This window comes from Vigna umbellata, chromosome 4 (genome assembly GCF_029865625.1).
Source record: "Vigna umbellata cultivar VRB3 chromosome 4, Vumbellata_1.0, whole genome shotgun sequence".
NCBI classification, from domain to species: domain Eukaryota; kingdom Viridiplantae; phylum Streptophyta; class Magnoliopsida; order Fabales; family Fabaceae; genus Vigna; species Vigna umbellata.
The window spans coordinates 37,294,282-37,438,460 of NC_142168.1; the positions used below are offsets into that span (position 1 = coordinate 37,294,282).

The 144,179-nt window shown below is 31.5% G+C and overlaps 6 protein-coding genes, 1 non-coding gene and 2 pseudogenes across 7 annotated transcripts; 4 read left to right on the forward strand and 5 right to left on the reverse strand.

Moving 5' to 3' along the window:
- Positions 1–20,573: 20,573 nt before the first annotated feature.
- Positions 20,574–26,260, forward strand: LOC148200069 (uncharacterized). Its single transcript, XM_088114133.1, has 5 exons — positions 20,574–24,772; positions 24,852–24,978; positions 25,058–25,336; positions 25,428–25,532; positions 25,618–26,260. The coding sequence occupies exons 3-5, from the start codon at positions 25,334–25,336 to the stop codon at positions 26,089–26,091; spliced, it is 582 nt and encodes a 193-aa protein (XP_087970259.1). The 5' UTR covers positions 20,574–24,772; positions 24,852–24,978; positions 25,058–25,333; the 3' UTR covers positions 26,092–26,260.
- Positions 26,261–40,577: 14,317 nt separating this feature from the next.
- On the forward strand, positions 40,578–45,745 carry LOC148200070 (uncharacterized). Its single transcript, XM_088112833.1, has 2 exons — positions 40,578–42,749; positions 45,293–45,745. The coding sequence occupies exons 1-2, from the start codon at positions 40,593–40,595 to the stop codon at positions 45,743–45,745; spliced, it is 2,610 nt and encodes an 869-aa protein (XP_087968959.1). The 5' UTR covers positions 40,578–40,592.
- LOC148200071 (small nucleolar RNA R71) lies at positions 40,870–40,975 on the reverse strand. The gene has a single exon (XR_015786435.1). It is a non-coding gene; the product is annotated as a small nucleolar RNA R71 (small nucleolar RNA).
- Positions 45,746–60,006: 14,261 nt separating the features above from the next.
- Positions 60,007–60,831, reverse strand: LOC148200072 (uncharacterized). Its single transcript, XM_088112835.1, has one exon. It carries the CDS (start codon positions 60,829–60,831, stop codon positions 60,007–60,009), a length of 825 nt encoding a protein of 274 aa, XP_087968961.1.
- A 2,236-nt stretch (positions 60,832–63,067) lies between these two features.
- Positions 63,068–65,063, reverse strand: LOC148200073 (uncharacterized; annotated as a pseudogene).
- A 12,701-nt stretch (positions 65,064–77,764) lies between these two features.
- Positions 77,765–79,563, forward strand: LOC148200074 (uncharacterized). The gene is made up of 2 exons (XM_088112836.1): positions 77,765–79,178; positions 79,280–79,563. The coding sequence occupies exons 1-2, from the start codon at positions 77,765–77,767 to the stop codon at positions 79,561–79,563; spliced, it is 1,698 nt and encodes a 565-aa protein (XP_087968962.1).
- A 612-nt stretch (positions 79,564–80,175) lies between these two features.
- Positions 80,176–93,272, forward strand: LOC148200075 (uncharacterized; annotated as a pseudogene).
- A 1,885-nt stretch (positions 93,273–95,157) lies between these two features.
- On the reverse strand, positions 95,158–97,955 carry SPX4 (SPX domain-containing protein 4). The gene is made up of 3 exons (XM_047323107.2): positions 97,562–97,955; positions 95,955–96,120; positions 95,158–95,768 (listed from the first exon to the last, which is right to left on the reverse strand). Exons 1-3 carry the CDS (start codon positions 97,844–97,846, stop codon positions 95,284–95,286), a joined length of 936 nt encoding a protein of 311 aa, XP_047179063.1. The 5' UTR covers positions 97,847–97,955; the 3' UTR covers positions 95,158–95,283.
- Positions 97,956–127,214: 29,259 nt separating this feature from the next.
- LOC124840345 (transcription factor MYB16-like) lies at positions 127,215–130,008 on the reverse strand. The gene is made up of 3 exons (XM_047316382.2): positions 129,722–130,008; positions 129,450–129,579; positions 127,215–128,696 (listed from the first exon to the last, which is right to left on the reverse strand). The coding sequence occupies exons 1-3, from the start codon at positions 129,852–129,854 to the stop codon at positions 127,733–127,735; spliced, it is 1,227 nt and encodes a 408-aa protein (XP_047172338.2). The 5' UTR covers positions 129,855–130,008; the 3' UTR covers positions 127,215–127,732.
- Between the last annotated feature and the right edge of the window lie 14,171 nt (positions 130,009–144,179).

The window sequence follows — 144,179 nt, forward strand, 5'->3', positions numbered from 1 at the left end:
ATATATATTTATATGTTTAATTTAGATCAAATAGTCATAAATAGCTAAAACATTGGTAGAAAATGTTAGCTACCCACTTTTAGTTTCTAGTTTGGAAACTAATTTAATAATCAAATATATAGAAACCAATTAAACAACCAATTATATTGAAACCAATTTAGCAACAAATTATATTGAAACCAATTTAACAACCAATTATATTATAATCTCTCGTCGTGATTCCATTGTTCTTTTATTGTTAATGCATGTATATGTTTTGTAAGATCGAATAAAATAAAAATATTTTCTTTTTTCTTATAATTTCTAATATTAAATATTTATTTATGATATTTATTGGGTGATAAAAGTGTTTAGGATTGTATGAAAGTTAATTAATAATTATTTTATTTTAATTTCTAAAATGGATTAAATAAGGTTTATATTTTAATATTTGCATTATAATTTCAGTGAGTTATCACTGTTACGTAATTTTTGTTTCTTCTATCTTGTGTAAAGCTTTAGGAGGTGGGGCCAGCGCTTTGATTTACCAAGACTATGTATTTGCTGTTTTATGGAGAAGGAAAGAGAAATTTTTTCTCTTTAATTATTATTTTCGTTTGATATGCATTTAATGCGTCAGGGAATGAATTTCCCTTTTTAAAGTAACTTTCCTTGCATGTTTTATTTTATTTTTTCTCTTTGACCTTTTGACTGGAAAAAAATGAATAGGTTTAATTTGATTGTTATATGCATGGTTGGTTGTTTTATATTATATTATATTAGTTATTTTAGGAGAGAGAAAGAAGTTAATATTTTATTATTTGTAGGTAGGTTGTTTCTTTTATCTTTTGGGGTTATTATTATTTTATTTGTTTCATTAGGCTGAGTGACTACCTTAGCTACTTTTGTTTAGTGACGAACCGGGAGAGATTGAGAAGAGAGGAGGAGCATCCAACAAACTGGGAGCAACCCTTTGGAAGCCGAGAGGTAAGGGGAGTAATGTAGAATTATGTTGTGTATGTAGTGTTTGGTATTCTAAGTTATTTCTTATTATAGATTGCGTTGTATGTGGGTGGTGTTGTTTTTTCTCTACTTGGCAACTCTGGGATGATGAGGGATGGGTTAAGGGAGTAACTCTCATGGGGTACATCGTTTCTCCTTGTTGTTCTCATGATATATGTTGATGATTTGGTTATTATTATACTTAATATGATTATTGTATATGGTGTGATATGATAAATCTAGTTGCTTATTTTGAAACTTTCTGATTTTACGAAAGTAGATAAAGATCGGATCGAAGTAGTTGATCAGAGTTGAGATTTAAGTTTTGAAATTTATAATTATTTTCTACTATTGAAAAGTTTTAAGACTTTTTATTCTTATATAAAAAAGATATTTTGAGATTTCCAAACAACATTTATGGTTATCAGCTTCCGTGTTTTTAATCGAACAAAGTTTGTTATCTTTCATATGTTTTATGGAAATATTTTTTCGAAAAAAAAAATTTACACCGTGACAAATTGAGGTATTACATGTTTGGATTGAATTTGAATGCATAGATATATGCATTCCCAGTGATTAAATATAGAAATTGTATGATTGAATATGAATTGTAAAAGGAAACTCAAAGCTACACATCGCAGGGAGATTGAATCCATGGATATATGGATTATTTTAATTTGATTTGTTTTTAATTTTTAATTTTTAATTATATGTTTAAATTTTGATTTTTTTATATTAAATATTTGTTAATTAATTTTAAAAATACATGAATGTTTATTTAGTTTTTTTTTTTGGTCAATGGTTCTACAAGATTATTTATATATATATATATATATATATATATATTATATATATATATATTGTCAGAACCATTAAAAACGCACCCAAAAACCCTCTGAACGGACGCCAGGTGTCAAGCGGAGGGGAGTCGAAAATCAGATAGTGGAATGCAGGTGTCAGCAGATGAGCGGACGTTCGTGTTAAGCAAAACTCATTTCCTTGAAATCTCTGAATGCATCTTCTTCCCTGAAATCTCATTTCTCTTCCTTCTCTCTAAAAACTCTTCCTTCTCTCTACGAAATCTCATCCTTTCTCTTCTCCGATCATCATTCAAGCACCGTAGAAGCACTTCCGGCGTCCAGAGCTTCAGTTTGAACCGATCAGTTTCGAGTTCTGAACTGGTAAGTTCTTTTCTAGTTAGCCGTTAGTTATCTGGTACATGCAAACCAAGTTCTGGTTGCATGAGTTCATAGTTTCTTTCTGAACCATTTTTGGTCTGTTGTTTAGTTAGTTGAAGAATTGTTGAGCGTAAGGGTAGAATAAATTGTAGTCAGGCAAACCATATTCTGTCTCTAGGACGTTCGTTCACCCTCAAAGGTAAGAGAAGCTTATTTAATTTAATTTGTATGTTTATTGTGCTGCAAGAATGTTCGTTGTGTTGTTAAGTTAAAGTGAAGCATGATTGTTGAGATATTTGACTATATGAAATATGCTGGTTATTATGTTCTGATGTATGAGAAATATGAAATGTACTATGATATGAATGTATGAAATAATGAAGTTATATGTTGAGAAATGAGTTTGAATATAAATGAATTCTGGAAGTGAAATTTCCCTATGATAATGTACGTTCGTCATTGAACGGTCATTGACCGTTCGGTAATGCTAGTTCAGTGTCTCAATGCCTACATGAATAAATATTTATCATGAATATTATTACTCAACATATAATTTTTTAGCAAAAAGGTTATAAATAACAAAATTGAGTATCATAAAATCGTATGATCTTTTCTATATATGTATAAGTAGCATAGTTGCTTCTACGAGAAACAACATAACATCTGACTTTGTATCAAAAGACTACACATCTATGAGAAAGTCAATGTTCTAAGTAACAATTCTTTTACAAAAAAATTTATATAAACAGGATTGTACGAAGAAAAGACAACAAGAATCAAGATTTATTGCTTACTCTTACAATTTTGTTTTTCTCTCAAGCTTACATTATCTAGACTTTCTCTTTGAAAATGAAAAGTTTTATTACAAGTTTTACATTTTTATTTTTCTCTAAAGCTTACATTATCTAGACTTTCTGTTTGAAAACAAAAATTTTTATTACAGGTTTTCAGATTTTCACTTCATGGGTGCTTTGGTTTTCCTATGGTTCTATTTAAAATATAGTCTCAACCATGGGGAACAAATGAGTCATGCGTGACCTACTCAACTAAGGAATCTTACAAGATATAATCAATAATTAAGCTTAAACCTAATTATGAGTCTTACAAATTTTGGGGAAATAGTGATAGTACTATGTACATTGTACTCATTTTTTCAACTATGATAACCTAGATTGTTCATGAGTACATATATATGTCCCCATGTAGTCTTTAATCTTGGATTCTTAATTGTTTTAATTAAAATTTGTTATAATTGAGTTTATTGAGCATGAAAAACAAAAAACATGTTAAATAACTTTTAAGTTCTATAAATGTTCTTTGGATATTTTAAGGCGTGTCACTACATTTAAGTTGAACTCATGGAGATGTGAAAATAAATTGGTTAAAGCTTCATAACACCTTAAAGATAAAGTCAAGAATAGAAAATAATCAAAACCATGAGAAGTCAAGTTAAGCACTGCATATGAAGGCAAGAAAAACATGAAAAGGTGGAGAAATTTGGCCAAGCCAAGAAGAGAGGGAATGATTTTTACAAGTAGCAAAGTTAGGATGGTGTTAAATCTACATAACATATCAACCATATGAGTCCAAAGGTTTTTAATTTTAATTGAGAATTTACTTTGATTAAATTTAGAAACTTTCATGTGATCGAATGAGTTTTTGCCAATAATTGAGAATGTATTTAGATTAAATTAATCAAGAATATACTTTGGTTAATTAACTTTTTACTTTATATAAGAGGTAAAAGAATAGACATATTTAAACATACTAATATTTAATTGTGAATGTAATTTGGTTAATAGTGAAAATGCCAACAAATTAATTGAGAATGTATATTGATTAATTTGAAAATCTAAGACAATAATTAATTGAATGACAATCCTTAGATAACCACTGATGAATCCTAATTTGAAAAAGCAGTGGGATCAACCTTTTTCTTTATTATTATATTTATCTCTTTTTATTTTTTCTAATTTTATTTCTTACTTTAATTTACTCTTTTGTTAATTAATCTTTTACTTGTTTTGTTGATCTTTGTCTTCTTATATTAATTTTATTTTATTTGACTAACCCTTTTGTATAGTTTTTATTAAAACTAATTTGCTAAGAATCAATTCCATGTTTGTTGAGAAACGACTTAAGATTGATTTTTCCTCAACCTAAAAGGGACAAAATCACCATTGATGAAGCTTGAAGACCCAAGCAGGAGTTGGAGAGCTTCCAAGCACTCCAAACAACCTCTAAGGGTATCTCCCAATCGCTATAGTTGAAGAATGAAGTGTAAGACGAGAAGAATCCCCAAAACCTCATGAGAAACTTTCTTAAATAACCCATTTTGACATAACATCGTCACTGCTCAGCTGCAAATTAATGCCACTAAACACAATTCCGTTCGCAAAACTGACGCTTGAGCGCCACTTTTGTGTCGCTCAGCGCCATTCCTCTTGGCCTTCTATCGCCAATTCAATTGTTACATTTATAAAGTTAAACTTACAGTTATTACAAAATAACCATAAAATTTAAAACTTTACAAGACTTCCTATGCTACTGTAACACTAAACATATATACCCGAACGGTTCACCCAAAACTATTAACAATATAATGATTGAACGGTCATAACCTACTCAGCAGGAGTCTCGCCGTCTAGCTCCTGTTCCAACGAAAGATCTTCCCCTTCTGCTCACATTCCAAAAAAGATTATCATCGCAATAGAAAGACCGAGCGGTAACATGGATAAAAACAGCAAATAAGGGTAAGCTACTATAATTTAATTGAGTATTCATACATACACGTAATGCAAATACAAATATTACAATACCAACCACTATATCATATCATAACCAACACATATGAACATACATAATTTGAACATCATATTCCATACACAACTGACACTCAACTTGACCATCCGGATTGTATGAATACGTAGCTTGAGGCAGTTCCTGCACCCGGGTGGTGTAGTAACTGGAAAACCATCAGCTTCCACCCGAGGTTAGTTTGTTATATCTCATCCAAAAACCTATGGGCTAGGACCTCCTGCCATTCTCACACAATGAATACTCATCTCTACTTGAGAACGGGTAATCATCAAAATATCAGGATGAACTCCGTGAATTTCACTGTCCGTATTCATAAACACATATTACACTGAGACATTCCTCCTTGAAATTCTCTTTCACATTACATGAAACATCAACCTTATTTGAATGCCATTAATATTTCCCATACATAATATATACCGTAATATTCAACCAGGACTCATTCATAAACTCAACATTTGAAAATCATATAACATTCCCTAACAGAAAACTGAACGTTCAACAACACAACCCTTAAATAGAACTGAACGGTAAAGGTCAATAAAACCTACCATCATGATTGAACGGTCATTTAACTAGTAAGGCTCAAACATGAGCCTAATACACTTAAGGATAGAATACTAATTAAACCGAACACTTCCAACACCAAGTAAACACCTAAAACCGAATACTCTGCTATGATCAATCACTTAATGTAAGACCAAACGATATTCCACTATTCTCAAAGCAAGACCGAACGATATTTATACTAAACAAGGGTAAGAAAAACTCTGACTCTTATAACTAAAATAAAATACTAACAAGAAACCATTCACTATGACCTAAGACAAATACTTACGGTTTATACCGAACACTTAAAGCTTATTCTAAATACTAAAATAAAACTTAACACTTTTTAAGAAACCGATTACTACAACACTAGGGTCAAACTATGCATAGGAATAACTATCTTGGTATAACCAATATATTTAAACCTAGTACAATAACAAGGTCAAATAATCACGTAGGAAACCTCAATAATCACAATACTCAATCCAATAAGACTAAAATCATAAAAGTATAACCATTATCACTTGGTATATCAATCAGTCCCTAAACCGAACGGTCTTGTACGATTGAGATTGAGATTAAGAATACTAACTCTAGTTATGAAATCTTATTGACCATGACCAAACGGTCAAGACCTAACACTCCACATTTCTACATAATTCTACAGAACTCTTACAAACTTATAAAGTTCACTAAAACCCCAGAAACATACATGTCATACAAGCATATACCAATCATCAAATCAATTCATTCAATACATACATAAAACCATAACACACAATTAAATTAAATAGCTCCCCTTACCTCTTAACAGACCGAACACTCACAGTATAAAATTTGCACCACCACCAAACACTCAAAAGCCAAGATTCATTGATTAAGAAAAACAGACCAACCAAAGGACCAGAAATATGATCAGATTTGAAGAAAAAGAAAAAGACAACCACATGCAACCAGAAACTAAGCTTGCATGTACCAAAAACTAAATTTTCTTAGAAGTAGAAGGACCTACCAGCTCAAACCATCACTTGATCATTTTGAAAGTATGACCCTTGCCACCAGCAACCTCACACACACTCTGATGGATGATCAGATAGAAGAAAACGTGAGAATTATTGGAGGAAAAGATGATATTTTAGAGAGAAGTTAGAGAGAAGGAGGAGAAAATGAGTTCAGAAAGTTTGGAGGAGAAGATTGCATGCAGAAAGTGGAACCAAACTTCAAAATTTCAGATTATATATTCCCTGTATAAACCGATCAGTCCACTCTCCTGCAGTCGCCTGTCTTCCACTTCCTGAATTTCATTTTTTCCCCTCTTGCTGACACATGTATTCCACCACAGTGGAGATTTAATGGTCCTGACATTCTCCCCAACATGAATAAATTTTCGTCCTCGAAAATTAAGACGTACTTGAGAATAGGTGAGGATATAGATCTCTCATGACCTCTTGAAGTTCCCAAGTAAAGTCACATGTTCTCTTGTCCCATACCACCTTGACTAATCTGATAGATTTTCCTCTAAGTGTCTTAGTCAGGCTCTCAACAATGTAGACTGGCTGCATCTCCACCGAACGGTCTTCTCTGACTTGAATATCTTCTACTTCCAGCACGTGAGAAGGATTCGGCACATACTTTCTTAGTTGCGAAACTTGAAAGGCCGAGTGAAGGTTGGCTAGTTGAGGAGGTAGAGCTATCTCATAAGCTACTGGCCCAATACACCTCAGAATCTGATAAGGACCAATAAATTTAGGAGACAACTTCTTAGACTGAACGGCTCGTCCAACACCAATAGTAGGATTCAGTCTAAGAAACACGTGATCTCCAGCAGCAAACTCCAAAGGTCTTCTTCTTTTATCAGCATATGACTTCTACCTATTCTGAGATGCTTTTATTCTTTCTTGAATCAGTTTCACCTTCTCAGTTGTCTGCTGCACCAATTCTGGACCAGTCAACACAGATTCTACATCTTTAAACCAACAAAGGGGAGTGTAAGACCCATGAAAAATATTTAGTATGTAGTTGCAAGAAGAGTAGAGGCTCTGGAGGATTTTTCGGGGAAACCAATTCGGAGCAAGTGAAGTCTGGAATAGAGGTAGGGGAGCTAATCCTTCTTATACATGATTTTTATACATGTTATGATCATGAATATGAGTTATGAACATGTTAAAATTTTGGTAATGGTAGTTATTTATTCACTTGTATAAATTTAGTTTTCATGATTATAATTTTCTTATTTTCGAATTACTGTGGTAAAACCTTCCTTTTAATTGTTTTTACCATTGGATTTAGCTAAAAGTTTAATATATGAATCCTAAGACCCATTTCTTCACTTTGACCATTCGGATCATCAATTAGAAGTCTCTACTTGGAGAAATAAATCCTGCATGTTTGAGTAAATTAATTACCCCTATAATTTGGTTACTGAGTCCTCTCAGTAAAATATAGATTCTGACCTATTTGACCGTTAGATCAACCTGCAAATTTGATATATGATTCCTAAGATATATTAATACACTTTGACCATTCGGATTTGTAATTAGAATTCTGTACTTGGAGAAATAAATCCTGCATGTTTGAATAAATTAATTACTCCTATAGTTCTGTTACTGAGTTCTCTCGGTAAAATATAGATTCTGACCTATTTGACTATTAGATCAACCTGAAAATTGGATATATGATTCTTAGGATATATTACTACACTTTGACCGATCAGATTTGTAATTGGAAGTCTATGTTTTGAGAAAGTAATTTTGAAGGTTTGAAAAATCTGATGAACACTATATTTCTGTCCTTAAGTTATCATGGTAAAAACTTCAGATATATTTCATTTACCGTTAGATTGAGCCGAAACTTTAGTATGTAGTTCATAAGACATATTAAGTCATCTTGACCGTTCAGATTTGTAATTAGATGTCTTTGCTTAGAGGAATTCGTTCCGCATTTTGAGTATAACAGAAAACCACTTAAAATTCTGTCCTTGAGTTACCTCGGTAAAACCTCAATATCTATCTAGTTAACCGTTGGATCAACCGGAAAGTTTAATATGTAGTTTCTAACACATAGTGAATTACTTTGACCGTTCAGATTTGAAATCGGAGTTACAGATTTAGAGATATTAATTTTGTATCTTCTCAGGGATCTCAATATTGCTTAATTTCTGTTTTTGGACCATTTATACAAAAATTATGAACTATAATTGTGATAATTGTATTTTATTTTATTGGATTTGAATTTATGCATCTGAACATGGTTGTGAACTATAATGATGTATTTGAGTATGAATTGGACATCTTAGGGTGGGATGATTAAAAGTGGTTGTGCGAGGTGTTGTTGTTGTTCTATATAACTGTATGGAGCTTTGAACTAGTATGTCTATCCCTACACTCAAAGCACTGTTCATGCTCAAATAGAGGAGAACATTATGAGTGGTGAGAATAGAGGGAGGTCCTCGTCTATAGTCTTAGAGTTTAGACATAGACAGATTGGGGGATTTACCTTGCATAGTGTTGGGGAGAGCCAGCTGAACTATGCAAGTGCAAAGACGACCAATAGTTCGACAATTATACAAATCCGGATGAGTCGTGTGAGTGTTTGAGTTGTGGTTTAAAGGGTATGCTTAAATTGTTCTTTTATATGTAACTAAGCATGATGACTTTTGCATGTCGTGTGAGGCTGAATAACATGCTTTTTATGTCTAGCTCACCCGTACTTGTTTGTGTTTGGGTATGTGAGATGATCGTATAATTCGTTATACGGGAGCAGATGAAGGAATATCGTCTGACTCAGTGCCAAGGAAGGGAAAGATAGAAGAATAAAGTAGAAGAACTCAAGTTATAATTAGGATTTTTCAAATATGAGTTTAGAACATGTATAGACATATATCAACTATATTTTTTATTTTTAAAAGGTGAGATTACGGGATGTTACCGTAAATGTAATGTTACAATATATATGAAATTTCAAGTGTGAGATTTTGGGGATATTACATAATTCAATGTAAAAATTCAACAAATATAGTTCAATTTTTGACATTTTATACGAATTATAAACTATAAATGGAAGTTATTACACGTGAATGATATTACAGTAAATAGTAGTATATATTGATTTCAAACTTACACGTGAATGATATTACAGTAAATAGTAGTATATATTGATTACTAACTTAGTTGAAATTTTTTTGGACCATTCCTTAAAAATTAATTGCATAACATTTTCTTCGTTAATAATTCCTACTGTCCGTGATTTTTTTTTTGAACTTTTGTAAACAAACTTTTGATCTTTTTCTAACATTTTTGGATCATTTCTTTCATATTCTGTTATTTTGATTTGGTTTTTACTCGATTTTCATTTCTTCATTTCGCGATTTCGTCCTCCTTGTTCCATCAAGTTTTCATTCTTTGTTGCATTTTGTTATTTTTATGTTTTGGTTCATTTACGTGTTTATTTGGTTTAGGGTTTTGTTAACCTCTGTTTTTGTATATTTTATTTTGTTGGATGTGTGGGTTTAGGATATTTTATGGTAATATAGTATTTTTTTTTAATTTGAAATTGTTTGTTTTAGTAATATAATATTATATTAAAAATTTGATGTTTGTTAGATTGAGATTTGTATATATTATTTTTTTGAAATTTGAAATTGTTTGTTTGAGTAATATAGTATTATATTAAAAACTTGTTGTGTGTTTGGTTGTGATTTGTATATATTATTGATTATGGATTATATTTTATGATTATTGATTTGTTGTGTATTGATCTAGTGATTGAAATTAATTTTGTTCTCTTAATTTTTGTTTCGTGTGGAAAGAAGAATTTTTAATAGCTGAATATTGGACTTTTCAATTTGAAGTATCCTGATTTAGATGCAAAAGAAATAGATTGACATCTGACAAACACTAGAAAACTACTAATATTTTAGCTATTTATGATTATTGGATTTTAAATTTGTTACTAATTGGATTAGTGACTAATTTTATCATTTTAGTGATCAATAATTTAGTTTCTAAAACCAATTTTTTTTAATTTAAATACTGACTTAAGTGTCAGAGACATAAAGTTTTTATAATTAGATTTTTCTTTCTTAATAATTTGAAACTCAGTTACATATCAACAATCAGATAATTTATTTTTAAGACTCTGACCAAATTCGGTAAGAATACTAATAAATATTTATATTATGAATAAATAGTTTAATTATTCTTTTTCATACATGAATATAAATTTCATTCTACATATTCTACTATTTTCTAATAATTGATAATGAATTTTATTTAAATATTTTAACGAGATTAAATTATGAAAGTAGAGTCATTGATTAAAGATATATTAATCACGAAATAATTATTTAAAATTTAATTATATATGTATATATTTTTATTTAAAAGTATGAAATTGAAGCTATATTTAAACATATCAATTTTTTAAAATTAATACTTTATTACCCAACTTATTTATCTTTTAAATATATTAAAAATATTTGTACCAATATTTTTAAATTAAGTTCAAAAGTTTAATTCTAACTCCATGTTGCATATATTTGGATATTCCCAATTACTTCCTCCAAAAATATTGGAGAAAACAGGTTACAAATGAAGAAAGAAATTTAAACAACTTAAAATATTTAAAACCTTCTGTATTTCTTTTCAAATATTGTACTAATAATATTATTTTCTAAATATGACTGTGTAGATTAAAACTTTAATTTGTATTTAGTCTTTATAATATTATTTTCTAAATATGATTAATATTTAGTAAAATAAGTTAACACTTAATTCATTAAGTCATAATAAATCAGTCCCAACTACAAAGATTTATAAGTTGCTAAAAAAGCAAATTAAATTACATAAATTGATTTATTTGTACCTAAGAACAAAATTAGTTCATTTTCATAATCTTACCTCTTCAATTTTAATTAAATGGTATTAAATATTATAAGATACAAATATGTTTTACAATATCTACAAATTCGTAACATTATAAAGTAGAATTTTGTTTAAGAAAGTGAATTTAACATTCCATTTAATAATATAAAATTATTAAATAAAACATTATGCATTCTATAAAATTATATATATATATATATATATATATATAAAAGTTTGCTAATTTATGTAAAGTGTTCTTTAGTTAGTACATTTTAATAAATGTACCAAGTTTTAGTTTACAAAAATATTTCTTTTGAAAGAAAACATATTTTAAATATAAAGATATTTTAGTATTTTTAAAATTTATTATAATAGTTAAAGGTCGAAGAAGATCTTTCTACTTGGACATCAATTATATGTATATTTATAGCACTTGTAACAGCCAAGTCCATTGATTAATCATTAGTGCAATATATTCTTAGACAATATAACCTGTCAATCACTCATAAATAGCGTATATTCGCAATCAATATGGCCATTAATGATATTTACATTTCCTTATTAGTGTTTGACTGACAGCCGGTCAGTTGCCTGCTTTGGCTTCCGATTCTCCTTAGCCGATTGGTCACCAGCGTATAATACATTAAGCCCCCAAGCCCCGAGCAGCTGTTTACAGGTGTGAAGGGTTTAACTTTTTGTAGTTGAGTCGTTGTAGGAGCGATTTGAGCTGGTCACTAAAAGACCATAATTGAATGTCTTCGTATGACCGTCCGAGATTGCTAGTGAGTAGATCACTAGAAGACACAAGTGAGCTGTTGATCACTTGGCCGCTCAGGATTGTTAATGAGTTGGTCACTAGAAGACCATAGTTGAACGTAAGTCTAGACCTTCCTGTCAAGGTTAAACGTAGGACTGAACCTTCCTGTGCAGAATATTTTTACTAATAAAAATATGAGTTAAACAAATATATTATAATTTATAAATTATAATCAAAAGTGGAACTTGTCAAGGTTGAACGTAGGAGTGAACCTTCCTCCCCATAATATTTTTACTCATAAAAATAAGTTAAACAAATATATTATAATTTATAAATTATAATCAAAAGTGGAACCTGTCAAGGTTCAAAGTAGGAGTGAACCTTCCTGTGAAGAATATTTTTACTCACAAAAATAATGAGTTAAACAAATATATTATAATTTATAAATTATAAACCTGTCAAGGTTGAACGTAGGAGTGAACCTTCGTGTGGAGAATAAAAAATATGTGTTAAGTAAACACTTCAATATATTATAAATTATAATAAAAAGTCGCTAGAACCTGATAAGTTTGAACGTAGGACTGAATTTGTGCAGGATATTTTTACTCACAAAAATATGAGTTAAACAAAATATATTATAATTTATAAATTATAATCAAAAGTCATCGGAACACCTGATAAGGTTGAAAGTAAGACTGAACCTTCCTGTGGAGGATATTTTTACTCACAAAAATATGAGTTAAACAAAATAAAATAAATCCTTCAATATATTATAATTTATAAATTATAATAAAAAGTATTGGAACCTGACATGAACGTTCCTGAAAGTTCTCAAAACAAAAGACATGCCTTTAGAAATTATTATGTAATTTTGTACTCTTGTTGCAAAACCTGGTATTGATATGAAGTAGCAATGTCGAGGCTGAGCGCATGTCTACACGCCTGGTTCCTCGTGGTTTCATGGGGATGTCGGTCGGTCCCATGGTGGGTGCCAAAATGTTTCGGTTGAATTTGTCCAAGGGGCGATTGTCCTTCCTTGCTCTGCTCTTTTTTTATTGTCCAATGCTCTCCGAAAACGTAGAAGACACTCCAACGTTGAAGTCAGATATGTTTCAGGTCTATATTTTATTATAATAGATAAAATTCGAAGAAGATCTTTCTACACTGGACATCAATTGTATATTTATAGGATTTGTGACAGCCAAGTCCATTGATTAACCATTAGTGCAATATATTCTTAGACAATATAACTTGTCAATCACTCATAAATAACATATATTCGCATTCAATGTGCACTACAAGAAATGCAGTAATTACCGAAGGATAAATACCGAAGGCCTTTTGACCGTCGGTAATATCGATTTACCGAAGGCTTTACCGAAGGGCATGTGAGGTGGTAATTACCGAAGGATTGTGACCGTCGATAATGGCTGAGTGATTTTACCGAAGGCTTACGACCGTCGGTATAAGCATCGACTTAATGGAATGCGAATTTGGGATTTTCCTCTCCCATTGTCCAAAATTTTTTTCGCGCAAGTCTTCCTTTCTCCCTTTACCCGAACTTTCTTTCTTCGAACACTACTCCCTTTCTTCATTCCCCAATCCATTTGAGTCCGAGAAAATTGTTTGTCCTTTGCTCCCAATCAACATTGGCTTCCTTCTTCGGTTGGTGGTGGTGAGGGGAGGCTTGGAGCTGGTTTGGTGCTGTAGCTACGAGAGGTTGGGTGGTGCGTTTCTGTCATCTTCGTTAGGGGTTTTCGTTGACGGCTATTCTACGGTAGAGGCTTACTTACTGCCTTTTGTGCCGTTGTGGAGGAGGCTATGTTGGAGGGAGGGTGTGGACAATCCCTGCGGTGGAGGTTTTGTGTTGCGTTACTTCCCCTGCCGTCAAGGTAAGTAGGTTTCTTATTGAACCTGAATGTGTTGAGCCCCTATTCTTCGTAAGAAGGTGTTTGATAATTAATATTTGTTGGTGTTACGTTTTGGTAGTGTAACTTGTCCATTATTCTACAAGGTTTGAGGGTTTCGATAAGAGGCTGAGTCACAGAACGTGTGGAAGGTTCCAACACGGTTAAAGCTGGTTGCAAAAGGGCTGCACTCAAGTGTCCAACGATTATCATTTACAGGTAGGTAAAGTTCATCCTGTTGTGTTTGCCATGCTCATTGTGTTGTGTTAATTGCCTTATGAACCGAGAGCCAATTATAATTGAATTTAGATTGTAAAGTTTGCAATTTGAGCATGTATGAGTTGTCTATTTTGATGATAGCCTTGATGGGAAATAAATTGTGCAATTTGAACATAGAAACTTATGTTGATGCTGTTTTAGTTTGCTGCTGATTGATCTATCTAAAAGACTATAGCCTTGATGGGAATGATCCTTTTTCCCTAAACCTAAACTTAAAATAACTCACAAAACTGAATAACACTACACAATGAGCATATAGTAGGAGAGGTTACTTGTTAAGTAACCCTACCATTCAATCTTTCCAAAATAACTTTCTGTCAAAGTTATTCACTGTTTCCCCCTGAAATTGGCTTCCATAATACTCCCACATCTGAAATAAGGAAAGAGTGAGTAGAGGAACTGCCCATTATTGCAATATAGATGTCGTGATTGCACCAGCTCAATGATAGAAGTGAATGTTAATGAGCCTATTTGGAAGTAGAAGCCCACGTTATAAATATGGTAACCTCAATTAAATTCATACACACAGATCTTGCCTTCTATCTCTCTCTTTCTTCTCTCTTGTGTGCTCTTTGTTGCATATTGATCTTATATATAACCTCTAGACCTTCTTCCCCACTCTTCCACCCCAAATGGCCTCTTTGAAGAAGACTATCACAACACCCATCCAAAAAGCTTGCACTTTTTTCAACCACCAGTTGCCAAGGAATCAAATTAAGTCTCAACTAGATCTCTCTTCAACCTTTTCCATAATATACATAATTCTTTCCTTACTTTCTATCTTCTGCTATAATTGTCATTCTCATTCTTCTTTGTTTGTGTAATTTGTAGCTTTATTTTTTCAGTTTCAGTTTTGTCTTAGTCATGTGCATTTGTTGATGTAGTGTTAGCTTTGTTAATTATTACTAATGTGTTCAACTATGCTTAGTTCGGTTTGTGTGAGTTTAAGGTGCTAGAAAAGCTATATATATACCAACAAAAGCAATGAGAACTTGTTCTAGCCTTGGTGATACAAGCTGAAGCACTCGTTTTCAACTCTGATTTCATTTTTGTTTTAACGCCGTTGTAGAATTTTTATTCTGGTTTCAAATTGTTAAATCTGTTTCAGTTATTTTCCTTTGATTATGAAGCTTTGTACAACATTTTTTAATGTTGTTGAAGGTTGCTTAAGGTGTAGCCAACCATAATAAGCAATGGAATGCAATATGCATAGCTTGGTTGCTAAAAATCCTTACCATTTCACTGTTTCAGAATTTAATTGTAGCTTTTCACCTTGCTCAACTTCTTTGAATTTTTCATTCTGAGTTTGGTCATGCTAAGCCTTTTAATTGTAGCTTAGTTTAGTACAGTTACACTTTCTTGAGTCAATTAAATTGTTGTCCAACCTTTGCTTGTCTGGAAATCTGATTTTGGTGTTATAATGGTGTAATTTGCTGCATAAATTGGCTATGGCAGGGGTGATTTTCGAATTTTGCTGTTTTTATGGTATTGGAAAGCTTGAACAAGCTTAAATTGGTGTTCTAAAGTTGATAGTACTGGTGAATTGGTCATATTTTAGCTTATATGCAGATTTGGTCTTTACACCATCACTTTTTAAGTTAAAATGGAAGTGGAGTGGTGATTTTGAATTGGAAGTTGTTTATAACTCATTTCAGATTTTAAACACAATTAAAATAATCAAATCAAGTTGGTTGAACTGTCAGTTGAGTGTTTATCATGCTTTGTGATTGTGTGTTTTGTTAAACTGCAATGTTTATGATGTTGGTATTTAAAGATTATATGTTGCAAATGTTGGCTTTTGGAGGAAGACCCAGACCTATAATTTGAGCCTTAGGTTCATCTTTTTGCATGAACTTTGTTTGTTTCTTTGTATGAAAATGGTTTTTAATTTCTGCCTCTGGGTTCCTCTCTTGTGTTGGTTGGTTCCATTCCCTTTGTTGAGCCGGGATTGTCTGTAATAGCCCTCCTTAATAAACTTTCAAAAACAGAGTGTGTGTGAAACCCAATCACAATGCTCCAAACCTGAACAAGTTCTCTCCCTCTCTATCCAACATCCAAGCACATATAAAATAAGTCTTATTGTTTGACCAAAAAACACATAATACTAGTAGCCTAAGAAACTCCAAAGACACTGTTCTAACAAGTTTAGAACGGTAAAATCTAGCTAATAAAAAAATGCCACTACCAAAAGTACCTAAAACTCAAAATATGACAACCTAGAACCTAAAACTACTAAGTAGAATAGGCTAAAAGTGTTAACAATGAAAATTGTTTTGAAATACTTATTCAAACTTTCAAATAACTATCTAAAGACGTTTTAAAAGATAAAAGAAAGATAAATATGAAGTCTACTAAAGAGGTAAGAAATTGGCAATTCACCTAAGGTAGACGAACAATAAGTAATGTTAATATCCGAAGAAGTCTAAAGTAGTGAAATTAAGGCAGGAAACTACTCTAATTAGAACAACTACCTTAAACTCAATGTTCGAGTACTTAGAACCTAAAAAAGTGTACTAAAACCTCAAAAGGTCTACTAAAAATGCACAAGAATGGTCAAATTTTGCAAACTGCACTAAACTAGCCTAAGAAACTTCAAACAAACTATCTTAACAAGTTTAGAATGGTAAAACAATGCTAATTAGAAACTCACACTACAAAAACAACTTATAACTCAATATATGACACCCTAAAACATAAAACTAGTTAGTATAATACACTAAAAGTGGTCATAATGCAAACTGTATTAAAGTAGTAACCAAAACAGTAAAACAACTATCTACACAAGTTTTAAAACATAAAAGAAAGATAGAAATGAGGGCACAATTCGAAAATACAAAGAAATACAAGATTTGACTATTTATGGACCTAAAATTACACTACACCATGGTAAATTTGGTAAGAATGATGATGTGCAATCTGTAAAAGACGCCTAAAAGTGTCTACACAAGTTGTTACCTCCTAGAAATGACTAAGAATGGACTCAAGAATTGATTCCTAACACACTTTCTTGAAATCACTACTAAAACCTCCAAAGGTCTACTATAAATGCACTAGAATGGTCAAATTTTGATGACTGCACTAAACTAGCTTAAGAAACTTCAAACAAACGGTCCTAACAAGTTTAGGATTGTAAAACAATGTTAATTAGAAACTCACACTACAAAAACAACTTAGAACTCAAAATATGACACCCTAGAACCTAAAAGTAGTTAGTAGAATACACTAAAAGTGGTCATAATGCATAAAAGTAGTAACCAAAACAGTAAAACAAATATGCACACAAGTTTTAAAACATAAAAGAAAGATAAAAATGAAGGCACAATTCGAAAATACAAAGTGTACAAAATCAAACAGCACTAAAAATCAAAACTGCACCAGAAAAATGGGTTAAAAAGTGTGCTTTCAAACCCAAAAATGAGTGGCAGTGTCTGTAAAGCTCAAGTGATGATTCAAGCAACTTTATATCATCAATTTAAAGGTGTTTAAACATTGAAACAACAATGAATCACAGTACACTCGAAAATCACTAATTCACTTCCAAATTTAAGCAAAATTGATGGTTTAGGAAGTGATTTTGCATGTAGGCTCAAATTTGACCAAATGAACAGTGCACACAGGTTTGAAATGGTAAAATAAACTTGTTCAAACATTCACAATGCACATAAACAACCAGATGCTTCTAATCACACTTGCTATAGCCAATTATGCAGCATTTTTAAACCAAAATTAGCATTAGAAGTTTAAGTATTTAGTACCTAAAAAGTGTACTTCTAAGGTGAGAAATTGTCATTTCACCTAATGTAGACTCATTCTAAGGTATGTAAACATCCTAACAAGTCTAATTTAGTGAAATCAATGTAGGAAAGTAGTGAAAAGCAAAGAATAACCTAAAACTAAAAGTTGCTCTTTCCCTCACTTTCTTCATTTGCGTATTGTGTTGTTCTTGTTTTCACTATTTCTTTGTTTTTTTTTTCTGATTTGATTTCGTGTTTGAGTGGATAATTGTTTTCGTTCACTGTTCCTTAAGTGTTTCTTCATCATTTTAATCAGTGCATTTCCATTGTTTGAGTTCAGTTCAACCTTTATTTTTCATTTTCCAGTTATGTCACGGTCATGTCTTATTGTGCAGTTTTTTTAACTTTGTCATCATGTTTTTGATTCTGTTCTACCTTTCATTTTCGTTTTAAGTGTGTCCTGAGCAGTTGCTAGCTCTATGTTGATCATATAAAGCAATGGCATCATGTCCAGCTTTGATCATTTGAGTCAATTAGCATTGCAAATATTGGTTCCAGTAGCAAAATCTGCATAAAACATCATTTCTGGATTAATTTGATATCATTTGATTTTCGTCCAGATTTGATGGTTTTCAAGCTTTGTCCAAGTTTGCCTAGTGATTTCAATTGTGTCTAAAGTAATTCCAACTCATATTCATCACAGAATAGCAAAATTAGTGGTTGAGTTCATCACAATCTGGTTTCAAATTCTGCATTAAAATTTAATTCTCGGTTCATATGGTGCAAATTGTTTCTAACCAGATTTTGTGTCTCTAAATCTTGGTGCAAGTTTGTTTGAAGTTTCTAAACATGTTTCAAGTTGTACAAACTCAGATTAACCACTTATTTGTCAAAAGCATAATTGAGTTGATTCAAAATTCTCTAAACCAGTGTTGTCACAGTTTTTCCCAAGCTTTTTGCACCGTGCATGTAGTCTTTGTTTGGTATTAGGTGCTTCAATTCTGCTAGCTATTTATCTGCAGTTAGATCTAGTGTTTTTAGGCATTCTTTGAGTCTTTAATTGAGCTATCCAGCTTTGAATCCACTGCTTTCTCAATTATGCAACAGTTTTAGTGCATTTTTCTGCACTTTTAGCAACTGCAACTATGTTTTGGTGACTCTGCCTATTTCAGTGCAGTTTAAACATTTGTGCAAGTGTATTTCACCATTTGAAACTTGTTTCAACTGTTGCCTAGGTCCATTTTCATTAAATCTGCAAAATCATAGTTTGACTTCCCATTTTTGCTTGAAATTTGGAACTCAACAAGTCATATTGTGATTTAGTAGATTCTGACACAATTTGGTTGTTTCTATACATATATTTGGTGCATCAAAGTTCATCTTTACTGTTCCTTTGGTCACTTTTGCACCATTTCACCAAATTACATCTTCCTACCGTAGCATTGTTTCAATATAGGAAGTGGGCCTATCCTATTTTACTATGGCAGTTTTCCTTACTGTTTGACAGTTTGAATCCCTTCAATTTAAGCATATAAAGTTGCTTGAACCATTAGTTCTGCCATAGACTCACTGTTGATCAATTTCACTTCAGAAAGCACCATTTCCAGCCACATTTTCGGGTGCAGATAGCCTTTTGCTTGCTGTTTTCATAATTTCAAACTTAGATTTCCAATTTGGATTGGCAAAAGCTAGGGGATTCTGGTTCCAAACACTTTTGAATGATTATACAAGTGAAAACAAATCATAAAAAGCAAATACACCCCTGCAATCTAGTTTTGAAAAGTCCAAGACCAGAAAAACCCAAAATCTACTGTTCTTTGTGGCATTTCATCAAACAGTTTTGAATTTTCATCAAACACCTTTTGTGCGCCTCCAACTGCATCTGCGTTTTTCAATTCCGCTGCCACCTCTGGTCCGAGAAGCTGCTCATTCTTGAAGAGTGAAGCTGCTTCCATCAATAGCTATTGATTGCATAAATTATGTTAATATGTATTATATATCCATGCTTTTATAGATATTTGATTGCCTAAATTATGTTGATGTATATATTCTATGTTGATGTATATTGTATTCATGTTGATGTATATTGCATTTCATTTATTAGGCTACAACTTGATTAAGTTAAGTAGTCATTTAAAATCCTATCGTACTTCACACATTCTCAATGCAATGAGAAGGGTAAAAATACTATAAACACTTGGAACCTACAAAATATTTGGAAGTACCCTAGACAAGAGAACTTCAGTAGTAATAAGTTGTCTCCTCCAACTTTAATACACAACCCCTTAGGATGTCTAAGGCATTTCAATACTGAGGACTTCTCTTTGCATGCCCTTATTGAATGCCTATGACAATAGTGTTCAAATTGTCTTCCATGTTCGACTTGAGTAGTAATAGGTTTATTACTTATGTCACATGGAGTGTTGCTGTTTTGGCTAAGTTTTTATTTGTTTGGCTTGTCACAGAACATGGCCCATTTTCCCAACCATCGTGGATGGATGTACGACTGTTGTTATAGTGGAAGGAGAGGTTTGAAGGAATCTTTTGTCATCGGAGTTGAAGAGTTTGTGGAGACGGCCCTACGATATCAATATTATGCCCTTGATGGAGGGATTCGATGTCCATGCATCAAGTGCGAATGTACAAGGATTTTGAAAGATGAAGTCGTCAAACTTCACCTTTACCAAAAAGAGTTCATGCCTAATTACACGGTTTGGACATTTCATGGTGAAGAAATTCCTTCGACCTCCACTGCAGCTGAAAAGCGGCTTGCATCAGGTTCGAATACTATTGTACATACATCTGAGATAGATCAATTTGCCTATATTCAAGAGATGGTCAACAATGCTCTTCGTCGCCATGCTAAACAAGAAGCAAACGATAGTCATGATGAAGAGTCTCCAAATGAAAGCACTCAGAGGTTTTACAATTTACTGACAGAGGCAAATCTACCTGTATTTGAAGGTTTATCTGAGTCAAAATTGTCAGTGTGCATTAGACTTATGGCTGACAAATCTAATTGGAACGTTCCCATTTAAGCAGTGGACTTCTATACAAAATTGATGTTAGATTTGACACCACCAAACAATTTTATGCCCAAGAATTATTACCAAGGAAAAAAATGTGTTTCAAAGTTGGGATTGGAAGTCAAGAAGATTGATTGTTGTGTTAATGGATGTATGTTATTCTATGACAATGACAGTGGCAAAAATGATGCATTGTTGGTTGAATGCAAGTTTTGTGGCTCACCTCGATATCATACTATGCATGCTGGATGGAGGCAAAAAAAACCAATTCCCTTAAAGTCCATGTTCTACTTGCCTATAATTCCAAGATTACAAAGAATGTTTACTTCAATGCAAACATCAGAACACATAACATGGCATGATGGTAACAAAACTGAAGGATTTTTGTGTAATCCTTCTGATGGTGAAGCTTGGAAGCACTTCAATCGTAAACATCCATCCTTTGCTAGTGAACCGCGTAACGTCAGACTTGGTCTATGCTCTGATGGGTTTATCCCGTACATTCAGGCGTCTGCATCACCATATTCATGCTGGCCCGTTATAGTTATCCCATACAATCTACCACCTGAGATGTGTATGACAAAGCCTTACATGTTTTTATTGTGTATAATACCAGGTCCATCTAATCCCAAATCATTGATTGATGTTTATTTGGAGCCATTGATTGATGATTTGAAAAAGTTATGGAATGGTGTTTGGACGAATGACGTTTCAAGAAAGAAAAATTTCCTTATGAGGGCAGCCTTGATGTGGACTATTAATGACTTCCCAGCGTATGACATGTTATCTGGTTGGAGCACGCATGGTCGATTAGCTTGTCCACATTGAATGGAACATACAAAGTCATTCCAATTGAGTTATGGTCAGAAAAGTAGTTGGTTTGACTGCCATCGACGGTTCTTGCCCATTGATCACGCCTTTAGAAGAAACAAAAAGGCATTTCGCAAAGGGCAAGTTGAAACGGATATGCCCCCGCCAAAGTTGACTGGATCACACGTTTGGAGAAGAGTGAAAGACTATCCAAAAGTCACTGAATCTGGTCAGAATAGGATAGAAGGGTTTGGAGAATGACATAATTGGACTAAAAGAAGCATTTTCTGGGAACTTCCCTATTGGAAAGACAACTTTCTAAGACACAACCTCGATGTCATGCACACAGAAAAAAATTTCTTTGACAATGTCTACAACACAATTATGAATGTTATAGGTAAGACAAAAGATAATGAGAAAGCAAGAAAAGATTTACCTTTGTATTGTGGACGAAAAGACTTAGAGTTGAAGGCGCAAGGTAACGACCGATTATTTAAACCAAAAGTAAATTACACCATATCAAAAGACGAGGCAAGAATAGTGTGTGGATGGATCAAGGAGCTTAGAATGCCAGATGGATATGCTTCTAACTTGTCCAGATGTGCCAATGTTCAGAACGGTACTCTTCAAGGGTTGAAGAGTCATGATTGTCATGTATTCATGGAGACTTTCATCCCTCTTGCGTTCAGTTGTTTGCCAATGCACGTGTTAAATCACTAATAGAAATCAGTAACTTCTTTAAAGATTTGTGTTGCTCGACACTAAAGGAGAATTCCCTTAAAAAGATGGATGAAAATATCCCAATTATTCTCTACAAATTACAAAGAATATTCCCTCCTACATTCTTTGATTCAATGGAGCATATTCCAATTCATCTTGCATATGAAGCTTGGCTTGGGGGACCTGTGCAATACAGGTGGATGTATCCATTTGAAAGGTTTATGGGAGAATCCAAACGTTCAGTTAAAAATAAAGCTAGAGTAGAAGACTCAATTTGTGCAGCTTACTTGCACAGAGAGACAACGTATTTTTGTTCACATTATTTCAAAAACTTCATGTTGTCCCCCACTCATGTCAGAAATGAAATGCAATGGCAAGTTGAACCACGTGAAGGTGCATTATCAGTTTTTCGACAATCAGGTCGTCATGCAGGGAAAGAATTCACTCATTGGTTAACTGATGCTGAATTCAACTCTGCTCATGTCCATGTCTTAATCAATTACAGTGAAGTTAAGTCGTACCTTGAGTATGTCGTCATTCATCTCTTATCTTTTCAACGGTATAATTGTTATACACTAATGAATTTCATTTGTACCAGCTCATTTGTTGTGGCTGAGCAAGTCGTAGAAGGAAATACTTATGCTAGAATACACTCAGAGTTTCCCCATTGGTTTAGAAATCAGGTCCGTACTTTTTCCTACGTTTAGAGCAAGGTTAATTTGACTCTTGCTTTTATAATTTTTTTAGTATCTTTGTAGGTTTTTAATCAGGCATTAACTCCCACGGTTCAAGAGTTAAGACATCTCTCGAATTGGCCAATGAGATGTGTCAAAGAATGGCACACTTACTTCACCAATGGTTACAAATTCCATACACATGAATGGTCTAAAGGAAAGAAAACATCAAATTGTGGTGTGTATGTCAAGGGCCTAACAGAGGGTTGTTATGATGATTTCTACGGCATCATTCATAAAATATATGAGCTAGAGTACAACAGCACTACATCTCCAAACAGAGTAGTACTTTTTTATTGTGAATGGTTTGATCCTTCTAGAGCTGGTACTAGAGTGGATCCACGCTTTAATATTGTCGAACTCAACCAGAGATTAAGATATGGACCGTTTGATCCTTTCATTCTATCAACTAATGTCAGATAGGTTTATTATGTGTCATATCCACCATTCCGCAATATTGACAAGCGTGGTTGGGCCGTAGCAATACAAACCAAGCCTAGAGGTCGCATTGACTCAAATGAGGTTGAGGAAGATGTTGCCTACCAACTTGACCAAATGTCACAACCACAAGAAATTATTGAAGTTGAACGTATAACCGCATTGGTTGGCCCTGATGGTGATGGAGATGAATTAGAAGCAACAATGGAAGGTGATGAAGAACAAGAAGAAGAGGAAGAAGAATAAGAAGAAGAAGAAGAAGAAGAAGATGATGATGATGATTCTGACGACGAAGAAAAATAAGATGATGATGATAATGACGATGATGAAGAAGAAGAAGATGAAGATGAATATCATGATGACGACGATTGAATGTTGGACATCTATTGTAGCAAATTGAACTATCATTTGAATAGAGTTATCTAAAATACCATCTGAAAAGTGGTATGCAATTATTTATACATTGACTTTAAAAACCATTGATCCTTCCTTATTCATTTCTTTTTTTTCGCTTTATTTGTAACCATTTCAATGCAGTAATGATAGGACAAGGTTCAGAACGTCCTGATAAAGGAAAGGGGGTAGCAAGGCCTAAAAAGAGGCAACGACAGACACCAAAGTATGTACTTAGGGTGCCTGCTAAACTACCTACAATTGCTACCCCCAGTACATCATCTGTGGGGCCTCCTCCTACCCCTGTAGTAGACCCTACTCCTACCTCTGCAATACACCCTTCTCCTACCCTTGCAGCACACCCTTCTACCACCCTACAACAGACCCTCTTCATCCTCTTGTGATTATAACCCCCACTCCTCCTCCTGTGGTTATTACCCCCACTCCTCTCCTTGACCCTACCTTCCTCATCTTGTATACCGCCTTCTGAGACTGTCACACCATTTGCTGATCCAGATTCAAGTGGTGATGGTGAAGGTCTTGACCCGCCCCTCCATGATCGACCATGGATTGAGCCGTATGGTAAAGGATAAGATTTTAATCTCTTGATATAATTTGATGTTTAAACCCTATTGTAATTGAAATGACTTTTATTATGCAGGTTTATCCCATCTAGGGTTGCTTCCCAGGCCATCACACGTTCAATTAAGCAACAGTTTTTAAGTCCATGGCCTACTTGGGGAGCAATACTTGATGACGACAAAAAGCCATTCTAGGAGCGCTTTCAGGTGAACAATCCATTAAACTAATTGTCCCTCTTATTTTAGTATGTTCATTAATCAATGTTTGTTCTGTTTAATGTTACAGATGAAGGTGCAGTGGAAACCTGAACATGAAACACAGATACAAAGAAATTTCCACATGAAAGCATCTCATCGGCTGTTAGAGATGTTTAGGGATGCCCGCAATGCAGGAGAGCGCCCTTATTGGCTGGGCGAACAAATTTGGAACTCTTTACTGGCTCATTGGAATATAGTAGAGTTTCGCAATAAGTGTGCCAAGGCGTAGAGAAACAGAGCATCTGAAAAGTGTGGCACCCTGCATACTGGTGGGTCGATAACCATTCATGAGCATGCCATTCGTATGGTAAAATTTCATTACATAACTTTTTCTTTCATATATAAGTTATGTATTTTCTATTTCATATGTACACTTCTAATTGTAAATTATGTTACAGGCACAAGCTCTGGGACGGGCGGTCCATGTTGATGAGGTCTTTGCACAGACTCATGTAAGGAAGGGCACTAATCAATTCGTTGATGAAAGATCTCGAAAGACTCGTGTAAGCAAATAACACTATTACTATTACTAATTTTTCATTTATGTTATTCTATCATTCCCTAACATTGCTTTTAATGTTTCAACAGGAAGAATTTTCTACGAGACTTTCACAGGTTAGATCTGAACATGAGTCAGCTCCTACACCGGATGATGGCAGTAATGCAAAAGACGACATACGTAGGACACAATGCTGGGTCGAGATCGTTGGTGGGAAGAAAAAGGGTCAAGTCGATGCAAGACAACTTGCTGCAAACTATATAACATCGAGAGGAGGTACTCTGAAGCACCAACCTTCTTCTTCCACCACTACTGCTGACGAGGTCGTTCTCCGCCTCACGCAGGCACTAGAGCAACGTGACCAGGAAATCACTGATTTGAGAACAGAGTTTACAAACTTTAAGGCCCTGGTCATGAGAGTGTTGCCTGAAACTTCACAGGATGAATTCAATATTCCTCCGACCCAGCCACGACCCTCCTCGTCACCCGCTGCCCCTCAGCAGCCCACATCAGTCCAACCCACATCAGTCCAACCCTCATCTGTCCAACCCACGCCAGTCTAGCCATCAATAGAGGAGCAAGATGATGAAGATCATTCTGATGATAACTATGTACATTATTAGTTTCATTTTTTTATTACTTGTTATAGAAACATTTGGATATTACAACATTTAGAGTTTAGATCATTTCGATGTTAGATATATTGGATGATTTGGATGTTAGAACATCATTATGTTACATTGTTTTATGTTTTAACTATAAATACATGTTCTATGGATTAATGGATGTTCTATGGATTTTGATCAATGATTACATCTTTGAGATGCACATTATGCAGGTCTGTATGTCCTTGAAAACTGTTATGCAGGTCTGTTTGTGCTTGAAAACTGTTATGCAGATCTGTTTGTGTTGTTGGTTTCATAAGAAATACAATTGTCCCTTACATTTCCCTCCAACTTACCGAAGGCTTTTGCCCTTCGGAAATTACCGAAGGCTTCAGCCCTTCGGTAATAACCGAAGGCTTCTAGCCTTCGAAAATTACCGAAGGCTTTTGCCCTTCGGAAATTACCGAAGGCTTCAGCCCTTCAGTAATAACCGAAGGCTTTTGTCCTTCGGAAATTACCGAAGGCTTTTGCCCTTCGGAAATTACCGAAGGCTTTTGCCCTTCGGAAATTACCGAGGGCTTCTGGCCCTCGGTAATTACCGAAGGGCGGAAGCCCTCGGTAAATGTTAGCGACAAGGGATTTACTGAGAGCTCTTTGGCCGTCGATAAGCCGTCTGTAAATATCCTTTTTCGACGGCTTCTGGCTGTTTCCGAGGGCTTATGGCCTTCGGTAATGCCTTTTTTTTTATAGTGGTGGTCATTAATGATATTTACCTTTCCTGATTAGTGTTTGATTGACAGCCGATCAGTTGACTGTTTTGACTCCAGATTCTCCTTAGTCGATTGGTCACCAGGATATAATACACTACGTATTTTCATTTTGTTAATCATGCAAATAATATGACTTTGTCAATCATGCAATTTCACTTTGTCAATTGTATAAATAATATGACTTTGTCAATCATGCAATTTCACTTTGTCAATTGTATAAATAATATGACTTTGTCAATCATGTACATAATATGACTATGTTATTTATATGTTCAAATTCAAAATCAAAATAAAAAAAAAAAACATTTATTTAGAAGAGAGTTAGTAAAACATGGAATCTGACATAGCAAAACTTTTGACTGAAACGGCTATCAAAGATATAGATTGGATAATTACTCTGGAAAATAAGAACATAACTTTTGACAATGAGTACCTCTCTAGAGTTCTCATCGAGAAATACAGACAGATACTGGAATACTTAGACAAATTGATTGATGACGCAGGAGATAATTCCCCTAAAAAATAATTATATTGAATAAATTATATTAATATATATATATATATATATATATATATATATATATATATATATATATATATATATATATATATTTTACTTAAAATAATTTGTTGTATTGATATGTTATTTTTTTTACAAGAAGTTATCATCTGGTATGAATGTAGTGTGACATAATATGGAATGCATTAATTAATAAATTAGGTTTTATCTCAAATACCTTCAATATTAACTTTTATAACTAAATTACTTAAATCCAGAAGGCATTGCAAAGTTCATAAAATTAAAATAAACAATCGTTTTAAATAATAATATGTGTGAGAAATTTTATAATTTCAAGAAATTTGATATTTAACTCTTTTAACATGAATTTTTCATTTTTCAAAAGCTGTCTTAATACAATAATTCTAGTTTTAATTTCGATTAGCTAGTTTAATTTTTTATTGTATTTATAATATATATTAAAATCTAATGTAAAATATCATTTAAATTTTTTTTAAAAAAAAATTATTCACTAAAAAATATTTCCAAGAAAAAATACATAGAAGCACACGTGTTACTATGTCTTTCAGATGGGTAAAAGAGGAAACATTTAAGATATTTAAGGAAATATTTGACTCTCCCTTTTGTACTCAATTTTACCTTCTTTTTTTCTGTAACACGGTAAACATTTTAATTTAATATTTTAAATTAAAAGTAGGTGATAATATTTGAAAGAGATAAAAGTTATAAATCAATGTTCAATGTGTAAAAGAAGACATGTAATTTCTTGATCAAGAAAATACACTCCCTAAAGCCATCTTGTTCGTGGTTCGTGTTTATAAGGTAGAAGAAAAATTAATATGATTTTAGCTTATAAAAATTAATATGATTTTAGCTTATAAAAATTAAAAAATTAATTAAATATATTTTTAATTCTTTAAATATAAAATTAAAATTTATTAATATCTCAAATATTAATATATTTTAAATTTTAAAAATAAATAAATATAGTCATTTTAATTTAATAATATTATTTTTATTCTTAAATAACATTTCATAATGATATTTAAGATATTATTCACAAAATGATATAAACAACTTTAACGCAAAATCTAAATATGTTTGATAAATAAAAAAAATTAATTAATTTAATTAAAATGATTGTATTTATTATTTTTTAAAGTTTGAATATTAAAATTATCAAATTTTTAGATAAAAATAAATTTTAATTTTGTATCAGTTCAAAAACTTAAAACATATTTAATCTATAAATATTTTATAATTGAATAGATTTTTGTTTTTATATTTTAGAGAATATCTCACTCTCTTTTTTTCTATTCAAACAGATATTTATTCATTCCCCTCGTATGTGATAAGCTTAACTTTCCTTTTTGAAGTTCTGGCTCAGATAATTTGTGAAACACATCAAATTATTTCTTCATGTGCATTTGTTTGAGTTGTTACATCCCTTTTAAACATACATGTCCCATTATTTCTTCATGTGCACATGGCTGAGTTGTTGAGCACCCATATTCATTAAACAACATATCATTCTTAGCTAACATTTGTTTGTTGGTACAAAAGGTTTTAGTTTTAAGGTTGGGTTTCACAAATTTCAAGAATCATAAATAATTAAAAATATAAATGTTGGTTTTGATTTGGATAGATATGCATGCATAAATATAATGGTGGGTTGATGTATTTTGATTTTTTGTGAGTTAGATTGATTGTATTTTTTTAAACAGGTATTTTAGATGAAACATTTAAAGTTAAATAGACCATTTTTATCGTATTTCTTTAAATAATTGTTATACAATGAATTAAGTTTCGTGTATTGATTTGTTGAATTTAAGTAAAATGTATAAATAATATTTAAAATAGTATTAATATAAATAAATAAATTAATTAAATATTCAACATATAAAATATCATTAAGGAAAATTGTATTTGTGCATATTTACAATGTTATAGGAATCTTTTGTTATAAATAGTTTTAGATTAATATCCATTGTTTCATGTCAAAAATAGATATGCTATCCAACCAAGTCTAAAAAATTTATTGGTCCAAATAAAAAAGAAAAAAACAGACTCGTATGACAAAATGAAGTTTATAGTAACTTTCATTGCCGCATTATTGCGATCCAATCAAGTCCAAAAATTCATTGGCCTGAATTAAAAAGAAAAAAAAAAGACTTGTATAACAAAAAGAAGAAGTTCATCATAAATGATGTGGGAATAAAATGTCATTATCATATATTAGTTTAGGAATACATAATTACATTAATTGACTAATTACATTAATTGAATTAATGTTGAATGATTTTATTATGTATTATCTTTATTTTGGATCAAATATTTATATTTTATGTTTTTCTTATAGATAAGTATTTTTAAGTGTTAAAATTACAAGTTGGGGAGAATTCGTGTTCAAGATGCATAGTTGAAATCAAATAGCTCCACAACTTAGATGTGAACGTTTTCACAACTTAGTGAATTTGTCTCGAGAAAAACATAATGCAAACCAGTCAATTTCATAATTGAGTTGTGGCTTTTTTCACAACTTGTGGATTTATTCTAAGAGTGAGGAATTGAAATCAGAGAAGTGCACAAGTACATTGTGGATTTTTCATGAACAGTTCAATTTTTCAAAGCAATTACTAACTTCTAATATTACATGGATTTAAAAAGATTAAGGAAAAAGAAGAAAAAGAGGACAATTACTTAGAGAGAATAACCACCCTAAAAAGGGGAAATTATAGGAAATAGGGGATTTTTTGGACAATTAGAGGGGCAACAGAGATAAGAGGAACACAAAATTCATTCTACTTTTCTTTTTCTTCCTTTAGTTTTTCGTGAACTTTTACATTATGAAAAACTAATTTTCCTTTTCGTTAGAGGATTGATGTAATATTGTGGAATATTATTTTTGAACCTTTTCAATTGATGTTTAGTTTATTTTAATTATCTTAATGTTCTATTTATGTTCTAGTGTTTATTCTATGAACAGTTTCACAATTGGGAAATTGATGATTGTTTGTGATTATAAATAGAACATATTAGATAGCTAATTAGTTTGCAATTGAGATAATAATTTTTTCTTTATGATTTTATTGAATTTTGTAACTGATCGGGATTGAGGGTTAGAATTCAATGAATAAGTTTTCCTATCTAATAAATTAGGGATAAACAAGCTCTTAATAAACTCAAGTGGATAATTATAATTAGTAAGGGTAAGAATTTATATGAAAGCATATGAAATCAATTCTCTAACATTTTATATTAATTGAATTCTCCTCACTTGTTTATGTTCATTATTTCATTGACTTTTTGTTGCTCAAAATTATATAAATTAGTAATGTAGTACTCAACTAATTCAATCTCAGAAGACGATATGTTGTTAATACAATAACAATTAGTACACTTGCCAAACATTCATTAATAACTTTCATTACTTATAATCTACTATGTATGTTTATAATAAATGTGCTAAATTTTAAAGAATTAAATATGTTTTTCATTTTCAATTTATTTATTAAAGTTGTACTTTGTTTTTATTTTAAAGTATATATCAGTTATGTTCATCAACTTTATAAAAGAAGGTAAAATGTTATTGACAATAAACAAAAATTAAGGATATTAAAGTTTTTATCTCCTTTTTGCAACTCTCTCCCTCACTTTAACACTCGAGAGTCATGTTTGTTGAGTGGATCTCCACTGCCTCCAAGGTCTCTATCGAACTTCTTCTTTGTAGTGTTATTTTCTATTATATAGTCTATTACACCAATTTTCCCACAACCTCACCCTTTTTGAACGGGATCCACTATGTTTTTTCATAAGAGAGATTCACAACAACAATTTTCTATTTGGTTGAGGTTTCTTGCAATCATGTGAATTCCAAGGTTCATGTTTAAGGGTGGGGATTCAGGTTCTATGAATTTATCATTACTCTACGAATTTATCATTGACAATAAAATAAAAATAAACTAAGTAAAGATAAAATTAAGATCTATCTTAAATAAATATGTCAAAATTAAACATTTTATGAAGAAGAAAACACAAGAATAAATTATTGTTTAAACCAGCAAAAGAATATAACTAATCAATTATTAAGAATTCAAGCATGAAGTGAATAAATGATAAAATAAAATAAAATAAAATAGTTTTGTTTGACTTAGAAATTAAATATAAAGTACTTCTTTTTTTAAAATGCAAAATAGTTTGATCTACCATTGACTCACGCAAACTGAACGGATTAACAAACTAAAATACCTAATTCAACTTTAATTTTTTTTCTTACAAACTAACTACCAAATCCGCTCTCGTTCCTAGATTAATTAATAATTTTTCATCTAAAAAGTAATGCAATTGTGATGTTGAATTAATGTTTTCTTTAAAAGTGATTTTAATTAATTTTCAAGCAATGGCATTTTTCTTTTAAATCAATTATAATTGCTTAGAATTTTCTACTTGGGTCTTAATATATAAATAATTTTACTTTCCACCCAATTTCTTTTTATCTTTTCATTACCCTGCCCAAAAGAAAGACTACATCTAAACACTAATATATTTTTCTTAGTTTCGATTATTAGTAAGAAAAATAACAATGATAAAGGAGTAACAAGAAGAAAAAAAGAATAGCACTATCGAAAAGTTTGAAATGAAAATCATGTTTTACTTGTAATACCCCAATATATGTTTTGGAGATTGAGAAGCAAGCATCCCTATAGCAAGTGGTGGATGGGAGAAAGAGCCATTCACAATGAGAGTGGAAAGCTTCTCCATTTTTTATCTTCTTTCTTCCACAATGAGAGTGGAAAGCATCCCTATATATGTTTAATATTGTACTTTGATGGATCTTTACATTTGTAGTATTCTTCTTCTCCATTTTTTATCTTCTTTCTTCCACAGTCAAAATAGCTTACAATCCTACTCCTACTCCTACTCCTACTCCTACTCCTACTCCTACAGCACAACTTCTTTGCACCGTAACTGAAATTTGACCCAATGGAATCCAAATATGCACTCAAGTATGGCATCTTCAACTCTTCACCTAAATATGCACACATTAAAAAAAACACATAAAATAAGTGATAAATAGAGAACCAACTAGTTTTCATTATGAAACTAATCATAGGTTTATTACTAGAATTTGAGTTTCAACCTAGTTTATTAAAAATTAAGTTTAAATATGTTCATGATTATTAAATTTCACATAAAATTAGAATTAGTTTATATTTCGAACATCAAAGTTTGATGTATCAAAGTTTGAACATCAAACTATGTTAAAATTATTTTAAAATTAAACTCTATCAAAATTTGACACGAAAAAAAAAGTTTAAAAAATAAAAACATATTTAACAAAAAAAATTAATTAACTAAAATACTAAATTTGTACAATTGAGCCCTATTCTACATTTCATTTTGAAAAGGTTTTAAATATTCTTTAGGAAAAAGATAAAATAGAACAATAACGTTAGAAGATTATATTTTTTTATTTATTTTTAAATTGTCTGAAAAAGTTTGAGAATCAAATTGTGTTAAAATTTGATAATCAAACTGTGTCAAAGTTTGAAATAAAAACAAATTATAGTTTTGTGTTAAAATTTAAAAACTAAAAGCATATTTAAGTAAAAATTTAATTGGCTAAAATATTAAAGCTGTATAATTGGACCTAGAATACATTTTGGAAAGGTTTATAATTTGCTTTAAGTGATTTTTAGTTGTTAAATATTGTTCAGGAAAAAGATAAAATAGAAGATTTGGTTTGTGCTTACTGAGTAATCAATGATGAGTCGGCCATCACAGTTTCTTGTAGGGAATTTTTCAGGAAAGTTTTGACCATTGGGAGGAAAAACCATTTCAAATGCTGCAGAAAATGTTCCTGTGTCTGAATTTGAGTCTCCAAAGTTATAAATTGCTGAGTATTCTTTATGCTTATCATCATCATCTTCTCCCATTCCTCCTATCATCAATAAACCTACCAAACCAAAAACAAAAAACATCATCTTCAATCCCATGTTTCATCACACACCAAAAACAAATCAACTTATTCAATATTCACATATAAACAGTTTCTTTCTCAATCTCACGTTTCAAATCCATAAAATGTATGTTATGCTTTTTTACGTTTAATTCATAAATTTTAGGTATTTTTAGTCAAATCTTTTTCACTAGAAAAGTTTTTGTCTGAAATTCTAAATATTTTTTATAACTTTTGTTTAATTAAACATTCAAAATATTTTTTTTTTATATTTGTATCAATGTTTGATTTTTTTTCTTATATATGAAGTATGTAATTATTACTTTTGTCTTCTAGTCTTCAATTTGCTTTATCACTTCGTTGTTTTCATCTCTAGTCTCGTTTAACTCACTAGTCAACTGAAGTTGATCCACAAATTAAAAATGAAAAAAAAAATTATTTGTTGACGACAAAATGAATCAGTAAGCACTTAGATAAAGATAAAATAAATATTTTAAACATTCAATCGAACAAATAAAATTAATAAAAATTCAATTGAGTATTGATATCATAAGAATAATATTTCTATAATTAAATTATTCAATTTTTATGACATTTTGAATGGGTAATACTGCTCTAAATTATAATGAATATATTGCTTTTAAGTGAAATAAGGCAACGAGATATAGATGCCATTAAAAGGATTAAAAGGATAAATATTGATCTAAAAGATAGATAAATAATCTTTTAAAGATAAAAAAACAACAATGCTTATTTACTTTAAGATTAAAAGAGGCATGAGTGTAAGTAAGAAAAGAGTTATTATAAAAATTTAAGGCTTTAAATAATATTTGTGGAAGCTTTGAAGGAATCCACAAAAGAGCATTAACTAACAACCTTGATCAAAGGGCATCTGTACTCAAGGAACCTTCCTTTTATTGAATAGGTTAAATTCTATTCAAATCTTTAGAAACATTTGACCGACAAAACTGAGAATCCTAACTGGCCATTATGGATATTGGACAATCCCCATTAGGACATTGTGGGGTTCATATATTCCCATACCCACTTAGCTTTTTTCTATTATTATTATTATTTTTCTTCACTTTCAAAGCATATCCACACTATAGTTGTTTCAATCATGCAGAAGAAATATGATAGTACTAGAGGGTTTGGTAGTTTATACGGGATCTTACATTTCCATATTTCCATAATGTTAATCTATACATAGGGAATTACACCATATATCCAATTTTCTTATTTTTACCCTATGAAACTTAGACCCACTTAGATTTTCAAAAATAAGTTATCTTCAAGTCGAATAATTTTTGTTTTCCCCATTCAAAACTTGAAAATTTTATGATATGATCATAGATGGAGTAACAATGAAGAGTTTTCAGAGTGACAAAAAAAACATAAAAAAAAGTAGAATAGGTTTTATTGGCTTGTATTTGCCTCTTTTGTTGTTTTGTTATTTTTAGATGTAGAGAAGCTTATAAACTCTTCTTTTCTTTATAGTACAAGCAATGTGGGACTTCACTTAGCTTGGACTTAACAGAAAAGAAGAGTAAATAGGTTGACGTTGCTTGTAGTGGAAGTAGTCATGGTTAATTTTGTTTTTGAACTTTAGGAGAACTAGGAAGCTTATAAACCCTTTTGGAATGAGAGAATTAAGCAACGTGGGACTAAGAAGCACCTAGGGACGTTGCTGGTCAGACTTGGAATTCCAAGTCCCACATCTCTTGAAACTCTTCACCAAAGTCATTCCAAAAGCTATATAACAACCTAGGGGGTCTCCTTTGTACTTACCTTTTGAATGAATGAGTTTTTAAGAGTGAATTGCAAATTTGCATGTCTTCTTGGAGATAGTGATCTGTCTCTTAGTCAATTTTGAAGATCGTCTCTTGAGCAAATCAAATGGCGATCCAAATCCCGACACTTATCTTGGAATCCTTTTCAAGTGGCGTGTCTACAACACATAAGTTTCCCTTCTCTCTTCTTTTATCCAATTTTAATTCCTTCCATTCTTAATTGTCATTAGAATATTCTCTCTCTAGGCATGCACTTCCCCATCATGTGGTATCATGAGCCTTAGGTTTGATCATATTAGGAATTGCATTTTAGAGTATAGTAGAAATGCTTCTTCAATTCGCGTTTTTGCTTAGTCGTGTTGATGTGATCATAGAGAGGGCGAGTGATGAAGAGAATAAAAGGATGACAAGAAGCATGGCTAAAGGAAATCATTTTACTTCTTGTCTTCTTTACATATTTGTACAAAAAAAGTAGAATATGTTTCATAGGCTTGTATTTGCCTCTTTGATTTCTTTTCGTTAGTTCTAGTTGAATAAACGCTTATAAACCCTCCTTTTCCTTTAAACACAAGCAATGTGGGACTCTCCACGGCTTGGTCTTAAAAGAAAAAAAGAGGAAGTAGGCATCTTAGCTTGAAGTGTAAGGAAGCATAGCTAGTTTTCGTTTTTTGAACTTTAGGAGAGCAAGGTAGCTTATAAACCCTTTTGGAATGAGAGAATTAGGCAATGCGGGAGTCCAAGCACCTAGGGGCGCTGCTGCAGCTGCTGGCCAGATCTTGGAGCCTTCCAAGTCCCACATTGCTTGAAACTCTTCACCAAACTCCTTCCAAAAGCTATATAAGTAAGCCTAGGGGTTCTCCTTGTACTCACCTTGAAATCAATGAAATTTTGGGTTGAATTGCAATCTTGCATTCTTCTTAGAGATAGTCTCTTAATCCATTTTGGCAGACCTTATCTTGATTAATTAAGTGGTGGTCCAATTCCTCGACACTTATCTTGGAGCCTTCTTCAAGTGGTGTGTCTACAAGTCATAAGTTTCCTCTCTCTTTCCCTTATCCGCTTTTATTTTCCATTCATTCTTTCAATTGTCATTAGTATACTTCTCTCTAGGCATGCACTTCCCCATCATGTGGTATCATGAGCCTTAGGTTTTATCTCATTAGGAATTGCATGTTAGAGTAGAGTAGAAAAGCTTTTCAATTTCTAGTTTTTGCTCAGCCAAGTTCTTAACGCCCAGCGTTAGCGTCATGTTGTAGCCATCTTGTTTGATCCAATTTCGTTTCATTTCTTATCCGTTTTGCATGTAATTTTTTTTTAAAGTTTTTTCGTTTGCTTGTCTACTTAAATGTCTAGCTTTTACTCTATTTCAATTTGTTCATTTACTATACGCAATTAATTCTTTTTCAACCTGTGTTCATCTAGTATCTGCTGTTGCTGTACTTCTAAGTTGTTTTGCATTGTTGCTTGCTGTTTGATGTATTTTACTGGCTGGAATTCGTTTCTGGAACGTGATAAAACATCCACACACTCTTAAGGATTGTCCAGAAGCTTCAAGTCAGTGCTTGGAGGTGTTAAACTGTGGCTGTCCAGAGGCTTGTGCAAACAACTTTCTTTACCAGCAACATAATGCTATTGGAAGTCTTCAACAAGCAGGTGTCCTATTTCATTTTGTGTGCATGTTCCAGATTTTATTCTTTGTCTTGGCTGGATTGTATATGTCTTTCTTGCTTGCTAGCTTTGCTTTGAGTCATATGTTTGTTCCTCTTTAGGTGTTTTCTAGAAAACATTTCTGAAATTGCATAACTAAGAGTCTTTTACATCTCCATGTTTGTATGTTGAATTGAGTTTGATCACCATAGGATTTAAGTGTGTGAACTTTGCTTATATGTTCTGTATCCATTGAGGCATTAACCAATTCCACTTATGGTTTTAATCAAACACACTTTCCCCTCTAATTACTGCCTGGCCGAGACATAAATCCACCACTGCATGTGTTAAATTTTTTTTTTGAAATCAATATCCAAGCTATTTGAAATTGTGTGCAGTTTGGTCGGGAAGCACTGTTGTTTTTAGTGAGTTTGCTAGTTCATTTGAAGCCTCTTTTCTAATTAAAAGTACAAAATATATAGGTTTGAGGTTTGCCAAATTATTTCCAGCATTAATTAGATCTTACTCTTCATGTATGCCTAGCATGCTAGTGTGATTTACTTCTTAGTTGTGTTAATTTTGTTTACTGATGTCTTCTTAATGTGCCACTGCTTTGACTCCTAATTCTTTACTGTTTTGTCTTCTTTTAATCTTTAGATTGCTACCAATTTTTTCTGTGCCAAGTTTATTGCTTTCTAGGTTCTGTTTTTCAACATTTGTCTTGTGGTTTTCTTCCATTTTTGGTTTCTAAAGTGTATGTTGTCTTGGTTTGGTTCCTTTATTGTGTTGAGGATTGGATTGTACATTTTTCCACTTGCTTTAGCCTTGAATTGGTGCTCTAAAATTGTGACTTGAGAGACACATTACTATTTTGAAAGAAGGGTGCATGTGAGGGAGTGATCTTGCCTTGTATGCATGTGAGGGTGCATGTAAATTAGGGTGTGCATGAGATAAATTGTTGTTTGAAGTGGTGAATTTTAAGTGTATTTTTACAAGTTACGAATTTTTGGAGTGGGTAGGTTGTGTTCTACACAAGGGGAATATTTTGGGACCCTTTGGAGACATTCCTACCATGTTTTGGGGCTGGAAAAGAGTTTAGGATGGTCCATGGGTTGTTTATTATTTCCAAGTGCCAAGTGCATGGGTCCTTAGTTGTCTAGGGGCATCTTCTTTTAATTCCAAATCAGATTTGGAGTTTTGGGGGAGAGTAAAGAGGTCCTTGGTGAGAGGTGAACGAAAATTCTAAGTGTACTAAGTGTGGAGGCTGACTTGGTCTAGCAAGGAGGAGAGGAGTTGCTCTCTTTGAAGAAGAGTTTAAGGTGTTTTAGTCTTTAAGAGGTAGGGGAGCTAATCCTTCTAATATATGATTTTTATACATGTTATGATAATGAATATGAGTTATGAACATGTTAAAATTTTGGTAATGGTAGTTATCTATTCACTTGTATAAATTTAGTTTTCATCATTATAATTTTCTTATTTTCGAATTACTGTGGTAAAACCTTCCTTTTAATTGTTTTTACCTTTGGATTTAGCTAAAAGTTTAATATATGAATCCTAAGACCTATTTATTCATTTTGACCATTCGGATCATCAATTAGAAGTCTCTACTTGGAGAAATAAATCCTGCATGTTTGAGTAAATTAATTACCCCTATAATTGGGTTACTGAGTCCTCTCGGTAAAATATTGATTCTGACTTATTTGACCGTTAGATCAACCTGAAAATTTGATATATGATCCCTAAGATATATTAATGTACTTTGACCGTTCGGATTTATAATTAGAAGTCTGTACTTGGAGAAATAAATCCTGCATGTTTGAGTAAATTAATTACCCCTATAGTTCTTTTACTGAGTTCTCTCGGTAAAATATAGATTCTGACCTATTTGACTGTTAGATCAACCTGAAAATTGGATATATGATTCTTAGGATATATTACTACACTTTTATCGATCGGATTTGTAATTGGAAGTCTATGTTTTGAGAAAGTAATTTTGAAGGTTTGAAAAATCTGATGAACACTATATTTCTGTTCTTAAGTTATCATGGTAAAAACTTCAGATATATAACATTTACCGTTAGATTGAGCCCAAACTTTAGTATATCCGAATTCGTTCATAAGACATATTAAGTCATCTTGATGATAAGTGCAAAAAAGTAGTTAATTTTCATATGGAATTTGAGCACTTATGTTTTGAATTGAGTACATTTGTATCAATTTTCCCCAATCTAAGAAAGATGAAATGTAATCACATGTTTCTGAGTTATTGAGTAAAAGGAAATCATTTGATCCCTAGTTTGTATACATTTCAGGTAAACTAAGAGAGAAGAGCAAATTCTGCAATATTTCGCCCAAGCTAGAATGGTTTCGCTTAAGCTAGAATTGTCCAGGAAGCCATTACCTTAAAAGTCATTCTCGCTTAAGCGAGAATATTTTAGCTTAAGCGAGAATGATTATCTTCTCCAAGAAGTTTCTTCTCGCTTAAGCGAGAATAATTTAGCTTAAGCGAGAATTCGGGCAGTTTATATACTTACGAAGCAGAAAGAAAGCGGGAGAACGGAGAGCTACGGAGAAAGAGTACCCAAAGAGTTTTTCTTCCATTTTAGCTTTAGGACCTTCTTCTTCATCTCTTAGAATGTCAATGGCTACCATGAGTGGCTGATCTCTTCTCTTGGGATTGAATGTAATCGATTCGAACTCGGATGTAATCTGGTGATATTTATATATAGCATTTCTGTTTTTATTCAACATTGGTATTTTTGTTCTACTCTTAATGCTTGACTCTACCTGATCAATAGTTTCATGAATGTGGATTTTAGACTTGACTGGGAAGTATTTCTAAAACCCTGATTTGAGCAAGAATACTTGATATTCTGTGATGCTAGGGATAGATTTCAGTTTATCAATTGCTTATAACACTTGAATATAATGCTGGACAGTTTGTTGGATATGTGAGGAATCAATATTCAAGGAACTGATCTTATGAATTTTATATGTGAGGAATCGATATAAATGACTTTTGTGTGTTGCATCAATATTGGTAATTTCAGTTGCTATATGTTTGTATTCATCCAGATTGCAGACGAGTGAGATAGATGAATTCAATCCCAACTTCTCATATTAACCTTCGTTAAGTTATTTGTTGTTATTATTTTACTTTCACGCAACGTAGTTTTATTTATCAACATCCATCATGAATCAAATTGAACATCCTTGTATATATACTGTTTGAGATAACAATTTTTCTATTTAATCGAAACTGTTCCTCGTGGGTTCGACACTCTTACTTATAAAAAACATTATACTACAGTTGACTATTGGTACGCTTGCCAAAAGTTTAACAAGTATTTTTGGCGCCGTTGCCGGGGAATGGTTTCTTTTGAATTTTAAAAAGTTATCTCATCCAGCTTTGTGAATATATTTTCTTTTTCTTCTTAATTAGATAGTTTATTTTATTTTTTTTTCATTTGTACTAATCCTTGCTTGAGCTGTTTTAATTTATGTTCTTAAGAGGTCAGGTTTCTAAAGATCAATTAGCATTTGACCCAGAGATAGAAAAAACCGCTCGAAGAAGTAGAGGCAAAAACAAGAAGAAGCAAGGAAAAACAAAGGAAAAATCTTCCAATACTTCCATCACACATCAGGAAACAGAAAACATGGCAGAAGAAGGACCAAATCCACCTAGAAGAACACTTGGAGACTATGCTATGCAACAAGGGCCAAGATATTTTTCTAGCATAGTAATACCGCCCACCACCAAAACTTTGGAGATGAAGCCAGCTTTCCTTAGCCTAATCAGTTCTCATCAATTCACTGGAATGGATAATGAAGATCCATACATTCATCTCTCTACATTCTATGAACTGGTAGGAACTATGGGGTTTGAAGAAGGAGATCTTGACCATGTATATATGCGTTTGTTTCCTTTTTCTTTGACAGGTAGAGCAAAGGAATGGCTTAAATCACATCCCAACCAGAGTCTGAACAAGTGGAGTGATGTAGAAGATAAATTCTTGAACAGATTCTTTCCACCTTCTCGTTACATTAAGGCAAAAGCTGAGATTTCTACTTTTAGGCAAGGACAAGATGAACCATTCTGTGAAGCTTGGGAACGATTTAATTCTTTGTTGAGGAGATGCCCCAATCATGGTTTTGAAGATATTGCTCAACTGAATATTTTTTGCAATGGTCTGAGGCCAGACACCAAAATGATATTAGATGTAGCGGCTGGAGGAACAATGATGTCTGTAGATGCAGAACAAGCAACAAGAATCATTGAGGCACTAGCATCTACAGACCACCAAGCCCAACATAACAGACAAACAGTTCAGCGGAAAGGAATTCTTGATCTCAGCACTACAGATGCAATTTTAGCTCAAAATAAAATTCTAACTCAGCAGATGGAAGCATTAACCAAACAGATGGCTAACTTACCTGAGCAGTTAAAAGCAGTACAATCTCCTCCTAGTCAACAACCCATGAGATGTAACTTTTGTGGAGGTGACCATCCCAATGGTCATTGTTCATATCAAAGTAGCCCACAAGAAGGAGAAGTTCAATATGTGAGTAATCAAGGAAGATCAGGGAATTTCTCTAACAACAATAATTTTTCACAGGGGTGGAGAAACAATCAAAGTCAGAATTTTGGATGGAAACAAGATGCTGGTCCTTCAAATAGACAACCTCCTTATCAGCATCAACAACAAAATCCTTCTGTGTATGAAAGAACAACCAAATTAGAGGATACTTTAGAAAAATTCATGCAAGCTTCTATGAATAATCAGAAAAATATAGAAGCTTCAATCAGGAATCTTGAAACACAGGTGGGACAGTTGGCTAAACAACTATCAGATCAACAAGCAGGTCATTTTTCAGCCAACACCCAAACTAATCCCAAGGAGCATTGTAAATCAATTACTACTAGGAGTGGAAAAATTGTGGGAAGAGGGATCGGAGACAATCTTGTTGTGGAGGAGGAAGTTTTGGAGGAAAAAGAAAATGAAAAAGAAAAAAATGAGTGTGAGGAAGAGGAAGAGAAAAATAAAAGTGAGTATGGAAATAAAAGAAAAGAAAAAGAAGAAATAAAAAGAAATGAGGAGAAAAAGAGGGAGAAAGGTGAGAAACAGGTGCCGCAGTTGAAGAACCTACCTTACCCTCCAAATTCGTCCAAAAGAGATAAGGAAAGGCAGTTTGCTAGGTTCATGGATATTTTCAAGCGACTGCAGATTAATATTCCATTTGTGGAAGCTATGGAGCAGATGCCAACTTATGCAAAATTCATGAAGGAGCTCCTGACAAAGAAAAGAAGATTTTCTGAAGAGACAGTGGAGCTTGAAGCAGGCTGCAGTGCTATAATCCAAAAATCATTACCCCAAAAATCCAAGGACCCTGGAAGTTTCACCATTCCAGTCACAATTAGGACATTGCCAGTAGGTAAAGCCTTACTTGATTTCGGTGCTAGTATAAATTTGATGCCTTTGTCCATGCTAAGAAGGATAGGAGATTTGGAAGTAAGGCCTACACGGATGACATTACAATTAGCTGACAGATCCCTAAAATATCCTTATGGAGTGGCAGAGGATGTCTTAGTTAAAGTTGATAAATTCATGTTCCCAGTTGACTTTGTGGTAATGGATATTGAGGAGGATGTTGAAGTTCCTCTGATTCTGGGAAGACCTTTTATGAAGACTGCTAAGGTCATTATTGATGTTGATGATGGCAAACTAAAGGTCAGAGTGCAGGATGATGAAGTCAACTTTAATGTTTTTGAAGCAATTCAGCATCCTAATGATAAACAACAATGTTTCAAAATGGATGTGGTAGATGAAATTTGTCTAGCAGCCAGGAAGCAATTGTCAAAAGCAAGTCCATTGGAGAAAGCTTTAATCGGTGCTTGTGATGAGTTGGAAGAAGAAGATGAGAAGAAAGTTAATGAATATTTGATACACTTGACTTCAACAGAAGCGCTTGCATTGAATGAAATACAATATGAAAAATTGCAGCAAGAAAAGAAAACTGAAAGTCAGAAGCTGGAATTGAAAGTGTTACCTCCCCATTTAAAATATGTTTTTCTTGCAGACGGAGGTAACAAACCAGTGGTGATTAGCAATGCCTTAACGATTTCTGAAGAAGAGAAGTTGATCTCAGTTCTCAAAGCCAATGAAGATGCCATAGGTTGGACCTTATCTGATTTGAAAGGGATTAGTCCATCCTATTGTATGCACAAAATTCACATGGAGCAAGATTTTAAGCCTGTAGCCCAACCCCAAAGGCGATTGAATCCAACCATGAAAGAGGTGGTCAAGAAAGAAGTGATGAAGCTACTTGACGCAGGTATGATCTATCCCATTTCTGACAGTGCCTGGGTCAGTCCGGTCCAGGTAGTTCCAAAAAAGGGAGGTATGACTGTGGTTTGCAATGATAAAAATGAATTAATCCCCACTAGAACAGTCACAGGCTGGAGAATGTGCATAGACTATAGGAAATTAAATCAAGCCACTAGGAAGGATCATTTTCCTTTACCTTTCATGGATCAAATGTTAGAAAGGTTGGCAGGACAAGCTTTTTATTGTTTTCTTGATGGATATTCCGGTTACAATCAGATAGCTGTAGATCCAGAAGATCAGGAAAAAACTGCTTTTACTTGTCCTTTTGGTGTGTTTGCTTACAGGAAAATGCCATTCGGATTATGTAACGCACCAGCAACCTTTCAACGGTGCATGCTTGCAATTTTCTCTGACTTGATAGAGAAAATATAGAAGTTTTTATGGATGACTTTTCCGTATTCGGTGCTTCATTTGATCAATGTTTGGAGAATTTGAATACTGTATTGAAACGATGTGTTGATACCAATTTGGTATTGAATTGGGAAAAGTGTCATTTCATGGTCATTGAAGGTGTGGTGTTGGGTCACAAAATCTCTGCCAAGGGAATTGAAGTGGATAGGGCCAAAGTGGAGATCATAGAAAAACTTCCCCCACCAACCAATGTGAAGGGTATTAAGAGTTTTCTAGGCCATGCTGGCTTTTACAGGAGATTCATCAAGGATTTCTCCAGAGTTGCCAAACCACTTAGCAATCTACTCAATAAGGATACACCTTTTAAATTTGATGCTGAATGCTTGCATGCGTTTGAATTGTTAAAACAAAAGTTAGTTTCAGCTCCTGTGATAATTGCTCCTGATTGGAATTTAGGCTTTGAATTAATGTGTGATGCTAGTGACTATGCCATAGGAGCTGTTTTGGGACAGAGAAAATCAAAAGTTTTTCATGCTATACACTATGCTAGCAAAGTCCTTAATGAAGCTCAAATCAATTATGCCACAACTGAAAAGGAATTGTTAGCTATTGTATATGCATTGGAAAAATTTAGAGCATATTTGATTGGTTCATTTATTATAATATATACTGATCATGCTGCAATTAAGTACTTGTTAACCAAATCTGATTCAAAGCCAAGACTGATTAGATGGATTTTATTGTTGCAAGAATTTGATTTGGTAATTAAGGACAAAAAGGGAAAAGAAAATTTTGTAGCTGATCATCTTTCCAGATTGGTAAATCATGAGGTGACCAATACTCAATCAGAAGTGCAGGAGGAATTTCCTGATGAAAAACTGATGATGGTGCAAGAAAGGCCATGGTTTGCTGACATGGCCAATTTCAAAGCTGCAGGAGTCATACCTGAAGATTTTAATTGGCACCAGAAGAAGAAATTCTTAAGAGATGCACAACAATATGTGTGAGATGATCCTCATTTATTCAAAATTGGAGCTGATCAACTGTTAAGAAGGTGTGTATCCAATGAAGAAGCTAAAAACATTTTGTGGCATTGTCACAGTTCCCCATATGGTGGACATTTTAATGGCGAGAGGACAGCTGCAAAAATCCTCCAATCTGGTTTTTATTGGCCAACCTTGTTCAAGGATGCATACAAATATGTTCAGCAGTGCAATAGTTGTCAAAGAACAGGTGGAATCTCAAAAAGACATGAAATGCCTCTGAATATTATTTTGGAAGTAGAAGCTTTTGATTGTTGGGGAATTGATTTTGTAGGACCACTTCCATCTTCTTTCTCCAATGAATATATTTTGGTTGCAGTTGATTATGTGACAAAATGGGTTGAAGCACTGGCAACTTCTAAGGCTGATGCCAAAACAGTGATCAAATTTCTCAAAAGAAATATATTTTGTAGGTTTGGCACCCCAAGAGTGTTGATAAGTGATGGAGGTTCACACTTTTGCAATGATCAACTTCAGAAATGTTTGGAGCATTATGGAGTTCGACATAAAATTGCATCACCTTATCATCCACAGACTAATGGACAAGCAGAGGTGTCAAACAGGGAAATCAAGCGTATCCTAGAGAAAACAGTGACATCTTCCAGGAAGGATTGGTCAATGAAGTTGGATGACGCACTATGGGCGTATAGAACTGCTTATAAGTCCCCTACTGGTTTATCCCCATTTCAGTTGGTATATGGGAAGTCATGTCACTTACCAGTTGAGTTGGAACATAAGGCATTTTGGGCACTGAAATTTCTAAATTTTGACTCAAAGGCAGCAGGAGAGAAAAGAAGATTACAACTGCAGGAATTGGAAGAAATGAGACACAATGCTTATGAATCCTCTAAGCTCTACAAGGAAAGGATGAAGGCTTATCATGACAAGAAAATTTTCAAGAGAGAATTTTATCCAGGCCAATCAGTGTTACTGTTCAATTCCAGGTTAAGGTTATTTCCTGGAAAACTCAAATCAAAATGGTCAGGACCATTTCTTGTCAAGGTTGTCAAACCTTATGGAGCTATTGAGTTAGAGGATCCAGAATCTAAAAGAAGTTGGGTTGTGAATGGACAAAGATTGAAGCCCTACTTTGGTGGTGAGGTTGACACACTTGCCACAATCATCCAATTGGACGAACCATAATGATACAGGCGTCAGGCTCGTGACGTTAAACAAGCGCTTCTTGGGAGGCAACCCATTGTTTAATTATGTCTTCGCATTTTAAATTCATCTTGTTTGTTAGTTGTGTTGTGTATATATTGTGTTTGCATGAAAAGGGTAAGTTTTAACATTTAAATGTCTCAATAGGGCAACCCATGCATGCTAGTGTTGTTTTTTTTTTGGACCAAAATGTTTGTGCATGCATGAGAATAAGTTCTGGTGCCAAAGTTGAGTTCATTGAATGTTAAAAATTACCTTGTTTTGGCCAAATTGTGAAAGTTGCACTTAAAAGTTTGATTTTGCATTTGATGATGTAAAACTTTTAGGGATGGAAGATAATTGGTTGAGGAATAGATTGAATTGTGTCTCTGGAATAATTGGATTGAGTTCATCTTGATTGAGGGGAGTACAAGTTGAAAATTTTTCAAAAGGAAAAATACTGCACTATTTTCGCTTAAGCTAAACATTTCTCGCCTGGGCTAAATATGCAGAAAACTGAAGAACAAGTTTTGCTGATATTTTAGCTTAAGCTAAAATTTTTCGCTTAAGCTAAAAATGTCCTGCAACTTAAGTTGAGCACTAGAGCTTTCTCGCGTGAGCGAAATCTGCTTCGTCTGGGCTAGATTGAGGCTAACACTTGGGGTGCTCACTGGAACCATCTCGCTTAAGCTAAAAATCAGCCGCCTAGGCGAAAATGGAAAATCAAATTCCAGTACTCACTGGAACATTTTCGCTTGAGCTAAATCAAGTCGCCTGGGCGAGAATTCGGCTATAACTTGGAATGCCCTCTGGAACAATTTCGCTTGTGCGAAACCATACTCGCCTAAGCGAAAGCGCCCTGCAAATAAGGATGGGCCACTGGAGTTTCTTTTCGCTTTGGCGAAACTTGGCTCGCCTGGGCGAGATCTTTTAAAACCTGAACCTGTCGTTTTAGCTTAAGCGAAAAAATTTTAGCTTAAGCAAGAACACGTAACCTTTTGTTAAAACTCAGCAAAAGGAAGAGTTGTTCATCACTTTCTTCTTTTCACAACCGTGCTTTCTCTCCTAAAGATTTAGGGCCCGAGTTCTTGATCCAGTAGCACACATTTCACTCACTAATCTCTTCCTCCCTTTGCTAATCTCCCTTGAAGGTAAGCTCTACTTCCTCATCTCCCATTTTCACCGAACAAATTTGGGGTTTTTGCTCTTTCTGTTTTTGTGGAACCCTAGGTTACTACCCATGCGGGTTGTTGTTGTCCATGAACTATTGTGAGTGTTTAAATGTGAGTTGTTGGTATAACTAAACAATGTAGGTTGTTTGTGCACAAATTAATTCATGCAAAATTGATTTTGAAGATGCACATGAACTGTTTGATGAAATGCTTAACTTAGTTGACGAAATGCACACAAATTGATGTTTGTACATGTCATGACTTGGATATTTAGAAATGGCTACTTCAATTTCAACAACTAACTTGGGATACATGTAGTGGGTTATTTTGATCTTTGCAGGACAATGGCTAGAACAAAGACCACTGCTAGACCTCCCCCTACTAGATCCCACAAAGGAAAGAGGAGAAGAACCAGTCCCTCTCCTGAAAGACCAATCAGAAATTTGTTCAGAGATCCTAAAAGACAGGAGAGGTATGAAGAGATAAAACATTGGTACTTCATCACAGAGAGAAAAGTGGCTTTGCTTCCAGAGGAATATGATCCCTTCTTAAATGGCCTTTTGAGAAGAAATTGGATGAGATTAGCTGATCCTTTGCCTAAGTTTGATCCTGAAATTGTCAGAGAATTTTATGCGAATGCTTATCCTTTAGATGGTCTGGGAGACAAGCGGTCCAAGGTTAGAGGTCGATGGGTTACTTATGACCGAGCCTCAATTAGTGAATTCCTGGGCCATCCGTTGCCACTAGCAGAAGGTCAATTGTGTGATTATACAAGAAGGAGAAGAAGTCAAGAAGCTTTTGATGAAGAAGAAGTTGCCAACTTGATTTGCATTTCTAACAGGTCCTATCGGCTTGGATCCTCTGGCGATCCTCGCAGAATACTTCGAACAGATATGAAGACTTTGGCTCAAGTTTGGATGACTTTCTTACTCTCAAATATTGTACCCATTGGCCATGTGTCTGACTTGAATGTGCCAAGATGCCATCTTCTTTTTTATATAATGAGAGAGGATTTCACTGTGGATGTGGCCACCATTATCTCTGAGGAAATCCATAAATTTGTGCGGTATGAAGTCAACAAAAACAATGAGAAGAGCAAAGGTGCTTTAGGATTTCCAGCTTTAATCACAGCTCTTTGCCAAGCACAAGGGGTGGAGGTAGACTTAAGTGTTAAGATAAGACCTACCATTACCAAGAGATTTATTGAGAAATTTTGTACCAATCCCGCAGAAATTGTGCAACAGTTGGAACAACCTGCAACTGCAGAACAAACACCATGTCCTGAACAACAACCTCAACTCAACATACATGATGACTTACTTGAGCAAATGAGGTATTTGAGGTTGCAAATGGAGCACACTTGCCAGCAGAATATTTCCATTCATAGAGGACAACTCCACCTTCATGAGTACCTCTATAACAATGTTCGAGGACCGTATCCAGGCATGACTCCACCAGAATTCTTAGCATACTTGCAGTGGCCTGGGGACAGTCCAATTTTTTCAGGGGGAGGCAGACCAACTGGGCCTAGAACCACTTTTGCAGCTGGATTCACACCAGGTGAGGGGCCATCAGGAGTTGCAGGTAGAGATGACCTTGCTGTGGGGGAAGAGGAAGTCAGAGTGGACCTTCAAGAGGAGGAGTTTCAAACTGATTTTGATAGAGTTATGAGGGGAGATTGACACACAGAACTATTCCAACCTCCAGAAATCAATGAAATACGGTTGTTTTGTTTCACTGCAGAACTTTTATTTTAGTAATATTATGCTTTAGTTGTTTTGGTTAGAATGTACAGTTTCACTTACCTTTTGCTTACTTTACTTTTGCTTAATATTGCACAGAACACATACACAGCTAAAATGAATTTTTTGGGAATTATAAGAAAATCTTTCTTGAGGAAATTGGTTAAAGAGAAATCAAGTTTCAAAAAGTGTCCTGAAAAAAAAAAAAAATTTTGGTTGAATCCATAGTTAAATGGGATTAGGATATCAGTGCTGGATAAGTGGTTAAGATAATCAATTGTAACAACAAGTGATATACCAAGGAAAGAAACCAAACACAAAACCCAGTGACTGTGTGAATCCTTAAACAGTTTGAGAGTTTCCACTGTTTGTTGTCAAGTTGATATTGCTTGAGTTTTCATTTGGATAACATCACACCTGAAGCATGGAAATGATCAAGGCAGTTTTGTTGAATGTAAATAACTCAGTGCCAAACATCCAACCTAGGAATAATTATCCTTTTGTGACAGCCCATTTGAGCCTAATTGTTTTGAATTATACACCTTAACCTTAACTTTAATTAATATTCCCTCCCTTTGCACACTTTAGGGATAGAGAGCATAGGTGCATTTTATTCAACTTTAAAATGGGAATTGGTTGGTGGAATTGTACTTAGAAAAGAAAGGGGTTGAGAAATTTGTACTATAATTCACTCCTTTATAGAAATATATATATATATATATATATATATATATATATATATATATATATATATATATATATATATTCAAAAAAAAAAAAAAAACAACAACAAAAACAAAAACAAAACAAAAAAAAAACAAAAAAAAAAGGAGTGAATAATGAATGAAAAAGAAACATTGGGTTTTGAATTATGAGATGGGATGAATTGAGAGTAGAATTGGAAGTGAGTTTAAAGTGTAGTTATGCTCTCTTTTCTAAAGTTGTGCTTTTGTTATCTTGAAAAACCATAATTCTTGGAAACCCAGCCTCATTACAACCCTTGAAAGACCTTGAGATTCATGCTAATTGTGTGTGTGGTTTGATTGAAAATGACTGGCAATTTTAACTTGTTCAATTTCAGTGGAAAATGAGAGAAACACATCCTTGTAAGATTTAAGAGAGAATTTCCTTGGTTAGAAACAATGGCTCTTACAATTGATTGTCTTGAAAAATTTATTGCACTTTTATCCTACTTTTATTTGCTAATTGGATTCACCATTTTGAATCTGTAGTTTGGAATGCAGAAGTTGTTTTGTAAGGATAATGAAATCGATTTCTCAAATAACCAATTTCAAAGTTTGAGTTTTGAAAAGCTGTTGGGATTTTATTACTTTGCTTGAGGACAAGCAAGATGCTAGGTTGGGGGGAGTTGATAAGTGCAAAAAAGTAGTTAATTTTCATATGGAATTTGAGCACTTATGTTTTGAATTGAGTACATTTGTATCAATTTTCCCCAATCTAAGAAAGATGAAATGTAATCACATGTTTCTGAGTTATTGAGTAAAAGGAAATCATTTGATCCCTAGTTTGTATACATTTCAGGTAAACTAAGAGAGAAGAGCAAATTCTGCAATATTTCGCCCAAGCTAGAATGGTTTCGCTTAAGCTAGAATTGTCCAGGAAGCCATTACCTTAAAAGTCATTCTCGCTTAAGCGAGAATATTTTAGCTTAAGCGAGAATGATTATCTTCTCCAAGAAGTTTCTTCTCGCTTAAGCGAGAATAATTTAGCTTAAGCGAGAATTCGGGCAGTTTATATACTTACGAAGCAGAAAGAAAGCGGGAGAACGGAGAGCTACGGAGAAAGAGTACCCAAAGAGTTTTTCTTCCATTTTAGCTTTAGGACCTTCTTCTTCATCTCTTAGAATGTCAATGGCTACCATGAGTGGCTGATCTCTTCTCTTGGGATTGAATGTAATCGATTCGAACTCGGATGTAATCTGGTGATATTTATATATAGCATTTCTGTTTTTATTCAACATTGGTATTTTTGTTCTACTCTTAATGCTTGACTCTACCTGATCAATAGTTTCATGAATGTGGATTTTAGACTTGACTGGGAAGTATTTCTAAAACCCTGATTTGAGCAAGAATACTTGATATTCTGTGATGCTAGGGATAGATTTCAGTTTATCAATTGCTTATAACACTTGAATATAATGCTGGACAGTTTGTTGGATATGTGAGGAATCAATATTCAAGGAACTGATCTTATGAATTTTATATGTGAGGAATCGATATAAATGACTTTTGTGTGTTGCATCAATATTGGTAATTTCAGTTGCTATATGTTTGTATTCATCCAGATTGCAGACGAGTGAGATAGATGAATTCAATCCCAACTTCTCATATTAACCTTCGTTAAGTTATTTGTTGTTATTATTTTACTTTCACGCAACGTAGTTTTATTTATCAACATCCATCATGAATCAAATTGAACATCCTTGTATATATACTGTTTGAGATAACAATTTTTCTATTTAATCGAAACTGTTCCTCGTGGGTTCGACACTCTTACTTATAAAAAACATTATACTACAGTTGACTATTGGTACGCTTGCCAAAAGTTTAACACTTGACCATTCAGATTTGTAATTAAATGTCTGTACTTAGAGGAATTCGTTCCGCATTTTGAGTATAATTGAAAACCACTTCAAATTCTGTCCTTGAGTTACCTCAGTAAAACCTCAATATCTATCTAGTTAACCGTTAGATCCACCGAAAATTTTAATATGTAGTTTCTAACACATAGTGAATGACTTTGACCGTTCAGATTTGAAATCGGAGTTACAGATTTAGATATATTAATTTCGTATCTTCTCAGGGATCTCAATATTGCTTAATTTCTATTTTTGGACCATTTATACAAAAATTAATAGTTCTGCCTTATTAACAATTGGATTGGACTGAAAATTTTACCACATGATCTAAACATGTTGTTAATTAGTTTGATGGGTTCAAATATTTAATTAATGATATGAGTGAAGAGTAATTTTTTCACGAAATAGTAAATTTATTTGAATTGAGTAAAATCATGAATAATTATATTCTTAAATTGTATGTGTAGTTGTATTTTGAAGATTGGAAGATGAGTAATACAATATATTATATATTAGAAAATTAAATTATATTGAACATTACTGGGTTTGTAATAATATTTGAGTTAAATCATGAATTGTAAATGAGTTGATGGTAAATTTGGATTGGTAGTATAGGCATTATTGCCATAATTGTAAATCCGAATTTTATTTATTTTTCCTACGACTTTGGTAAGTCGAGAGGGGAGAAGTTTGAAGTCGGACACTACTTTGGTATGTAGGTGAGAGGATGAGAGGTTAGTTTGACATAAACCGTACTACTTTGGTAAGTAGGCGGAATGTCCCATGCTATGTTACTTTGGTAAGTAGATAATATCACTTTGTTGTGCTACTTTGGTAAGTAGACAATATTACCGTGTTGTGCTACTTTGGTAAGTAGACAACATCACTTTGTTGTGCTACTTTGGTAAGTAGACAACATTACGTTATTGTGCTACTTTGGTATGTAGACAATATCACATTTTTGTACTACTTTGGTAAGTAGATAAAAATAACCTTGTTAGATTACTTTGGTAAGTAGTTAGTATCACATGGTTATACTACTTTGGTAAGTAGACGAAAGGATTGTTGATTGCTTTGCTTTGGTAAGTAGGCAGGTTAATAATATGTTGCATTGACTCTAGTAAATGGACTGATAGTACTGACTTGAGAAATATTATATAGTATCAATGTAATAGTTGGTCTTGAGTATGTTTGAGATGCATGAATTAGACTGATTGCCACACTTGTGATATTAGAAAGATTGTGGATGATGTATATTCTTGATTCGGTTAGCTCACTCTACCGTTTGTGTTTGTGTATGTGAATGCAATGATTGTATAATGTGTGTTATTATGCGGGAGTAGAAACTATTTCAGATGAATTAGCAGATAGTTTTGGACTTGCTTAGATGATGAGAGATCTGCGGGAAAAAAGAAACATGGGGAATTTCTAAATAAATATATGTTTGAATTTCCGAACTGTGTGGAATTTTATTTTCAGAAGACTTGTGTTGTCATAAAGAACTTAGTATTTTGTTGGTATTGAAATAAAAAAAATTATATATGTATTTTGTGGAACATAAATCGTAACGCCTAATTCGGGGTGTTACAGAAACCGTGGAATTGTACTTATGAATTGGTATGGATAAAGTTTGAGGTTGATATTGAGTGGTTGAATGAAGTGAAGTCATTTAAATAGGTTATTAGATCAATACTTAAGTGAATTAGGGTGTTTAGGGTCTTATTAAAGGAACTGAGGTAGTCATATTTAGAATTGAGTATTACAGATTGTTCTGGTCAGTTTAGGTGACTTAGGCAAGTAAATTGGGACCTAATTGGACCCCTAAAATGGTCAAAATCAGACTCAAGGTGGTAGAATTAGATTTGGGTCCCTAGGTTGAGAGATTTTCAGTTTTCAAGTAGAAATCAATGCATAAACACTTTAAAAAGATTTTAGAAAGGGTTAGAATCAGTTAGACATGTTTAATTCAACATATAGTTCGAATTAGGGGTGTTAGAAGTTCACCAAAATGGTTAGAATGAGTTTTGAGTGGTTGAGTTGTGTTAATCTGCAGAATTTTATTCTGCAGATTTTGCAGACTCGCAGAGCGAAGCCTTTTGCTCAGCGAGTCGCCCTGGTGAGGTGCTCTCTACCAGGGTATTCACATAGCGACTTTGTGCGCTATGCGAATTATAACAGAGGGTTGCTCTTTGTTTGGTGAGTCGCATAGCGAATGTACTCACTTTGCGACTGTTGCTAGCCTAGGAAATTAGCCAAATAAATAGAACAACGAAGAGTGGCGCTATGCGAGAGTGGGAAATCTGGAACTCTTGGGTGTTAATTCGCACAGCGAGCTTAGTCGCTATGCAAATGCTTAGGTAGAGGTGCTCTCTGTTTGTGGATCAGCATAGCGAGCTGGAGTCACTATGCGAGAACCCTCTAGTCTCGCTTTGCGACTTGTACGCTGAGCGACCAGCTTCATTTTGGTTTGTACTTTTCCTCTTATCTTCTTGAGAGGGTAGCTGATGTATGATTTATATATGATCTTGCATGATATTGAATCATATTTTATAAATAATAAGAGGTTGGTTATGATTAAGATAAAGGAAGATTGTGTTGAATATGATGTGATTAAGCTTCAAAGTCATATCTCTTGGTGAGATACTTGTAGTGTTTAGAATGAATATAGGGAGCTCAGTCTTGGGGGTTATCCTAACACTCTAATGATCTCTCGTTCTCACTTAGAGAAGATTGATGCATGTGGTGAGAGTAGTAGGAGGTCCTAGTGTAGACACTACCTTAAGGCCTATTGCACGGTAACGGACTTACCTTGTGTGTGGTAGGGTGAAACCCATTGGCAATGGCTTTGCAAAGCAGTAGAGGCTACCACAAGTGCACAACCCGTCATAGCTCGATATTCATTCTAAGTCCGGACGAGTCTAGTTTAGGTTAGGATGTTTTACTTGTCTACTTGTATGAATGCTCTTTAATATAATAAAATGGTATGAGATAACTTGTATGCTTTTGAAACCTAGTTTACCCTTATTGTTGTTGTGTTGCATATGTTGTGTCTTTCTTCTTTGGAATGATCATCCATTTGGATGTGAGCAGAGGAAGATGAGGTGCCTTTGGAGCAAGCATTGAAGGGAGACGATGCTACTGTGTAGTCTTAGCTAGTATAGACACCTAATTTTGTTTACCTTTTTTAAATACTCTGTTGTCCTTAAAGTTTTAAATTTAGGGCCTATTTTGGGATAACTGTAAACCATAATACTTCATTTGATAAGCCCTTAACTGCTTTATCATATTATATCGGCTGAATTCTATATTATTTATTTCTATATAATTGGGATGTCACAATTTGTATATTTTTATTGTTAATTTTTTTATTATAAATAATTATTTAAATTTTAAAAAGTGGTTATAAAAAAAGTAAAATCATTATTTTAATTTATAAAATAACTAAATTTAGATTAACTATTATTTAAAGAATACAAATGAAAAATGTAAAATAACAATTATTTAGAAAATAAAAAAAGAATATTCTTTACACACCATTTAATACTTTTTATAGTTCACCTTATTTATTTTCCACATAAAATACATTTCCACATAAAATACATGAGTTATCATTCCACATAAAATACATGAGTTATCATTTTCACGCAATATGAATGATAATTATATATATATATATATATATATATATATACTAAAAAGATGGACAATAATGAAAATATGGAGGACCCAAAATCAGATAGTAGTGACAATAAATCAGATACTAGTGAATCAGATAGAATTGATAGAGAAATGAAAAGTATTGAGAAAAAAGCCAAACGTTTTTTGAAGAAAGGGTTAATCCAAGATATTTCGACATTTAAGAGACCTTATTTTGAAGTGTATAGATTTGAGCTACCTCAAAAAACAAGGAAACATACAGACGAGGGCCTTACATTCATGATGGAAGGAAAGTACAGGGAGGCTAGGGCTAAAATTTTGAATGCGATGCGCTATATGAAAGAATACAACGACTTATATCAGAATCCTCCATCTCCTCTATCATCATCATCATCTCTATCATCATCTCCATCTCCTCCATCATCTCCTCCATCATCTCCTCCATCATCTCTTCCATCATCTCCTCCTTCTTAGTTAAGAACAAATATTATTAATATTTTCTCATATTTGTTCCTTATTTTGTTAGTGATATTATGCAGTTATTAGAAATCATTTACTTTTTTAATATGGTTATTGGAGTTACTTTCCTTCTGTATTTAAATATTTCATAAATATTATATATTGGAGTTACTTTCCTTCCGTATTCAAATATTTCATAAATATTATATAAAGAGTATAATTACTAATAAAAAAATAAACTTTCTCTCCTCTGCTTAAAAAAATATAATCATGATAATATCTTTATTTTTTTTATATGATCCAGATATCACAACTGCTTTACATCACTTTAATTTAATTTATATAAGTAAAAGAAGAATTTTAAGAAATAGCAATGATGATAAATAAATAAAAAAAATGGGTTTTATTTAAGATTGGAAATTATTTAATTGATCCTAAATCCAAGTATCTTATAACTATTTATCACTGTGAAGAGACTATAAGCATGACAATTATTTGATTCAATTGACTTGTTTTTAATGAAGTCTTTGAGAGAGGTTAATTTTCTAAGTCACACCATAATCACTCAAACAAATTAGCATTTGGTTCCCACATAATGTAACAACTTAAAAAAAAGATAAAATATAAATAAATTTATCTTTAATAAATTGTTATGGGTATACATGAAATTTTTTTTCCGCCTTTTTTTCTTTCTGCATGTACCTTTATTATTTTCAAATTGATAATTTTATTATATAATTAAATATGTTTTTAGCCTGATATAAAATTGAAATTTACTGTTTAAAACTTTAATATATTTTAGTCTTAAAATTTAATTATAAATAAATATAATCTATTTAATTTGATTACGTTAATCTTTTTTAATATATCAATTAAAAAATAGATCTACACATAAAAATTTAATTTAATTAAGTTAAAATAATTATCAAAATTATAAAAATATTAAAAATATCTGAAACACTATTTTCAAAACAAGATTTTTGAAAGCCTCTTTCAAATATAAGAAGGCCGTGCATAGCTTTAAAAGCCCATGATACGAAAACTTTATGAGAATTGTCACTTCCATCATCTCAAGTGCTTTATGTATCTTTTCATTATTTTTTTATTTTAGAAATATTTTATATTAATTTAACTCTATTTATCTTTTTTAAAATTCTAAAGCTTCTTGCACCCTTATATCTCTTCACTTTTTTATTATGAATTTTATTTTCAAAATAACCCAAAAATACTAGTTACAATTTCGTCTTACAAATTCTGATTTTGGATGAAGGAAAAACTAATGGTTTGAAAATTTACAATTCTAAAACTGAATTAAATAATGAGTTTTTGTTATTATTTTACCACGGATAATGATTTATTTTGAATTTATGAGATAAATTAATAATATAAAATCAGAGTCATGGCAGCACTCAAAATAAGAAAAATGATAGTAGATAAAAACATATTAGCAAATTTGTAGTACCCTGTTCTGGAACAGAAATCAAAGGAAAGAAAAAGAAAAGGAAAACAAAAGCAGAGAAAAACAAAAAGAAACAGAAATTTGTTTTACTACAATCCACCATCTCCTCAAATTCAAGCAAATTCAAGAGACCGAAGGTAAAGAACCAGGAAAAGAAGAAGGAGAAAAGGAAAAATAGCAGCAACAACTCTAGCACAAACCTTGAATTTCAAATAATTGTATATGCATGTTTTCAATAATTGTATATGCACAACTCTAGCATAACTGTAAGCGAACTAAGGTACTTTTTCTCTCTCTCTCTTTTTCCAATAATTGTATATGCATGTTTTCAGCCAAAGTCCCTTCCTTCCTTCACTTTTTGCTTTGCTTCATATCCCCAATTAGCTCTCTGCTTCAGGATGTTTCGATTTCCTTTGTGCCAAAAATAAAAATCAATTTTTTAAAATACTGGTGTATTTATATTGGTCGCTTTCTCTGAATTGGCTGAACCAAAGGGAACATCCCTATAAAAGACATAAGGAACATCATGGGAACCATCATTTTATTAACCACTCTAGATGTTTAGATGCAAAAAGTATTTGTGAGAGTGATGTTTTATTGGATTATGCAGAGTGATTCATATCAGGCAACAGGATGCTATAACCTTCTCTATGCTTGTTTTGTGCAAACAATGTTGGAAAAAGCTGACAAAATAGTATGTCCTGAGGCATGTAGAGTCACTGTCCTTAAGGACTTATCCGCGGTGTGTTGTGCAAGTCCCCCAGAATACAAGAGGAACTTCTCAGAATGTCTGAGGATCTCAGAACTAGCAAGGAACTCTAAACAGAGTATAAGAATAACCCAAAATATTTTTAGAAAAAGAAAGAGACAAAGGATGAAACTTAAAAGAGAAGAGAATGAGAGAAGATTGATTTTTGGTGTGTCTTGGAATGAGGGAAAAGCTCACTATTTATAGAGCTAAGGGAGAATAAAGTTAATAAAAGAAAATAAAAGTGATTTCATCAAGTGTATGCTGCAAATCTTACACCACCCATAAGGGATATGAAAATCATTAAAACTTTGTTTAAGACAAAATTCTATCACCGTATAGAATTTTAATGACAAAGTTTAACCTCTCAATAATGCAGTCTCTAGCACTTTCACACCATAGGAATGGACATAATTGATTAAAATCAATTTAGTTTTATCAGAACTAACAAGTGACTTGTTTTTACGCATATGAACCTTATTCAAGGGATCTCCAATCACAAAGGTTGGGTTACCATCACTTGTTTGTTTGCAAGCGGCTTAAGTCCCATTCCCCTCGATGTTTCTAATATCATTTGTCTTCCCATGGGTTTTGTCAGAGGATCTGCTAGATTCCGTTCTGACTTCACATAATCAATGGAAATAGTTCCACTCTTTAGCAGCTGCTTCACCAAATTGTGTCTCAATTGAATATGTCTATTCTTTCCATTGTAATTTTTGTTTTTAGCTATAGCTATTGCCGATTGGCAATCACAGTGTATTGACACAGATGGGTTGGTTTCATTTCTAGTAGAATGTTTACTAAGAAGTTTTTCAACCACTCAGCCTCCTTACCAGCCATCTCAAGAGCGACAAACTCATATTTCATTGTTGATCTTGCAATAATTGTTTGTCTGGCTGATCTCCATATAATCGTACCACCCCAAGTGTGAATACATAACAACTAGTGGATTTTGTCTCATCTGAATCAGAGATCCAGTTAGCATCACTGTACCCTTCTAGTACAGCAGGAAATCCACTATATTCAATGGCATAATCTATTGAACCTCTTAAGTATCTCATAAGCCTAGCAAGTGCATCCCAGTGTTCCTGATTTGGACATTGAGTGTACCTACTTAGTCTACCTACTGCATAAGCAATATCAGGTCTAGAAAAGCTCATCAAGTGCAGTAAGCTCCCAATTATCTGGGCATACTGAGGCTGAGATAATGATTCTCCTCTATTTTTCATTAATTTAGAGTTAGCATCATAAGGTGTACTCACTGGTTTTAAGTCATAAAACTCAAACTTCTTAAGAAGTTTCTCAATGTATTGTTCTTGAGATAGTAATATACTATCTCCCTTCCTTATGATTCTAATACCTAAAATCACATTGGTTTCACCCATGTCTTTCATTTCAAATTTTGATCCTAGAAACAATTTAGTTCTAGCGACAATCTCATTGCATGTACCAAAGATTAACATTTCATCCACATACAAGCATATAATGACACAATAGTCATTAAAAAGCACATACTCACCACCTCTATCTGATCTAATCCTTTTAATTTTCTTATTCAACTTATTTTCTACTTCTGCCTTATAGGTTAAAAATACATCAAAGGCTTCATCTTTATGTTTGATTAAGTAAACTTTGGTATATCTAGAATAATCATCTATAAAGGTCACAAAATAATTTTTACCTCCTCTAGACATGGTTTGTTTCATATAAGCTAGATCAGTATGAATTAACCCTAATAGCTTAGTTTGGCGTTCTACAGAAAAAACATGTTTTCTTTGTTAATTTAGATTCTACACATATATCACATTTTCTACTCTGTTTATCATGCATATTAATCAATCCTAGTCGTTGTAATTTCAAAACATACGAGGAATTTACATGTCCTAATCTAGCATGCCATATATCATACGAGTCAACAATATAAGCAGAAGAACTTGATTCATTAATATTTTCAGAAACATTTAGAATGAAGAGTCCTTGATCACAATATCTCTTCCCCACGAACACATTATTTTTTTCATGATGATCTTGTCAGACTCAAATGACACTTTAACCCCCACCTTTCCCAATAGTGCTACAAAGATTAAATTAACTCTGATTGATGGCCCATGTAGCACATCACTCAAGGCCAGAGTCTTTCCAGATGTGAGTTTGAGAAGAACTTTTCCTTTTCCCAGAACAGGAGTGGTCCTGGAATCATCGAGGTAGACGTGTTCTTCTCTATCCCCTACACTAGTGTAAAAGGTAAAAGCACTTATGTTTGCACAGATATGCCTGGTAGCACCAGAGTCTACCACCCACTTGCTCACATTGGTCATCAGATTCACTTGAGAAACGATCGTAGCAATAATGTCATCTCTTTCGGTTATATTGGCCCTAGGAGGATTGTCGTTTCTCGCTCTACGCCTGCACTGTGGTGCATGATGGCCTAGCTTCCTACATACGAAGCAGTTTCCTTTCTTTTTAAAGGTGGGTTTAGATTCATGGGGACGAGATTTAAGATATTTTTCTTTTTGTGATCAGGTTTGTATTCGTACCTTTTTGGAGCAGGTTTTACTTCTACCATATTTGCTTTCGTAGATAAAGCTTCGGCCCTTGTAGTAGCAGACTCCTTCCTGTTGGTATCTTCAATTATTATGTGTGTAATGAGTTCTGGTAGAGACATTTGCTTGTACCTGTGTTTCAACTGTTGTTTGTAATCTGTCCAGGATAGCGACAATTTCTCGATCAGAAGTTCTGAAACAAATTCATCCGGTAGTAGAATGTTTTCTGCTTTGATGTCTTCGAGCAACTTGTGGTATTCATTTATTTGAGTTTTTATGTCCTTGTCTTCAATCATTTCCCAACGATAGTAATTTTCTATGACGAATCTTTGTCTGACGACATCTTCGGCAGTGTATTTGAGAATCAACGAGTCCCAAATGTCCTTTGCTTCCTTGTAGGAACAGTACACATCGAACAAATCATTAGAAAGTGCACTAAGCAGAGTGTGTCGGCATACCTTGTTCGCGTAAGTCCACTCTTCAACTAGTTTTGAGTTTGAAGGAATAGTGGAGTCAGGCTTCGGAGATGAAAGAGAAGCAACAACTCCATACATGTCTAAAAGGGTGGAAACACGTTCTTGCCAGCGTCGGAAGTTCTGTCTAGAGAAAATCTCGATTTTTGACACGTCCGGAAGCGATTTTGCGAAGACCGTTTGGGTTCCGAAAGCAATGGTTTGGCTCTCTGAAGGCATGTTGTTGATGTCAGCCATAAGTCCTTAAGATTGTTGGAAAAAGCTGACAAAATAGTATTTCCTTAGGCGTGTAGAGTCACTGTCCTTAAGGACTTATCCGCAGTGTGTTGCGCAAGTCCCCTAGGATACAAGAGGAACTTCTCAGAATGTCTGAGGATCTCAGAACTAGCAAGGAACTCTAAACAGAGTATAAGAATAACCCAGAATATTTTTAGAAAACAAAAGAGACAAAGATGAAACTTAAAAAAGAAGAGAATGAGAGAAGATTGATTTTTGGTGTGTCTTGGAATGAGGGAAAAGCTCTCTATTTATAGAGCTAAGGGAGAATAAAGTTAATAAAAGAAAATAAAAGTCAATAAAAGCAAAATAAAAACCATAAATATTTAAACGTTGAAGTACTTAAAATTTTTGATCTTGCTCTTAAAATGTTACCATGAGCAATTAAAGAAAGGTTTAATGTCTCAATAGGTCCCTATTTTCGTCCCAAATTTGAAATAGGTCCCTGTTTTATTTGAAGTCTTAATTAGATCCTTATTTTTGTTAATTTGATGCAAATAAATCATTTCCGTCAATTTCAGAAAACGGCGTTAAGGAGTGCGTGACGTGGCGTGTGTGAATGAATTTTTTAATTCTAAAATATTTTAAATGAAGTAATTATAGTATAATCCATGCTGAAATTAATGAAACAGAGGGCAAATTTGGAAAAACTTAATGTTTTGTTTGTTGAAACATCTCTGGAAGGGAGAAATCAAAATCAAGTTGGGGATTTTTCTATTTTAGGGCTCGTGTCGTCTCAGAGTTGGGAAAGAGTGGATGCTGTTGGAGTGGATGCCAGAGGGAGAATCAAATGCAGAATTCACGTTCAACATGTTCTTCGACTTTCAATGGCTGGCGGAATGGAGAGGCGAAGGTCGTTTTTCGTGGTGCGTCACCCCTTTGTCTGTGTGGAGAGAAAATAGTGGTGAGAACAGCTGGAACGGCTAAGAACAGAGGGAAACAATTTTGGGGGTGCCCTAAGTATAAGGTAACCGAAACGTGGATGAGTTGTTTGTTTTACTTCAAAGTCCTATTCATTGGGTTTTAATTTTTTTTTACAGAACGGGCATGAAAACGGTGGTTGCAATTTCTTCAAATGGTGTTGTGATGATGGTAATGAAAGATGTTATACAAATCTGAAGTGGGAATGAAAGCATGAGTGTTTGTCAAAGACAGAAGAAATGGGTGGGGTAGCGAATATGGTGATTGATTTGAAAAATTCTGTGAAGGTTGTGGAAAAATGGATGAAGTTGTTGATAGGGGCTGTTTGTTGTTGCTGTGTGGTTAATATTATTGTAATTTCAATATGGATAACAAATCCATAATGTATTCTGCATTTTCTTTGTCATAGGATGCAGTAGGTGATGAAAACGAGATGAACAATGTATTCAACTAGCAAAAATGAATGAAATCATGTTCTATTTTCGTTTTTCTTGTTATTGCAATACAAACCTAGAACCAGTGAGAAAGGGGGAAGAAGATAAATGGCAGAGAGAAGAGATTGGACCGAGACATATAAGTGGACAAAATTAACTTGGAACGTTCGGTTATTGCCTCGGTTCATAGCAGAAGCGAAACCGAACGGTCTTATTGGCTCTGTCCCAGACGACCGAGGCATATTAGTGGACAAAATTAACTTGGAACGTTCGGTCTATGTGAAATCGAGGTCACAGTCACAATCACATTGACGTTTCAATCTTGAGCGTTCGGTTTTGGTGTATTAGTGATTTAAGCGTTCGTGCTTAATTTGGTATTCTCAGATAGTGATCCTGAGCGTTCGGTAAATCTTTAGTGTTCGGTCTTGAATTGGTATTCTAAGGATTCAATCTTGAGCGTTCGGTCGTGGTGATTTAGTGATTGTAGGCATTCGTCCTTAATTTGGGATTCTCAGGTTTGAATCTTAGTCGTTCGGTCTGGGTGAATTAGTGATTGTGAGTGTTCGGTCTTAATTTGGATTCTTAGGTTTGGATCATAAGCGTTCGGTCTTCGGAATTAGTGATTGTGAGCGTTCGGTCTTCGGAATTAGTGATTGTGAGCGTTCGGCCTTCATTTGATATTCTAAGGTCATTCGGTCTGTTCAGTGTGTACGTTAGTGGCAAAGAGGTCGTTCGGTCTGTTCAGTTTGCGAGTTAAAATACGCTTTTTTTACTAGTGCATAAAACTTAAGTGTATCAGCTACATCCAAAAGAGTACATTAAAAAACTACATCCAAAAGCTTCTACGGTGCATCTACTTGGTCATTACAGACGTCAGATAATTGGGATGATGGCATTACAGGTTGTGATGAAGGAGTAGCTTTGGGGCAACGACTCCTGTTATGCCCAAGCTCCCTACATACGCTGCATCTCTTACGCAAACCACCCTTCGTCATTCGAGATTCATCTTTTTTTATCTCCCACTGTTCCATTCTTCTCTTCCTTTTAGGTCTTCCAGGCATAACTTTTTTGTAAGGAGGCATAACATCTGGATATGGTTGTATCTCCCACATGTTGTTGCCGTTGATGGGAAATACGATTGATGCATATGTTTCTTCATAGGTGGACTTCATAAAGCAAGTTGGAATGAATTGTTGTCCATCAATATTCAAAAACTTCATTGCGGCTAAGGAGTGGCAACATGGGATTCCCGTGATGCTCCATCTCCTGCAAGAGCATGACAAGTCCTCAATGTTCACAACATATTTGTCTCCAATGTGAGAGACGTATCTAACTTCAAACAATTTATTTCCTGGCCAACTGTGAACAAATTTTAACAATAATGAACAAAGTTTACATACAACTTAAAAAAGTACAATACAATTTAGAAATAGAGAAGATAGTTTACCTAGGAATCCAGTTCTTGGTTGATTGGGATTCCTTTTCAAATTTGTTCAGGATTTTTGGACAAATTGGTCCTCTAAAGGACTGTATCTTAGTCCTATTTGTTGCCCATCTTTGCATGATGTACACCCTGATTTCTTCCAGCATTGTAACGATTGGTTTAGTCCGGGTATGAAGCAATACACTGTTAAATGCCTCACTCATATTGTTCACCAATGTGTCACATTTTGGTCTTGGACTGAATCTGGACCTTGACCAGTACCTTGGAGGGATGACCATCAAATGCTTGAATGCGTCTTCATTGACATCTTTAATGTTTCTCATTTCCCTCTCCCAATTTTGTGGATGAGTGGCAGTAGCTGCCCTCCACATCAGTTTTTTTATATTTTTACCTGGAAATTTCTTCCTAAAGTTTGAATGTAAGTGTCTCACGCAGAACCTCTGATCAACACCGGGGAGTAGCTCTTGTATTGCTGGTAGTAGACCCTGTGGGCAACATTAAATATGATTAAATATAAGTAATGTATTAATGTAAGAAAGAACCAACAGTAAATATCATTGTTACCTTTTGTTGGTTTGAAACAAATGTTATTGCTGAACATACTTCTTCACCACCAAGATCATCAATCAAAAGATTCAAAAACCATAACCATGAATCTTTGTTTTCCCCTTCTACCACTGCATATACAATAGGCAACATTTGATCATTTCCATCTCTCCCAACAGCCGTTAACAACTCACCCACATACTTCCCTTTCAAAAAGGCCCCATCTAGTCCAATTATTGGCCTACAAGAAAGAAAACTGTCTTTGCATGCCTTCAGACAACAGTAAAATCTTTTGAAAATTATCTTATCATCATTATTCTCAACAACCACTTTAATTGTAGATCCGGGATTTCTTCCCAACAACTCATGTCATAATCATATATCCTCTTATATTGTTCTGTAAAGGACCCATCAATGTGCTCAGAAGCAATAGCTTTGGCTCTATAAGCCATATCCCTAGATATACCTATGTTCCACTTCCTTTGAACTTTTTCCCGAATATCTCCACCCTTCATTTTGGGATTTTCCCTTATTGTTTTCTCCAACTTTGAGCTCAACCACTTGGCATCAAGCAACTTGAGATTGAACTCCCTGCTACATGTGTGAATGTCATTTATAGTTCTTAGTTGCCATGATTTCTCAGCCTCCATATAAGCACAATATATGGTCCAGGGGCATTCTCCTTTTGCACCAAAGCACTTCATCCTCAATCTATTTTTGTCATTTTTGACAAATTTTATATTCCTACCATTTTCCAACGCATACCCTTTTAAAGCATCTACAATCTCTTGCTTTTTTGTAAAAAAAGTCCCTACTTCCCATGTAAAGTCCACCATACTTTTTGGCATACAAAAAGTACTAAACCTCCCATAACGTTCAATGTCATTAACCTCATCATCACTATCTGTTGCAGTAAGTAATTCCTCAGATTTCCACTCCTCATCCGACAAACCTCTGTCATCATGGTCATCACTTTCAACACTCACATCATCACTGTCTTCAAGACTTTGTACTTCTACTTCCACTTCGACATTACCATCTATATCACCATCTACATCACATTGAACACTGACATCCACAAGTCCCTCTAAGCACTCATTATTTTCACGTTCACCACGTTCATTAGTAGATGTACTCCAACTAGAAACATGACCTTGGTCCTCCACAACTCCTTCAACATAATTAACATCTTCTTCAATCTCATGCAAATGTTCTTCGTCACCATCACCTTCAACCTGTACTTCAACAGCATCACCATGTTCTTCACCCTGTTCCACCTCTTCAAAGTCACCCTCAACTTGACCCTCAACTTCACCATCAACTTCAACATCACCATGTTCTTCACCCTGTTCCACCTCTTGTAAGTCACCCTCAACTTCACCCTCAACTTCACCATCATCATGTTCTTCACCCTCAACTTCACCGTCTTCTTGTACTTCACCATCATCATGAACTTGTCCTTCACCATTAGTAACATATTCAACCATTTTTATCACTTCAGGCTCCGAAACAACATGTATAACGTAGAAATGAACCTCGCCATTAAGCCTACCTAAGTTAGCCATATGCATGGCACCAGTGTCATCCCTCAATTCTTCCAACCTATTTTCCAAAACTGAACCCCCTCCTACACAGTACCATAATTCTTTAAAGTTATCATATCCAAAACTTTTCACTAGACTAACAACCACAAAATAACTCCACACATCAGGGTCAAAGGACAAAGTTGTTGTCTCTCCTTCATACTTCAAGGTACCATCGGTAATGAACTTCCCCCCATGGTGGAAAACACAGTCAAAAATGTCGCCCATTATACGCACAACACAGTATCAATATATCTACACGCACAACACAGTATGACGAAAAAAAATAATATATTAAAACGCACTCACAAAGACTCATATAACTTTAAACATACATGGGGGACCACCAAAATGCAATGAAGAACGCAAACCAAACCATAGGGGACCACAATCGAATATTATACTTTCCCAACTATAAAAAGCAAGACAATAAACCACAAAAACTTACCTTGCTTCAGATTAACCTCCACTCCAGTCAACACCTGCTTCAGCGTCGCGCTTCCAAGGACACAAGGACCCACACTTCACCTCGTGCTTCAATCTTTTCCACACGCACATGCACCGGTAATTCACCCACCAACACTCGCGCATCCACTCGAACAATAACGTCGTTCTGATTCCTATCCTACTCGCGCATCCACTCCAACAGCATCCACTCTTTCCCAACTCTACACGACACGAGCCCTAAAATAGAAAAGTCCCCAAGTTCATTTTGGTTTTTCAAAATTTGCCCTCTGTTTCATTAATTTCAGCATGGATTATACTATAATTACTTCATTAAAAATATCTTAGTATTAAAAAATTCATTCACACACGCCACGTCACGCACTCCTTAACGCCGTTTTCTGAAATTGACGGAAAGGATTTATTTGCATCAAATTAACAAAAATAAGGATCTAATTAAGACTTCAAATAAAACAGGGACCTATTTCAAATTTGTGACGAAAATAGGGACCTATTGAGACATTAAACCTTAAAGAAAATATTAACGTTGCTCATTCCAAACGTTGCAATACAACGTATTGCTTTTTCCCGTTGCCAATTAATATATATATATATATATATATATATATATATATATATATATATATATATATATATATATATATATATATATATATATATATATATATATATATATACCAACGTTCCAAAACGTTTTCACTTTTGCAATAATAATAAAATATTATAACAAACAAACAGCAGAATAACCATTGGAGCTGCCATTTCCCCATTTCATCCTACGATTCTAATCAATACGACATCACCATCCTGATTCGAAAGGTTCGTGTTTCTTCTTCCACATGCTATATAAGAATTGTTTGTTATGGTAGTGAACTTATGAGTTGATGCACTGTGAACTTATGGCAGTGATCTTCACAATAACAAGTTGACAGGGCCTATTCCTCCTCAAATTGGAAGGTGTCTTAAAATAGTGTATGAATTTTCTGATCCCAAGTTCACTTTTTATTTCATTAAGTTATACAGATTAAGAGCACTTTTATCAATTGGAGAAGAGAAGAGCCACATAATTAGCTAAATGCCACCCAAGAATCAAACATGGGATGTCAATGGTTCTGTGTTGAGCAAAGGCAGCTGAAATTAACTATACACTTTCTAAGTTTTGGCGGTGATCATTAAATTGGGATCTGTGAGAGTTATTACCTCTAAGAGAATAGTGCCTTGTAAGATTCTAATGCCATATTATTTGGAAGAAAAACACATGAAGCCCTTTTTTCTGTGTCTTGTTGAAAGCAATTTGGGATAAGAACATTCATTTTCTGTCGATTTAAAAACTAATTGGTTATTTTGAGCAGATCGTCTTTAAAGGGTGATTTTTATAAGCCGACATTTGGTGGCTTTGTGGACTTGGATTTGACAAAGGATAAGAAAATTTCTCTTAGGAGTTTGGTATGTGCAAATATGTAACAATTACACTATTTGGTTTTCTGCATGTAACATTCATTAGAACTGATTAATGTTTTTGATTGTGTTAACTAAATGACAGATTGATCACTCAGTAGTGAAAAGTTTTGGAGCAGGAGGAAAGACAATCATATTGTCTCGAGTTTATCCACAGCTTGCAGTGTTAAAGCAAGCTCATCTTTTTGTGTTCAACAATGACACTGAACCAATCACCATGGAAAAGCTAAAAGGATGGAACATGAAATCTGCTCAAATAAAATGATTAGCTAGAAATCAATTAGTAGTAACCACATTCATATAACCCTGTTTGTTTATTACACTACAATATATAATCATTATTATAAAATGTTAAGTAACATCATTGAAATGGTACAAAATGTAACTAAGTATGGACTAAAATACCAAACCTTAAGGGGAACCCATGCAAGCTTTTTAGTTGTAGCAGTAGATCTCCTAGATAACATCATATGTGTTGCAAGGAAACTATTAAAAAAATTGTTTTAGCATACATTTATATAACAAAGAAAGTTGAAACATTAATGTTCTTACCAATCTACTACATGTCTAAGAGGGCTGGAAGGAGACTTGTGCAATGAACAAAAATGAGTGAATGAGTGGTGGTGGAGGTGCAGCAAGGGAGGCGAGCAGTGGTGGAGAACGCGAGTAGTGGTGACAGGGTGCAACGGAGGAGGGGCGACCACGGCGAGGGAGGCGCGACAAACGTGGAGGTGGAGACGCGGCGAGGGAGGCGCGAGAAGTGGTGGAGACTGAGTAGTGGTGGTGGAGAGAAAAATGCAGATGAAGAAGAAAATTGTTCGCGCAGAAACTGTTCACGCTGTAATAATCTTAGAAAGAGTTACTACTTCGGTTCTTTGTAAACCCGATGCCTAAAGGTTTCAGTATTCAAAATATTTGACACTATAGGCCTTAGTTAGGCGCTCAACAGAAGCGGAATACGTCTTATATGCCTTGGTTCCTTAGGCAACTGAGGCAATAGCTTCTTCAGTCAGTAAGTACGTGGCAGTGTGGCAGTAAGTCAGTAAATGCGTGGTAGCAGAGCAAGGTATATGCCTTGGTTCCCCTGGCAACCGAGGCAGTAGCTTCTTCAATCAGTAAATGCCAGTGGCAGCAGGAGGATTTGTCAGGAAGAGCAGGGGTATATGCCTTGGTTCCCCAAGCAACCGAGGCAGTAGCACCCTGACCAAAAAGGTGTCAGATGTTGTGTTTTACTTTATGCTTTTTGTAGCGTTATGTGACTCGGTTCTTTCTGATAACTGAGGTAGTAGCTTTGTTTTCAAAAAGGTGTTATATGAAAGGTCAGAATTAAGTCAAATTTGGAGGGTTATACGCCTCAGGTGGTTATTTAACTGATGTAATAGAGCTGTTATGCATCGGTTCCCCTTGAACCGAGGCCTATAAGTTCGCTAAAATTGCAAAAGTGCCACCATGTTTTCATATGCTTCGGTTTTCTACAAACCAAGGCGTATTAGCCGCGTTAGTATCCCAATTCTACACTAGTGTAATAATATATATTTTTGTTTTCTTATACTACAATAATATATTTATATGTTTAACTAATAATTTTGCTTCTATATTTAAACACACAAAAAATGTGATTTTAGAAACTAAACTTTTAGTCACTAAAATGATAAAATTAGTGAATAAGATTAATTTAGAGTTCAATAATCATAAATAGCTAAAATATTGATAGTTAATCTTAGCTAGTAATTTTTAGTGTTTGTCAAATGTCAATCTATCAATGATACATAATGGAAGTGTCCTACTCCAAACTAATTTCACTTTATTTCTTTTGCATCTAAACTAGAAGAGTTCAAATTGAAAAGTCCAATATTCAATCATTGAAACTTCTTCTTTCAACACAAGAAAAATTATTAAGAAAATTAATTTCAATCACTGACTCAATATACAACAAATCAATAATCATCAACAAATCAATAATCAATAATATATATACAAATCACAACAAACACACAACAAGTTTTTAATATAATACTATATTACTTAAACAAAGAATTTCAAAATCAAAAAAATAATATATATACAAATCTCAATCTAAAAAACAACATTTTTTTTAATATAATACTATATTACTTAACCAAACAATTTCAAATTCTTAAAAAATAATACTATATTATTCAAACAAACAATTTCAAATTTTAAAAATAATCTACAAAAAGAAATCCCTCCAAAAGAGTTTGGTGTTTCCTATAAAAAAATTCAAAAACACAAATATGATAACATATTATATATATATATATATATATATATATATATATATATATATATATATATATATATATATATATATATATATATATATATATATATATATATATATATATATATATATGAAAAAGATATTTTGACACAAATTTTTTGATAACATTTTGATACAACATACATGTTATCTTTTTGTTGTTCATTATTTATTTGTTACTAAATTGATGTACTCTAATCCTAATGAAAAAATGACGTGTATTGTGTCAAAAATGTTGAAAAAAAAATGTTAACGTATCATTTTCTTATACATGTCTCTAAATTTAGACATCTCTCTCGTCTTTCACTTTCGTCTTTCTCTCTAGTCTTTTTCTCCTCTTTTATTTGCTTCTTTCTTTCTTCTCCTTTACTAATCCTCACAATTGATAGTTTCAAACCTCTCAACAACTTTATTTTCTCTAAACATCGTCATCGGAACACAAGCATAATGAAATGGTAAGCTTTTATCCCCATGTGTTTTTGGTTTACCCATTTTCTCTTCATATCAATGTCTTTTGTTCTTTCGGTGTTTGATTTTGGTTTATTTATTCTTTTCTTTCATATTTTTTTTATGGCCTCTAATGAAAAAAAACTATTATTTAGTGAATATTTTCTTTTTTTCATTTGTGGGAGTTTTTGCCCTCCACAAATTAATTTGCGGAGAGATTTTTCAAACATCCATAGTTAGAATCACCACAACCTATACGCGGAGGTTTTCCATGACCCATGGTATCACATTCATATTGTGGAGGTTTTTTATGCAAAGAGTAAAAACTTTCTTTATTGATGGCTATTATTTTATGTAGGTTTTAAACCTCATTTATTTTCAACTACTTTATTGCTAAAATTAACTAATTAATATATCCTATTTAATTTGACAATTATAGAAGTTTTAACTTCTCTCATTTGTATTATTTAGTTTGAGGGTTTAGTACTTTATTTTGTTTGCATTATTTAATGTATGTCACAATTTGAGGTGTTTATATTTTTGTGTCAACAATATTTATTTGTAACAAGATTAAAATATATTAATTGTAACAAAAGATATGACAAGATTCTTTTACCAAAGTGGTCAAATAGATATCATTTCATTGTCAAAATCACCATAGTAACATAAAAATAATTTAAAATGAAATGTAATTACAACTTAATACATAATTACTCAAAATTCATAAAAGACTAGATATAGTTTCATCCTAAAAAATATCATAAACCTCCTTAATGTTACTAGAATCAGATGATTGTCTTGTACCAAAAAAGACTCTCATTTTTACATGACCAGCTTGCTGAAATGATAAAAGAAAATATTAGTGACATAAACAATGACATAAGTATATGAATTTGTACAACACCATGAAAACCACAAAACAACTTATATTCATCCAAAGCCACAAAGAGTCTCGGCCAAAACACAACAACATTTCAACCTTAATCAACAAAGCTAAAACATATTCTTAACATCACAATTTAAAACTTACAAGAACATGATTCATACATAGCAACACAAATTCAACTTAAATAAAAATCATAACAACTTAAATACTTTAACACCACATACACTACTGGAAAAGCGCGATTTACCGAGGGCCTTTTACCGAAGGCTTTTAAGCCTTCGGTATTGAGGTAATTACCGAAGGCTTTTTAGCCATCGATAACGTCCACGTTAATTTAAGTCCCAAATTGGGTCATTCGATCCCCAATTTCATTTCACTTGAGCTTCGTCGTGTGTGTCTGTGTCATCCCTCTCTGCAAACACTTCCCTCCCTTGCTTCACGCTCCGTGAGGTTGTCGGTTAGTGACCGGTGGTTGTCCGTCACGGTGGTGAGTGGTGCGTTGGTCGATCTTGGTTGACGCTGCGTGGTTGTTTGGGGAGTTGGTTGGTTCGTTGACGGCTGGTGGTGTGGAGGTTGAGGGACTTTGCCGGAGAGGCCGTTGTGGGCTTCCGTCGCTGTCGTGCTCGTCAAGCGGTTTCTTGGTAGAGGTAAGTTCCACACAACTTCATGCACACTGTGATGTTGATATTGGTGAAGCGTAGAGAGTGTTGCTGCCTTCATCTACTTTTCATTCACTTGTTAGTATATGATTGAAGGAACTTGGTTGACGGACTTCGTTGGAGTGGCCCTTGTGGGGCGTCGCCGTGGTGGTGTACAAAGGTTGCATCGTCAAGGGCTATCTCGATTAAGGTAAGTTGGGCGTTTAAAAATTCATTATGAGTTTCAATGTTGTTGAATTGTTTGATGTTGTTGTGGCTTGATTGTATGATCTTTGATTGAGAAAGATTGGTTTTTAATTGGAATGAGGGGCAAGGAATTTAGTTAGCAGTGAAAAGGTTTAAATAACCTTAACCGTAGTTTAGGGAAAATAAAAGCAAACGAGTATATTGAAGCTTGATCAACAGTGGCAATTGTTGTAACAGTTGCGTTTGTTTCTAATGCCTGCAAGTGTGTGCTCTAAGTACGCAAAACTTGAAACCTCTCATTCATTTGCTTTCAATCAACGTACACATAATGTTATATATTGTAAATGGTTGATAATATAACAGTAGGTAGCGGTCCAAACTATAAATCCTAGTAGCAAGTCAACTCATGCATCATCCAATAGCTTTTGATGCCTTTGCCTGCACTGCCACGGTAATAGACTAATGTTTTTTTGAGTCATATGCAGTCATTGCCTTGTCCACCTTGTGAGTACAATATTTTTCCTTCTATCCTGCACTCCCATTGTTGTCTGCTAACACACAAAAGCTTGTCCTTATTAGTATTAGTCCAATTCGTTGTATCATGGTGTATGTTGTTGGTTCTGAAATTCAAAGGAGGTATTATTCACTTTATATTTTTCTTACAAAAGTATGTTAAATATTAAATTTGGTTCAAGTTTATAATATAAGAATGTACTACAAAAGCCTCAAAGCTTATAATTATATCATACATATAGATGAAAAGCCTTCCATGATATTTTCAGACACTTTTCTAGAAAGTTTTCGTCATCACCATTATTCCACAAGCTTTCCCTTCAGAATCCTCTTAAAAGGACCTAATGTGACTGTCATTCTCAGTTTTTGGCTGTAAATATTTACTAAATCAAATGCTGCAATGTGAAATCATGAAAAAGCTTCCAGAATAGGGCAAAAAAGAAAAGGATGGAGGGGTGTTAAGCATTGTCATTATACTGTAGGAGGGTTCTTTTAGTGGCACAGCCTCTGTTTGAGAATCAAGTGTTAGCTAATTAGAAGATTTGTTGGTGTTTATTTTTACGTTATTATATATATTGATAATAATCCTAATAATTATGAGGAAATTTGTATGGTAGTGTGTATACTAAAGCACGGGTTTTGTTGGTAAAAGAAGGAGATGTGGTTGAGATAATAATAATTGTTAGGGGAAAAGTAATGAGTTTGATGACAGTTTGGTCCTCGTGGGTTATGCGTGGTAGAAACATGAAGCATCATTGTTGACAGAGGGTGGTATTTTGGATGTGTCTACTTTTCTTCTCTGAGTGAATTTGTGAAACAATTCATGGGTGTGGCCCCCTTCAACTTCCCCCTTTCTAATTTTTTTTTGGACTTTGGTTGCATCAATCTATGCTATGTAATTGTGGCCTCCATCTTTCTCAAATTACTCTTTCATCCACTCCCACACTTGTGTACTGTACATAGTCATTATTTTTTTGTAATTTCTCATCTAAGTTCATATTTATGTTTTTATTAGCATTTTTTTATATGTTATAAATTAAAATGTGACTATGTTTAGTGTGTTAAAAAGGCATTCATGGATATGTTGGTAGGGTTTTTTTGAACTCATTTTAGAGTTTAAAGACAATGATAATCATGAAACAAAGTTGCTTGAACATTCATTTGTGTTTAAATCACTTTATATATGGTCTAGTATGAAACTAGAAAACTATGGACTATATGTAGTGCAGAATTAGTATTCCACCTAAGGTTTGATTGTTTTGTGTAGTTGGAACACGTTTAATATCATTAAATTGAAACCATTAGCCACATGGTTACGTCCTCTGATAAAGCATAAAAAAGGTAGCTCAAATCTAAGGATTTTCATTATGCTTAGTGTCCTGTGTGAGACCAACTACGGTAAGAATTGAAAATGAAAACATTAACTCCTTTCCACTGATCCCCACAGCTAATTCTGTCCAACCTCAAAATCCTGCCTTTTGCTTTATCAATAATCAAATCCACTAAGAACCCATTCTTCAAGCACATGATTGAAGTTATGTAATCCTATAATGTAGCAAAAGTTGAACCAATTTATAAGTGAATGAAAGAAGTACAAAGCCTCCAAACTTTGCTATGTAAACGGAAAAAAACGAGCACCGGAAACGAAAACACATGAACTTGCTGTGTGTGTTGTGAAAAAAATATAGTGAGAGGATGAGCAGATCCCGATTAGTGATCATTAATAAGAAACTCATATTTGAGGATGAGCAATGTGAATCAAAGAAGTGATTGACTGGCGCTGCTTGTTACTTAGGAGTCCCCCACAAACATTATCTTCTTTCCTGTGTCTTTGTCCAACAACTTCTTACCATCAAACCTGTGACCAATAACAGCATTTTGGGAGGGAAGAAAAAGAATTTATCTTAAATGGGCTGCACCAACTTAAAATTCATATAAATAAACCAATAAATGTCATTGTTTAATAGTGAATAAACCAATAATAAAATGGGCTGCACCAACCTGTCATCAATGTTTCACTGACACAGCTCCATAATATATATGTATACCAAAAATTAGAAAGAAAAGGAGGAACGGAAAACAGGGATAGATTAGTAAAAAGGGTTCCCTGTTGGGTACATGGGATTGGGTAATATGGTATTGTACGTCACTGATCTAAGTCATGGTATCTTTGTGGGGTTGCATAGATTGTACTGTCTGTTTTGTTAGAAGTGTCAACACCCAATTTCGTCCGGGTAAGTAAATATTTAAAAATAATAAAAAAATATGATAATAATAATTAATGGTGGGTAAAAAGGGACAAAATAATGACTTTACTACAATATTTTTGAAATGTTAGTTTAATATGGTAAAAATTTGAATTAATATTATGCTAATAATCATGAACAATAAATTAAAATAGTATATTAACATAATTTGTTGCATCAGTTTCTTTTAAAGAGGAAATTATGATTTTCTGACAATAATGATAATCAATGTTTTGAATATTATTTAATTTGTTTTCTAGCAACCATGGCAATTATTTCCCTATTTTGTTTTATTGTCAATTAATTCACAATTAAGGCAAGATTTCCATAATATTGCAATGTGTGTATATAAATATGCACTCTGCCATAGAGAAAGAGAAAAGAAGAAAAAATAGAGAGAGACACTATGGAATAATGGAGATAGAAAAGGTATAAGAGAGTATAGAGAAAAGTAATTTATCACGCTAGAGGAACTCTGCCAACAGAAATTACCAAGGAAGAATTAGAGAGTATTGAAAGCTGAAAAGGTACGTCATCTTCACACCCTCTTTCTTTTTCTTTTTGTTGCAATTTAAAGGTTTTTTCTAAAGGTTTTGTTTTTTTTATATACAAATGACGTTCTTTTAAAAATCATGATTTTTGAAATATAAGTACGCGTAGACCTATGGTCGGCTTCTTTCCTCTTTCCCACCATTCTTAAAAATAAAAAAAAATACAAAAATCTTTAAAATAAAAAATATCAATCTTGTTAAACCAAATCTTTTTTTCGGGTTCACTCTTCAAAAATCCAAATAAATCTATAATATTTTTTTTACACAAACTCACAAACCTTTTTCTACATAAAGAACTACGTGATCCCTGATTGTCCATTAAACGGATGTACGTAGGACCAAGATCAATTCTTGTCGGGTTCATAAAACAAAAAATATAGTTTTGTCTCTTAATAGTTTATTTATATTATTTTTTTAGGGAAAATTAAACATTTAAAAAACCACTTCAATCTTTATACATTTAATTAAAGGTACTGCCTTTGGGCAGGCGCGATAGGGTGCTAACACCTTCCTTACGCGTAACCGATTCCCGAACCTGAAAATCTCTTTTCGCAGACCATGTCTTATTTTTTGGTTTTCCATAGTTTTTCCATAATAAATTATGGTGGCGACTCCACGAATCTTTTTCTCAAACCCGTTTGTTTTTCGGGTCGCTATCCCGTCGCGATCTCGGTTGCGACAGATGGCGACTCCACTGGGGATGCTAGAGAATCAGGCCTTCTTAATTAAATGTGCAAAATTGATGTGGTTTTTTTTTTATTTTATTTTATTTACTTTTCCCTTTATTTATTATATATGTTTGTCTTTATTTATTTTGGTAATTTATTTATACTCGTTATTATTATTATTATTATTATTATTATTATTATTATTATTATTACTTTGCATATCATAAGTGGGACCTTATACCCGGGTCTGAGTGTAACATAGAATTAGAGGGGTTGTGTAGTGGTGTCACGTCTGGACTATTTCCAGTTTGGCTATCGTGAGAACCCCAGCCAGTGTCTGTTCTCTTTACATGCAATTTCACACCTAGTTGCGTTTCAACTGTTGTGGAAAAGTTGTGAAAAGGACCATAGCTCTGGTGGCCTTAATTTTAGGTTTAGGAAGCTTTCCCTGTGAGATTGCATATGCAATGCTTAGACTTTAGGACGTCGGACCTGCCTTAAAAACATAAAACATGTTGTCTTGTAATCATTATTTTGGCATAGACATCTTCATGTATCATATGCGTTAGCAGCATTTTCATCTTTTTTTTTCCTTCATTTTCTTTATACATAACAATAAATGTATCATGTTTTATTTAAATAAAAAAAACAAGAACAAAAATATCATGCCTTAATGAATAAATTAATAATGAAAAATAAACACTTTTTAGTCAAATGAATTAATAAAACTTTCATTTTTTTGAAGCATTTATTAACATGAAATCGTGAAAATAATTTTCTTCTTCATCATTTTCTATCATCCATTTTATCCATAAAAAAAAATTAGTTTATAAGGGGCACTATCTCAAAGTGATCGCAAGCAATCTTTTTAGCAAAAAAATAAAAAAATAAAAAAATGGAAAATGAAGAAAACAGGGGCAACTTATTTAAGTTAAGATTTTCGAAAATAATTTAATGGGAAGATATGTTTCTTCATCAAAAAATATCATTCTTTGTAACCTATTTTGAGTCTTAAAAAAAATTAAAAATGTTTTTGAACAAGTCAGGTTGACATCATGTTATTTAAGAAAAAATGTTTTTTGAAAAAAATCAAAATTTCAAAACACAAGGAAAAAATGAAAATGACAAACTTAATTTTCATTTCACTGTAACAAGAACTTTTTTTCTTTAAGCCCATTGGGTCCGGTTGATAGTTTTCTTCAAATTCAATTGTTTGAAAAAAAGCAAATGAATGCGATAAGAGGAAAATATAAAAAAAAAAAACATATATTTCTCAAAAAGTTTTACCATTTTCATTTTGCAAAAAAAAAACATAGAAAGGGAAACATATCTCCATACTTATTTTACCAAACACCAACATCCTTCTGGTGTGTTGTATCTCATATTCACATATTACACGCCAACGTGGCTATCCAGTGTCCTTTAAATCCTTACCGCTTTCAACTTTTCTGTGATTTCCGTTTATTTTTAGCATGCATCATTTCTGCATTTTTGCATAATTCGTTTTCATCTAATCCAAGTTAATAAAAACAGTATTAAAGTTTAAGAAAAAACAACGACGAAACTTCCACGACATCCTTATAAGACTCGAGCAAACGCCAAAGCTATGGAAGATTGGGAAGAGGAACGTGAAACTATAAAGGCCGATATTAGGCAGCTAAAGGATCAAGTTGGTCAAATTTTAGAAGCATTGAAAGCCATAAAAACCGCAGGAGAGACTTCGTTTGCAAAGGCTGATGATAATGCTCACACTCCAATACATGACGCTGTGGGCACACAATTCACATTTCCAATGTATGGTTTACCACCAGGTTACACACCGCCTATTGGAGATCATTCAGAGGCAGAGCATACTTCTTTGGTTTTTCCCGTAACTACCAATGTACTTCCCATTAGTACCCAGGGGCCTATCCTCACAACTGAGGCAAAACTAAATGAAACATCCAAGCTTCCCCACACAATTGTCGCACAAGATGCTACTTTGCATGCGAATGTAGAAGGAGCGAAGGATAAACTTGAAGTTCTAGAAGGTAGACTGAGAGCCATAGAAGGGTTTGAAAGTTACGGGTTTGGTGACGTGGCAAAGTTGAGTTTGGCTCCAGGAGTAACCATTCCACACAAGTTTAAGGTGCCAGAATTTGAGAAATACAAGGGAAACACATGCCCTAAGAACCATTTGACCATGTATTGTCGAAAAATGGCTGCCTACGCAGACGACGATAAACTACTTATTCATTTCTTTCAAGATAGTTTGGTTGAAGCAGTGTTGAGTTGGTATACGCATCTGGAATCCTCTCATATCCGTTCTTGGACAGATTTGGCGAATGCCTTTGTAAGACAGTACAAATACAACATGCATGTTGCGCCAGACAGGTTACAATTGCACCATATGGCAAAGAAAGATGAGGAGTCTTTTAAAGAATACGCACAACGATGGAGAGAGCTGGCAGCGCAGGTTGACCCACCTCTATATGACAAGGAGATGGTTGCAATGTTTGTAAGCACACTACAACCACCTTTTTATGAGCATATGATTGGCAACGTGTCTTCCAATTTCGCTGATATCATCATCATAGGGGAAAGAATCGAAATCGGACTGAAAAGTGGGAAAATTATATCTCAAGCCACCACTCCAAAGAAATCTATTTTTAATCCAGGGAAAGAGAAAGAAGGGGGAGTGCATGCAACATCAGCAATACCCATGTGGGGAGGTCATGCACCCACACATAGCTATCAACCAAGCCCGAGTTATCCTCCTTATGTGAATAATACAGTGTCTGGTCCCCAAATGAGACCTCGACAACCAGGATATTATCAACCACAACAGGCTAATGCCAGGGGCACTAGAGCCGGTTTAGGTCCAGATCAGAATGTTGGTCAAAATGCTAATGCCAAGAGGAACCAATTGAAAATTTTCACTCCCATTCCTGTGACGTATACAGATTTGTTACCTCAACTCCTTAAGAAGGGTTTGGCCGCTATTCGTCCAATGAAACCCTTACAGCCTCCATACCCTAAAAGTTTTGATGCAAATGATGTGATTTTCATGGGGGAGCCATTGGCCATTCAACCGAAGGATGCACCTCTCTTAAATTCAAAGTACAATCTCTAATTGATGCAGGATGGCTGAAGTTCCAAGAAGACGAACCTAGTGTTGAAGTCAATCCCCTTGCCGAGCATGGAAATACCTCAACAAATGCCATCGAGGGGGGAGATGGCCTCGGTGAGGCATGTGGAATTTGTCCAGGAGCCGAACACATCATTAATGAGTGTACCAGGATTAGGAGCTTTCTCCAAGATCTGATGACAGAAGTTTCCTACAAATATACTACGAGAATAAAGAAGAAGAAGTATCTGCAAACCCAAGAGCTGGAAGATAAAGAATTTGCCTGTGATGCTTATTGAAATGTAATCATTTTTAATTAACCTCACTGCTTTGCCCGGAGCCTTGGGGTTCCTATTTTAGGGTTGACACTTTCTTTTGCATTTGGTTTAACATTAAATCATGTTTGTTTCATTTTTTTCTCGAGTCTTAAATATTTTATCAAATAACATGGATATGACAATGAATGTTTTGAAAACAATAATGTTGTTTTTCCTAATTTTGAGCACCCTATCAATAACATGGAAGATGATTATGACTGACCCGGAACCCTCTCCAAAGTTAATGATATTTGTGAAGCAAGATTCTAAAGAAATAAAACCCCATCAAGTAAAGGTTGAAATCTTTAGTGTAAGAGAAGAAAGCGAGAGAAAAAAGGCAAAAGTCGACACTAGCACGAAGAAAGAGTTCAACACGAGTTACTACTCAAGCCAAAATGTCTTCAGAATCAAAGATGAAGTGCAAAAAGCAGTTCGATGCGAGATTTCTAGCTGGGGCAAGATACTCCCAATAGGTGGCAAGTATCGTGTTGAAGAAGGACTATAATGAGCAAATGCATGTCAACTATCATGATTTAAAGACAATTTCTCATTGCCGCAAACTTGAACAATCAAAATTCCTATCGTCGTCCAAAGATGAATGGGACAGTCAAGGCCGCTAATAAAAGGATATCAAGAGGAATATACCTTCAGTTACCTCACATCGGTACGCATATCGACTGGGGCAATACCTTTGGCATGTGGAACAGAAGCAGTACTACGCTTCGAGGTAGAAATCCCATCCCTACAAGTGTTAGTGGAAACCAGTTAGAAGAAGCAGATGGAGTTCAAAACCGGTTTGATCAGCTCAATCTTATTGAAAAAAATTGACCGCAACATGCCATGGGCAACTATACCAGCAAAGGGAATTCCAAGAAGGTGAATTGGTCCTAAAAAAAGATTTTGCCAATACTAAAGGATCATAGGGGCAAGTGGACTCCAAATTATGAAGGTCCGTGTGTAGTAAAGAAGACTCTTGGTGGTGGTGCATTTATTCTCACCAGAATGGATGGAAAGGGGTTACCTTTGCCAGTTAATTCTGGCGCAGTAAAAAAATTTCTAATGATTCCATGATAGGGAATGCTTTTAAAGTGGAATTGACAATATTATATTATTCAATAAATCTTTTTTTCATCTTTCAAAATCCTTCCCGAAAATAATAAGCATCACAGGCATTCACAGGGTGCGAGCTTGTCCTTAAGGGATGTCGTGGATTTAAAACAAAAACAGAATATATAATATAATATTTGGGGCTCACATGATTTTTCACCCATACATTCATACATTCATCATAGTGTAGGCATCATCATAGGAAAAGCATGGCACACCATGCATCGCCAACATTCAACGGGAATTCGTATTTTCGATAGCATACAGTTCAAGGAAAATACATCAGTGACGAAATTCAGAATTTTCAAATAAAAAAGAACAAAAGGAAAAAATATGTTTCGAGATTGTCAAAGCCTAGTTTTCTTTCTGGCACCAGAGAACTCAAAAAAAAAAAACAAAAGAAAAAGGTTTATGCATCTCTTCAGCGAAATTCATAGGGCAAGTACACCTCTTAAGCGAAATCAAAGGTGATACCCCCTCCACAGCGAGATTCATAGGGTTAGTACACCTCTTAAGCGAAATCAAAGGTGATACCCCCTCCACAGCGAGATTCATAGGGCAAGTACACCTCTTAAGCGAAATCAAAGGTGATACCCCCTCCACAGCGAAATTCATAGGGCAAGTACACCTCTTAAGCGAAATCAAAGGTGATACCCCCTCCACAGCGAGATTCATAGGGTTAGTACACCTCTTAAGCGAAATCAAAGGTGATACCCCCTCCACAGCGAGATTCATAGGGCAAGTACACCTCTTGAGCGAAATCAAAGGTGATACCCCCTCCACAGCGAGATTCATAGGGCAAGTACACCTCTTAAGCGAAATCAAAGGTGATACCCCCTCCACAGCGAGATTCATAGGGCAAGTACACCTCTTAAGCGAAATCAAAGGTGATACCCCCTCCACAACAAGATTCATAGGGCAAGTACACCTCTTAAGCGAAATCAAAGGTGGTACCCCCTCCACGAGGTTCCTGCCCTCATCATTCAAGTTATGCGAGGTTCCTGCCCTCACCATTTAATTTTACGAGGTTCCTGCCCTCATCATTCAAGTTATACGAGGTTCCTGCCTTCACCATTTAATTTTACGAGGTTCCTACCCTCACCATTTAATTTTACGAGGTTCGTGCGCCTCACCATCAAGTTTTACGAGGTTCCTGCCCTCACCACTTAATTTTACGAGGTTCCTGCGCCTCACCATCAAGTTATACGAACAAAGTTCATAGGGTATGACACACCCTCCACAAGTGTCACGGCTTTTTCAGCGAGGTCCACAAGGTTGCCACATGCTCTACCAGATAAGCTTCGAGGTAACCTCTCTCCTTTTCTTTAGACCCGAACGAAATTAGCGTCTTTATCTTTATTTAGCTTTTACTGTGATAACACAAAAACTCTAAGGTTCATGTTATCCAGCAAAATCCAAATAAAGAGGGGCAGCTGTCAACACCCAATTTCGTCCGGGTAAGTAAATATTTAAAAATAATAAAAAAATATGATAATAATAATTAATGGTGGGTAAAAAGGGACAAAATAATGACTTTACTACAATATTTTTGAAATGTTAGTTTAATATGGTAAAAATTTGAATTAATATTATGCTAATAATCATGAACAATAAATTAAAATAGTATATTAACATAATTTGTTGCATCAGTTTCTTTTAAAGAGGAAATTATGATTTTCTGACAATAATGATAATCAATGTTTTGAATATTATTTAATTTGTTTTCTAGCAACCATGGCAATTATTTCCCTATTTTGTTTTATTGTCAATTAATTCACAATTAAGGCAAGATTTCCATAATATTGCAATGTGTGTATATAAATATGCACTCTGCCATAGAGAAAGAGAAAAGAAGAAAAAATAGAGAGAGACACTATGGAATAATGGAGATAGAAAAGGTATAAGAGAGTATAGAGAAAAGTAATTTATCACGCTAGAGGAACTCTGCCAACAGAAATTACCAAGGAAGAATTAGAGAGTATTGAAAGCTGAAAAGGTACGTCATCTTCACACCCTCTTTTTTTTCTTTTTGTTGCAATTTAAAGGTTTTTTCTAAAGGTTTTATTTTTTTTATATACAAATGACGTTCTTTTAAAAATCATGATTTTTGAAATATAAGTACGCGTAGACCTATGGTCGGCTTCTTTCCTCTTTCCCACCATTCTTAAAAATAAAAAAAAAATACAAAAATCTTTAAAATAAAAAATATCAATCTTGTTAAACCAAATCTTTTTTTCGGGTTCACTCTTCAAAAATCCAAATAAATCTATAATATTTTTTTTACACAAACTCACAAACCTTTTTCTACATAAAGAACTACGTGATCCCTGATTGTCCATTAAACGGATGTACGTAGGACCAAGATCAATTCTTGTCGGGTTCATAAAACAAAAAATATATTTTTGTCTCTTAATAGTTTATTTATATTATTTTTTTTAGGGAAAATTAAACATTTAAAAAACCACTTCAATCTTTATACATTTAATTAAAGGTACTGCCTTTGGGCAGGCGCGATAGGGTGCTAACACCTTCCTTACGCGTAACCGATTCCCGAACCTGAAAATCTCTTTTCGCAGACCATGTCTTATTTTTTGGTTTTCCATAGTTTTTCCATAATAAATTATGGTGGCGACTCCACGAATCTTTTTCTCAAACCCGTTTGTTTTTCGGGTCGCTATCCCGTCGCGATCTCGGTTGCGACAAGAAGAAAATATGTTTTAAGCAAGCCAAATTGTCTTCTTACCCATTTTTTGTTTATCTTTACTAAGAAAGATGAAAAGAGATGAACCCCACCTTTTTTGTTTGACTAAAATATTCACATATGCATACATCGAAAATTAAGAAGGTATGAGAAGAAGCAAACATATGTATCATTAGTAACACATAAAGATAAGATCATTCATAGAATTTAAAATAAACATACCCTTAAATTGATATTTTATTTTTTAAATAATGGCAAACAGTCAGTTAAACTAAGCCTTATAAATAGTGATGATTGAGAAGAAAAATGAAGAGAAGTAGAAGAGTTGACATTTGGAGGAAGAAGGAAAGAGAGGGAGTTGAAATGATTGATGAGTGTGGTGGGGTGTTCCCCATCATAAAAGGCTACCATAAGATGTTAGGTGTATTGTCACCTTCTCTCTGTTTCTGTAGTGTTGCCTACTGAAGTGGGTGCTCAGTCTAGATACAAACATTGTATAAGCTTTCTATTTCCTCATAGGTTTTCGATATTTCTTCCTTTTTTTATGCCGGTTAAGCTTCTAATTATTTATATATGTAAAATATTTTCTACATGTGTTTACTACGGTCAGATCAAATTTTACAAAACTATACTACTTTTTGTTCCATAACTTTGATAAAGTGTTAAAAAGAAAAACTATAATTTAGTTTAGGAAACTTAATTTTTTATAACAATTTCAAAACGAAAAAAATACTTAATTTTTTTAATTTAAATTATTTCTTTTTTAGTCTGGAGATTGAAAATAGATGCATGGTAAATTTTAGAGCCTAAAAGTTATTTCTATACACCATCAATAATTTTAAAAAGAATTACTGTAAAAGTTAACAAATTTATTAACCAACTAAAATTTCTTTACACTGTTAATCCACAAACTATTGACATAAGTCATGAAGAAAGAATGGATTAAGGTATGTAATAGACTAATTAAGATTGAGATGATGATAACATGAAGGATTAAATGAAAGAGAAGTAATGTGAAGGTCTTAGATAGCAGGGTGTGTGTCTTAGGTTGGTTTGACCTTACGGCTTCAACAAGAAACATTTGAAAAGGGGCTATTAACAAACCTTTTTATCATCACTCAATCACATTTATTTTGTTACTTTAAATGTGTTGTATACAACTCTAAATATATAAAACATGTTACATACATTTAGAAGTCTAAATTCAGTTGCACATTTGACATTTATTTACAATGTTTAAATTAGGTTAAACTAAAGTTACAAATGTAAATATATTTCTCTTAAAGTTACAAATCTAAATATATTTCTCTTTATCGATATATGTCAAACAAGTTTTGATGCTTACGTTGTGCTTTAAAATTAAGATGTGAATATAGTTCAAAATACCAGGATAGAAAATCAGGTTATTTTTATTTTATTCTAAAAGTAGTTCACCAACATGCAAATCCTAGAGCATGTTGTTGATGTAGCAACAGAAAATAAGCTTTTGAAAGACAATTACCAACCTCCAAACTTCTTCTTTTTCACTCTTTATATAGTCCTCTGAGTTCATAAACGGGTACACACTCGTCCCACTAAGTTAATCATGGACAAAGCAAGCACTAAATATGCTTTTAATGTTTAAATGCTTAGTTTCATTTGTTGTTTTGTTCTTTTCCTCAATAACATGTCCGAACTGTTTCACTATTGTTTTTTCCATTTTCCATAATTTTCCATGCATTTAGACCACCAGTGAATGTTCATCTATATGTTTTATGTTTTAACTATAAATTACATGTTCTATGGATTAATGCATGTTCTATTTCTTAATGGATGTTCTATGGATATTGATTAGTGATTGCATCTTTGAGATGCACATTATGCAGATCTGTATGTACTTGAAAACTGTTATGTAGGTCTGTTTGTGCTTGAAACTGTTATGCAGGTCTGTTTACGTGGTTAGTTTCTTAAGAAATACAATAATCTGTTATTCTTTCGTGCAACTTACCGAAGGCTTTTGCCCCTCGGTAAATACCCATCTCAGGTAATTACCGAAGGCTTTTGGCCCTCGGTAATTACCGAAGGCTTTTGGGCCTCGGTAATTACCGAAGGCTTTTGGCCCTCGGTAATTATCGAAGGGCAAAAGCCCTCGGTAATTACCGAAGGGCAAAAGCCCTCGGTAAATGTTAGCGACAAGGAATTTACCGAGGGCTCTTTGGCCGTCGATAAACCTTCGGTAATTACCTTTTACCTACGGTTTTGGGCTGTTACCGAGGGTTTCTGGCCTTCGGTAATGTCCTTCTTTTTTGTAGTGATATATCCATAAACCACTCAACCCATAATAAAATTTACCACTCAATACATTCTAGAACAAATTCCATTAATCCTTAAACATCCCAAATTACTCAAACAATATTATTTTTCAAAAATACTGCACCCCAACAGCTTTGCTAGCACCAAAACCAACCTACCACGCACCAGGCTGTTACACTAACGCCTTATCAGTCTTTAACTTTATCCCAAACACAAACCTACACTTAATTCACACTCAGCTAGCCACTACCAAACACAGAATCAAATGAGAAAGATTAATGATTCATATACCTCTTAATAATTGTTTTTCTAGGGTTTGTGTATGCTTTTGTGTCTCGTTAAAGACTTGTCACTTACCTTTTTGAAACATCATGATGATAATGTGTAGCACCATTAACGTGTACTTCTAAGGTCATGATGTTTGAAATGACAATTTTCGATCTAGGGTTTTATTGTTTAAAGTGACAAAATGATTTTGGTAGTTTTTGCGCTCAAACATTTTGTCTACATTGTTTCTAAGTTATGAATTATCTTTTGTAGGATTCACTTGTACTCTCTATGTTTTGTCAGTGTGTTCTACGGTTTTGTCTTCCTTCGTGTTTGTGTTTTCATCCAGAATTTTAATCCTCTAGGATTCTTCCTCACCTTTCAATAGGTTGCCAATAGGTTTTCTGCCATGTGCTAAAGGAACTAAGTCCCAAGTATGTTACTTAATGAGAGCATCATATTCTTATTGCATTGCAGCAAACCAATGAGCATTTTGAAGAGCTTGTTTGATAGTTTTTGGTTCAAAATGAGAGAGTAACAATTCTAGACTTAGATTTGGTCATAGGATGAATATTAACTAGATTAACATTGGGCTAACTAGGATCAGTAGTTGTGGCAAAGGGTGTAATACCCAACACAAATTAGGAGGAAGAAAGAGTATGGAATGCGGTTACTAACACGTGAGAAAAATTAATTGAACTGCAATTAACGGTCAAAAATTACACTGAATCAAAAAATAATTCGCAGAACTAAATTGAACTAGAAATTAGTTCAAACAAACTTAACCAACTATTTTTTGTTCTTACAAACTGAAATCAATTATTATTTAAAAACCTTGAAAAATAAAAAGAAAATTAACTAAGTAGATAGGAAAGATTTATTTTACTCAAGATAATAGGTTCTCCCATAAATAACAAGATTAAAAATTTGAGATGAGATAGGTCGGCCTGGGTAGGTCACGAAAAATGTCGAAACAAGTTGGGGTCAAAATTTGGTCGAATTTGGCCAGGATGAGCACAATCGAAACTCGTCGAGTCAACCTCAACCTAAACTTGGCCAAATTAGGTCGGGAAGACCACAAACGAAACTCAGTCAAGTCAGTCTCGACCGAAATTTGCCCAAGTCGACCCCGGTCAAAAATTGGCCAAATTTGGTTGCATGACCATGGTTTAAATTAAGGCTGGGCATAATTAACTTAGTTACAGTAAACTATAGATAATCTATACTGTTTTGAACTATAAAAACTGAACTGTTTTTATAAAAACTGAATTATACTGCTTTTTGGTGCAGTTTAGAAAAACTAAACTTTTTCTATTAAGAGTATAGTTAACTATTTTAAATTCTGAATTGTATTTTAGGTTTGATTTGAAACTTTTACTTGTTTCACTTTTTTTTTTCCAGCATCATAAGAAAATAAGAAACAAATAAACATGGTCGAATTATCTTTTAGATTATATATATATAATATGGAAAAATAAATAAATAATTGTTTTTAGAGTTTTTTATAAAGTTAACTATAATAATTATTATAATAAAATAATATTATTAAATTTATACTAAAATTCATTAAATATTTTAAAAGAACTAAATTTTATTAAATTGTAATTATAAATCAATAATTATTTTGTAAATTAATAAATATATATATATATATATATATATATATATATATATGATATGGATAAATAAATAAATAACTGTTTTTAAAGTTCTTTAAAAAGTTAATATTATAATTATTAAAATAAAATAATATTATTAAATTCATACTAAAATTCATTATATATTTTAAAAGAACTAAATTTTATTAAATTGTAATTATGAATTGGTAATTATTTTGTAAATTAATAAAACTAAATATATTTGTAAAATAAAAAGATAAAAATGTGTGTATGAGAAAATAATTATAAAATATAATACAATTATATATATATTTTTCTATTTTGTGTGTGGTGCAAGCAATGATTAGTATTTTCTCTATATTACAAATATTCAATATTATTAATATATAAGCAAGATCGGTATATGTACGTGAAAATTTGTTAGATTTCAAAATAATACAACCCATGAAATAATTGCAATGAATACACAGTTTTGTGTTTCAATACGCTTTCAGTGTATATAAATAACAATGTATTGATTTAGTACAGTTATTAGTTAACTATATAAGTTCCGTTTTTTAAAATTAAACTATAAAACAGTTCAGTTTAATCATTATCTTAAATAGTTCAGTTTCTTTTAGTTTAGTATAATATAGTTAGTTATAGTTTAGTACAGTTTAGTTTGATTTGTCCAGCCCTAGTTTAAACTCTGTAGAGTCAGTCCTGACCGAAAATTGGCCGAATTGGCCCTGGCCAAAAATCAGCCAAATTTAGCCAGGATGGCCACGGTCGAAACTTAGTTGAGTTGGTCCTGATCAAAATTAGTCAAATTCGACCTAGTCAACCCTGATTAAAAATTAATAAAATTCAGTTGGGACGATCATGAATGGTCGAAACGGTCCCAACCAAAATCGATGAAATTCGGTCGAGTTAGCCCTGACCGAAAATTGGCCAAATTCAATCAAGTCGGACATGGTCGAAACTCGATCGAGTCAGTTTCAGTCGAAATTCAACTGAGTCCCCCTTGTTGAAAATCGACCCAATTTAGCGAGTCACCTTCCGCCGAAAATCGATCAAATTTGGCCGAGCTAGCCTTAACCAAAATTTGATCGAATCGGTAGTAGCTAAATTGAACTACAATTTTAGAAACTCTGAAATAAAAAATATAAAAAAAAATAGTTTTAAATTAATGAATAATTAAATGAAACGTAACTTTAGAAATTCAATTTTCTAAAACTGAACTATAAAATGGTATAGTTTTTATTATAGATAGTTCAATTTTTTATTTCAATGCAGTACAATTAATTAATAATTATTCAGTTTTTTAATTCAATATAATACAATTAATTGATAGTCAGATCAATTAATTTTGTCCATTCCTAATATTTTGCATAAGTAATTCCTTTTTTTTAATATATTCAACGAGTAGGATTTTTAGTTACGTTAGATTTTAGGAATAGTTATTTGAAAATTTAAAGAAATAGAATCTATATTAGAAAAATGATATTTTCACAAATAAAAATTTGACAACTTTTGACAATGCTGAGGTGCATTTTACGTGGTGGCTTTCATTTATTTTTTTAGTTTTCAAAAGCTTTTCCACAGTGGCAGAGGAAGGGAGAAACCTTGTTTTCATTTTACCCTGTAATTATATTTGGTAAAAAATACAACTTTGTATTATTTTACTCGTAGAGGATGCGAGCCCCTTTTCGATTATTCATGAAATATACAGCTGTTATTCTTGATTTATTTTTCTGCATTTTTATGTGCACTTCATTTTATTCACCCTTTTGGATATTACATCTGATATTGTTTACTTTGTGATGTCCTTTGGTTAGATTATAGTTTGTTGGAGGAGGTGAAGAGGGTGGCTGAATCTGCTAAGAGAATGAGATCTAAGTATGCAACCAAAAGTGTCTCTCAAACTTTTTAACAAGGCCCCATTGAATGACTATTTTAGATAAACATACATAACATAATGAAGGGGAGCCATAGCTTAAGACACAGATTTTTGTGTTGTGTTGCTTGTGCCCATTCCTTAAAATTTGTCACTCGCTCGTTAGCTCGCTCAACCTCATCCTAGCACCTAACCTGTAAAACTCAAAACCATCAATTCAACAAAGCAAAACCTTCACTTTAACCAAACCTAAAACTTTCCCGATCTGACAATCAAAACATTTTTTCAAAGTTCAAAACCACCTCCATGCTTCAAACTAATTCAACAACTCAAACTAAAAATGTCGTTGCAATAGTTGCCTCAATAGATCCTCCGATTCCCCGAATCACGAAAACTAAAAAATCAACATCTAAAATCGTGAAAAATTAACAATCTCGCTTCCGAATTCTTGACTTGAGAAACCATCAAAAACAAAAACTCGAACCTCACCTAAGAATTGAGCATGAAAACTTTCCCATCCATCTGATGCCCAGTAACCAATTATGCACAAAAGAAAAGAAAGAAGCAACATAGAAAGCAGAGCTGGAAACAAACACCACCTAGTGAAGTTTCTTGACCGATCCAGAACCACAAACAATTAAAGAAACAAACAACCCAAAATCCCAATAAGAGTATGAAGCAACCCTCCAACCTCTCACGTGAAGACAACAGGGAAAGAGGGTTTACACATTTCAGAAAAAGAAAAAAATACGTGACACTCCGTTAGTTATCTTAAACAAAATTTAATGTCGTTGACTTTTGGAGGATTAAAAATTATAATTTCTTTAAAAAAAAAGCATCATAATGAAGCAAAGTTTGGAAGAGGAAGAAAACCCAAAAACCTTTATACTTTGTGTGCGTGTTCAAACGTTATCTAAATCTTCTATAAATATAAATGTTTATTTATAAAGATTTTCTTTTTGAAACATCACCCTGACATAAGTTCTAAATTTTGCACTAATCTAATTAATCATTCATTTAAAAAGACTTTGAGAATTATGGATATGTAGGAAGAATAGAAAGTTAATATGACTCCCATGGAAGCTTTGTTCTTTAAGTGTCATCTAGTGATACATATTATAGCTAAATGCAAATCTGAAGCACATGACAACGTATAAGTATTACACATCAACGTATATGCAATTAAACTTTTGTTAGAAGTCTCACATCGATTAGAAATAAGATGATTTCATAGTATATCAGTGGGTGCAAATTTTACTTTACAAAGCGTATTTTTGAGGTTGAGTTAGGTTTAAAGTTTACTTCTTAACATTCCATCAGAGTCATGCATTTAAACTTATCCCAACAATGTTTTTTTTTGTTTGTTGAACATATTGTTTCATTTGTTATCAGATTATCCATTAAAATTCATTTCTTAACAACTTTGATGAAGGAATAATTAATTGGTTTGATGACCTTCAAACCTAAAAGTTTTAGACATGTATCACCGTCATGCATTTTTCTTTAACAAACAAGGGTTGAGTTTCTTAATTTGATTGATTACATACCTCTACGTCTCAACATGAATGCAAAAGGATCCTTGTATTTGAAAAGAAGGAATGCATAATTGGATGAGGAATCATTAGACATTAACTTAAACCTTGCTTTTCCTTCATTATTAGCTTAGGTTCCTAATTCGTGTTGCAAAACATTTTACAATCAGGTGAGAATCATATACACTTATTTCACTTTATTATATCATAATCTTCATTTATGATTACTTTTATTCTAATATGTGACATAATGTTGTAGGTTCTCAAAAGTTACGTGAATGATATTAATAATGGATTTGTTGTTAGATTATTAGATGATTGTAACTCGTTCAAGAGTAACAAGTCCAAAAAGTTTAAAATAGTTAAACTTGTTGTAATTTGTATTATTATGTTATAACTTGTCGACTCAATGTGGAATTTTTGTTTTTTTATTCAAAGCACTCTCTCACTTTCTACAAACTTTTAGCAACTTTTACTCGTCAAATCTTCATAGTTCTAGCTCATTTCGACCATTTTGTTCTCTCTCTTGCATATTCTCCCTTTTTTATTGATTTTTTTTTGTTGAGATGATTCGATGAAAGAATCCTAGTGTAAGCACTTTTATTTGTTGCACAAGTTAGAGACACTGATCACGAGTTTCAATAATGTGCATCTACAGAAAAACATGAGAACCAAAATATAAAATACGCAAATAAAGATAATGAATAACTTTAACAAAGTATATAATGGTGTTATTTAGGAGGTGGATTATTCAATGTTTGATGAGAAAAAATTATACAAAAGTTTATGCTTGAAATATACGTATAAGTTAAGTGTCTTATTGGTTAGAGACAAAAAAATTGAATATTTTATAAAAAAAACTTATAAATTCATTATTTTAAGATTTTTAGGTTAAAAGTGATTTTAAAACTTTATTTAAGGTGTTTCTATTTTTTTTTTTGTTATATATTCTTAATAATTTTTTTTGAAAAATTCATTAATAATATCATAATCAATTATTCATCTTAATATCTAATAATACAAAGATAATTAATTGTTGTCCTAACAACGATATAATAAGAATATTACTATTTATATTTTCTTAATAATTTTTTGTCTCAAATGCAATATTTACATTAGTTTAATCTAGGGTTAAGAAAATAATATTATATCAACTTAATTATTAAAACTTTTTGTGAATTAAGTAAAAGTGGTATATTGGTTCAGACACATTAATTTATTATTTAAATCTTTTAATACTTTGTTTAGAAAAATAGTTATATGGGACAATTTAGATTTATAATGATGGTAGGAGTCAATACAATATATCACAACCTTGCAAGACATCTCTTCTACCTGTTTAGATTAAGCACCAAAGGTAATAATGTGTGAAAATTAATATAGGTTACAATCATAAAAAGTACGTGGGTTCTGGAATCATATTATATTAAGGAGTCGAGGGTCATTTCTCACCTCCCTTTTCCTTTTAGCATCTCAAAAAATATAGTATTTCCATTTTATCCTTAATAAAACATATTAAAAACCTTAATTATACTTTTGATTCTCCTCCCCTTCTTTTCTTTTCCTTTAGAAGTCACAATGTTCCTCTTTTCATTATACATATTAATAATGAGTTCAAAGTTACACAATGTTCCTCTTTTCATTATACATATTAATAATATGAGTTCAAAAGTTTTTAACTTTGATTGAAGTTAAAAACTTTCATATCATTGAATGATTTTTTGTTACTAATTGATAATGTAAAGATAAATACTTTAAGGGTTAAATATGTTTTTCGTCCCTTAAATATCACACGATTTTGGTTTTAGTCCCCACTCAAAATTTTGATGGTTTTTAGTCCTCGTAGTTTTGAAACTCTTAGTATTAGTCCTTAAAAATGGATGACGTTAAGTTTTAGTAGATGTGGCAAACGGCGAGGCCAGGTTTGATGCCAGCTGTCGTGCTACGTTGTTTCATTTTTCAAATTGAACCTAACTTCGTCTTCTCCGGCGTTCCAGAAGCTTCCTGTCTCTGCCCTCGCCCTTCGCCGTGGAAGAATATGATGACAGGAACAACCTCAGAGCTCACAGGTATGGTGGGATGAGTATCTATGATGCGATTGTGGTATGATGGTATAAGTATTTATGATGCGATTGTTGTATGATGGTATGAGTATCTATGATGCGATTGTTGTATGATGGTATAAGTATCTATGATGTGATTGTTGTATGATGGTATGAGTATCTATGATGTGATTGTTGTATGATGGTATGAGTATCTATGATGCGATTGTTGTATGATGGTAGGCGGGTCTCTGACATAATTATTATATGAGGTTTGTTGAGTGCATCAAAGTAATTATGCATGTTTTATAAATGATTGGTTGCATGTTAGCTCACCCTACTTGTCTGTGTTTGTGTTTGGGTATGTACGATGATCGTATAATTCGTTATACGGGAGCAGATGAAGGAATGTCGTGTGACTCAGTGTCAAGGAAGGGAGAGATAGAAGAATAAAGTAGAAGAATTCGAGTTATATTTATGAATTTGTAGTTGAAATCTGAGTTTAAAACATATAGATATATATCAACTATGAATTTTCAAGTGTAAGATTATGGGATGTTACCTTAAATGTAATGCTTCAATATATAAATTATGAATTATCAAGTGTGAGATTTTGGGATGTTACAGTTTTCAGCTCTTACTCTGTTTTAATCGATTAATACTAGGTTTAATCGACTAAAACAGTATGATTTTGATTCTGAATATCAAACATACAGTATGAAAGTATATGGAATCAAAACCTACTGAAAATGAAAATCTAAGTCCTAAACATCTAACTATAATTGTTACAAAAACTTTCTATAACAGTATAAGTCTTCAAAGGATCTACTTGAATCTTGATATCTCTTGACTTGAATTGAACATCATCAAAACTTCATCTTCATTGTTTTGCTAACATTTTGTTTATCATTTTTATCTTATTTATCTATAAATGGGGCAATTGAACATGTGTTTCTCTTTTTGAAGACATAATATATGTCTCCTGAGATCTCCGTAAACTCCATTATGTGTACAATATTATTCATACATATTTTGACCATAATTCTTATACTTTAAAAATAAGGATTTTAATAATTGAATTTCCTATAATGATAATTTAGCATTGGCCGATAACTGACACAAACAAATAAAAATTTACCATAATTAATTAATGATGTCAAATTTTTGCGATACACACCATAAACTAAAATTATAAACATTAATTTTTGTAGTATCTGTTTTTGAAGGTGAATGTCAACTCTTCGTCATGTGGGTTAACATTCATTTAAGCCAACATTAAATGAAATTTACTTTTAATATTCATTTAGTTTACAATGATATATATAACTGACTCCATCATTGATAATTTACAGTATGGTAAAAATGACTTAGTAACAACGAATAAAAATTTCAGAGTCAATAGATTAGGAAAAAGATGAATAATGCAAATCAGGACAAAAAATATCTTAAAATTAAATGTTTCTAAATTTGAGAGTCTATAGTCTTTTTTTGAGGATAATTCTCTTTGTCTTCTACCTTATGTATTTATAGCAACAAGTGACAATACAAAATGTGAGTTACTGGGTGCATATTTATATTTGCATTTTATATTTAATTTCAAAATTTTAGTTTTCATATTTAAATAGTTAATTTAAAATAAATTTATGACAATTGAATTTATTTGAAAATTAAATAATTGTAAAAAGTTATTTATAACGCATAAATTATTCTTGTTATAATATTTTGTGGACGCTGTTGAAATTACAGTTTAATTAATTTAAAGAATATTTAAATGGGCCAACAGTTACATAGGAAAAAATTGAGAAAAATATCTGAAAAGTGATTTATGTACATGTTTTGTAATCAACTTTTGATTTGTATAATCCTTTATCTCGAAATAATTAAAAAATTGTTGATGAACCAATATAATTTGTTGTGCTATTTTTTCTTTTTGGTGCTAAATGGTCTTTCAGTATGTAAAAAAGAATCTTATGACTCTATTCAACCCTCTTACAAAACCAATTTATTACTTCAATTTCATAAACTTAAAAAAGTAAATACAAATAAAATTCCTTTAGGTATTTTAATAAAAATAATAATAATTTATTTAGTATCCAATTTGTTGTAACTCAATAGTTAAAAATGCCAGAGCAAGTGCATCTCACTAGTAAACATGTTTTATTATATATACGAATAGAAAGATGTCATTTAATTTAGTTTGAACTAACAAGGTTGAAAAAGCAATTCAAAAGAAGATACAAGAAGCAACCATAAAAGAAAACTTATCCTACACAGAATTGGCTCCCTCTTTGCCAGTGTTGGCTTCATTCGGCAAGGTCGCCGGAGAATTTGCTGCCGAGTTTTCAGCTGTTACAGCACCGGTGCCATCACCATCTTGGTTGCTAAAGAGGGAAGAAAAGGAAAATGGATTGGAAGTGGAGCTTGCTTTCTGAAGACCCTTTATGGCTCTCATAGCAGCAAGAGTGCTACGATATATGTACATGGTTTCCTCCCCAAGAGTTGAGGATGCCTCAGGTAAGGCATTTGTCGCGCCATCTGCCGGCGGTCTAGCCGGATTTTCTGGAGGGGGAGAAGATTGGATTACTTCTGCTTGTAGGGGAAAGAGAAGTTCTAGATTTTCCTCACATTCATGAACTAGTCTTGTGAGGGGTTCAGTGGTGAAAAAAGGTTGACGAAGAACAAATTGTGTAAAAGGCAGACGCAACAACCCACCAGTTCTTTTATCATACTTCTTCAAAATTTTAATTAGTCCTGTGGGAGTTATAATAGGTTAATGTCTTAAGAATGAACAAGTACCTAATTGAAACCTCATCAAACACACAACATGAATCAAGTAATATGTATTTGCCATAACAAAAAACCTTATAGAAATGGCATTTTCACAGGAAAGTGTAGACTTATAGAAAAGATAGATATTAGATTACTTCGATTATGTACCTGCAAAGTTTAAAGAACTGTAGTTTTTTAGGAGCACCATTTCTCCATGGATGGTAACCAAGTCCTTTCTGATGTCCATCATTTCTTCACTGAATTCACAGTCAGATGTGTACATTTCACTGTGGCTGCTTTTATCTTTAAGACGCTCGATTCTCTCTTTCAGCTCCTGTTCAATGTTTCAGGCAAAAATCAGGGAAGAAACAGAGTTGCCTGTTTTCAGTAAATGGTATTACAAAGCGATATATTTTATATTGATGTGTTTTCCATGTAACAGTTGGATTCAGTACACAATTCATGACTGAAATATCGATAATTAATCCTCTAAAGTAGGAAAAACATACATTGGATTATCTCGAGACATCCTTAAACATTGTCAATATAGTTATGTTTTGTGCCATGGAAGATTCCATGTCATCTCACGTTGAACTAGGATAAGTTTTGCACTAGATGATAAGCTTCATGCAGCTTGCAGGAATAACATAGAGGTATCTAGTATTAATAATGCTACAACGGTATGAATCAAATAAATTTATATCTGCTACATATTAGAACAAGTTAATTCGTAAGAGTTACTTGTGTCATTTTATTTTTCATTATAATGATCCAAACTTGAGAATCAAATTGTTTGAAGAAAATCAGTATAATTTGTATGGCTTCATAGGAGCTAAATAAGACACATTGAGGAGAAAACAAAGATAATATATCTCAATTATAAGCTATCCATGAAGAAACATGCTTACCTACCATTTGTAAGTTAGTAAAATCTATAAATTCTATAAAATGACAGACAATTGAATAGTGGGATTATAAAAGACCGACAGATAGTATTGATTCCATTCACCCTTTCAACTAAAAACTATTATACAAATTTGAATTATACCAAGGTTATGTCATACTATATTATTTTGTATATTCCTTAAAAAAACCTTGAAGAAGCTACATGGTATCAGACAGCCCTAGGAATGCTTCTCAGCAGAACCCAACCAACCCAACTAATTTTAAGGTTACAAAATAGTTTAGTAAAATTTTCTTCGTATCATCATAAAATTGAACAAGCCAAGACCTTTCTAAATACCCAATTGTGCAAATACAATTTCCTGACTACCAATTTCTCATTTTGATCGAAATTAAAAATAGTGGATTAGGGTATTTTTTTCTACATAATGTCTAAGAACGTAACTAAGTTAGATACATGTTCCAATTACATTAAACAGCTTAAAAATGAAACCTTTCTGACTTCTAAACAAAAGGGCACTTTGTATACCAACATCCCATAAAAAAGCATGCCTATACATATACCAGATAAAAATTAGGGTTTGATCAAACCCAGACCTTTCTCAAATACCCAACTGTGCAAACACAATTTCAAGGATTTAGAGAACAGTCCACGATTTCACCCACAAAAAAAGTTTTAGACTTTTCAACCACAACAATTCCGGCCACACGAGCTACATTTCCATGCAATTTTCTTATATATTAAAAATCGAAAAACGAAATTCAAAGCCCTGCCAATTTACAAATAATCAATTTTAACAGAAACTAATAAGAATAAGAAAATAAAAGTACAGAGCAAAAGATGAAACGAAAAAAGAAAGTGGGGGAAGAACCTGAAAGCGGATAACAAACTCTTCCTCTTTGTCCACATAGAAATCATTGAACTTTTCAAGCTCTTCATTGAGAATCCTGACAAACCAAGCCTGCAGGAGTTGTGGGGAAGAGGGTTGTTGGAGAAGATGAAGAGGGAGATTGATGGGGGTGGTGGTGGCGGTGGTAGTGGTTGAAGGAAGGTGGTGATTCAGGAGTTTCTTCAATGGTTTATAACAGAGGAACTTATCCCTCCACTCAGGGATGGTTTCTTCCAAATGGGTCTTGAACTCTTTCCCAAACTTCATTGCTGCTGATTGCGAGTGATCACACTTCAAGATTCCAAAATCGGATTTTGGTTTGAGATTGTTGCATACCTAAATAAGATGGGATTGGTGAAAATATAGTTTTGTTGTATGATGAGTGAAAATATCACGAAATTCATTACATTTTTATTTACTCTTCACTTATTTCTTTCTATTTTTTTTTTCTATAAACAAACATTTCTATTTATTTATTTTATCTACTTACATTTATTCTTTTATTTTTCTTCACTTCATTGATTTATTTCTATCAAACCGATTCTTTTGTCTTTTCCCATAGGTCAATAGGAGAGAGTGTACAAAAAAAATTGTCCATATAATAAAAATAATATAGAAATAAAATAGGTTTAATCACTATTTGTTTATTGTATTTCTTACTTTAATTTTTTTAATATGTTTAAGTTTTTTTATGTTCTAAATACAAAACTAATATTTTAAGTTTTATAATTGTAAAATACCTTTTTTTTTTGCGAAATTAAAAATACTTATTTTAATCCCTCTCTTAAAGATTGTTAATTTTTAATTTTCTTTTCTAAGATCCAGAGTGGGAAATTGGAAAGTAGGTGTTTGTGAGTGGGAAGGAATCTAAGAATGTTATTTAATGTGAAAGTTGAATGAATTATTTATGTGAAAATGTTGATGGAATGTGATGGTGGACATGAAGTATCTTTGCCCATCATCATCGTCATATTATAAAGACTTACCAATAATATCAAATACCACCTACCAACTCTTACACTAAGTTGTTTCACTCATGGCCGGTTTAGCCGTTTGATTGAAATACTTGGGGAATCAAAAGTTTCTAGAAAGATAACAAAATATTAAGTTATAATTTAATGCCTTGTTGCTATTAGAATTTTTTTTATTAGAACGCTAGCATAGTATTAAGATTTTGAATTTTAAATGAGATAATGATGATAAAACCTAAAAGTAATTTGTGTCTTAAACCATTTTTTATTAACAAGTTGAGAATAATAATAAAATTAAAATAAAAAATAATTTAAAAAATTAAATTCCTATATTACATTATTTGAATGATATAAATGTATAATAATATTATAATTTGAATTATTAATATTTATGAATTAATAATTTTACTAGGTTTTATTTTGAATAATTTTCATAGTAAAAGTTTTTAGTCTTTCAAAATTTAAGATGTGAAAATGAGTTGTGTTTCGTCGGTCAACATACTAATAAAAGTGATATACGAAACAGTTATAATTTAACATATTAATATAGTATCAGTGACAATATTGTTTGTTGGGTATATTGTTTGACTCGCTGTGGGGACTGATATCAGATTACCCATTAATGTCTAGTTTCATACTCGAAATGTATATACCGTGAGGGAGTATGTTGGAAGTTCCATATCGACTAAAGATAAAGTCAATTTATTGTATATAAGTGAGTGAAACCTTATCTTATAATCCAATTTTGTAGGTTGAGGTAGAATTAAAATTCATTTCTTAAGATGGTAAGATATTAGAGAGAGAAGAATCATAGTTGATAAGCCGTTAATATGTTTTATTTTGTTTTTTTATTTAAAAATAAAAATAATTAAAAAGATTAAATTTTATATATTATGCTTTTATAAAAAAATATATAATATTATTATAATTTAAATCACTATCCCTTACAAATTAAATTCTAATGATTAATAAAGTAAAGTAATTTAATGTAAATATAATAATTATTTTAATTTATTCAATGAAAATATTAATTAACCAATTAAAAACTTAAATATTTTAAAAATAAAAAATTAAGAAAAAGAAAAAAGGTGATAGGACAAGTTACAACTTATAATCAAATTTTTTTAGAGGACCAACCGAATTCAATTTATTTTTGACAAACAAAAATGAAACAAACCAAAACAGTTAAACTAACCTGTTTTACTACTCCTAATTAAAATTAGATTGAACTCTTTAACCATTGATTCCAAATATTGTGTCAAACCCACTAATTGGAGGCCATGCAAATCTACAATAAAAGTTTTACCTTGAATGGTTAAAGAAATTGAAAAACAAAATATTAAGACAAGCTATCAATGTTCCATTCCCTAATATAAATTTATGGATTTTTTGTCACTTTATATTTTTTCTATAAATAAAAATAATTGATATCATATAAGGTAAAAAATAATGATACTCGATTGTATAGAAATTAAAAAAACAAAGACAAAATAAAAGTATATGATTAGAAACACATTTCAAATTAAATAAATATTTCACTAATATATACAAGCTTTGTACTCAAATTTTGTTTTTTCAATTTTGGTGCCACTTATTTTCAAAATAGAGATATCTAGTCCCTTATTCTTTTTTTAAGTAATTTGGCTGCAACCATCTAAGACTGTTAATACATTTATACTAATTTTTATGTGGAACTCCAATTCAATATTAGAACGAATCATTTACTTCCATGGTATCGATTATGATTTTTTAATTGTCTATATATTTTTTTATCATGCACATGTCATTTTGTGGTTAACAATTTTTGTTTGGAAGTATCTATACTTAAGAATTTTCCATTTTAGGAAGTTCCCATACATAATCAATGTTGTTTTGCCTTTTGTCATATGGCTCACTTTTTTTATTCATGGTATATTCTTGCACACACAAAATTTAATATTATTATAAATTTTGACTACGAAAGAATTATTCCCAAGTATATTATATTTTTCATTAATCTATATTATCTGTTCAATTTGCTTCATATATAGCCCTTTTAAGAAGAAAACAAAACTGTTTGTTTCATTGGTTTTACTTAGAGATCTTCAAAACCTAATTAGTGATTATTACCCTAATTTTAATATTTATTTATCATTATGATGGAGAGACTAATCAACCATAATTATGAGTAAAAAATATCTCTCTTATTCATTACATAACATTTTGTTAAATAATTATGAGTAATTCTACTGTTGAATATTTTGTTTTGTTGCTATAATATGTTTGAAGATGTAACTACTTAATTATACATTCCTAGTAAACTATGTATTAATATCATCCATAAATAATGAAGGTAATAGATGAAAGTTATAATTTAACAAATTTATTGGTAAAAAATAACATTTTATATAAAAGTATTGAGAGTGAAATTCACATTTTATAATCAATTAACAAACTATCATACAAATTAATGGTAATAATTAAAAAATTTTCAGGTTGTGATCTAAATAGGTACTCTATCAACATCTCAGTATGTTTATACTTTCTACAATTAAATAATGTGGTTCACATGAATTTCTTAAAAGCAAAATTAAGACAGGTAAATAAGTTAAGAACAATCAATTACAGCGAAAAGGACGAATATGCATGTCTTTGACTTAGATCCACCTTTGTTTTTGTTTGGGTTATTTCTAAATTCCGCCATTTTTTATGTACCTCCTTTTTATCTATTTGCACCCAATAAAACTTTTAATCCTTCAAATACCCTTCGGTAAATTAGATTTAAACCATTAACCATTTCCCCTCACATTGAGTTTCCACTATTCCCAGCTGTTACTTCCTGTACCATATTCCAACACTTTATCATTCAGAAGATGGAAATTTTTAGATTTGAAAATATATTTTAAATTATATAATATATTTTGGATTTGTAATTCGATAGGTACTTTTCAAGTCTAGAAACATAATCTAATAGACATATTTGGTTTATAGTTGAAGATGTATTAAAATTTTCACATCGAATAAAAATAAGAAAAATAATTAGTATAGAAGTAAAATGACTCAAATTAATTGTCTAAAGTTTGAGTTAAAAATGATGTTCAAATCTATAAGTTTGTTTATATTTTGAATTGTGTAATTTGAAATGTGTTTACAAATCCAATAATATATTCTAAATTACACCGTCGAATAAACATTGACATATTCCAAAATATAATCAAGAATCCGAAATGTTTAGAACATTTAATTACAAAAAATATTTGTATATTCTAAAATTGATCTTTTTAAAATAATTCCAAATCTAAAAATGCCTTTTGAAATACCTAATATGATTTTAATATTGAGTAATTCCATAGTTATATACGAATTAGAAATTCCTTTCAAAACATTAATTAAAAATAAGTAATTTTATATCCTGGGTGTTTTAAAAAGTATTTTTAAATTCAAAATATATTTTCTGAAACAGACAATATATAAAAATATTTTTCTGAAATAACTATTTTGATAAATATTGATATACTTTACGAAATATCTAATCTAAAATATAAAAGTACTTTTCAGATTTAGTATTTCAAAATATATTTCCTAATCCTAAATTTCAAGAATACCTAATTTGAAATGTATTCTTTTATAGTTCCCCAAGTAAGTGTTAAAAATACACAAAACAGAGTTGTTTTCTGTTACAGTGTGTTTTGTGTATAAATATACATTGTATCACTCATTTGAAAATAATAAATTTTGAGAGTTATGCAGTTTATCTGAGTGCTTTTGTAAGCTTTTAATCGATTGAATCTGCGTGTGGTGGTGCTCCGTCGTGTGTGGTGGTGGTGGTCTGAGGAAGAGGGTCGAAACCCTAGCAGAGCATCGCGTGCTTCATTCTCTCTCTGAATTTCTACTTCTCTCTCTGCATTTTGAATTCTCTCACTAGCACAGTGCACATATTTCTTTTAATAAGGGAAAGTAATTGTCTGAGTGTGGTTTTTTACAATTCTGCCCTTTATTCTAATATGGTATTAGAGCATAGGTTGTTTTCCTAGGGTGTGCGTGAAGTGGGTATTGTGTTCTGGAGGTGAGTGTATCCAGAAGTGTAGAAAAGAAGGGTTCTTTGACTGTGTATAGATCAAAGATTTAGAAAGAGTGTTGCAAGAAAGGATGGTTGGAATTGGAGGAATTCAGGGGTCACTACCCATGTTTGATGGCAAGCAATTTGCTGATTGGCGGATCAAGATGTGGGCTGTGTTTGGTTTTCAGGATGTGTTGGAAATCATTGAAGATGGAGTGCTTGTGTTGAGTGAAAAGGCAACCCAAGAACAGAAGAAAGAACACAAGATGCTGAGAAATTGGATAGCAAGGCCAGATTCTTAATGTATCAATGTGTAAGTCAAAAGATTTTCAACAAAATCTCTAATGCAGCCACTGCAAAGGAGATTTGGGGCATGTTGATGAAAACCTACGGTGATGGAGACAAAAATGCAAAGGTGAAACTGCAAGCTCTAAGGAGGAAGTTTGAAACTCTGATCATGAAGGAGAATGAAACCGTGGCTGAGTATTTTGATAAGGTGCAGGAGTTAGTAAACAAAATGAGAGCTTGTGGTGAAAAGGTGACAGATGAATACATTGTAGATAAAGTTCTGAGAACCCTAACCCTCATATTTGACTATGTGGTGACGGCCATTGAAGAAACTCGGAGAAAAGAGGATATTGACAGTGAGGAGCTACTGCATTCACTGGAGGCTCATGAGTTATGCCTCAATGAACGCAGGCAATGCCAAGAACAGGCCCTGCAGGCCAGATCACAGTGGAGAGGTAAAAAGGGCTTCAAGAAAGGTGAAAAAGGAGGTAAGAAAGGAAAATATTCTCTGGACCAGCAAGGGGAAGAGTCCACTGAATCTGGAAAAGAAAAGAAATCAAAGAATGCTGATGGAGAATGAAAGTTTGATAAGAAAAAAGTAAAATGCTATAACTGCCAGAAACTGGGTCACTATGCAAAGGAGTGCTGGAAAGGTGAGGAGGCCAAAAATAAACCTAAGAGGGCTAATCTGGTCCAAGAAGAATCAGATTCAGAGGAAGTGGTTTTGATGGCCTATGATGATGAGAAACAACCAGAAAGCACTGTTTGGTACCTTGACTCTGGCTGTTCAACTCACATGACCGGGAGAAAAGATTGGTTTGTGAGAGTGCAGAGAGTAAAGAATAGAAAGATCAAATTTGCCGACAACAGTAGTTTGGAGGCAGAATGTTTTGGCAGAGTAGCATTGAGGGGTGAAGATGACAGAGAAGTGGTCATTGAAGAGGTACTGTATGTACATGGGTTAAAGACTAATTTACTTAGTCTTGGACAATTACTTTAGAAGGGCTATGTGATGAAGATGGAAAACAATTGCCTTAGCATATTCAATCAAGAAGGAAAAGCGGTGATACAGGCTGAACTGTCACAGAACAGAACATTTAAATTGGTGATGGTGGCAGTAAACCATCATTGTTTTACTTGCAGCAGAAGAGGAAGATGAGTGGCTGTAGCATCTCAGATTTGGGCATCTAAATTTCAAGGATCTATCAATGTTAAGTCGGAAGAAATTGGTGACTGGCTTATCAAAGGTGGACATTCCAAGAACTGTTTGCAGAGAATGTGTTCAATTCAAGTAGACCCGTGGCAGTTTTCAAAGGTTTTTACCCTAGAAATATGTAGAGAAAATAGAAGTGGTATATTCAGATGTTTGTGGCCCTATGCAAGTAGAAACACCTGGTGGCAGTAGGTATTTTCCTCTATTTTTAGATGATTAGACCTAGAAAATGTTGGGTTTATCTCTTGAAGAGAAAAGGGGAGGTGCTGCAACATTTTCAGCAATTCAAGAATATGGTGGAAAGGCAGAGTGAAAAGAAATTGAAGATACTGAGAACAGATGAAGGAGGAGAATATATCTGCACTGATTTCAGGGAATATTGTGAAAAAGAAGGAATTGTTCATGGAGTTACTCCTTCCTACACGCCTCAACACAATGGGACAGCAGAGAGGAAAAATAGAACAATTCTAAACATAGTAAGGTGCATGTTGAAGAGTAAGGGGCTGCCTAGTTTCTTATGGGGTGAGGCTGTGATGACAGTCACCTATGTATTAAATTTGTCTCCAACAAAGAGACTTAATGATGTCACACCAAAGGAGGCTTGGTCAGGAGTGAAGCCAAATGTGAAGCATCTGAAAGTGTTTGGGTCCCTATGCTATAAACATGTTCCAGAATAGTTGAGAAAAAAGCTGGATGATAGAGGAATTCCATTAATTCTGATTGGGTATCATAGTTATAGGAGGATACAAGTTATATGACCCTGTAACAGGTACTGCTTCAGTCAGCAGGGATGTGAAGATTGATGAAATTGGAGAGTGGCAGTGAGAAGTGAAAGAAAAAGAAAAACCAATCATTGAGTTGGAAAGTGAACCTGCAGTAGAATCAGAGGCAATGCAAGACGGAGGAGAGTGTTAGGAGGTCTTCTCAGGGTTACTCAATTGCCAACTCATTTGAGATACTATGACCTAGCATATGATCAACTATCTCATTAGAAGGTAATTTTGTTCACTTTGCCTTAATAGCAGAAGTTGAACCAGTTAATTTTGAGTAGGCAGTGAAGGATGAGAGATGGAACAAGGCTATTTAGGAAGAAATTGGGTCAATTGTGAAGAACCAGACCTGGGAGCTGACATAATTACCTCCTAACAAGAGACCCTATAACACTAAAATGGATTTACAAGTCCAAAATAAATCCTCAAGGGGTTGTGACAAGATACAAGGCCAGGTTGGTGGCTAAAGGGTTTTTGCAGCAAGCTGGAATTGATTATGGAGAGGTGTTTGCACCTGTGACCAGAATGAAGACAGTGAGGTTGGTGGTTTCAGTTGCTGTACAGAACAACTGGGCTTTACATCAATTAGATGTAAAGTCTGCCTTTTTGAATGGAGATCTGGAAGAGGAAGTTTATGTTGTCCAACCTCAAGGTTTTGAAGTCAAGAGGCACATTGACAAGGTATACAAGTTGAAGAAGGCCTTATATGGGCTCAAGCAGGCTCTAAGGGCTTGGAACCAGAAGATAGATGGGTTCATGAGCAGCATTGGTTTTGAAAAATGTGTTTCTGAACATGGAGTGTATGTTTAGGTGTTATGAGGAGAATGACTAGAGAAGATATGGTGATTGTGTGCCTGTATGTGGATGATATGCTGGTTACAGGGAGCAGTGATGAGAGAATTACCAACTTCAAGGCCCAAATGCTATAGGAGTTTAAAATGAGTGACTTGGGTCAACTTAGTTACTTTCTTGGGATTGAGTTCACTACAACTGATATGGGTATGTTGATGCATCAGTCTAGATACGTTCTGGACATGTTAACTAGGTTTAACATGCTTCAATGCAACTCTGCTATTACCCCAGCAGAGGTTGGCATAAAACTTGAGAAAGATCCTGAGGAAGAAGCTGTTGATCTTACTGAGTATAGAAGAATGGTTTGGAGCCTAAGATACTTGTGCAATACGAGGTCTGATATTAGCTACAATGTGGGTTTGGTCAACAGATTCATGCAGAATCCCAGAGTTTCTCATCTGAATGCTGTCAAAAGGATTCTAAGGTATCTAAAAGGTACCATCGAGTATGGAATTTTCGCTGCCTAAACATGGATCAGGAGGAGAGGTAAGAGTGACTGGTTACTCAGACTCGGATTGGTGTGGAGACAAGGGTGATAAGAAGAGTACAGTAGGGTATGTGTTCTACTTTGATGGGGCACCTATTTCCTGGAGCTCTACGAAGGAACCAGTTGTAACTCTGTCTTCATGTGAAAGCAGAGTACATTGCGGCATGTGAAGCCACTTGTCAGGCAACCTGGCTTGACTCACTGATGAAGGAGCTGAAGATTGAAGGAAGAGGGAAGGTTCAGACTGCTTGTTGACAACAAGTCAGCCATTGACTTGACTAAGCATCCTACATCACATGGTAGGAACAAACACATTGAGACACGATTTCATTTTATCAGAGAGCAAGTCAGCAAAAGGAAGCTAGAGGTGGTATACTGTAGATTTGAAGACCAGATTGCGGACATACTCACCAAAGCATTGAAAGGGGAACGCTTTCTAAAACTTAGAAAGCATATTAGAAGTGAAATAATTGGAGCTTTCACCGATCAATCTGTGAAAAGGGTGGAAAATCTTGTTTTTCTTCAAAATCATGTTCTCTTTACCGTTTTGTTTAGGAGGAGTGTTAAAAATAAACAAAACAGAGTTGTTTTCTGTTACAGTGTGTGTTTTGTGTATAAATATACATTGTATCACTCATTTGAAAATAATAAAATTTGAGAGTTATACAGTTTACCTGAGTGCCTTTGTATGCTTTTGACCGGTTGAATCTGCGTGTGGTGGTGCTCCATCGTGTGTGGTGGTAGGTGGTCTGAGGAAGAGGGTCGAAACCCTAGCAGAGCATCGCGTGCTTCATTTCTCTCTCTGAATCTCTACTTCTCTCTCTGCATTTGAATTCTCTCACTAGCACGTGCACGTATTTCTTTTAATAAGGGAAAGTAATTGTATGAGTGTGGTTTTTTACAATTCTGCCCTTTATTCTAATAGTAAGTATTTCTTAAGACATTTTTTTGAAATATCTTTCTAAACACTTAATCTGAAAAATATTTGAAAAAAAGAGTTACAAGGTATTTTGTTGTAATTATAATGAGGTGTAGTTTGGGGATTATAGATTTTATGAGGGTGCATAAAGAAAAAAGGAATGAAGGACGAGGAACCCCTAAAATTTGAGGCATAAGCCTCCATCAGATAATATGAGCGGCACTACATTGGGCCACATATTCTGATCCGGCCCATTGTAGTACTTCTTTATTCTTCAGTGATACAACTTGTAATTAATTGAGCTTTTACAAGAATAATCTTTTTATATTATTATTTTAAACTTATAGAATTCTAATAATGAAAAAGCACTGGAAATAACTTGCTTTAATTTTTCTATTGGAAAAATAGTTCTACAGCTCGATGGTGCAAAAACAGTTACATTAATATTCTTTTATAAATGTCACATTTCGTTTAGTATATGATAGTATTAGCTTTAGCACATTCATTTTTTATTAAAAAATTTCATAATCGAATTCATGATATAAACATGTATTATAAATGTCACATTTCGTTTAGTATATGATAGTATTAGCTTTAGCACATTCATTTTTTATTAAAAAATTTCATAATCGAATTCATGATATAAACATGTATTATAAATGTCACATTTCGTTTAGTATATGATAGTAATTTTTTTTAAGAAAATAAACATGTATTATGATCATTTACTTATATAATTCAAATGGGATAGTAGTGATTTTAAAGGAGTTATTTGAAGAATTGAAGTTTTGTAAGATATAGTTGAATACAATGATGTGGCTGCCATATTTTTGGGATTTTAAGGAAGTTCAGAACCATAAATTTGAAGGTCACAGATTCCATGATGACTACATAATAATATCTTCAAAGCTCATTATCCCATTTTCCGTATCTCTTACATATGTCAGAATGCAACTGCTGCCTTTTCCTATAAGGCGAACATTTAATTGCCAACTTCAAACTCAATTTATAAAAAAAAAAAACAGTTATTTTATTCCAGAGGTTAGAAAGTTTAGGGTATATTTGGATATTTGAAGTTAGTGTATTATATTGATATTCTGTTGGTTTGATGTAAAATAAATACAGCTTGAGAAAAATAATATATATATATATATATATATATATATATATTAAAAATTGAATTTTAAACCTAATTAGATAAAGTTGTTGTTAAAAAAGAATTTTAAACATAATTCAATCCTATAAGACGACTGAATTGTAAAACGAGATTTGCACTCTTTTATATATTTTAAATTTGTCTTACTTTTAACATTTATGTGAGACTTTCAATATAGTCCATTTACGTTGAGGTATATGCATATAGAGAGCATGAGACTAAACATTAATTGGTGGTTCGATAAGGGTGGAACAATATGTCCAACAAACAACAAATATTGTTTAGATAAATTCTAATGTCACTCTGATAACATATTAAAAAGTAAACTTTAAGCATAATTTAACTCTACAAAACCTTGTTATCTATTTATATATAATTTTATTTTAGTTGGTATTGAATTTCCAACATATTTTTCTTTTATCGAAACATATATATTTATATAATGGAATTAGACACAATAATAATAATTTGATAACAAATAATACTATAAATCTAATAAATAGTAAATTTTTTGATAAAAGTAATATAATAAATTCAACAAACAATAAATTTTACTAATGTATGAAATTTTCAACAAGAATTGATTATAATCCTAATTAACTAACTAGGAGTTAAAGTTTTATAAATAGTAGACATGATGTATTGGTCCTTGATCATTTAATTGATCCTGAAAATAGTTTTTGGTGTTAGTTATATCCATTAAAATAATTTGATTAGTCTAAGGGAAGTACTATATATGATGAATGATGAATTGTGGAGAGAGTGTTGTAGACCACACAGCTTGTCTGAAGAAGCACCGTCGATCAAACTTAAACAAATTTGACAATAATAATGTCAGAGTTGGTAAGCATTAACTTTAATTTGACAACTCTTAGTCAATTCTCTCTTAATTCTTTCTATCTTCATCTCTTTTGCCTAAACATTCACTTTTTCCTCCACCATTCATCTTCACTAGGATAACATCTTCATAAAGGATCTTTTATAATCTTCTTCAATTTATATTTTTTTTTTCATTTTAAATTTAATACTTTGACAAATACATTTCAATAACTTCATATAAAAATTACACATTAAAACCATAAATACTTTGTTTAATGGTTTAATTTTAAAAGAGCTCATGTGTTAATCTAATATGAAACTTTGGATTTTTATTTCTTTTCTTATTTTTGTTATTCAAGTGTATTTATTGTTCTCTCACTTTTTTATTTTTTTAATAATAGGGAGAAACTTTGTTATTTAGTTTTTTTTTATAATATAATAAAACCTATTTAGCACTGTTACACGGGGAACATTTGGTGGGTACTTAGAATCTTGTTATAATCTTTAGATTTTTCATGCCCATGTTTACATGAAGGGATAATAGTGAATATTAGAGTTTCTATAGTGTCACCAAAGTCCTACTTATATAATTCTACGAATTTAAACTTGGGTTTAATTCAAGTTGATTTTACAAAATTGATTTCGAGATTATATTTTTCGTTGTTTATATACTCAAATTTTTTATATTATTAATTGATGTCCAACCACTATAATTGAATTTATTAAGAATTAAATAAGTCTCTTAAAAGCATTAACGAAGACCTTCAATTTTGTTATTACTGAGAGTTAAGTTAATAAATATATCTGAATATTATAATTTTAATCAGTTTCTTTTTTCTACTTTAATTTAGACTAATATGATTGTTGTTTTACTATTATAATTTTTTTATTAAATTCAATTTAAAGAATAATGTGATACTATATATATATATATATATATATATATATATATATATATATATATATATAATTTAAAGAAATATAAATCCAAAGTTTCATAATATAATATAATATAATATAATATAGTATAATATAATATAATAAATTGCATATATGCTAAACTTGTTATTTACGTGAGTGAGTATAATGTCTAGTATGTACACCTTCTTACATACGTCACTATTAAAGACAATTATTATAGTGTCCCTGGCCTGATCATTGTTTAGATACACGATGGTTACGGATCATATTAGAAGGCTCTGGAATTCTTTTCAAAAGTTATATATATAATAAATGTTTTATATTATTTATATTTGTAAGATTGAGGTACGTTTAATGTCTATTTTTTAATATGATATTAAAATTACAAGATTATTTGAGTGAAATTTTTTATTCATTGGATATATTATTTTATATGTTATTAAATTATTTATTAGTTTTTAATTTATATTTGAGATTTCGGAGTGAGAATGTATGTTAGAAGTATCATATTAATCAGAAATAATATCAATTTATAGTATATAAGTATATCAATTTTGTTGAGTTAAACTTAAAGTTTATTTCTTGACATATTATCAAAGTCATAATTTAAAGTATATACTAGAGAAGTTTGTTATTTGTTAGCTTTATTATTTAAACTTTACAAGTCAATTTACTAAGATAGAGTTAGATTTAAAATTCACTTCTTAACATCTTATCAAAGTTAATTATGCGTTAAAATCTATCTTAGTGAAGTTTGTTGTTTATTAAATCTATTGTTTTACTCGCTATTGGACCTCTATACAGAATCATTCACTAATGTTCAATTTCACGCTTAAAATGTATATATACTTTGACACAAAAGAATGTGTTAGAAGTTTCATATCAACTAGACTAATTTATAATATATAAATATGTGCAAACTTTACTTTACAAGTCAATTTTGTAAGGTTAAGTTAAGCATCAATTCCCTTCTTAATAAATAGATTGAATGTTTTTCTGTCATTTTCAGTTTTTATCTAAAATAAATATATGATGTATATTTTTTAATTATATTTTATCTTAGCTGTTTCTATTTTATTTTTTAGATTTATAAATTCATGTTAAATGAATTTTTGTCTATAACATATTAATGTGTAATAACTTTGATAATAGACTTAAAATATTTATTGTTTCTAAAATAAGAAATACACGTCAAAACTTACAAATAAAAAAAATACAAATTAGCATATTATTGAAGAATAAAAACATGTAAAGAGTTTATTTTGCAACAATGTAAAAAATAACAATTAGTATATTTTTTGGAGACGTATCTCACCGTGAAATATTCTTATATGTGAATATTCTTTCATAGTGGTGACATTATTATACATAAAATACATATAAGTAACTATTTTATTTTTCAAGACAAGAATAAATTGAATAGAAGATAAGATACATTGTTTTTATTTTTGTTTGTTTGTTAAAACTAATAAAAAGTATAGTTTTGCATGAAATTACTTGTCATTTGTATAAAAAAAAGTATATAAATTTTTAAATGGTTGTATTAAGTAAACTCTTGTCAATTATTTGAGTCTCGTAAAATGTGAAATCTAACCTGATTTACAATGCATGGTATCCTTATGAAAGAGTTAAGAAAAACAAAAGCTTCATTTGTAAGAAGAAGAAAACCCTATTGCAAAGAAACCCTATTGAGAGAGGAAGCACCATTTTCAACACACAAAAGCATGAAAGTCAAAGTGAGTGGTCACATAGTTTGGGTTTTTGTTGTGCGAACCACATTCAATATATCATTGCCTTTCAATAAATAACCTTGCATGGTTTGTCGTAGTCATGCATGTGCCTTCATAACACCTCAAATAAATTAACATTGACAACCCTAAAACATACAAAGAAATACTGTGAATGAGCTGTATCTCTTGCATCGTGGCCACAAACTAACCACTCCTTTTCTCTCTTCTCTATACCGTCATTTAAATGATCTGTCAATTATAAGTGTGGTGAAACAAAAACGATAATTAAATTTAAGTTATATTTAAGCTTCGATTTATTTAATATTATATTTAAGGTATGTATGAGACCGAAGTATGTGAGTTTTAAATTTAGGTAGAGGAGGATATTTGTATTTAAGATTAAGGGTGAGAATAGTATTTTTAGAGGTGACAATTGTAAATAATTGGATGTTGAGGTTTGAATTGTAGTTCGAATGACAAAATATTTATGTCTAGTATGGGCAAATAAAATTCACTATAGATGAAAAGTTAATACTTTAAATGAATATTCGTGAGTAATGAATAATGAATAATTTAATATCTATTTATAAATATGATGTAGATATCCAATTATTTATATATACAAATATTAATTACTGGAACAAATAAAATTAAAATTTAACTTATATTTTTATTAGATTAAATTTAATTAAAATTAAAATTTAATTTATATTAAATTTACATCATATTATATATATATATATATATATTAATTTAATTAGATTTTATTTTAAAAATTTAAAAATATTTGTAGGTATTAAATATTGTGAGTTTTAGAAGATATTTTTTAAACATATGATAAATAATGATAGAGATAATAAGTCAAATTTTAAGTCAAATTTCTTATTGTAAATTAGGTAATAGGTAGATATTTTTATTTTTCTGTTTCATCCAAAGGAGGATAAATACATATTTTAAATAACATAGTATGATTTTTTTTATGACAATAGTAACATTGTTTAGTTTTCCGTCTACATTTCCTTGCGGTTTTGAAGAATTAACTTCAAAATTTTCAGAAATACGCTTACTAACATTGTTGTCGAGAATCTTCATTGGGACCATTCAAATGTCTTTCTTGTTGCAAAATCAGTAAACTTTGAGGTCTAATGAACATCATCAGGGAAACATAAACCTAGAAATATATTTGATGTTTGTATAGGTTGTAAGTTTGATTAAGAACTGTTATATGTAGTGAATAATTAAGTTATGGAGGGAGGAAAATGAATATAATATTGTCGATAGGCAATTATTTGATATTGGTGAGTAACCGTTAAAGAATATAATAAATGAGTGACGTTGTGTTTCATTTGTTTGAAAAAACATCCACCTCCTCGCATTCATTGAACAAAGCAATAGGATCCTATGTTCATTGGAAAATCATGTCGAACTTTGTTTTAGATTGAAACGTGACGTAATACATTAAGAAAGAAAGTGTGTGTTTAGCAGTCATGTTCTTCAATTTAATTATTTTGTCCTTTATGATTTTATCTTTAAAAAAGATATTTTAAAATATAAAAAAAAAATATTTAAACTATTTTAAGTTTTCACTTTAAATAATAAAAGACGATTGATTGTGGAAAAAATAATTAAGATATAAAAATACATTAATTTTAACATATTTTAAAATATTAAAATCACTGTACCTCAATAATATAAAATATTTTTCACCAATATAAGTTCTTCTCGAAGCATCATGGTTGGGTCCATTTGAATGTGTGGAAAAAAAGCACTTTTCGAGAAGCAAAACGTGGCCTTTAGCATGATTGATCCTGTTTGTGATCACATAGCCACAACAATAAATAAATAAATAAAATTTTAGAATTTCTTGCAAATTTATTTTTCGAACCACTCGTTGTTGGATTGAGTAAACATGATTTCTCAATGTTAATTATGATTCCAAGCTGTTCGCATTTATTTTTCTTTTTTTTTTCTAATTGGAAATTCATAAGAAAAGTTTTACAACACTGTTAATATATATTAAACAAGACAGCATCAAGGCTCAACACAGTTGATAAATAATTGAATTTCTTAAATATTTTTGTTAATGTGTAGAAATTTTGAGAGGATAAAAAAAGTTAGCAGTGTTATCAATTTTCTTATTAATTTTTAATTTTTTTAGCTTTTACATCTACCACCTAATATTAAATTTCTTGAATGATTTTACATGTAGTGTCATACCTAATATTATAATTTGTTTTATTAACTTATTGTTATGCTCAACATAATTTCAAATAAAATATCTTTGCTTGTTCTTTATCTATTTATGATTTGTCTAAGTAACATTTATTTGTTTGTTAGTGTTTCTATCACTTTTTCACCAACTAAATTTCTTTATGTACCTCTTATAAATCATAACGCTAAGAGAATCCAGTTTTAATGGTTCAGAGGGCATAGATTAAAAATAAATAAAAGTTAAAATTTGAACTTATATTTAAGAAAATAAGTTAAAATTTTAATTACTTAGCTATTCGTTTTAAAAATTTAATATTTCTCTAAAATTTCATTTTATACTTTTTCTTTATATTATTTTTAGCCTTTTGAAGGTAATTTTATCTTCTTTTTGTCTCTTAGAAGGTAATTGAATTAGACCAACTTAATAAGATTAAAATTTGATTTGAGGCAAGTTTCACTTTTATTCTAATTTATTTTTTCTTTCAGGTTCTATCCGTGATTATATTAAGGTTTTAATTTATAATCAATACGTACATAGAGAATTTTTATGGATAGAGAAACAAAATTTGTTTAGATATATTATTAAGTAAAAAAAATGTTATATTAAACAAGATAATATATAATTCACTTGTTATTCTAACCCACAAATAATGCTAACTACTACACGACAAGCAGGTTCACTAGGTTTATATAATTAAAGGTGTTAGACTTTTATGCAATATAGGGTTCTCAAATTTGAGGTGGCTAAACTAATGCTAAAACCTCTCAATCTATTCAAATAAGAGCAAATTCAAAAGGCAATGTCTCTTCTCATTAACGAAACGTAGAAAAGCTAGAATATGAACTTAAATTGACAACCTTACCAAAAAGATATATGGTGCAATTCATCAAGATTACTTAGAATGTTTTTTTATATTATCGTTAATACGAAAAAATCATTAATTTTTTTAATAAAATTTCATATTGACCAACTATAATAGAATCTTCTCTATCAACGTGTGTGTGTGTGTATATATATATATATATATATATATATATATATATATTTTTTTTTTTTTTTCTTCCATGAAATTGGAATTCAATGTACTTAAAGGAAACTAGTAGAGTTTCACTTCAATCAATGAACTTGCCCTTGTCCTTGATTTGCTTAATTAAATTTTATATGCATTTTCAATTAATAAAGGTAGTACTCACTAGACAAAGGAATCAAAGAAAAGATGGGGGGACCATATTTGCAATTATACTTTTGTTGGACTTATTTCTCTTTCTAGCAAACTTAAATAGCATACCCTCCTTTCTCCCACTTTATTTTAATCCTACTATCAAAACGTGGCTACATTATCTTCTCATTTATTCATTGCAAATAAGTTATATACCTTTCAATTACTTTATAATAATAAGTTCACAATTACAAAAAAAGAAAAAAAAATGCATTCAACTTTAGTTTTTCTTGTACAAACACCTTTCTCTTACAATAGCATGGAAGGATGACTCATTAAATCTATATATGTTCAAAATATAGGCTAAAAAAATTCAGTGAAAAGGAAAAAAGAAATTAAAAAAATAAGAAACATTTTAGTTGTAATATATCATAACTATTGAAAATACGAAGCATAAAGCATAACTTTGTGTTCTTTAACATAAGAGTGGAACAATATACGTAAGTCCTCTTGTTATCATAGTAACGTATATGATTCGGGTGTTAGTTTTGTTCATATTGTATGCTCTTTTTTTCCTACAAAGAAACTTTTATATAATAGTATTCAACGATAAATTTTGAAGTTTTCACAGTCCTTAGATCATAGAGTTTATATATTATTATCACATGTTACAAAAGTGTTTTAGCGTTAGGTTATAGCAATCACATGTCACGCAACCTCCATGTTATTGTTAGGAAATTTTTTTATACAAATATTTAGAAAATTAAATTAAATATCAATTTTTATGCTTTTCTAATTGATTACCAAATAAATAATCAACTCTCATCTACTTATTAAGAAATTCAAGAAAAAATACTAAAAATCTTGAGGAATAAGTTACAAGTGAACTATAATATTTGCATGTATTTCTTACTTATACACATTTAGGCTTATCTATTTTCACTTGCACATTTGAACTCCAACAATATCCACTTATGTTTGGATGGAGAATTAGTAAAATAATTTATTTTTGACTTAAAAGTATAAGTTTGCCATAACGATTAGCGTAAACTTTTACACGAAGAAAACATTACTTGTATTACTTATAGGTTAATAAAATTATTTTATCTATCAATTGGGATGCCCAGCAATTATTAGGAGAGGATAGATAAAGAGAAATTTAAATTTATTTTTTATTTAATTCTTTAAAACGTTGTTGAGAAATAAACTAGTTTTGACTTTCAAAATAAATAATATTTAAGTAAGAGCGAAAATAAATCCAAACTCTTATATTCTATAAGAGAATTGAAACTCTTAACACTTTAGACTTGGATGAAAGGATTTATTTTAATATAATAATAATAATTTCACAATGCTTAGAAGTTAAAGTTAAATTTAAATAAGTATTTCTTTTCAATTCTTCAATATGTTTATTAAGAATAAAACTAAAAAGAAACTCCAAATTTCAAAAGAGATAATATCTCAAATATTGCTATGCTCTATAATAATATTATCTCGATAGACTTGATGTCAAAACAATACCCAATAAAAAAATTATTAAATAAGAATTAATTTTAATAAGAATTAATTTTAGAGACCAAAATAATTAGTTCTTGTTTTAAGTAACTTAGATACTATTTTATAAACTAAAAGTTTTTATTATCTAAAATAGTAAAAAATTATAATTGATTTGGAAATTAAAATCTAAATTGGTTTCTAACCTTATTCATCATAAATTAGTTTAATTTTAATTAAAGACTAATTTAAAGAACAACTTTTAAATAATTAAAACTTTGATAGTTAATATTAGAAACTAATTTAGATTTTAATATATCCTGTGTTTAAATTAAGAAGATTTCATAGCAGAATTGCTCTTTATATATATGGTTTTATAGTTAAAGTTAAGGTGATAAGGTGAAGTCATTGACTTTGGTCTTTCATGAGTAATAAGGGACATGCCCTGTCTATGATTTTTCTGTGAAATTAACTTCATGTCCTTTAGATCATTTATAAGGATTGCAAGTTTCGTACACATAATTTGAACTTGCTGTGAGTAATAAATTTGACAATGGTATTGTTTGCCAAATAACACACATTACTGAATGCTATGTAAAAATTGAACAGAACAAAAGTCCACCATGTACATCTCTCTGTCAGAAGAAATCTCAAACTCTTTTGTTCAACATAAGGTAGAACATTTTCTTTTTTCAAATATAGATTCACATCGTTTTAAAACTAAATTATAATATATAAACAAATGTACAATTTCTTTTATAAAATTAAGTTAAACATAAAAAGTTGATATTATAAATATTTAAAATTTATATATCCTAATCATGGAAATTCTTATAACATCTATCAAATTTGTATTATTACTTAATAAGTATTAAATTCTGTAAAGTTTGATCTTGTACATTATATTATTATATTATGACTAAAAGTAAAAGGTTTCTAGTTCGTGCATGTATTCACGACACTATTTTTTTCATTTCAAAGTGTCCAAGATCCGTGAACACAACAAATTCAATTTTTTTAAACTGTAATTTTGGTCTTCTATATGTTTATGTGATTTTAACAAATTATTCAATATGGTATTTTATATCTTTTTACTTAATGCTCTTCGACAACACAACACGTAAGCAAACACTTAATATATTTGTTTGCATTAGAGATTTTATATCCAAGCTTCCTTTAAAGGTCACTGTCTATAGAATTAAGTTAGGTTTCACGTTCGAAAAATATATATAAAAAAATATATATTTTGGTATGAGAAATATGTGTGTTAGAGATCTCGTATTAATTAGAGATAAAATGAGTTTATATAAGTTTTGTAGGGATAGAATATTGAAAGATTTGGTAGAAATAACATATTCCGATTTCCAATACAAGTTTGACATTCTTGTTTGAATAAGGAATTTTGAAAGAAATTACATTTATAGAATTTTATTAGAATAATTGGATTGTTTTAAATTAGATAATTTCAAATTCTAATTTAAAGATAAGAATATGAAATCTTCATATTCTTAAATTCATGTTTTTTTTTTGTAGTTTCTTCTTAACTAGCTAAAAACAACTAACTATAAACAATGGTCATGTTTCTCTTATAAGATGGTAAAACAAAAAATTATATAAGATGTAGGTGTTAAATCAGACAAACAATAAAATAATGTGTAGTCTTAATTTACCTCTAATAAAGCAAAAAATATGTTTAGATAAATAAATGCACATATTTATGCTAATCTACACAAAAACATACAAATGTTTATTTTATGTTGTAGAAAACATCCATTACTTTTATTCTCAAAAGAGATTTGTTTACAAATAACAAGTCACATCAAATCATCTCCTGGTTAAAAAGCTAAGGTTGCTTACTAGCATTGTTAAATCTACAAAGACTATCTACTTCATACGATTGTGCACTTAGACAAATTCAAGTAAAAACACACTATCAAATAAGAGATAAGTACATCCGTCCATTAGAATAATACGTAAAAGAAGAAATGAACATTTAATATTGCATAAAGTTCATTTAATTCATCCTACAAAATCAATCTCGTCAATTGAAAGAATGACATTTAGAAGAGATCAAGCTCCTCATCAGCTAGAATCAAATTTATAATGACTACTTGTTTTAGAAGCTTGTATAGTAACTAATGACACTGAAGAAAGAGAGAGACCAAACTGCTCAATTTTTTGTAACCATAAAAAAGATTCATAATAACATTATTTATGTTCATTTAACAAACTAGAAAAGAGTGCACGAATGTTGTATACGACAACAACTGATATTTTCTCTTTAGTGAACAATCTTGAGATTTGTTGACCACTTCTTAGATAATTCAGTTATCTTAGCCAAGAATGGCTATTTTGTAAAAAAAAAAATACTCAGTTAATAACAATGAGTGATTGTTGTTCAAACCATACATGTTTAAGTCAGAAGGAATTTATTGAAAATACTTGACTAAGTTAGAAGCAACATGTGGAAATAATATTTGGTTAATTAAGCTAGAAGTTGTTTTGTTGAAAGAATATTTGGTTAAACTAGGAGTGACGTGTTGAAAATAATGTTAAGACAAGATCCTTTAAGCAAATCTTGTTTTGAAGTTTAACATAATTGTATAATTAAATAACATATACCAAATGAACCATCTAGGATAAACATACTAAATGCTATTCTAAAAGCTAAATGTTACTCCAATCAGACTTTGCCTAAAAGTTAGTATATGTATTATGCCTAAATGCTTAAAAATGTCTAACAGTTGTAATGCATGTATGAAATAATATTCTATTGTCTGATATGTTATGTTCTCTTTTTTGTGTGCAGATCATTAAAGTACATAGCTTTATTCAGAAGTTCTGCATTAGATCATAAGACATTAAGGCCTTGTTCACTTGAATGGATTTGGAGGAGAGTAATTGAGGGGATTTGAGAGGATTTGAAGATAAATTTTTTGTTGTTTATTTGAGTGAATTTGGAGGTAAATGAGAGTGGATTTTGAAGTAAATTTTTTTAATCTGTCACGTCAATAAAATCTTACACTAATTCTTATAAACTTTATCTCCCCCAAATCCATTCAAGTGAACAAGGCCTTAGATAGGAAGATATTATGGAAATTTTCCTTAATACTTTTTATTTGACACATTTATACAAGCAACACAATTGCCTCTGCAAAAAGGAACATAGCATCTGACCTCGTACCTAAAGGCTACCTAATCTACATGAAAGTCAATGCTCTAAAAACAAATATTTTTTAAAGAATTCTATATAAAGAGGATTTCTTGAAGATAAAACAACAAGAACAATATTTGTCATTGCTCTTACATTGCCAACATTTTCTCTTGCTTACATCATTTAGAGTTTCTCTTTGAAAAAGAAAATCTTTATTACAAGTTTCTAGATATTTATTGTATTGAAAATATATCCTCTCTAAAAGAGTTATCATCTTTACTTGTTTTACAAAAACCTTTGTTATTTTGTATATTCATAAGTGAATTAAAATACTTGTTGGTTTAACTCAATAGAGTTAAATGATGTAGCTAGTTTGACTAGTGTAAAACTAGAAGTGGTGAAATTCGTCTAACAAGTTAAGTTAATTTGTAAAACCATGAGTAGTCAAACTTGTTTGTAATATTTTAAAGATTAGTGAAACCCTTTAAAATTGTTTAAAGGAGAACTAGCTAAGATTGGAGTGAACCAGTATAAAAATAAGTCTTCATCCTTGTTTTTATTTTAAAATCTTTTTAAATGCTTCTGAAAATCCTGAAGTGTTCAACACTACTTGCAGACCAGTTAACCCATGTAATAGAGTTTAACACTTATTTGCGAAAAAGTTTTAAACCCTGTTCAAACTCTCCCAAACATCACCCCCACTCCCCCTTTTCTAGAGTTTACTAATTCTTAATTAAGTAAAGAGTGATTTGTGGAAAAAATACTTGATTTAGTCAATTCTTAATCAGGATGCTTTTAGAAAATGGAATTTCTTTGTGTTGTATGTTTACTTTAGGTAAGGTACAAGAGGTGAAAATTTGTTATTTGTTCTTTGATTGTTCTATTGTCAAACATGTTTGGGTTTGACTTCAAAATATTCTCATTGATTTTATGAATCTTTCTCCTTTGGGATTAATTTTTCATCTTAAGACTATAAAATGTGCTATGAAAAATCATGTTAGATTCTAACAAATTCTTAGCATTAACTTGATCATACATAATATTTTTTGGAACACTAGATCCTCAAGTAATGCTTCTAATAAATTAATGCATAATGATATAATTGACTTTTGTATTTTGAATAAAATATGATAAAGTATTTATTTTTTATTCTAATATAATAAAGACTTAAAATATATTAATAAAAAATATAATTAAATAAGAATTAAAACAAAATTAGTTAATGTAAATTTTAATACTCCTTATATATTTTTATTTTGAGATTTTAATACTTTCAAAACATTTATTTCAAATTTATAATATAATAAATAATTAAATAAATAATATTATAATAATAAATATAATTTAATAACTAGTAATAAATATATTTCAGATTTAATAATTATTTTTAAAAATATATTTAATTAAATAATTTTATCAACTTTTATTTATTTCTCAATCCATCATATCATTACAAACTTTAATAAATTTCTCCTACATTTTTTTTTCATAATTTTTAATCAAAATAACATCGCTTTCACCAATTTTTTTTTTCAAATTCATTCATTTCAATTTCTCAAATCCATCCTCCAATTGAAACACAATGTTTGATTTGTATCTTTCTTCTTCTTTTTTTCATTTTTATGATATGGTTCATATAATGAGAAATAAGTGATAAATTTAGATGTTAAAATTTGTAGTAATATTTAAAAATTAAATAATTTACAATAATATTATAATTCAAAATGAATATATTTACATGCAATGAAATTTTCCCTCCAAAACTCTAAGATCTATTAAGTCTTCTACGTTGTTTGAAAATCCAGTATTTTCACCCGTTCTGCTATATATGCTGCTTTCATAATTGCAAATCCGCAGTAAATCCTTTTGTCAATATTTCGATCAACTGAGTTCAGATTGGACAAATCAAAGGCTCATTTAAGAGATGGGAGCAAGCCACATGGGATGTTTTAAAATTATATTTTCTCATTAAATATACTTTTGGTCTTGAGATACTTTCAATTTTTTTGTGATCTTTTAAAATTTTAATTTTGACAATATTTTCTTTTTGTTTTACATTTCATCATTGAAAATTCTTTATGTTTCCAAACGGTCTATATACAAAATGTATATTTTTATTTCTGAAATGATTTTAAAAACTTTTTATCAAATGTCTTTCATCAAACAAGTGTATGAAGTTAAATCAGTAATGATATATATAAAAATATAAAAATCAAGTTTTTAGAAAAAAAAACATATTTTAAAGACTAAAATGTTAATAAGTCTACTATATATCCGAAACAAAATTTAAACATTAGATTTATCATATGTTATAGTCTCTTATATAAGAATCAAGCACAAGAATAATCTTTGGAGGAAAAACACACCAATGAATAAATTTATACAAGAACTTTAATATAGTTCAATGTCTCAATGCCTACATGAATAAATATTTATCATGAATATTATTACTCAACATATAATTTTTTAGCAAAAAGGTTATAAATAACAAAATTGAGTATCATAAAATCGTATGATCTTTTCTATATATATGTATAAGTAGCATCGTTGTTTCTACGAGAAACAACATAACATCTGACTTCGTATCAAAAGACTACACATCTATGAGAAAGTCAATGTTCTAAGTAACAATTCTTTTAAAAAATATATATATAAAGAGGATTGTACGAAGAAAAGACAACAAGAATCAAGATTTATTGCTTACTCTTACAATTTTGTTTTTCTCTCAAGCTTACATTATCTAGACTTTCTCTTTGAAAATGAAAAGTTTTATTACAAGTTTTACATTTTTATTTTTCTCTAAAGCTTACATTATCTAGACTTTTTGTTTGAAAACGAAAATTTTTATTACAGGTTTTCAGATTTTCACTTCATGGGTGCTTTGGTTTTCCTATGGTTCTATTTAAAGTATAGTCTCAACCATAGGGAACAAATGAGTCATGTGTGACCTACTCAACTAAGGAATCTTACAAGATATAATCAATAATTAAGAATCAAGCACAAGAATAATCTTTGGAGGAAAAACACACCAATGAATAAATTTATACAAGAACTTTAATATATATAGTTCAGTGTCTCAATGCCTACATGAATAAATATTTATCATGAATATTATTACTCAACATATAATTTTTTAGCAAAAAGGTTATAAATAACAAGTATCATAAAATCGTATGATCTTTTCTATATATGTATAAGTAGTATAGTTGCTTCTACTATGATAACCTAGATTATTCATGAATACATATATATGTCCCATGTAGTCTTTAATCTTGGATTCTTAATTGATGTTTATGCTTTAACAAATTGTTTTAATTAAAATTTGTTATAATTGAGTTTATTGAGCATGAAAAACAAAAACATGTTAAATAACTTTTATGTTCTATAAATGTTCTTTGGATATTTTGAGGCGTGTCACTACAGTTAAGTTGAACTCATGGAGGTGTGAAAATAAATTGGTTAAAGCTTCATAACACCTTAAAGATAAAGTCAAGAATAGAAAATAATCAAAACAATGAGAAGTCAAGTTAAGCACTACATATGAAGGCAAGAAAAACATGAAAAGGTGGAGAAATTTGGCCAAGCCAAGAAGAGAGGGAATGATTTTTACAAGTAGCAAAGTTAGGATAGTGTTAAATCTACATAACATATCAACCATATGAGTCCAAAGGTTTTTAATTTTAATTGAGAATTTACTTTGATTAAATTTAGAAACTTTCATGTGATCGAATGCGTTTTTGCCAACAATTGAGAATGTATTTAGATTAAATTAATGAAGAATATACTTTGGTTAATTAACTTTTTACTTTATATAAGAGGTAAAAGAATAGACATATTTAGACATACTAATATTTAATTGTGAATGTAATTTGGTTAATATTGAAAATGCCAACAAATTAATTGAGAATGTATATTGATTAATTTATATTTATCTCTTTTCATTTTTTTCTAATTTTATTTCTTACTTTAACTTACTCTTTTGTTAATTAATTTTTTACTTGTTTTGTTGATCTTTGTCTTCTTATATTAATTTTATTTTATTTGACTAACCCTTTTGTATAGTTTTTATTAAAACTAATTTGCTAAGAATCAATTCCATGTTCATTGAGAAACGACTTAAGATTGATTTTTCCTCAACCCAAAAGGGGCAAAATCACCATTGATGAAGCTTGAAGACCCAAGCAAGAGTTGAAGAGCTTCCAAGCACTCCAAACAACCTCTAAGGGCATCTCCCAATCGCTATAGTTGAAGAATGAAGTGTAAGACGAGAAGAATCCCCAAAACCTCATGAGAAACTTTCTTAAATAACCCATTTTGACATAACATCATCACTGCTCAGCTGCAAATTAATGCCACTAAACACAATTCCGTTAGCAAAACTGACGCTTGAGTGCCACTTTTGTGTCGCTCAACGCCATTCCTGTTGGCCTTCTATCGCTTAGTTGTCGCTCAAGCCCAGCCAGTTTTACAACATTCTAAAATTCAAGTACTTGCGTGATTTCAAAGGCGCCCAACATGGATATTTGCTTCAAATTGATATTTTCTTGTTCCAAAACATGCTTCCTTGAGTTCTTGCTTAATTTTGTCCACTAAAATTGCTTCCTATTCATTTAATTCCCACACTCAAATAAAGAGATTTGAGGAAAAATAAACATAAAACAACTAAAATACAAAACACATTAAACTTGAGGATAAAACAATATTAAAGCTAAGAAAACATTGATTTATTCATGACAATAGACATACAAAAGTAGGTAAAAATGGACGTTATCACCTTCATTGAAGACTAAACAGAGAATTAAGATTGATAATCGTAGAAGAAGATGAACACAACGACATCATTTTGAAATGTTTTTTCTTAATTTGCTTTTTTAAAAATGCGAATTTCACGTCACTAATGCCACACCATTTAAAAATTCATGTCATCGTGCCACGTCAGCTGGCATTTAACATCGTTCAGTCAATTTAACGGTAGGGGTCAAATTGCATCAATTTTTCACAAATAGGAACCCAATTGAGATACAAAATAAGTGATGTACCAATTTGAGACAAATACCCAGAAATAAGGACCTCGTGAATGATTTAACCTAATATTTAATTGAGAATTTACTTTGATGAATAGTAAAAATGTCAACAAATTAATTGAGAATCTACATTGATTAATTGGAAAATTAAATAATTAATTGAGTGATAATCCTTAGATAATTAATGAATCCTACTCTAGAAAACATTGGAATCAACTTATATTATTTATTATTATTTTTGTCTCTTTTTTATATTTTTAAAATTTATTTCTTGCTTTCATTTACTATTTTGTTACTTAATCTTTTACTTATTTTGTTTCTCTATATATTTTTTTATCAATTTTATTTTATGTGATCAACTTTTTTTGTATTATTTTTATAAGAACTAATATGTTAAAAATCAATCTCGTATTAGTTGGAAGAAAACTTAAGATTAACTTTTTTTTCTAACTAATTTATTAATTACTGACTTTGTAATAGGTAACTATAGTAAAGTAACATTAATTTGATCGCATGAACGATCGGCTTATATATCAACTCTGAAGTCAGTTGTCCATCTAATTCTATATGAGTAGCCATCCACATCTCATAGCAAGAAGGTGGAGATACAAGGTCAACAAGCTCTAGTTCTACTGCCCGTGCCTTATGCCTTCATAAGGCATTGCCTCGAAAATGCATACCTTTGTGAGGGTAGGTGGGTGCACCATTCAATGTTTTTCATTCTTCGAAGCAAATAAAAAAATTAGACAATAAAAAATTTTAAATACAAATTTATGTCATTATAAGAATGGTCAGAAACTAACCTATCAAGAATCATCCATTCGATTGGCATGAAATTGCATCCAATCTTCCTCACTAATTTGGTACTTAGACATAGGGATCAACATCTTAATGCTTTCCGAACACATTCTCATATCAAGAAAAACCCCTCCATCTTATGGTAATGACAAAAGAACCATTCTTTCTTACCATCTTAGTGTTGAGAAGGTCGCCAATTTTGCTATGCAAATAAACATATGAAAGTTTAATCAATAAAATATAAATATAAGCTAATAATGAATTAACTAATATGGAATTCACATACATATATGTATAAGTAAGTCATATTATGTTTCATCTAGCAATGATAATACTTTTAAAGTAGAATAGGACCTCTACGAGTTATAGCTTAATAATTTAAATGCTTAATTCAGCTTGTTCATTCTCATAAAAGAAAAATAAATAAATAAAAGACCCATTCAACACAAATTATAGGGATTATCCACCTAAGTTAGTGGATATTAATTATACTTAGATTCTGAATTTGGGAGTGCATACTATACTTAGATTCCTAGTTTGGGAGACTAGCGTAGCTACTAACTTTATAACACAAATAAAATATAAATCAATTTTATTACCATATCAATTGTTAACCATACAATAAAAAAAGCCTAACAACTCGACTTTCTTCTAATTTATTTATAATATAATATTAATTATGATAAATTTTCTTAAGCATAACTAATATATCATAATTCATATATTTTGTTATTATCTTAAAGAAAGATATCAATGTTATGAAGTCTCGGTTTAACTTATACACCTCATTTTAGTTTTATTCTAATTCTCTTATTGACTAATTGGACAACCTTATAATAAAGCTCTTTCTTCATTAGACTAGTTTAACTCACAATGGATGAAGGTTTGACCATGTCAATACCTCATCGAGAGATGATTTACTGACTAATAGAAAAAAAGATTGTTTTATCCAAATATTCACACGTAATATTGTCATTAAAAAGCTAAAGAAAATTATCTATTATAGTTAACTTACATAAATTAAATTATAATAAAAATTAAAAAAAAATCACATTCTATCAAATTTAACAATAATGAATATATGATAGGTAAATCAAAGAGTTCGGTTTAAATTTAAAATTAAACCAAAATAAAGACTCTTACTATTTCTAATCGAGATTTCATTTGCAAAACCTTAATACTTATAAAATAATTTCTTAAACAATATATCTGAAGAAGGAGGAAATTTCCTCAAAATAAAGAGAAAATGTATTGGTTCCACCTTGATAAAGTATGTGTGACAACCAAGCAAAATAAAGCTGTTCTAAAGTTTTAGCAAGAGAGAGTGCAAGAGGAACTACATAGAATTAATGGGAGATGATAAAAAAGTGTGATAATGGTAGAACTGTATAAATTTAGTTTGAAGATAAGGTGAAATGGAAATTATATAAACATTAAAAAGCAAGAATGCGACATGAAACCAACAGCAATAAAGTCCATACTAAATGTTTCCTTTATTGAATTTTTTTGTACACAGTTAAACACCGGAAAATTAATTACTTGGCGTAAAAGTCATTTAATTCGCAGACACACTTGTCTACAATAACTTTGACTACAGATCCAATTGCACATTCTCCCTTCAGAAAGATCAAAATCAAACCCAAATCCAAACAAATTGATATAAACATTTGATGCTGGAAACGACCAACCAGTGAGCTGTTTTCCAAAACTAGGTATCAGAAAATTACAATAACACACTTCCAACGGAAGAAAAATATAAAATAAAAAAGAAAAAATAAAAAAAGAGTCTCTGTTAAAGCATCAACAAAAACCACTATATGGAACTCCACATATTTGTGTGAGCATGTTCATTTCATGGTGATGTGGGAAGAAAAATCAACCATTTCTGACTTGGGTCATGAATTTCAGGAATATGCAGCTTCTATGTGACTCACACTGTCATAACCCTTTCCAACACGAAAACAAATGCTCCTGTGTTTGAATTTTCACTTCATCTTGTCGCATGAATTTGTGTTTATCTCGTTAAAAACTTTGGCCCTATAAAAATTGTTGTAAGTGGTTGTGATGAAGTAAGAGATAAACATAACTTTTCACCCAACAAAACTAGGTGAAAATTCAACCTTTGATGATCCATTCCTCACCTAACATCAGAACATAGGAGAATTAGAAGGAGATGAATTCACTAAATTAAGGATGCTGTTCCAATAGTTGTTGTTATCTTCGTAAAAATCACTGTGACCGGCGCTACCACCGTCACCATTGTTAGACTCTCCTCCACCTTCCGACGACAAACTTGGATCTTCCGAGTTTGTCTTAAGGAGAAGATTGGTGAAGCCTTCTTCAACAATGTCATCATGTGAGCCATTGGTTCTGAGAGTCTCGTGGACCCACGTGCCCTCCATGGCCATTGTGAACTCATGCAAACCAGAACTGAAAGTGTTGATAGAACTATCGTAACCTTTCCATTCCTGCTCACCCTCTTCTTTCACAAGAGAAGAAGAATTACCCGAACTTCCCACAAACTCGATCATAGGCATTGCGTTATCATTGTTGTTGTTATTTTCTCCTCCAATCGCATTCATAATCGGTGGTGCATTCTCAGAGAAAGATAACGTAGAAGTAGGAGACTCAAGGTCCCCACTTACCCCAACCGTGCTTGCAATGGCGCCACTCCCTTCACTGGACTTCAACCAACCTCCGTTGTTCCAAGCCTTGAGGACGTCAAGGGAGGACCGCGACGGCGGGGGCGGTGGCGGAGGTGGTGCTTCTGGTTTATTATTGTTGAGCACTGAAGCTGAAGTGGATGCAGAAGATGATGATGCAAATGTAGAAGAACTTCCAATTTGTTGCTGAAGTGAATGCGAACGTAGCTTTGACTCTCTCACTAGTCTTGCTTCGGCTTCAAGTCGAGCACTTTCCCACTGGGCCATGTGGCTGAGGTTTGCAGCGGTTTTGGATTGACCATCACTGGAGAGAAGTGCATCGTTTTTGGGTTTGTGTGTGACAGGGTCAATTCCCATTTTTGTTAACCTTTTCTTAAGATGTGTGTTCCAGTAGTTCTTGATCTCGTTGTCCGTTCTCTTTGGCAAGTGTGTGGCTATTGCCGACCACCTGAGTACAAAGACAGCACAACCATAGTGCAGACAACGTTAAATTAAACCCTAGACCAGTATTCCAAAAATACTACTAAATCAGATTACTGTTTCTTCTTTTTAACTAACCACTATAAAAAACGTGAAAGAGAACGAGAAGGGTATGTAGTATGCATTAGATAATCACATAGATGATGGCTACATGCCATTTTGATTATGGCAGAAGATGTGTATGACATATATGTTTTGCAATTAAGATTGGCCTCGAATAAACCTGTATGTCAGGGAAAAATTTATGGAAATGGCACAGAGGACAGTGTCTAATTTTTTATTTTTTTTGTTGGGGGAGAGGGTTGAATAGTTGGGTGAAGAAATTGAGAGGTCATTGCATTTAAGACATTCTGCTGCACAGGAAGGGCACAGGAACAGAAAAGAAATTATAGCTCCACACGGAAAATGAATGAATGAATGAATGATTCATGTAGTTACTGAGGAGAGAGTATGAGAGAATAAAATATGAAGTTGAGGTCAGTGTGTGAAATACAGTGACATGATCCATTATAACACACTGTCATTTAGAAAAACAATGCATCACTTTCACATCTTCAAAAAAACCCATAATGGGTCTTGAGTTTTGAACATTCTTAATGTTACCCTTGCTTCTAAGAAAAAACTCATTCAAAACAGTTTCCTAAGATTTCAAGCCTGAGCAAAAACACTTGGTTTCAAAACTGCAAAAACAACATAGCACAAACAAAGATTCCAAACAAACCTGTTTCCTAAGAGGGCATGGAGTTGAATGATGGTTTGTTCCTCTTGCAGACTGAACTTTCCTCTCTTAATATCAGGTCTGAGATAATTGGTCCATCTCAGTCTACAGCTCTTGCCACACCTCTGAAGCCCTATAAACACACACACACACACAACAGCACAAGGAGTTTCACTTCAACATGATCTACATTGCAACACTACACAAACATGTACTTACACATGTTGCTACACACTACATAAGCAATATTACACCAAAAAAACAGTGTGAAGTACCAGCTTTTGCTGGCAAGGCACGCCAGCTTCCATGACCATGTTCTTCAATGTAAGCTAAGAGCTTCTGATCTTCTTCCGGAGTCCATGGTCCTTTCTTTAAACCTACCTTGTCGCAGCATGGTGATCGTCCCATTTGCAAGTGGAAACAAGCACTAAAGACTGTAGTAGCTTTTGCTCTTACTTATATAGCACAACGAAGGGAAGAAAGAAAACTATGGTGTGAGAGAGATCAGTGAGAGAAAGAGAGAAGAGAGAGGGAGAGAGAGAGTGAGATGGAGTTAATTATAAATGAAGAGATAGGCATGGAAGAAAGGTCAGCGGCATAAATGGCATAATAAACTAAACTAAATTATAAGGTACATGTTTGTGGACTATATCGTTACAAGAGTACCCTTCTCTACCAACTCATCAATTTTATTTTATTTTTTGGTAGTTATGTTACTCATAAAATTTCTATTAAAATAATCATGTGATTTTTAGGATTTAGACACCGTACGTTTACATCTAAGAATGATTTGTTTAACAAACAGTTTTATGTTGGATCATTGTTGTGTGTGAAAGATTGTCATAGTTGCTAAATATCTAAAGTCATTGTTTTTGATAATTCTGTGGATAATCTCTTTTTCAATCACATGTGAAAACTTGTTGGACTTAAGTGAGATTAGTTTATAATTTAGTAAATTAGGAATAGTTTTGAGATGACAAAGAAAAAAACATGTTTTGACTATTAGGGTAATTTATGAATTGTATAATCTTAAACTCAAATTTTACTTCTTTACACCATATGTCCTTAAAATAGATGTGGGTGATTAGGAAATGAGAATTTTATAAACTACTTTAATTTCAACTCTTAAATAATACGAAAGTATAACTTAAATAAACCTTCAATCAAAACTAAAAGACTAGAAATGAGTCAGATTCCTAATCAGCTAGTAAGAAATGAAATGAAAGTATTTATAGATTATCATATATGATATAATATGGAACTTTTACATATACCATGAACCCCCTTCAGTAAAATCTTTCTGTCCAATTATATATTTCTTATTTACATAATTTTAAAATGATAAAATTATATATAAAAAATTAAACTTCATTTCACTCTTTTTCTCTCAATAAAAAATAACATGTTTAAAGAGTGACACTTGAAATATTATAACTCATTTACACAAATAAATTTACAAGAATTAAAATCTTAGTGAAAAATACATGTAAGAAACAACACTCATCACCTAAATCACCTAGATACAGTGTAGTATTATTCTAGCATATTATAATTAGAATTCAAATAAAGATAGTATGTAGAAATTGAGCTTATATAACAATTTTGTTTACTTTATTTCACTTAAAGTAACTGCTTCACGTTAGCAATAGGAATTCAAATACAGACAAATGATTTTAATTAAAGGAGTGTAATTTAATAAAATACTTTATGTATAATGGCTATTATATTAAAATATTCTTGGTATGACATATTTATATATAAATAAAAAATATTGAGAAATATAAATGTATTGGTGGAAAGATTGATACGAAAGGAGTGGACTGTCTTTTCTTATGAATTTACTTTGGGTAGAATTTTGAAGCCATAGAGCAATGAGCTATGCCAAAGTTATTATAGCCATAATTTCTAAGTGATACGTCATCTAGCTGTATTTATGGCATGGCTAAGCCCAGTTTTTAATTATTCATCATACCATTCCTTTTCAGTTTTTTCTTTTTCTATATCAACCAATATCAGTAGGGAAGTACTTTTTTTACAATTACTCTATTTATTATTATTCTCTTTACATCAGTCTTAATTATGATATATAGTCCACACTAAAGTTTCATATGGATTTGCCTGAAAAAAAAATAAAGAGTGGAAACTTCAAATTGGTAATTCAAAAATGTTTTTAAATTGATTTGCCTTTGACTTAATTTAATCTAGGTTGAAAAGGCTGAAAAATTTAAACTTTATTGAGACGTTGTTCATTTTAAAAACTTAAACTGAAAATAGTCTTTTTTAAAAATGAAAAAATCCTTATCAAATTTATAGAAAGAAGTGAACTAGTTTTTTCTAATTATTTTTAGACTCAAAAAATACTTCATGAAAATAATTTCCATCCTAAGAAAGTAAGTTGTTTTCTTAGTTCTAGTGGTTCCTAAAATAATTGAATTCTCAAATATTTCTCTTTTTTTCATGTGAAAAGTCACAATAGTATTGAAAAACAAATACATACATACCATAAAAACCTTATATAATGTGTATATACCAAGCTGAATCACGAGTTATTAAGTTCAACACTTAAAAAATTCAATTTGACTAATGAAATAACTAAACTATAAATGATTAACTCTTAAGCATTATCATTAAATCATTAAAAATTGAATGGGAAAAAGACTATACCTTTGTTTTACCCTCAAACATTAATTTTTTTTGTGCTTTTTCGTAAGTTTGACCAAAAAGTTGAAACCATAGTCTTGTCAGTCCTAAGTGATGTTTGAACAATAGAGTCTTCATAGCAATCAAGAATTACTGCTAAAAATTGGAGATATCCATTGGAGGTCGGCTACAACCTACCATGAGAGTACTTCCTTAATTCACTTTCTGATGTGTGTTTAGCTTCTGTTTAATTATGCACTCTCAATCCAAAAGTATCAAAGTGCAATAATTTCTATCAAGTTATATAAATGAGAATAAATATTATTAATATATTTTCCAATACATTCTTGTTCCTTATTTTTTTTAGTGATATTGTACGTTATTAGAAATCATTTACCTTGATTTTGCTTAATATTAATATCGTTATTGTACTTTCATTCTGTATAGATTAAAACACTTCAAATATTTCATAAATATGTATATAAAAAGTATACCTAGTACTAATAAAAAAATAAATTTCTCTTTTCTGCTTAAAAAAATCTAACCATGATAATATCTTTGTTTTTTTGTATATGATCCAGACATCACAACTGCACTCCATCTCTTTAATTTAATAAGGTTGGTTTGCTCTGAAAAGACTATTTTCAACAACAGTATAACTAATTAATTTCTGACAGATTATTAAGTTAAAATTTAATTTATTTTCAAAGTTGATAGTTTGCTTGGTATCTAATTTAGAGAGAAACAAGAATAGAATATTCCGTTGTAAGAATTAAGTGCAGCAAAAATCAACTAAAGATAAATGAGTATAACAAGCATTTTTTTTTTCTAATAGAAATTTGTGATAAAATTTAATTCAAAATGAGTCAAAAAATAAATTTTACGTTGGATGTAATGTTTTGTTTCTTAGGTAGAAAAACTCATGAATCTTTCTTGGTAAAAAAAAAAATCAACATAGTTAACATATAGTTTCCTATTAAACAACAGACAAAAATAAATATATCTAGCATGAGAAGAATTTTAGAAAGAGATGATGGAAGATTTCGAATTATCCAATTTACACTTAACAGCTTTATCTAAATTGAAATTGAATTTAATGAGAGACTATGTTTTGTTTTTCTTTTTTCTTGTGTGGTGACAAAAATGTTTGAATATTCATATTTAATGTCCAACAGTAACTGAAACAAGCTTTTTTTTATTTAAAAAAAGGAAGAAGGAATCTTGAACGTAATCAATTAGTTTGCTTTGAGTTTGATGATTTTAGAAAGCACATCTCCAAATGTGCTATATATTAAGAGTAAAGGAGAGATGAGATATAAGTAAAAGAAGAATTTTAAATGATGATAAAAAAAAAAGGATTTTATTTAAGGTTGGAAAATAGAGAGATGAGAAAAGTGGGGTGCCAGAAAAGGTTGGCACTTAATAATAGATTGAAAGAAGGAGAAGAGGAAGAAGAGAGAGGAAAAAGAAAGAAGAAGAAGGAAGAAGATAGGGGTGTTTTGGTAATTAAAGAGAAATAAATGAGGTGGGGGCTCTAGGGTTGCGAAGGGGTATCTTGAATGATTTGGTGCATGAAAAGACAAAAGAAGGGTCCCGTGATGAAAAAAAAGGGCTAAAATAGAAAACTTAAATGTGTGTGGTGTGGGATGGAAAAAAGTCTCATTGGAAGGACAATGGGGACAAGCTCCTTAAATTTTATCGTTGCCAGCTCTAAGCATCGTAATGGTCCAACATAGCCTTAATGATCCCATTTAATGTGTAACTATTACACTTGTCAAACTGATTCAAGTTCCACATGCTTCATTTCTGACAAAACACAATCCTCTTCAACATTTTTCACTTCCATTCTTCTTTCCTTTTACCCACCTTCCCATCCAACCTATCTCTTACCACTTTCTTTTTTATCAATCATGTTACGTTACTATCCCTTTTCCTATACTTTCTTCATCAATAAAATCATCATCTATCTAATCATATCATTAATTCAAAATATTACATTGTTTTCTAATTTTTAGTTTTAATACTTTCATAATATCTTTATATATAATGGTATTATTATATAATTGTCTTATCAACGTTTCTCTACACCCAAACAGTCAACTCTTTTACAATAAGAAAACATTTTAAATCTCTTAATCAATTACTCTTTATTTGGTAACTGATTAGTCGTCAATGTAGGACCAACCGATCACTAAAACCAATGTAAAACCATTTTCATAAATCTAGCATGTTTAGTAAAGTAAAACATACTTATGACTTTTGAGTCGGAATTGGTCAATCCTACTAATTAAAAATTTATTTTGAAACCTATAAATATAAAGGTAAGGTGGTTGCATTTATTATAAAGTTAATACTTAATCGATCAAATTTAATTAACTAACTTGAACATTAGAGTATCTTTAACAGGTGCACCTCCACTCGGCTTGAAGATCAAACAAAGAATACTGATAACAATGATAACCAGAATCGAAAGTAACGCAAGAGGACCAACAATTAGGTATAGATAAATAGTTCTTGACTTTACTATCCAAAATATTATCTAAGAAAGTCTCCATATCATTCCGTCTTTTACAAATTAAAATTTATTTCAAAAAAAATTTACTATTTTAGGATTATTATAGTTATGACTGTATTATTGAAATTTAAACTGAGTTTTATGATGTCATTAAAGTCACTAACTTCTTTAACATTTTAGTATTAGATAGGTGTCATTTTCAATATATATGATCTTATGACTTTGCAAAAACATGTATTATTTTATAAAAGAACATTCAAAGTGTTTCAATATTTATATATTTCTTGGTTAATAATAATATAAAAAAAAAACTTATGTTAGGTTACTAGCAACACATAATGATTAGAATTTACAATCTTCTTTGTCCAACTATCTCAACCCATGATTCTTCACAGTAACACACCCTATATAGACTATAATTCAAAGATAATGAAAATTTAGTGCAAGCAAAGAGTAAGATACCTTTGTGATATGATGCAACCACCAAGATATCTGAGAACAAACTTATCTCAAGAGTAACTTAAAAACTCAATGGTAATTTGAGATCACGGTGAGAAACAATCTTTATGTAGATAAAAGGAACTTTGTAAATATTTTTTATAAGTGGGTTAGAGCATTCTAAATATTTTACTATTAATATATATTTTTTTGCCGATAAAAAAAAACTTAAAAACTACTTTTATACATGATAAAAATAATAACCGTTATTTATCGAATTTATCCTGACGGATCAAAATAAAAAGGCTTAAGTCATTTTGTTTTATTCTTAAAAATCATTGTTGTTTTTACATGATTAGGAGATTGATGGATGTTTGATGAATGACGATTTAATGAAATCATTTAAAGAAGTAAATAACTAAAATGACGAGATTGAAGTGACGAAAATATAAGTATAGATTGGTGGAACTTGGTAAATGTTAATTAGAAATACTAAGAAATTCAGTTAAACTTTTGCAGTATGTAATTAATAAACAATATTATTGTGATGAACATGGATGTGTTCGATCAATAATGGAATACCCAACTTACTACATTCTACAAGAGTACTATAAGAGACTAAAACCGTTAAAGTTACTATGGAAGCCAATGATGGAATCTTCATCCAAGAAGGTAAGCTTTTTTTATATGTTCGCTTTTTCATTAGTGATTCACATAAAATAAAATTCGTCGATTGATGTTGTTATGGCCAATCAATCATCATGTAAACTTCCTTACGGTTTTACTTTTTGAAAGGCTTATCAGAAGGTGAAAGAAATATTAAACTATCTTAGGTTTCAACTTATAAACGAGACTATTAAATTGGTAGGTACCTAAATACCCAATCAATGTCTAAAAAAATGATTAGTATGAAGGACTCAAGGGATCGAATGTTTGGTTATCGATCCCATGGTGGACGTCAATATTCTAATTTTGAAGTATATAGAGTAATATCGTTGGTGTCAATCACCTTACATTTGAGGTGTTTGTTCTTTTTAGAATTATCACTGTTTTATCCTTAAAATGTATTTGGGAGTGTGAAAGGAGTATTTAAATTATTTTAAACTTTGACTTCTAAATAATATGAAACTATTTTGGATGTGGTAAAATTATAAGGTAATAATAATGATATTTTTGTAATTTTTTTTTGTATAAAATAAAGAGAGAAAAGGCTGGATAGATATGTTTTTTAATCTATTACATGTACTTAACAGTGAAGCAAGAGTAACTCCAAATTCTTATTAAGTTTTTTATGTTATTTGTCTATTCAATTTTCATAATACATTAACGTTTATATATTAAAAGAAGACTTGACATATTTTCAAACATCAAAATAAGTGTCTATAAATATATCGGAAAACATAACAGTAAAAAAATTAAATTTGAAAAAACTCGAGTCATGCACCTATAAGTTAGCAAACTTTTGTAGTTATTTTTAAGAAGTTCATCATTTAAATTTATTTGCTTTCTCATGTTTTCTCTGTTTTTATAAGTTATAGTTAATGCAAAAGTGTGTGACACATGTGAGTTTGGATTCTTGAATGTGAAACTGAATTACATTCATTGGTATCTTTCTCATGTCACTATTGTTAAATAATTGTTAAGAGTATTTAAGAGTTAATTACTTAAAAGTTAAACTCAGAAAAATTATAAATACACTTTTTTTTCTTAACATACCCAAGTTTTTCTTTTATAATAAGATAGTGACAAAATTGTTAAATTTCAAAATGAACGATATATACATTATGCAAACTGACTTATAATTATAATAGAAATTTGGTTATTATCCTATAAATCGTTCAATTGTATTTCGATTTCAATAGCGATTCATTTTTATTTTTTTTGTGCTTATTGCCTTTAATGTGATGAAAAATCAATTAATTGATCCTAAATCCAAGTATCTTATAACTATATTTTCAATTACCACTATGTGGACTATAAGCATGACAATTATTTGATCCAATTGACTTGTTTTTAATGAAGTCTTTGAGAGAGGTTAATTTTCTAAGTTACACCATACTAATCACTCACACAAATTAGCATTTGGTTCCCACGTAATGTAACAACAACTTAAAGAAAAGAAGAATATAAATAAAATTATCTTTAATAAATCGTTGTGGGTATACATGAAATAAATTTTTTGGGTTGTAATAAAAGTTTGGCTAGGTCCTTTTTAATGAAAACAAAACCTAAATGGAAGCATAGCCTTAAATCTCAAAATCCGTACTTAACTTGATAAAGAAACTAGCAATGGACGAACGCTATTGATCGTACAAGTGGAAAAACAAGCTATCGATTTCAATCATTTATGAAGATGATGGCAATGCAAAAGGAAAAATTAAGTTTTAACAACAAAGCGTATGATCGTCAAATTAGGCAAGAAAAAAATAGCTTATGTGGGTCATGAATTCATTGAACAACGACCAATCAAAAAGGTAAATAATCAAATCAAGCTCTTATTATTATTATTATTTAATTACCAAGGTTGTTAGTGTATGCATGAATACTATTATTATTACTTTTATTATAGCATGTCTTTTTCACAAGAAATTTCTTCCAACAATGTCATAATCATCATGTGGTGACATCGACTTTTGAGGGTTTTAAAAACTTAACCACGAGTAGGTTTGAGTTGGTGCTAATTTCACGATCACGAACATGATTATCTACTCATTGTGTTTCCATATTCACAACAACACACATATGATCTCACATTCTTGAAAAAAAAATATTAGGGTTTGCTAGGGTTCAATCATGCATCTTTTAGGTGTTCCTCAAATATGTCCATCCTAATGAGGGAGCAACTTTTTCAATGTCACCCACAAAATGGTGTTTTGGTGATAGAGTGATTGCAACACATAACTTTAATTTAGTTAAGTTGTTTTAGCTTGAATAGGAAAGAGAATCCATTAAACCCATTTGAGTAGTAGTACATTTTGTTTAGTCTTTATGTTAATGTAAAGCGGTCATGATTTATGAGAACCCTTTTGGATTAAACATTTTATTCCTACCAAAGAGAGGCAAGATCCTATGGACATGAAAGTTTAGGTAAATTTTCCAAGTACCTTGGAGAACCTCCTTGCTTAGGTCAAATCCAATATTAGAAGCCATCTTGGAAAAATACAACATATAGACATCAATTTCATCCCATGGCTAGGAAAGTAGGTAGCTTTAGTATAACCCACTCTCTTTTCTATTTAATAAAGTGCATAAGCTATACTTAATTTTTTCTTTCATGCCCTACATTCAAACCACTTACACCATTCAACTACTACTTATAAGTTATAAATGAAAACAAACTCACCAAAAGAGAAACCTATAATACAATAATAACCATATTATTTTTATTGCTAACTTCATGTTGTTTTCGAAAAATATGCCTAATCGTCTTTATGTAAATTTTCTCATTCAATCATATATATTTTCGTATAATGCCACTTCAATTAACTATTTGTTAGGAAGTAATTTGATATTTAAGTGCCTTTGAATTTGAGAATAATAAAGTTTTTAGTGAAAATATTACTTTATCTCTAAATCTGTAAGACCAATTTAAGATCATAAGAAAGCTCATGGTTATAAAAAAAATAAAATATCACCCTTTAATTATGATTGATTTAATTAAATCATATATTACTCCTGTAAAAAAAATGGATATATATATATATATATATATATATATATATATATATATATATATATATATATTTATTTATTTATTTATTTATTTATTTATTTTGCAATGCAATTTCATCTTGATCACATTTCACTATGAATTCAAACCACCAATTTTCTCACAACAATTATTTTTTTCAAATAGAAAAATTCCATATTTTCAAATATTCCGTAACAGTAAATGAATAATCTTGGTAAAAATATAAAAAAAATGACAAATTAAAAGAATAATGCCTCTCGTGAAAAATAAAAAATGAAAAAAAAAATGGACCCAAAATGTAGATAAAGATACATTAAATAGCTTCATGGTTGATTTTTGTACTGTTTGATGCTGAGTCTAATATTAGATCACACACCACCCTATTGGAAGCACATCGTGCCAACCTTAGCAAAATTGTCATTGACCAAAAATAAAAACTTAGTAAATAGTCTAATTAATTTCATGTTTGTTTAATTAATTAATTTATTTCTTGTAGTTTTACAAGTGTGTGAGAGGAACTTTTACTTTAATTAGTGTGTTACCCATGCAATAGGCATGATAAATGTTTATCGTATGTCTCTAAAGTTTATAATAAATAAATAATTTGTTTAATTTATAAATTATATTATCGTTAAAATTTGTAATAGGTGAATTTTTTTAAATAAATAAATTATACTTTAGATTTATCATAATATAATTTAGAATGGTTAAAACTCAATTTAAAATAAGAGTGAAGATGATATATTAGAAAGATTAAAATATCTAAAAGTAATATTTTTATAAAAGTGGAAACATGTCAATTCTTTTTTATTTTAGCAAAAAAATTTAAAATTATAAAATAATTCTTATTAAAAATAATCATAAAAATAAATAATTTGTATATTTTTTTTTGTTAATTCTTTCATTATAAATAATTATTTAAATTTTAAAAGTAGATATACAAAAGTAAAATAGTTATTTTAATTTTTAAAATAATTAAAATAAAATTAACTATTATTTAAGGAATAAAAATGAAAAATGTAAAATAACAATTATTTAAAAAATAAAAACGAGAAAAAAATGTGTACAAAAGAATAGCTTTTATATATATATATATATATATATATATATATATATATATATATATATATATATATATATATATATATATATATATATATATATACGTGTACGTACGTGTATATATATACATATAAAATTATCATTCTTGTTGTGTGAGAATAATTCATACTAAAAGAATAATTCATTGATTTTATTTGAGAAAATAAATAAACTGATGTACGTGATGAATTATAAAAAATGTTGAATGGTATGTAAGAAATATTTGTTATATATATATAACAAATATTCTTTATGTAGCGTTCAACACTTTTTATAGCTCACCTTTAGCTTATTTATTTTCTTATGTAATTATGACAATTATATATATATATATATATATATACGTAGGTAGATATTTATATATACATACGTACACGCCAATAGATATCTATGTACATACGCAGATATATATATGTGCCTACGTGTACGTACGTACATAAATATGTATGTACGACGTACGTACATATATATCTACGTATACACATAAATATTTATGTACGTATATATATATATATATATATATATATATATATATATATATATATATATATATATATATATATATATATATAATTGTGATCCATGTTGTGTGAGAATAATTCATGCTAAAAGAATAATTCATAGATTTTATGTAAGAAAATAAATAAACTGAAGTAGGTGATGAATTATAAAAATGTTGAATGGTATATAAGAAATATGTTATATACCATTCAACACTTTTTATAGTTCACTTACCTTAACTTATTTATTTTCTCACATAAAATGCATGAATTATTCTCACACAACATAGGATACAATTTACGTACGTGTGTGTATATATATATATATATATATATATATATATATATATATATATATATATATATATATATTTATAATTGTCATCATATTGTGTGAGAATAATAATAATTCATGGATTTTATGTGAAAAAATAAATAAAGATGGCGGACATAGAGAGTGATGAAAATATGGCGGACAGAGACAGTGAATCAGATAGAAAAATCAAACGTTTAGAGAAGAGAAAGGAACATTTATTGAAGAAACTGCCCGAAAATGACATAACTCTTTTTGATGTTCAAAGATTTAGGCTACTTCAAAAAGAAACATGTAGAGAAGTGCCTTAGATTCATAATGCAAGAAAAGTACAGGGAAGCTAGGGCTAAAATTTCGAAAGCGATCAAATATATGAAAGAATACAACCGCTTATATCAGAGGCCTTCGTCTCCATCTCCTCCATCGTCTCCATCTCATTAGTTAAGAAAAAATATTATTAATATATTTTCTCATATTTGTTCCTTATTTTGTTAGTGATATTGTTAGAAATCATTTACCTTTTTCTTAATATTGTTATTGGATTACTTTCATTTTGTATGCATTAAAACACTTCAAATATTACATAAATATTATATAAAGAGTATAATTGCTAATAAAAAACAAACTTTCTCTCTTCGGCTTAAAAAAATATAATCATGATAATATCTTTATTTTTTTTATATGATCCAGATATCACAACTACGTTCCACCACTTTAATTTAATATATATATATATATATATATATATATATATATATATATTTATATTTATGTACGTGTACGTACGTGTATATATATACATATAAAATTATCATTCATGTTGTGTGAGAATAATTCATACTAAAAGAATAATTCATTGATTTTATTTGAGAAAATAAATAAACTGAGGTACGTGATGAATTATAAAAAATGTTGAATGGTATGTAAGAAATATTTGTTATATATATATAACAAATATTCTTTATGTAGCGTTCAACACTTTTTATAGCTCACCTTTAGCTTATTTATTTTCTTATGTAAAATTTTTTAACATGAATTATTCTCATACAACATTATGACAATTATATATATATATATATATATATATATATATATATATATGTAGGTAGATATTTATATATACATACGTACACGCCAATAGATATCTATGTACATACGCAGATATATATGTGCCTACGTGTACATACGTACATAAATATGTATGTACGACGTACGTACATATATATCTACGTATACACATAAATATTTATGTACGTGTATATATATATATATATATATATATATATATATATATATATATATATATATATATATATATATAATTGTCATCCATGTTGTGTGAGAATAATTCATGCTAAAAGAATAATTCATAGATTTTATGTAAGAAAATAAATAAACTGAAGTAGGTGATGAATTATAAAAATGTTGAATGGTATGTAAGAAATATGTTATATACCATTCAACACTTTTTATAGTTCACATACCTTAACTTATTTATTTTCTCACATAAAATGCATGAATTATTCTCACACAACATAGGATACAATTTACGTACGTGTGTATATATATATATATATATATATATATATATATATATATATATATATATATATATATTTATAATTGTCATCATATTGTGTGAGAATAATAATAATTCATGGATTTTATGTGAAAAAATAAATAAAGATGGCGGACATAGAGAGTGATGAAAATATGGCGGACAGAGACAGTGAATCAGATAGCAGTTATTTTAATAGAAAAATCAAACGTTTAGAGAAGAGAAAGGAACATTTATTGAAGAAACTGCCCGAAAATGACATAACTCTTTTTGATGTTCAAAGATTTAGGCTACTTCAAAAAGAAACATGTAGAGAAGTGCCTTAGATTCATAATGCAAGAAAAGTACAGGGAAGCTAGGGCTAAAATTTCGAAAGCGATTAAATATATGAAAGAATACAACCGCTTATATCAGAGGCCTTCGTCTCCATCTCCTCCATCGTCTCCATCTCCTTAGTTAAGAAAAAATATTATTAATATATTTTCTCATATTTGTTCCTTATTTTGTTAGTGATATTGTTAGAAATCATTTACCTTTTTCTTAATATTGTTATTGGATTACTTTCATTTTGTATGCATTAAAACACTTCAAATATTACATAAATATTATATAAAGAGTATAATTGCTAATAAAAAACAAACTTTCTCTCTTCGGTTTAAAAAAATATAATCATGATAATATCTTTATTTTTTTATATGATCCAGATATCACAACTACGTTCCACCACTTTAATTTAATATATATATATATATATATATATATATATATAGATATTTATGTACGTGTACGTACGTGTATATATATACATATAAAATTATCATTCATGTTGTGTGAGAATAATTCATACTAAAAGAATAATTCATTGATTTTATTTGAGAAAATAAATAAACTGAGGTACGTGATGAATTATAAAAAAATGTTGAATGGTATGTAAGAAATATTTGTTATATATATATAACAAATATTCTTTATGTAGCGTTCAACACTTTTTATAGCTCACCTTTAGCTTATTTATGACAATTATATATATATATATATATATATATATATATATATATATATATAGGTAGGTAGATATTTATATATACATACATACGTACACGCCAATAGATATCTATGTACATACGCAGATATATATGTGCCTACGTGTACGTACGTACATAAATATGTATGTACGACGTACGTACATATATATCTACGTATACACATAAATATTTATGTACGTATATATATATATATATATATATATATATATATATATATATATATAATTGTCATCCATGTTGTGTGAGAATAATTCATGCTAAAAGAATAATTCATAGATTTTATGTAAGAAAATAAATAAACTGAAGTAGGTGATGAATTATAAAAATGTTGAATGGTATGTAAGAAATATGTTATATACCATTCAACACTTTTTATAGTTCACCTACCTTAACTTATTTATTTTCTCACATAAAATGCATGAATTATTCTCACACAACATAGGATACAATTTACGTACGTACATATATATATATATATATATATATATATATATATATATGTATATATATTTATAATTGTCATCATATTGTGTGAGAATAATAATAATTCATGGATTTTATGTGAAAAAATAAATAAAGATGGTGGACATAGAGAGTCATGAAAATATGGCGGACAGAGACAGTGAATCAGATAGCAGTTATTTTAATAGAAAAATCAAAAGTTTAGAGAAGAGAAAGGAACATTTATTGAAGAAACTGCCCGAAAATGACATAACTCTTTTTGATGTTCAAAGATTTAGGCTACTTCAAAAAGAAACATGTAGAGAAGTGCCTTAGATTCATAATGCAAGAAAAGTACAGGGAAGCTAGGGCTAAAATTTCGAAAGCGATCAAATATATGAAAGAATACAACCGCTTATATCAGAGGCCTTCATCTCCATCTCCTCCATCGTCTCCATCTCCTTAGTTAAGAAAAAATATTATTAATATA

What these genes read in the sequence shown, in the direction of transcription:
- LOC148200072 (XM_088112835.1), bottom strand. Translation starts at nt 60,831, where the DNA reads ATGGCTGACATCAACAACATGCCTTCAGAGAGCCAAACCATTGCTTTC.
- SPX4 (XM_047323107.2), bottom strand. Translation starts at nt 97,846, where the DNA reads ATGAAGTTTGGGAAAGAGTTCAAGACCCATTTGGAAGAAACCATCCCT. An exon ending in AGTTTGTTATCCGCTTTCAG is followed by an intron (nt 96,121 to 97,561) that starts GTTCTTCCCCCA and finishes AACATTGAACAG; the next exon opens with GAGCTGAAAGAGAGAATCGA. An exon ending in CAGTTCTTTAAACTTTGCAG is followed by an intron (nt 95,769 to 95,954) that starts GTACATAATCGA and finishes TAACTCCCACAG; the next exon opens with GACTAATTAAAATTTTGAAG.
- LOC148200069 (XM_088114133.1), top strand. An exon ending in AAAGATCTCGAAAGACTCGT is followed by an intron (nt 25,533 to 25,617) that starts GTAAGCAAATAA and finishes ATGTTTCAACAG; the next exon opens with GAAGAATTTTCTACGAGACT.
- LOC148200074 (XM_088112836.1), top strand. Translation starts at nt 77,765, where the DNA reads ATGGAAGATTGGGAAGAGGAACGTGAAACTATAAAGGCCGATATTAGG. An exon ending in ACAGCCTCCATACCCTAAAA is followed by an intron (nt 79,179 to 79,279) that starts GTTTTGATGCAA and finishes TAATTGATGCAG; the next exon opens with GATGGCTGAAGTTCCAAGAA.
- LOC148200070 (XM_088112833.1), top strand. Translation starts at nt 40,593, where the DNA reads ATGAAGCCAGCTTTCCTTAGCCTAATCAGTTCTCATCAATTCACTGGA. An exon ending in AAGAAGAAGATGAGAAGAAA is followed by an intron (nt 42,750 to 45,292) that starts GTTAATGAATAT and finishes TCCCCATTTCAG; the next exon opens with TTGGTATATGGGAAGTCATG.
- LOC124840345 (XM_047316382.2), bottom strand. Translation starts at nt 129,854, where the DNA reads ATGGGACGATCACCATGCTGCGACAAGGTAGGTTTAAAGAAAGGACCA. An exon ending in TGCCTTGCCAGCAAAAGCTG is followed by an intron (nt 129,580 to 129,721) that starts GTACTTCACACT and finishes GTGTGTTTATAG; the next exon opens with GGCTTCAGAGGTGTGGCAAG. An exon ending in CATGCCCTCTTAGGAAACAG is followed by an intron (nt 128,697 to 129,449) that starts GTTTGTTTGGAA and finishes CTTTGTACTCAG; the next exon opens with GTGGTCGGCAATAGCCACAC.